Below are 144179 nucleotides of genomic sequence, written 5' to 3' on the forward strand. Positions count from 1 at the left end.
ATTGTGGAAAGGCAGGATCAGATATACTAAGGCACTGAATTGTTAAACTGGTTCTTTAAATGCCAAAAGGCAGGCCAGGAAAACAAAAAAAAAATAATAATAAAAAAAAAAAAAGACACTGAGCAAAGACCAGCACAAATCTATCGCGTTACAGACACTTAAGTCAACAGTCCTTATCTGTTTAAAAATGACGACTAAAAAATACAATTTCCATAACTGGATTCTAAAAGGCACCACAGCAAAAACATAAAGGGGCCTGCCCAAAATCAGCACAATCAAGTCTCACAAATAAAGGCAAAACCCCCTTGTGCTTTGCCTACAAGATGCTTTGGTATCTAAACAAGTCAGAACAGCCATGACTGAGCATCCACAACTTTAAAGGGAATCTACAATGGGTTTTCTTTTTTTCTTATATGTGTATTAAATACTATGTTTAAAAAAAGCCTCACTTGCCATTTAAAAAAATTAAATGAAAAAACAAAAATACCTTTACACTGGGTACCTTGGTAAACTGTTCATTATTCACACTTTTTTTGTATTTGAGTTGCACAGCCATGTACGTATATATGTAATGCTTGGAGGCAACCCCTACCAGTATTAATAAGGCAGCTGGAAAACCTGTTTTGAGTCCATGTTTTTGTCCCTGGACCAGTTTAGGATAGCCGGTTTATGCACCTTAGAACATCCCAGGGTGCTTGAGCCATTACTATGTGCACTGCCTGGGGCTTCTCAACCATCTACTCACAAATGTGATTCCGTGGCAGCAAATGCACTCACTGGACAGGGCAATGGCAGCTGGTGGGACTCACCCCTGAAGGGCCCTAGTAGGAAAAATGTAACTAGTTTCAGAGAGGCACACAATGAGGATATTCTGGCTGGGAAAAATAGCAGACATCTTGGTTTTTTTTTTGCTCTTAGGTAGGATTTTTTAAATAAATAGCATGGTTGGCAGGTGGTTTGCCATAATCAGAGAAATATGCCAGCTCATTACACGCCTTTTTATTTTTGCATAATACAGTATTTTAAAAGACTATATTTAGAAATACTTTCCAAATACAAACGATTTTAACAGTAAGGTTTGCTCCATCCAGCTAATTGGCATCAAGGATTAAAAAAAAAAAAAAAAAAAAAAAAAACCACCACAGAAATGTGTCCTGAAGATAAACCAATGATAAAGATATTGTGGTGTTACTGAGTGTTGTAATCTACTTGGCATTGCTCACCACACAAGTTACCTGCCAAATTCATGCCCTGCTCTCAATTATGTCAATTTATTAAACGGTGTTGTGCTGGTGATGTGAAACACTGTAATATAAGGGCAATTCAAGTTAAAAGCTAGAGTGCAGTGTTGGCCTGGATACCAAGCATAGTCAAAATGACTATTTTTACCAGTAATTAATGTTTCATCTTTGTTTTAACTGTTTTATGTTGCAGGCAAACAGTTTTCATAGCTGCTGTTTTTGCAGCTATAAACCCAGGTAATTAAGTCTTGGAGATTTTACACCTGTAAAACACGCAGTGGTCAAAGTATGCCATCATCATCATCATCAATTATTAATCCATTCCAATTTATAGCCCTTGCCACAAATCAAGACCGCATAGTTTAAAGAGTATGTAAACCCCGATGGATTTTACTTCCTCCATTTTCCCCTGAAAAGTAAAAGCCTAATGGGCTAGTATGCATTGCATACTAGCCCATTATGTGCCACTTACCTGCAAACGAAGCCTACGATGTCCCTGCCGGTGGCCGCATCCATTATCGCCCCTCTTCCTTCCGGGGTCATGGACTGCGGCTCTGTGACTAGCCTGAGACGCATGACGTCACTCTTGCGCATGTGCGCAGGAGCCGTCAGTCCTGGCACTTGCTAGTAAAGGAATGACACGGAGGGCCGTTTCTTCAAATCGCATGTGCCGATGACATCATCAGGGCACTACAAGGTAAATATCTCCTAAAAGGCGTTTGGGAGATATTTACAGTACCTATAGGTAAGCCTTACCCAGGTATAATTTCCGCATTGGGGGTATACAACCACTTTAAGTTCACTATTTGTGGCTGGCCAATCAGCTGCTTTTCTGATGAGGTCCATTGCCCTGCCCACTCACAACTGCTGGCAAGTACAAATATATTAAATATTTAATTCACACAAGACACTAACCATCATGTTGAGAAATCAATTTTTTCGCACTATAGATTCCCTTTAAACAAATAAAATAAAACTTTAATTTGCAAGAATATAAGCCAGTGTCATGCCAGGAGTACAGTACATGCTCCTAAAGGCTGACAAAAGTGTAATAAGCAGATGTTACCAGAGATATAGGCAGATAAAATCCTTCAATAAGTTGTCACATCTTTGTTAATGAGCATAAAAACAGTGTCATTTCATACTCTTGGCAAGCACACGCCGCAGACTACACTACTTAATAGAATATCATGAGCCACTATTTTTATGTACAGTAATTTTGTTTCATCAGATCTCCAATCACAGCCATGCATTGCAGGTACTTATTGTGTTTAAACGCAGTATGATTTGGCAAAAAAACTGCCCAGTTCAGGATAACGAGGTAACAGCCATGGTGCAGTTAGGAACCCAACAATGTACCTAACTGGATTAGGATAATGGAAAGCCTGAGCTAGAATTCCTAAAGCTTCCAAAAATAAATGGAAACATCTCCTAGAATGTAACTCAGAAATGTATTTAGGAGGGAAAAAAAACGTAAGGTTAAAAAGGATAAATTAGCACATAGCACACGTCTGGAGTGAGATTGTCAGGAATGCGGTGACGTCACATCTGTCTAATGCCAAACTTCGCTTTTCAGGACTCGAACACTGAATTTCAATGAATGGCAGAGTTCTTCCAAAACACGTGTCATGTGTGGCAGAGGCACTAAATTCACAGAGTTCTTGTTTGAGGCAGGTGTGCCTTCAAACATGAGGTGATTCCATTACGGGGAGCAATAAGGCGCTGGCAACGTTTTTTTTGCATTACACGTCCTGCAGAGAGTGGTTCATCTCCACGCGTTCCCTCTTCACCGGCGTCTCGCCGGATGCATCGTCGCTGCCTAGTTCACTCATGTTGTCTGTAAAAAACAGAGAGAGACTATAAATAAAAGCAAAATAAAATAAAGCCACTTCCACTAATCTCTATTCACCAAAGAAGCGTCAACAGGACACTAGTAAAATTGTGGACTAAATGTGGAGTGGTGATCTCGGGGGTTTCCGTGGGAGACTCCACCATGTTTACAAATAAAACTTTCTATCCTCCCACTTAGGCCTTAATTTTTTATCATTACTATAAAGTTGAGCTGACTCTAGCTATATGTTGGAGGTCTTCTATCCTTTTGCCAATTGCCATAAAGAAGTTTGGATGGAAATTTCTTTCCCTTATAAGGCTTTTCGTTGTATAAATGTGTTTTTCAAAATTGTAGCTAGTGTTTTTGTTTATAATGTAAAAAATAAAAACCGCAGAGGTGCTCAAATACCACCAAAAGAAAGCTCTATTTGTAGGGGGGGAAAAAAAAAAAAAATAAATAAAAAAAAGTTTGGGAGCAGCGTTGCACGTTCCCACGCAACTGTCAATTAAAGCGAAGCAGTGCTGAATCGCAAAAAGTGCTCTGGTCTTTGGCCAGCCAAATGGTCCAGGGTTTTAGTGGTTAAAGTTCACACCAATGCATCTTTTCATGCATTTTGCAGAAATGCAGCGTATTTTTTTTTTTTTTTTAACATAGGTTCCTACGGAACATGTTCAAATCAAAGCATTTTGCTATTCTGCATTTTTGGAAAGAGTCAGGGATTTGAAGCGCAAAAAACGATCAAAGCAGCTGTTGGAATGTGTGTCGAATCTGCACATTGTGGAGTGTTTGCATGGCAACAATAAAGTATATTTAACAGTGGTGAGTACTGGAGTTTACTTCTTTTGTACACCTAAGGCCCCATACACACTATCAGATTTTCTGCAGATTTTTTTCCTTCAGATTTACCAAACCCCTATAATATGAGGTCAAACCTTAGGAGTTTCAATGTGTATGCAATCAGGCAGGCCCTTCTACTACATGGTTTTGGTAAATCTGAAGACAAAAATCAGCAGAAAATCTGATAGTGTGTATGGGGCTTAAGATAACGGTTATCAGGGCTGCATCGTATGTCCATCCATAGCAGATACTTCAAAACAGTTTGCAGGATGACCCAAAGTAAATCCAAATTTACAGAAATATGGAGGGTGTTCTTGCTGCCCATCCGAAAAAAAGTTACCGAATGGTCTCTGGTCTTAATGAGCTGGAAATAAGCATACAGCTCATGATGTAAAATCCAGGTAAAGCCAACTATAAAAAAATCAGATCTACCAACAACTATGGTAAGGGCCTGCATCATGACTGGATAAACATTGAAAGGATTTTTTAGATTTGTCCTCATTACATCATTTTGGTGAATTTAAAGAAGACTGTACAATAAGATTGTAGTGTTTATGGCCACAAGTATTGAAAAGTATTCAAAGTGTTGAATTTGGATCAACACAACAGCCATTCAAAAAGGACAATTCAAGGTTAGCAAGTTTTTTTTTCCAGTACAAGCTTTCTTTAGAGGAAAAGTGTAGCTTCTGTTGTAGTCCTTATGCATAAACATGACCTTTATTTTTAACCCGCACTATACTGTGTTAACATTCAGCATTGCACTTTTGTTTTCCTTTCGGAACAAAGTCGGCTTAATCTGAAGATTTTCTTTTTACCAAATGCCTGATGCTCTTAAAGCTCAACTTACCTTTATCCATTGCTATCGGAGACATACTAGACAGATCACTGAACTACAAGAGATAAAAATACAATTACATTAGTATATAATCTAAAAAACACACGTGCTACACAAAACAAAGGACCATTTGAAAATCTGTGAGCTCACCTCGCCCATCACTGCAATGGGTGTCTCTCCTGTTGCCTGAGCCACTCTATGCTCTACTAAGTAGAACATGTACTCATCATACAGCAATCGGATTAAGTGGAAGGATCCAAAACTGGCAGCACTGCGCAGGGTGAGATCCCGGATAACCATTGAACTGTAAGAGAGAACAATTTAGGAAAGTTTGAAGAATGTTAAGCTCACAGAATGAATACTTAAAGTGGAACTTCATCCAAACATTTCTCTTTTTGTTATAGACCGAATAGGAATCATTTCCATAAGGAGATATTAGTAATGGCAGCTTCCATATTTTCTTATAAGCAAGGCAATAAAATACATTACCCTAACACAGTGGTTAGTAAATTCTGATGATCCAAGATCAAATCTGAAACAAAAAAAACTTTAAACTACATAAATACTGAAGAAATGGCTGCACTCCAAGATCCATCAAAATTCTTATTTAACCACTAGAGATCCGCGCTATAGCCGAATGACGGCTACAGCGCGGACCTGCTTTGCCGGGACTACGTCTATTGAAGTCATTCCGTGCATGAACGGCCTGAGGGGGGCGCGCGCTCTGTGATCAGCGAGTCTATGAGACTCGTCTGATCACGGATCAGAGCAAGGGGTCGATCCCGGCCCCTTACCACGTGATCAGCTGTCAGCCAATGACAACTGATCATGTGACACAACAGAGCCGGTAAGCGGCTAAAAAAAGCCAATCACCGGGGGCCGTGATCGGGACATCAGTCCCGATCACGGCCAGCTTATCAGTGCCCACCTGCCCCCTGCCAGTGCCACCTAAATATTAAAAAAGTGCCACCCATCAGTACCCACAGTGCCACCCCAACAGTGCTGCACCCCGTGACACATATCCGTGCCCATCAGTGTCATCTACCAGTGCCACCCATCAGTGCCCCTTAGTGCCACCCATCAGTGCCGCCTTATCTGTGCCCATCAGTGCAGCCTGTCAGTGCAGCCCACCAGTGCCGCCTCATCAGCGCATTTCAACGAAGGAGAAAAATGACCTGTTTGCAAAATTTTATAACAAACTATGAAACATGATTTTTAAATTTTTTTTTTCTTTTGCATCTTTTGCATCTTTTTTTGTTGGTTTAGCAAAAAATAAAACTCCCAGCTGTAATTAAATACCACCAAAAGAAAGCTCTATTTGTGGGGAAAAAATGATAAAAATTTAATTTGGGTACAGTGTTATATGGCCATGCAACATTACCTAATGAATAAGCGCACCTGTTAGTGTGTGAAACGCGTCTACCATTTGAACGGTCTGCAACACTTGGGATGTTCGATATTAAAGAATTTTGATGGATCTTGGAGTGCAGCCATTTCTTCAGTGTTGATCGTATGCGGAGTCAAGCCGAGACGGGCACCTGTGATATCATTAGGCTTTCTGTCTCACCTGGAGCAGCGAGTTCTTTTGTTTGGATATTTAAACTACATTACCAGAACAGCTGGGTTTCCACTAGAAATGCAACAATCATAGGCCACTAGCAGGGGAAATGGAAGGGACTGGCACTTCCATAATGGCGGAAGCACCTTTAGACCCCTTTCACACAGTCGTTTTTCCAGGAGCTTTTGGGCTAAAAATGGCGCCTGAAAAATGCCTCCCCTGCAGTCCCTGTGTGAAAGCAGCATCTTTGAGGCGGTGGAGGAGCGGTGTATACCCATTAAAATGAATGTGCAATCACTTCTGAAGTGCCTGCAAAGCGCTTTGGCACCACACGGACGCATTTAATCAGCTGCTAGCGGAGCGCTTTTAATCCCGCTAGCGGCCTAAAAGCAGCCTTACAAAGATGTCCCAGTCTGAGCCTCAAGAAAAGAGTGATATGACATTTAAAGGCCAATTCTATATATGAGAACATTTTCATATGCATCTATTTATGTATTCATATGTGCTCAACCTAAATGTATAAAAATAAAAATTGTAGAGCATGGTAACCATTATCCTCTAACCTGTAAAAAGACCACTTCAACAGAAATTGTCTGGCAGCCTTTGGAAAACTGGAACTCCCTTCATAAGGCTTAAGCACCTGGGTGACTACATTATCCAACCAATTAGCCCACTGGTCCAACGAGCTCTGCTGCTGCAGGGTTAACTTGAAGTCTTGTTCCAGCTTCTGAACCATGCCTTCCTCACACTGGCATACCCAGGATGCCTGTTCCTGTTAGCAGCAAAGACAGAACAATGGCATAAGTAAACTCATTTTAATATAGGATTAAAAAAAAAAAAAAAATTATATTATATTATTATATATATATATATATATATATACACATATATATTATATATATATATATATATATATATATATATATATATATATATATATATATATATATATATATATATATATATATATATATATATATATATATATATATATATATATATATACATATACACACACACACATTATACATATAATATACATTTTATTTATTATTTTTTTTTACACATTTACCATAAACATAAGTGAACAGAGGTTCCAGCTGCGTTACACCAACCAAATGGCTTTTAGTCCTTACTGTTGTGTAAGAAAAAAAAAGTTCCCTCGAATGAGATGTATCCAACAGCCAAGATATCTTTTTTTTTTTTTTTCTTGGCAAAAAAAAGGAGGGATTTCAGCAGGCATAATGTACAGGAGAGGAGTCTGAGATTTGACACAGTGATCATTATTTGCTGGAAAGGCAAACAGATGGTAGGATGGTGACCAGGATATGCAGGAGTTGGGTTATAATGCCAGGCTATATATGTAGGATAGAAGAGGGGAGCATATGATGACTGCCAGTACGTACAGGAGAGCAGTGTAGAGAGTATGACAGCAGGCAGTATATGAAAAAGTGGCTTGCAGACAGGATGGTGGGCTGTACTTATAAAAGAGGAGTGTGCTGATGGATAGGATGGTGGGAAGTATGTGCAGGCTATGAGGAGAGCCAGGAGACGAGTATGAGGGCAGGCAGCATGGGCAGGAGATGGGTTATGAAGGCAGGCGGCATGGGCAGGAGATGGGTTATGAAGGCAGGCGGCATGTGCAGGAGAGGGGTTATGAAGGCAGGCGGCATGTGCAGGAGAGGGGTTATGAAGGCAGACAGCATGTGCAGGAGAGGGGTTATGAAGGCAGACAGCATGTGCAGGAGAGGGGTTATGAAGGCAGACAGCATGTGCAGGAGAGGGGTTATGAAGGCAGACAGCATGTGCAGGAGAGGGGTTATGAAGGCAGACAGCATGTGCAGGAGAGGGGTTATGAAGGCAGACAGCATGTGCAGGAGAGGGGTTATGAAGGCAGACAGCATGTGCAGGAGAGGGGTTATGAAGGCAGACAGCATGTGCAGGAGAGGGGTTATGAAGGCAGACAGCATGTGCAGGAGAGGGGTTATGAAGGCAGACAGCATGTGCAGGAGAGGGGTTATGAAGGCAGGCAGTATGTGCAGAAGTGTAGTGCAGATAGTAGGATGGCGGGCAGTATCTGTAGAAGGGGAAGAGCTGATGATAGGATGGTGGGAAGTCTGTGCGGAGGGGGGTCTTGTTAGGATAGGAAACATTTTGTTATTATTTGGTATATTATCTTTAAATTTTAACTGTGGCTGCAGGTGCTCTTTGGAGACATTAGTGTTTATCAAATCCTCCAATGCCCCATCTGGGCTAATCAATTACAGATTCAGAACCCCTGATCTGTAGCTGAACTGGCTCTTATTACCAGTACACTAAAGGGAGAACCTAGAAGTACTTAGGAGCTGAGCCCCTGCAGGTTCTGTGGTTGCAGAGGACATTGGGTGTATGCACTGCTGTGCCTGGTGGGCAGTAATCAGAAACATAATACATGTAGCTGTTTTTTCAGAGAAAGTGGCGTTTCCGACCACGTTCCCTTTCCTAACTTTATTCAACACATTAGACACACTTTCTAATAAAATCTTGGCAACAATGCATTTTACAAGAACAAAATCTATATGCATCTGTTATTAAAATGGTTGTAAACCTCAGTCATGAAATCTGAACAAAGCACATACATTATATATCTGTAGTAGACACTTTTCTCTCTCCAAAGCTCCGAGTGTCTTTCATCTCTGGAGCTTTGTTCATCTGTTATCAGTATGTGTCACTTCTGACAAGTTGTCCCAACACCAGAGATAAAATGGTGACAGGGAGGAGAGCTCAGCACACGCAGCTTGTTTATTCACAACACAACTCTGCATGTTCCTTTGTTCCTGTGCCATATGTGGAGTGGGTTCCTTTCCTCCAATAAGCTTTCACACACTATACAAGAGCTCTAACTGCAGCTCTCTGCCCCCTCCTCTGACACTGACAGATGCATAAGGATTTTCATCAAATTTGAAGAGATGTAGAAACGAGAAGACTGCAGATGAACAAGTAAAACTTATGTAGGAGGATTTGTTTAATCTCGGTGTATCATCTGAGGCTATTCACTGGGTATATAAGAGGGTTGTCCTGGAAAGAGTTGAGCTTTTTCCATTTGATGCAATGAGGCTGTTTCAGTGATCTACAGTTTCCAGCGCCTTCAGGTCTGTAGAAAAGACAATGACTTTAGGTTTTAGCCTTTATCAGAGATCACCAGTGCTAAAAATACATGTTGGACGAGATAATGCTCTGGGTCCTTCTGAAAATAAATATGTATCTTTAGCAGTATCTACTGAAACCAGCGTTCTTCCTATGGATTGCAAATTTCAGACTTTGAACAACCCTCAGTTCTATTGGAAGGTGAATGAGCTGCCTGATAAACGTCACTGAGTCATATTCCGAGTTCAACTGTTTACCAACGTCCCTCAACCCAAAAGGGATTAAACAAAGAAAATCTAAAAATCAAAAACCATATAAGAGATAAATCAGTTCAGTTATTTACCTGAACATTTGCAAAATCTACTCTGTTAAGATCACTGAGCATCTGATTGATTTGTGATGTATTTTGCAAAACCGCACGGGCAGCTTGTGCCAAATGATTTAAGGAGGTGTATCGACGCAGAGTCTGGGCAAAGGCACTGACAACACCAACCTACAAAGAAAAAAAAAATACAATATATAATAAATGGTATCAATTTACTGTTGATTACTTTAGGAAAATATTTTTGATATACCTTTGCCTGGACTATTTGCTGGGGGAAATCAGTCATGGCATTTGTTAGCCATCCTTCCAGACTCTTTGCAAAATTCCGTATTGCCTGGGTCAGAGTACCTAAAAAGGAAAGACAATGCAACCCAAACATTTAATTTAAAAAGTCAGTCATTAGAATGCCAAAACGGTTGTATGGATTCTGAATCTATGTTGATAGAGGTCATTTTTACACAGGGTAGACCTGTTTTCAGCAGGGAATTGGCCTGCTCATGCCCTGCTGAGGTGAGAACGGGTGGATGACAGGTCCCAGGCAGGGACACAGCCTGCTCTATGGGCAGTCGAATGTTAATGGACCAGTTATCCATTTATACCCGACTGCCCTCTGATCCAATCTGGCCAGAGGTGAAAAGATCCCCCCTTCAGTTTGTTTTTGCTGGTTTACATTGGAGGTAGGCGGGTGTAAAGAGTCTGCCCGAGAAACAGACAGGAGGACCAAACGGACTACTCAAGTGAAAGGGGCCATAGTCCACTACTAAATCTCTCAAAAGCTCCATAAAGTTAGATGTTTCTTGTATCAAAATCAGTTAACCATAAAAAAAATTATTATATAGTGTCTTGCTTTTCCCAACCTGAAATAGGAACTCTACAAAAGATTCAAAGCAGTAATGGAAAATTGTCTGGAGAATGAGACTATGCAAGTCTTATGGAAGATTTTGATAAAGAAAGGAGTATGATAAATTAGGACTGTGACTAGGAACAGGAGAGAACATAACCGTAATTATATGTTTGCTCAACTTTGCCAGTCCTTTGGAAAAGGGATTCCAGAGGTAGCAAGAGAACATTTACTTTATCCTCAAGTAATGCCAGAGAATGTATAGACAACAATAACCCTGGAGTAAGGATGAGGAAATGCAATGCACTTTTAATATTAGTGCCTCTAGATTTTAGAAAAACAAAATTACAGAAGATATTGACCAGACGCTACCCAAAAAATAAAAAATAAACGGTTTGAACAAAGTACAAAACTATGTTAAAGCCCACAGCACCCAGCTATCTATAGGGGTATTTAAAGGGGATCACTGCACTTTAAACTTAGCCACACAGAAATTATATTAACCTAAAATTAATCAATTAAAAAAAAGTAGTATTTATATTATAGTAGGCATAATTTAGATTTGTTAAAAAAATAAAAAATAAAGTTTAATCCAAAATAACGTTTCTATATCAGTTTCAGCTCTGCTAGTTGTACTTTTACATTCTAGTCATGAGGCCCTCTAGTGGAGAAAAATAGAAGGTTCAAATTTGAACTTCGTAAAGAGACTGATAATAATCTTAGCATGGTTTTTGAAAAGGAATGTGCAGTTATTTGATTTCTTTTTACCGGCAAGCAGATGTAACCCTTTTTCTTGTTCTACTCTGTTGGCATTTTCAATTTCATCCCCCGCCCCCAATACACCAACACCACTGCTTGGAAATGCTTAGAGAAAGGAGTTTGTGACACATCAAAATCTGCCAAATGCTTTCTTAAAGCAGTATTAGACCAAAAAGAAAGTATTATATTGTAGCTACCATTTCTTAGATGTGATTGCTACATTCATTTGCTTTAAGCTTTTCAGCTATTTTCATCTGATGATCTGGCCAGCTAGTCTGTTTTTCAAAAGAAGAAGCTCTCCAGCAGAATGTACGAGTTGCAGCGATGAGACAAACCATTTAATTCTAGCGGGGGTGCTTAAAATGATCAGCTTTTATTTATGTAAAACCTTGATCCCAAAACGCAAAAAAATAAAAAATAATGGTTTGCTGTAACGGTTCATAAAGTGTTAGCTGGAGTTTGGCTTAATTTTGTTAATGTAGCTAAATCTGGTGGTCCATCTAAACCCCCCCCCAGACTGATAATGTGGTCCAAAGGTGCCGCCTTTGCTCCTTCCTCCAGAGTGGGGTCAGTCTAACACAAGTGTGTTGGGCTACTTTCACACTGGGGCCACGCCGTGCTTAGCGGTGCTTTTCGCCTGCTAGCGGCCAAAGAAGGGGTTGAAACCGCCTTGCAGCACTTCTGAAGCACTTTTCTGGTGCTTTGAAAGCGCTGCCCAATGCATTCCAATGGGCAGGTGCGGTTTAGGAGTGATGTATAATGCGCTTCGAAACCGCCCTAAAGATGCGGCTTGCTGGACTTTTTGTAACGTCCCGCAAGAGCACCGCCCCAGCGTGGGAGCACTCAGGCTTTCACACTGGGATGGCATGGGAGGTGCTTTTCAGGCGCTATTTTTAGCGTTAAAAAGTATCCTTACTGGTTGCATCACCAGATGAAAACATAAGGAAGGAGGCCTAAGAAAAAATAAATAAATAAAAAAAAACAGAGGCAGTCACCACATCTAAGGAATTACATTTTTGGTTTAGTACACCCTAAATCCCCTACTCATCTGTGGTGCCAGAGGCAGATTGCTCCTCAACTGTATCAAAACCAGTGACCCCGACACCAATTTGTCTACTCATGATCAATTGTCATTTAGTAAGCGCATAATATATCTATCTATATACCTATATATATATATATATATATATATATATAGTACCCAAGATCTGCCCATCACTTCCATGTACTCCCTTTTGTTTCCTCTTTTTTTGTGTATATTTAAGTTGAAATACCCAAACATTCTTTTAAAAATTTATACATGTCAAATAATGTGCATCTTTGCTTAGTACTCACTTGGGACAGGCCGCAAAACATCTGGAATTAGAATTTCCACTAGAGCTTGATATAGAATGTGGTCACAGCCCCTCATCCACCTCATAATAGGCTCATATTTACACAGAACCATCAGTATCTCCTTGGGGATGACGGCTTCCTGCTCCTCCTCACTGTGTTAGAAGATAAGGTATTGGTCAATAAAAGGTCAGTGTGATCTGCTATTAAGGTTTTAGTAACCTGCAGTAAAATCAAAGACAATGCATCTCATTAAGCGATTTCAGACAAAAAGCAACAAAACAACGTGATTGGTAAAAACATTGAATGAAAGTGCCAGGAGGAGCTTCACTGGCATAAGGCTGTTTTTTCATTTTCACTCTACTATGCCATGTATGAAATGCTGCAGAAGCAGCCATACACACGGGTATGAAAGAAGAAAAAAGGATTTCGGTACTTCATGTAAAACTTTTCTTAAAGTATATTGAGGGACACAGGAATCTAGGAATTCTTAGGTCCCATTCATACTTGTGAACGTGGCTGTTTGAGATAGGAGACCCAATGGTGGTTCTACGAGATCAGCAGCAGAAAAGAAGCTCCATTGAAAGCAATTTGAGGCTGACAACTCCCACAGCTAATCGCATGGAATCGCTCATGCAGCGACTACCTGTAAATGATCGGCCCTGGAGAGTCTGCTAACAGGGGCTGGCTTATTGTTTTTCTGTTTGCCAGTGCTCCTTAAAGCAGCATAAAATACAAAAAATTGCTACAATCATATGTCCCTTATTGAAGAAAAATATTCTGTCCTTGTACTCTGCAGTTAGACGTATGGGGGCACTGCAAAAACATAGCAACCCAACGTAAAATTTTGTGAGAAGCACAATTCTTGCTATCTTAATAAAAGGCCACTTTAAAACTGTCCTAACTAGAGAGTTACACTGTGCGATGCCAGAGCCGATGCACGTGGCCGGTTGCGGTGCCCCTCTGCCACCCGCGATCGCTCTTGACAGAGACAGAACAAAGATCTGTCAATGTAAACAGATAGATCTACCTTCTGTCTCAGGAAGAGAGACAGATCTGCTGCTTCTAAAGATTATAAACAGCAATAGTCTCCTCCAGGCAGTCCCATTCCTCCCCACCCCCCAAGTTAGAATACACATGAGAGAACACACCTAACCCCTTGATCGCCCCCTAGTGTTAACCCCGTCCCTGACAGTGACATTTATACAGTAAATAGGTGCCCCCATGGAATGTGGCTCTCCGTGGGGGCAATCAAGAGGAGGAGCCAGGAGCGCCGCTGAGGGACCACAGAAGAGGAGGGCCAAAAACCAGTGTCTGCTCAACACTGAAATATCATTTTGAAGACTTTCTAACACGTTTTAGATTGTAAAACAGGAAAGGACAACTGGCTTTCTAAATAGCACTCACTAAAAATCTTTTTTGGTATCAACTGCACAGGACTTTACATCGTACCTAGTGGGGAATGTCCAAATTTTGCTGGTGGGAAGAGTTTATTTCAACATCCGTCTAAATATTTCTGTCCAATAAATATATAGCTGATAATTTGTCGAATTTGAATAGCTGACTAGACACAGTGGATACTTCAAAAGCTTGAAGTGGGTTAATAAAAGGCAATGAAGGTAATGAATCCTACTTACACGGTTACAGATCTTACAAGGATATTGTGGGCCAGTTCGCGCCAGAACGCAGAGCAGGAAAGCAGTGTTCCATGCGAGTTTCCTGCACTGCATTCAAAATGCATTGGGTGCATAATCTGCAGTGGATGTCAATGTATTCCTAGTGACACCCAAACGCAGATCACAAATGCAATGTGTTTACCGGCAACAGATCACCATGGTAGAACAGTTGCAGTGCATTTGTTTTTTTAATCAAAATCAGTTAACCATAAAAAAAAAAAAAAAAAAATAGTGTCTCGCTTTTCCTAACCTGAAATAGGGACTCTACAAAAGATTCAAAAGCAATACTGGAAAATTTTGTCTGGAAAATGAGATTATGCCTTGCTTTAGGCAAGTCTTATGGAAGATGGTTTGATACATTAGGACTGACTAGGAACAGGAGAGAACATAACCGTAATTATATGTTTGCTCAACTTTACCAGTCCTTTGGAAAAGGGATTCCAGAGGTAGCAAGAGAACATTTACTTTATCCTCAAGTAATGCCAGAGAATGTATAGACGACCATAACCCTGGAGTAAGGATGAGGAAATGCAGTGCACTTTTAAAAGTAGTGCCTCTAGATTTTAGAAAAACAAAATTACAGAAGATATTGACCAGAAGCTACCCATAAAATAAAAAAATGGCTTGAACAAAGTACAAAACGATGTTAAAGTCCACAGCACCCAGTTACCTATAGGGGTATTTAAAGGTGATCACTGTCCTTAAAGACCAGCCAGGGCAAACCTGCGTGGCCAGCAGTCGCTATGCCCGCTGGCCACCCGAGATCGCTCTGGACAGAGACAGAACGGAGATCCGTCAATGTAAACAGACAGATCTCCAATTCCGCCTCAGGAGAGAGATCTGCTGCTCCTAAAGATTAGAAACAGCGATTGGTCTCTTCCTCCAGTTAGAACCCCTTTCCTGGCAGTGACATGTATACAGTAACTAGTGGCTATTTTTAGCTCTGATCGCTGTATAAAAGTCAAAAGTGTCCGATTTGTCCACCACAATGTCGCAGTCCCGCTAAAAATAGCTGATCACCACTATCACTAGTAAAAAAATAAAAAATAATAATACTAACGAAAATGCTATAAATCTTATATTTTGTAGACGCTATAACTTTTTGCGCAAACCAATATACGATTGAGTTTTTTTTTTTTTTACCAAAAATAAAGTAGATGAGAAAAACAAACAAACAAAAAAAAAACACAATTATAATAATAATAATAATAATAATTCTGGATGTTTATTATAGAAAAAAGTAAAAAATCATTTTTTTCTTCAAAATAGTCGCACTTTTTTGTTTATATCGCAAAAAATAAAAAAACAGGAGGTGATCAAATACCACTAAAAGAAAGCTCTATTTGCAGGGAAAAAAATATGTCAATTTTGGTACAACGTTGCACACGCAATTGTCAGTTAAGGCGATGACCTCGTCATTAAGGGGGCAAATCTTTCCAGTCCTTAATTGGTTAAAATAAACACCTCATACTTACCTGCTCCGTGCAATGGTTTTGCACAGAGCAGCCCCGACCCTCCTCTTCTTGGGCCCCCACACCAGTGCTCCTGGCCCCTCCCCCTTGCCGAGTGCTGCTATCTCTGGAGGCACTTGTGCGTGCTTGCTCCTGAACCACCACTCTGTGTTTATGGGACACACAATGCATGGCTCCCACTGCTGTCTCAGCCAATGAGGAGCGAGAGACCCAGGAGAGCCGCTGCTCATGCGCATTGCTGGATTGGGATTGAGCTTGGGTAAGTATTAGGGGGGCTGAGGAGGGAGATGCACACTGAAGACTTTTTACCTTCATGCATCTATGCATGAAGGTAAAAAACCTTCACCCTTTAAAAGGGTTTAACCCTTTGACGTTCTGCTCCACCGTTTGGTGGAGCACATTTTGAGTCACGCTAACTCATTGAAAAAAATGTGGACTTTAAAGGGTTAATACCATTGATGTTCCCATTAGGGAAATAACCCCCCCAGACCACGTCCCATCCCAATAACTGGAAACAGCCATCAATAAGCTTTAAAAAAAAATAAAAATAAAATGTCAGCAGCACTCCAAACCTTAGCTTCTTTGGCTGTATCCATCGAATGTCAGCAAAACGACTGCATAGAACATTTTTTTCCCCCCATCCAAAAACCCGCCTTCCTTGCGTATATTATAATATAGAGATTGCTAGATAAGAGTGTATATATATATATATATATATATATATATATATATATATATATATATATATATATATATATATATATATATATATATATATATATATATATATATATATATATATATATATATATATACATATACACACACATACACACACACTATATGAGGTTGACTGTCAGGTGGGATACACAATATAACAGAAATTCAGTGCAGACCATTGCTATGTTTGCTTTTATCGGATACTATATATTATTGTCTGTGTTGATTTTTGTATCACTACAGACGTATCATTTATGTCCCCTTTGGAAAGATTTCCACTCCCTTTCAGCCCCTGTGGACACCAGTCATCATAACAGGACGGGAGGGTAAATTTCTACATCCAAGAAAAAAACAAAAACAAAAAAAACAAAAAAACAAAAACACACCTTTTAATAAAGAGGCTACTCTGCTCATAATCAAATGAAGTGGCTTTCTCACCTTGATAATGCTGTTGAGCCATCCGGAGAAGACGGTTTAGAGTTCCAGAAAGCCAGCCACAATTTCTCAATATATTGGAACTGTAGATTCATCACCACATCTACAGTTGCCTGTAGGATAAAAAAAATAAAATTAATATTTATTTATATATATATTATCATCAATGGTCCCTGGATAAAAGAATTTATACCCCAATGTTTACCGATCTGCTTTGTTTTTCATACACAATGTTCTGGAGGACAACACCTGTGTTGCAAAGTCATTTTAATGACTAAAGCGACGATTAATGCTGTGTAGAGGGAAGGGCTTACTGGGAACACATTTCCCTAAACATTGTCAAATGCGTTTAACACTTTTACTACTGGAGCCATTTTTCTTCCCATTTTTTGTGCACATTTCAGGCCTGAAGATTACCTAAAACCTCCAAAACATCTAATTAAAGCAGAGACCATGTGGTATAAAATGGCGGAGGTTGTAAATTCTTTATTTTTTTTTATTTTTTTTTATTTCACACAGCATATTGTGCTACGGTTTATCAAATCTATCATTTCAGTAAATGCAAAAACAAACTTTTTTTTTTTTAAAACAAAATATTTTTTAAAACAAAATGTAAAAGTTGGGGCTGCATGGAGTAAGCAGATATACATTTCAAGCTTCAAAACTACACAGAACCATCAAATGGCAAAAAACTATGGTACACAAAATTGTCCATAGGCGACCGTTTAAAAGCCTTTGCAAAAATGTTCAGAGTCAGGACTGTTGAGCCCTATGTGATGTCCCTGACTAGGTTTATCATTCTATGAAAAAATTCTATAAAAATGTACATATATATTATATATTTTAACAGTGAATGATGGCTCTGGAATTATTGCTCTTACTTGCTGTGTGTCCAGATACACAATTGTTCAATTGTTGTTATTTTTATACACGTGCGCATCCAAAGCATGTATTTCTTTTATATAAAAAGGTATGTATGTGGGGGTGGAGGCTTTCTTAAACTTTTCTTTAAATGTTTTACTTAAAACTTTAACAAGGGGGCTGATAAGCCCCTGTGAAGATAGCATAGTGCACACGTGACAGGTTCTCTTCTACTGTCTCCTCTGTACCCTGCTGAAGTCGATTAAGCATAGACTGTGCCTAATCATCTTCACTGGCCATAGAAGCTGTAGCGTGACAGCTCTGAACTCGGAAGTGCATTCCCCACAGTGTAGAAATGATCGAGCGGATTTACAACTGCCCAAATCTAGAAAAAGGTAGACAAATTCCTTAAAAAAAAAAAAAAAAGGAACCATTGAATGCACCTGAATATGACTTGGTATTTGCCCTTTTGCAGTCTGTATAGCAATGCTCACACCTGATCTATGTGAACTCCCATCCTCCTGCCTTCTAGTTCCCCACGTTTGTCTGTGCTGTCAGTCAGTGTGCTATATCACTTGACACTGATTTCTCACTTCGGTGCACAGTCAAAGCACATTCGCAGCACAGTATGGATCCTGAACCATAGTTTAAGGAACACTGTGGTCGATTTACTAAAACTGGTGATTGCAACAATATGATGCAGTTATGCATAGTAATACGCTTCCAGTTATTTTTTGTAAAAAAGTGAATAAGCTAAAGTTAGAAGCTGATTGGCTACCAAGCACAGCTGCAGCAGATTTTGCAATCTCCAGTTTTAGTAAATCAACCCTCTAAGCTCAAAGCTATGGAGCATACAAACATTGCTGAGATGGGCTCTACAGCATTAAAGTAGCAATGATGGTTACTTTACCGACATAAAGAAAGCAGAGATTCTGCTGTAAGCTTATATTGGTACAGTTCCTTATTCATCTAAAAAGGAAATTCATACCACAAATCCAAATTTGCAATGAACAGGACCGTGTTACTCACCTCACAGTGTCGTCGGTACATAAGCTGCAAATTCTTTACATCAGACATAGTAATGCCATCAGGTAGCATCAGACCACCCAGATCTGGATCAGGAAAGTCTGGGAACACATGGGAGGTATCTATACAAATGTAAATGAAAAATAAGAAAATAATAAGATGTGAATATTAGTGTATTTTCCTCATTCATCCACCATTTTTAATTTAGTCAATGGTACACACATGCAAACATAAGTGTACACTACCTATGAATTGCTGGTGGTGCTGGCTCTGAGCAGCAACGGACTGCTCTGGAGAGGTGTGCTGGCTGCCGAGCGAAGTATCCATCATGCCATCTGTCTTGTGTGTAGGTCTGTACCTGAGCATTGCAAACAGATAAATGATTTATCACTCAAGTAGCAATACCCCTGTTCCATCAAGATGGTTATTACTTTTGCAAAACAAAATCTCACTTTATATAATGAACAGTTGTCTGACACAGTTCCAGACTTGGAAACCCACTGCTTTCATGCAGGTTTCTGACCCTGGCGCTGTGCCACATATATTGGGCCCCTGGTATAAGAGGGGTGTTGCCCCTCCAGCATAAAAATAAATAAAACAATCTTTTTTTTTTATAGGAGAAGTGCGAAGGAACCAAATACAAAAAAGGTGGCGTTTCCACTTTGATACCTAGTGATTAACTACTGGGGGGAGCCATTCATAGGCCCCATTCACACCGTGCGATTAGCACACACTGAAATCCAGTGGCTAGAATCTACAGATCCCGGCTGCAGCAATGATAAGTGTATGCAAAGAGCTGCACATACAATGCCATGAAAGGCTGATGGAGGGGACGTGATCTATTTCTGTTCCCACATCCAAGAATTTCCTGCGTTAGGGACAGATGATCACAGCTGGACACAGTCAGCCTGCATCCAGCTACGTTCATTTGTCTGTAACTGCAGCCATTTGCACACACCTGTCATTCTGGCTGCAGGCATTCGCATAAGAGAATGTATAGCCACAAAACACCCTGACCATTCTAGGCTAAAGATGCAATGAGAAATACTGTTGGCAATCTATAAAGGTTTCACCCTCCATTAGAAAAGCTGCATTTCAACAACATAAAACTACCAAACCCAAGACCAAAGCGCTTGCAAACCTTTGTTTCTGATGGATTGGCTGCTGTCTCATCGCCATATACTGCATATCTTCTTGAAGTCTGTTGAGTGGGGAATCGGGTTTCAACCGGATGCCGTAATAGTGGTATTTGGAGTTACCCCTGTCACACAAAATAAATAAAAATGGATTAGGTAATAGATGTAACATGAAGTATTTTGAGGTTTAAAAGGAAAAATATAACATAAAATTTCATCGAGCACACCGTTTATGTCATTTTGTATGTGAATTTTACATGCCTTGTCAACATTTTTGTTGATGTATTACTTTTTTTGGGGATCGATTATTGCGAGAGGCAGCAAATAACTGCCTAGCTATTTAAGTCATTGAGCCATCAGCCACACAATGGGTGCATTGCTTTCAATGAGGTTAATTTACTAAAGACAAAAGGGACAGGCATTTAACTAAAGGCAAATGGGAAGTAGCACTTTACAAGGAAAATTTCCCCCTTAGCCAATAGGATGAATTTCTGCTGATTTCCATCATCCAATCACGTGCAAGCAAAAATACTGTTTTTTTTTTGTTTCTCCTTGCATGTGATTGCATTCTTTGAAAAGTGAAATTTCATCACATTAACTAAGCTCTGGTGAAAATTCCCTTGCACATGCAACTTCTTTTGCAAAGTGACTAGCCTATTTGTAAGGGTTGCCAATACTAAGCATTTGCACAAATATCAGTACTCCTGCAAATGGACAGATACTAAAAACTGATACCTTCAGGTTCCACCGCTGACAGCTGAAATGTAAACAAAAGAATGCCGGCAATTATCACTTGTTAAGGAGCAGGGCCGCTGCATCCTTAACAACCGGTGACTTATTCAGCTGTCAGCAGGGTTTCCCTACTGACAGCTTAAGTGTGAACAAAATCAGGGGTGGACTGGCCATTCGGGCATTGCCCAAGGGCACAGGGCCAATAGAGCTTGGTGCTTGGCTCAGGAGCAAGGAGGTGAGAAGCATCAATACATACAAAAAGGCCAATTGTAGTGCTGAAAGAAGAGAAGGATGGAGACCGCCCCCCCCCCATGCTCCTCCTCTACTTGATCGCCCCAATTGCCAGCAATAGCCATCGGTAATGGGTACTCGTACTTGTTGCTAAAAGTCATCTTATACATTTGTACACTGTAATTACTTCCACTCTTATACAAGTTTTCTGAGTGAAAATCACAATCTGTGTAAATCGATCCTCCTGATCAGACATTATAATGAATGCTACATATACCAAACAGATTCAAATGGCATCAGTGTCTTGCGTTCTAAGGCTCTGCAATGCATTGCACCTTTCCATTGTTTTAGAAATGATGGCTGACATTGTATATCCACTAAACAAACTTTTGGTGTGCCAAGTAAAATCACTTACACCGTGGATTAGTATATAGCACACAGTTAACCAAAATAATAACTTTGTTAGCAAGACTGGTTTGCCCCAGGCAATGACCTTTAGACCTCTTTCACACCACGCCGCCCATAGCGTCGGAGGTAGAACACCGCTATTTTTAGCGGCGTTTTACCGTCTGATTTACGGCGCATTTCAGCCGCTAGCGGGGCGCTTTTACACCCGCTAGCGGCGAGAAAGGGTTAAAACCGCCGGCAATACGCCGCAATAGTGACGTTTTGCCGGCGGTATTACAGTGCTGCCCCATTGATTTCAATGGGGAGCAGCGGTGGAGGAGCGGTAAACACACCGCTCCAAATAAGCTGCTGGCAGGACTTTTCCTGACGTCCTGCCAGCGCACTGCTGCAGTGTGAAAGCCCTCTGGGCTTTCACACTACAGACAATGGTGCAGCTGTTTTAGGGCAGATTGCAGGCGCTATTTCTAACGCTATAGCGCCTGCCAAACGCCCTTGGTGTGAAAGGGGGTCTTAAACAAAATCAGTACAAAAAAAAAAAATAAGCCCACTTTAATAGGATACCTGTAGTGTAAGAAATATGGGGGCTGGCAGTGCTAACCCCCATTTTGTTTTTTCCACAACAGCAGCAAGATTTACATTTGGAGTCGTGGAGAAACAGTATTCCAGAAGAAAATATAAAAGTCAGCCTCCTTACATTTTACCCATATATAAATGAATTACTTCCAATTCACCATAAAAGTGGTACATATCAACACTGGGGAAAGCTATAAAGCTCCTCCTATCCAATTACAATATGCTAACCTGGTGCCAAGGCGTCTCGTTCGCAGTCCCATAAACACTGAGCGTATTAGTTTACCAAATGAAGCTGCATTAACTGGATCCAGCTTGTGCTCCTGGCAATGCCGTAAATAATGGTTGTACAATGAACTTCTGGGAAGGCTAACACCGTCTGCTGTCTCATAGTTATCCAACAGCCATTGAAGCTAAAAGAAAGAATAAGCAGGCAATTACATAAACAGAAAAGTGATAGGCCTGTATCGCACAACAGATCTTTATCCTTACCAACATAGACCATTGTCTCAAATCATGCTTTTGCAGCATTAAAGCAGAACTAAACCAGTCTTTTTAATGGTTTCCCAAAACCGTTTCATTCAAGGCATGGCAGGAATGATAACTGCCACATGTGCATATGCCCTCAACTGAGCTGTCAAGCCATGAAATGGCTGGTATCACAAGTGATCACATGTGGCGCACCATGGCAACTGTAGATTAAAACAAAGGCTAAGATGGCAGCTTCCTGGGCTGTATAGGATTGGAGTGTTTAGTTCCACTTTAAGGCTGGGTTCACAGATGTGCGGTGCAAACTGAAGCGCCATTTTCACAGCTAATTGACAAAGCAGTTCAGCATTTCACATCAGTTTTTGATCAGGATTGCATCAGTATCAGGTCAGGTTTACATCGGGATTTTATCCTGTTCACAACAGAATGCATCTGCGAATCAGATGCGTTCCCATAGAAGATAATGTGCTTGCAATTCGCACCGCAATGCCCAGAAAACGTTATTTTTGGGCTATGCGGAGTGCAAATGCAATGCACATATGTGAACCAGCCTCATTCAAATGAACAAAAAAATGGATCTTGCGCCTTTAAAGCACGTTATATGACACAGTGCTTGTCCCGTGTCATTTGGCCCCCTGTAACAAAAAAAAAAAAAAAAAAAAACCTGACTGATCCTGCCAGTTTCTTCACACCCCTCTGACCATGGTGTATCATGGCTGCTGAGCCCTTACACTGTGTTCAGTTTATGTGCCTCCGTCAGCAGCCTTCTATCTGCTCTCCTCTCTGCTCCGGTGTCCTCTTCCCCCCTCCCTCTCCATCTGTGGATGAGGCAGCCCTCGCCCCTCCTGCTGCTCTCATAACACTAACCTGTATACACCATCAGCACTGCCTCCTATTGCAGTGCCCCCCTCTGAACGAATTATAAATATAAATGCTGCAAACACCTAATTTCTAAACCCAGATTGCAATAACATGACCAGTCAGCTCTCTCCTCCTCCCCTCCAGACTGACATCAGAAGTGGAATCTCAGCCCCACCTGCTGCATCTCAGAAGAGGAAAAGAGAAAGCTGGCTGGTCATGTGATTGCAATCTCGACAGTGAAATTAGGTATTTGCAGCATTTATTTTTATAAAATCACACACAGAGGGGGATACTACAATAGGAGGCAGTGCTGATGGTGTATAAAGGTTAGAGCGGCTTAACCTGCTTTAAGCAGCCCAAAGGAAGGAAATTTTGACTTTCACTTGCAATAACAGAGCAGTTATATACTAAATACAACAGTGATGATCCAGCAAGATTGTCAAAAACCGTGGCAGCGTGCTTGCAGAAAATTTGCATACTGCACGTAATGGAACGCATCATGGGTCCTTATGCCTAACAACTTCCATTTGAACCCTCACACAAGAAACTAAAATCCGTTTTAAAATGTTATAAACATTTTCCAAGATTACGTAAGGGATTGAGGATACTCTCACAGTTGGCCAATGTGACCCACCAATTAGCTGTTTGGGTTTGCCTTTTATTACAACCCAGGATCAGCAAGTGGTTTAGTTATCACAGCTAGCAGAGATCCTTTTTATTCTGGGAACAGTAAAGATAACTGAAACGAACTGGCTGCATTTAAATCGACAAAGCTGATTATTCTAATAATAAAGAATAATAATAATAATAATAATAAATAATAATAATCCAAACCCCACATATTATACTCAAACAATAAAATGGGAATTGAAAACTTAAAAAGAGATAAACATCTTTGGTGTGCTATGTCCTTTAAATGTGTACTCCTTGATCATAGACTGTTAGGCTGAAAAGGACACAAGTCCCATCCATCTTAGGGTTATAAACATGCACACTCAAAGCTCCTATCACAAGCAGAGGACTTTGCGAGCAGACTCAAGTTAGAGGTGAACTTACATGGCTGTTGAGCAAGCTGCTTTTGTGAGAGGTGATGCCTTCATTTTTTTGTAGATTTTCAATCGCCATTTCAAGCTACAGAGAGAGCATGCAAAAAACAGAGGAAATGTCAGACAAAGAGCCCTGGTTATGTGCATCTGGAAAGGTGAACTGGTGTTGAAAGCTTTGTTGGCTCTGTGACATGCGCCAAAAGATTAAGAAGAATCTAAGTATGATTACAGTAGAAGCAGGGAGATGCATGATACACATACAGTATGTTACAAGGAGACGAACTAGTAAAAATACAATTAGATTATAGCAAGTGAACTGTTCCCCTTTATGAGAGTTCCAAAGATAGTTTTAAGTATCCAAGTGGACGGCGCTGCCCCCTCAATGCTATGGTCAGGATATGTGAATTAAAATGACGCTATTAATTACCAGCTGACCCTTTTTATGGTGCAATACACCCTTGGTTGTTCAGAGAAAATGGGTAAATGGAAGGCGATTGCTGGCAGGATCCCTGCAGTTTACCACTAAAGGCCCCTTTCCCACCTGTGCGACTTTGGACATTAGTCGCATGCCAAGTTATACCCGATTCCCATTCATATCTGTGCAACTTCAAGTCGCACTGACTTCAAACGTAGTCCCTGTATTACTTTGGTCCAATTTTGATGCGAGTTGAGGTCCATAGACCTCAAGTTTACACAGGCATTCCCTGAAATTGCATCAAAATCGCAGCTGCAACTTTCAAGTTGTGGCAGTGTGAAAAGGGCCTTAAGGGATATAGCACACCAATATTGGATTCTACCCATATCCCACACCAAGCACCTTCCGTACTCATTTTCTCTGACCAAAGATAGCTTTGATTTTACATAAGTGTAGCCAGATGGGAAAAAAAAAAAAAAAATATCCAAAATGTTAAATTATATATATTTCTAGTTACCCTATAAATAAGAAATATTACAAGAAGAAAAAAATAAATAAAAAAACAGCCAAAAGCATGAAGTGACACATTGTAATCCTGTTTTGTCAGGGACCTTTATTTCTCTTAAGAGATTAGTTACAAAACGGAATAGTCTAGCGTTATTTTTTTAGACCTCTATACAAGTGCCTTTTTATTTTTTTTAAACAATTGAAGAGAATAACGAAAAAAAATAAAATCTGAGAATCTTGGTAACAAGCAGTTTGTATCTGAAATAACTAATCTTTAGCAAGATCTCTTTTCCTGATAGTCAGTGTAAAATGTGAAAATATACTATAGTTTACACCTATAGTAGACAGAAGGCAAGGTCACAAGCTGGTTTTGATATCTCTTGCAGACTCCAGTAGAGAGCTTTATCACCCACCTTGGAGTCTTATGCCTCCAACTACAACAGGGGAACCGCAAGACAGTTTCAAAACTTCCGCTGTGTGCTTCATATAAAAGTATAGTTTAAAAAAAAAAAAAACACACATTATATATTCACAAAAGAGTGGAACCACTCTGCCACTGTTAGAGAAACAGAGAAAACAATAAATGATTTAGAATCCGAATCCAGCCCAATCCCCCTTCTTGAATATGGTGGGGAAGTGTTAGCAACATTTTGAGTTACCGTCAACGTTTATGTTCCCTTTGTGAACACATGCCCTAACTTCAGACAAGGAATTAAATTACATCTCCCCATGGAAAACACCTGACAGAGGTTCTAAGTCTTCCCCAATACATAGCGATACATATAAGGGTCCTTTCACACAGGGCGGATCAGTGATGATCCGCCCCATGTATATCCACATGCTCAGTAGGGATCGCTCTGTCGATCCCCGCTGAGCAGGAAGACGACAGGTCTGTCTCTGCACACTGCGCAGGGATGAACCTGTAGGAGATCGGATGACGACGGACCGCAGAGCAGGTTTTTCCTCCGTCACATTTTTTCAGATCGGAGCGGATGACATGTGACATGTCCGCTGACATCCGACGCTCCATAGAGCATCCGTTCAGGTCCGCCTGAAAAATTGACAGGCGGACCTGAACGGACTGGTAGTGTGAAAGAGGCCTAAAGTAATAAACAAAATAAATTTACAGTGTAAAACAATTTTTTTTAGAATAAATAATATCCTATACCTTTAAGGCATGCTGTATAGCACAGTGCTCGCGTTATGTCATTTTTACGCTTCTCATCTTGTAAAAAAAATAAAAAAATAAAATAAAAAAAAAACTGGTTGATCCTGGCAGTTCCTGTGTCCCTGTCTGTGCCGACCACGGTAATCATGGCTGCTGATCCACGATTACTGTGGTTAGGTTATATGCCTCGGTGATCCCACTGCTCTGCTCTAAAGTCTCCCCCTCTCCCTCCCCATCAGCGTGAGAGAGAGGCTCTTTCCCGCCCCTCCTGCCGCTATTCAGCTGCAATGTACAGCAGAAATACATGTACCCCCTCTGGTTAAGGTTGGCATCAACAATAGTGTATGATTATTTAAAAAGAAGAGGGAAATACTTTTTCCCACACCGCCACTGTGCAGTCATGTGGTCCCCTGTGCTGGCCAACTGCTGTCAAATGGAGAATCTCAGTCCCTCCCGCTTCTCTCCATAGATCGGGGAAGACCAGCAGAGGGGGGAGTACGCAATTGCACACCTTTAAAAAAGGTATTTAGCCTTTTTCATTTAAACAAACACTTACACCATTGTTAATGGCAATCTAAACCGGAGAGGGTACATGTAAAGCCGTACAGTGACTTTACAAACCCCCCAAGCTGTCAACATCTACAACACAAAGCAGTTTTGGGTGGGCCATTCCATTTAAAATTTGCAATCATAAGCTTGAAGACATAGACAAGCTGACACTAACCAAACCACATATGAAATCCCATTCGAGTGAAAAATTCCAGGACTATCATGTTTAGGACTGCTACACATCTTCTATATGAAACTAGCCAGTGATGTGGACAGTCAGTTGCAGGTTCATGCAGGGTACATTATGATATAAGCAGAAGTGTGATGGATTATATTTTCTAAATTCAACTTCAGCTAAAACTTTTTTTTTTTTTGCATATACAGAGTTGGATAGATGTATAATATTGTTTATTACCTGCCCTGGTAATTACGGTCACTGGGGCCAAAACTGAGGGAGTATAATCTCCCGATGAAGGAAACCCAAAACAGGAATTTAAACCTGATAGATGTTTTAAAAACGAAAGCAAAAAATATGAAATGTTTCTTACGCCGTTTTGTGCTCCTGTAAGATTTTACTTGCTGCCAACCATAACAGGAATAGTAAATTATAATAAAGCATTGTAGTATTTCGGGGACAAGGTAGTCCCCTTTCTCAAGATGACACAGTATAGCACCATTCTGTAGGTCACCTTGAGAAATATGACCATCATGTTCCCGAAACATTACGCTGGTTTCTATAGTATATAGTAGCGTTATACTAGTTTCTATAGTAACGCAAAAAAAAAAAAAAAAAAAAGGCAATTTTTGTGCCTTTTTTAGCAATTAAAACCTGGCAGAATTTTTAACCTTTTCTTATGCCAAGGTACCTTTAGCATTTTAAACGCCAACTATAAGCAAAGCCGATAACAGACGAAATACCAGTGTAGATGTTCTATACGTACCGTGGCAGGAGAAGAACGTGATGTATGAGACAAAGAATGGCGAGAATTATCTAGGCCACCATGGATCAGGTATGCTCCAGAGCTAGAGATGATTTGGCTCCCACCCACATCCATGGCGATGCCCACCATACTGTGGGAAGGAATGGCAGTGGGAGTAGAAACTACAGTGGTCACTTGGGCACCTCCACCCTGGGAATCAAAATATGAGGCAACACTACTGGGAGCATATATCTGAGCTTCTGCATTGTAGGAATAGGTTGTCCGTCTGTGCAAATAAAAAAAAAAAAAAATCCAAATGAAAACATTTACAGATAAAAAAAATAAAATAAATGAGACAAGTACCCTCACAAAGACTTTTCAACAAATACTTGTTTCATTGTACAGGATATACACAACGAACACCACTGGGCGTATCCATCAAGGTAAAAAATAAACACAATATTGGTTACTGCAGAGCACTGCACCCCACACTGCTTTATTAAAGCGGTAGTAAACACTCATACTTCTACACGAAAATACACAGAATGAAGTTCATCAAGTTACTTTAAATGAAAGCACCGCATAGTGAAAATATAACATTTGATAAAGCCCTTTTGCATCCGCTGCCATGCTGACTTCTGTCTTCTGTGTTCAATACTGTTCTTACTTACGCCCTTAATCTCAGGTGTGCGCAGTACTTCTCAAGCCAAACGCTTGCTACCGGGTTGAGTTTCAGCTTGTGAATGGGAAATAGTCTCGCGGGAGAGATGACGTCAGGTAAAGGAAATGACGTAGCCCTGGCAAGTAAACACCATTTCTCCCGGTAAGAAGAGCCTGCCGGAAAAATGGGTCTAACTGTGCATGCGCCGATTACGTCATTGATTAGAAAAAGGAGAGATTACACAGAAAGGAATAAGGTAGGAAGCGTTTTACACAGAGCAACAAGTTCACTAGATGGGAAAGCTTGATATGGTGGAAATGGCACAGGTTGGGTTTACTACCGCTTTTAATCATCATGCACATTAAATTGAAGAGTATTGATTTTGGCAGAAAAGGGTAGGAGAAAATCTGTAAAAAATGAAAATAAAAAAGGTCTATGCAGCCACGGAACTTTAGTAGATCTTAAACTGTGAAGCTTTGAAAAAGGTTCACATTTTATTGTCATACCAGTCACAAGTCTTTCTAGATATCTTCTAGTTAGCAATCCGCACAACCTGCCTTATTGCTAGGACATAACTGTTGGAAGCGCACTCTCAGCTTTACAGGCGCAAACACCAAAATACATAGCTACATAGTAGGTGAGGTTGCAAAAAAACAACCACAAGTCCAGCCAATGATGGAAGTTTTTCAGCCTGGCTATCAGGGGGTCTAAATGGCCTACAGGTATGACAAATGGAATTAATATTTTACAAACCATACACAGTTCGAATACTGAACTGCCGGAGATTCAAATCATGTATGGGCAGGCTGAATGTACAACCACCCTGTTGTATTTTAAGTGCAATTATTGCTAGCAGCTGTTACAGCCACAAGCAATAGTCACTGGCTCAGCAAGCGGGATTCCCCTTGTCAACACTGCCTGTGTTGATGGGGAAAGCAAGCAAGTTTCTTTCCTGCAACCCGCGGTTACAGGAAAGAAATTCACTCAGTCTGTGGCCGGCCTAACATCTGCGAAGACTCATCGACTTCATATGCTTTTTTCTGGAAAACTTAGCTTTTAATGAATCAAACATATTAGCGTAACTGAAAATTGGCATAGACAACCTCCCTTTTTCAATTATCGTGAATTTCTAAAACTGACAAATCATCATGCATAATTTTAACTTGATCTGCTCTATCAGCTTCTATAGGTTATAAGAAAAAAAAAATTAAAAATTTAAAACCACCCACACATTTGACTCACATTGCTCCATTGGCGTACACAGTGTCTCCTTCAACGTACTGCACCTGTGCTGGATAGACATGCTGAACAGTCTGAACCTGTTAAAAGAAGATTAACATTTATGATCAGAGGGAGCCTACTTAAAACTAAGGCATTATAAAAAAAAATGGATCAATACAAATTAGGATGTTTTATAAAGTTGTATTTCCTAACTGGGCAACACTCTGTCCCCAGGACTCATAGGGGTTCATGTATGAAAAATCATACCAAAGAGGAGATTTTACAGTTGCCCATAGCAGGAAGTTTTCAGACACTTTTTTTTAAAGCCAAAAAAAAAAATTATATTATAATATTTATATATAATAACTATTATAGTGTTGCCATTGACACCTTTTGACACAAAAAAACAAAAACATTTTATAGATTTCATTAGGAAATACATAAGATAGACACATGCAATAGAACAAAGTCATGCAATTGGATAAGGTTGTAATGTTAGAAGCAGCCCATTTCTCCCCTGTGAGCTTAAGGTTTGCATGGTAAAACAATTTTAAGGTTAAAGCATTCAAAACAGCAATATTATTGTTAAACAGAAAATTCATATGCATTGCATCATAGCTATAAGGTAATTCCTGTGCAATGAGGTGTCACTCACACCCTGGTGCATTGCATTAAGACAGCCTATTCAAATGAACAGGCAACCAATGCACTAAACTAAAGTGTCAAAAAAAAAAAAAAAAAAAAAAAAGGGGAAGAAAAGCACACCACAATGCACAAAATGTACATGCATTCCCTTAATGCATTTATGTACTATTAAAAATGAATGACACTAATGTGCTGAAGCATATAACCCGCGTTGCATTACTGCAACACAAAATTTAAAAAGTAGCTGCTGACTTAATATTAGGACACCTACCTGTCCAGGGTTCCCACGATGTCGGCACCCCAATCGATTTTTGGATCACCTTTCGGGTGCTGCCACCGCCATTCGCGTTAAGGTAAACTGGCAGTAAAGCCTTTCAGCTTCACAGCTGTCCTCCACTGTGCATGCACGAAGAGTGCTGCGCTTTCTTACTGGCCAGGGGGTGGGGGAAGGAGGTCAAACCTCCGAGGGCCGGCGTTGCAGCACTGTCTACCTGAAGTGGGGACATCTTTGTGGAGAAATTGAAATGCTAAAACAATGATCTGGCAAGGGTCCCATATGAGGTTTAATTTGGATTTTACAGCCAGTTCACACCAGAATTGCACAGAACACTCTCCACATTCCCTTGCTATTCAGTGTGATATGATTTTCAGCCCATTCATTTGAATGGGTTGAAATCGCACTAAAAGTAGTGAGTGCACTGCAACTGGATCATATAGCACTGCAGTATCATGCAATTTTGTGCAGGCAAATTCCCCGGGGTTTGCGGTCTGGGTTTGGGATGTCGTTAAGAATCTGACACTCGCAGCAGATTGCACACCCAGTGCGTTTGGAGCGCGGTGCAGGAAACGCGTGTGGACCATGTTCAGGTGTGAGCGAGCACTTATAGTACTAAAGCCAGCAATTTATTTAAAACTAGAAATGTTTGTTAAGAAGTTGACTGTCAACCCCAAGATGGTTTTCTGCAGGGTTTTTCTTTTGCATTCTGCCTGCTAGCACAAGTGAGGTGTATGCTGCATTTAAAGTGGTTGTAAACCATAGACATAGTGGGGGTTAAAAAACTGTAGAGTGAAAAATTTGGTGCAGGTGTGCACGATAGCCAATCGGCTTCTAACCTCAGTTTGTTAGATTACATTAAAACCACCACCTGAAATCTGATTGGTTCCTATGCAGAACTGCACCAGATTTTGCATTACAGTTTTAAAAAAAATTTACCCCACTATTTACTTGCTTCAATTAAGAGCACCAAGGGGTTGATTTACTAAAGCAGACTCTCAACACAGAGGAACCCTTGAAATAACTTTCCGGTCTGTGGGAACCCCTGCTACAAAATGACTAGATCTATAACTCATGATACATTAGTGTGACTGTCAGTGAGTAGAATGCGCCTTCCATCATGGGGAGAAATTGGGATCGTGGGGAGAAATTACCCCCTTACAGATAGCTAAAAAGATCAATGGGAACTTATCTGACAGGCAGAAATTGCTCATAGCTCAAGGAACCCCTAGCAACCTCTGGAGGAACCCTAGGGTGTCATAGAACCAGTGTTAATTTTGGCAGCAAATTTCGATTCAGTTTTAGTCCCATTTTAGTCTTCTGCAATTGGTTTAGTCGTATTTAGTCGACTAAATCTCCAGGACAGTTTAATTGACAAACTCATTTAGTCATCTAAAATCTAAAAAAGTGTAGTTAAATTGTAATGCATTATTGAAGCATTTCTTTACAATTTCCAAACTCATACAGTGCTGGAGTCAAAAATCGAATGTGTTATTTATGGTATTGAGGTATAAACATGCGCTACAGACCACTGTTAATTTTGATGTCAAATTTCAATTTAGTTTTAGTCGTATTTTAGTCATATTGTAGTAGACTAAAATGGTATTAAATTAGTCGACAAAATTAACACGGCATGGAACCCTGGTTGAGAAACACTGTACTAAAGCTAGAGTGCAAAATTAGTCACAGTCCTGCATATAAACCAATTAGCTTCCAGGTTTATTTCCAAAGCTTAATTTAACAAGCCGAGGTTAGAAGCGGATTGGTTTCGATGCAGAAACGTGGCTACTTTTGCACTCTAGCTTTAGTAAATAAACCCCTAAGTGTTAGAGTTCTGTCTGCCGCTTTGGTCCTCTGCTATCTGCGCAAATAACTTCTGATAATTATTTCCTGACAGCAAGGTAAAAATGGTGAAGGGAGGGAACTCCAGCTGACAGCCTCAGTTCTGTTCCTGTGTGAAGGGGTATGTCCCTTCCCTGCAATCAGCTCTCCAAACTCTCCTCGCTGAGCTCTGCAGAGTTCGTTAGCTCTCTGCCAACTCAGACAATCTTTATGAATTCTGCACTTCGAACAGCTGTATAGAAGAGAAGACTAAGGCCGCGTACACACGCGGGGACTGTTCGCTCAACTTTGTCCGCTGAACAGTGTTTCGGCGGACAGTCCGCTCGTGTGTGGGCTTCAGCGGACAGTTTCAGCGGACAGTCTGACGAACAAAGTTTTTCGGAAATTCCGTAAAACTGTCCGCTGAAACTTGGTTTGAGCGGACAGTCCGCCCGTGTGTAGGCTTGTTCGTCAAACTAAGTTCCGCGCATGCTCAGAAAGGATTTACACGGCGAAGGTTGCATTGCAGTGTATAGGACGTCGTATTTCTAGTCCCGTCGTACGTGCCGTTCACGTCAATTCGCGCAAGTTTCAGCGGACTGTTCGTTCGTCGTGTGTGGCCAAGTCCGTCCATGCTAATTTTGAGCGGACTGTCCGCTCAAACTGTTTGACGAACAAAGTTGGGCGAACAGTCCCCGCGTGTGTACGCGGCCTAAGATAAACAGGTACAAATTATGCAGGAGGACTTGTTTCATTAGTGTATCACCTGAGGCCAGTCACTTCACTGGGTATATGCAACTATTTACACCACTTTAAGGCATACCTCTGGAGATAAGGTCACGATAGAGATTTAGAAGCAAACAGAAGGGTTTAGTTTTGCGTTAAATGATGACCGAATTTCTAAACCCTGTTCATACTTTTGGCTGGATTTAAACTAGACTTTGGGCTTGACAAAAGTTTTAATTTTCAGCAAAGAATGTATTTACACCAGCATAATGTGTACTGAGAGTACATAAGGATGTTGTAAGCACCCCACTAATTACGTACATTTAACCTGCAATCAGGTCTATAAAAGCATTTAGATGCCATTGTCCAAAATCCACACTGGTAGAAATTCAGTCACCACAACAGAACTTTACCATTTTGCCCCTGCACAAAGACTCGTTTAATTACTTTTAGAGGCGGTTATTAAAAGCTGGGACTTTAAAACATCTTTTTGACTATTTTAGACTAGAAGAGGGACATTGTGATTAGGGATGAGCTCAGGCGTGTTCGCACTGGACCATGCACTGAGCCCAGCAGGAAGTCAGCGCAGCGCTGTGCTAATCACAGGCAGTTAGACATTGCCCCGATGTGCGGCTGCAGAGATCGGGAAATGGCTCACTGCCTGTGATTAGCGCAGTGCTGCACCGACTTCCTGGCGGGCTCAGCATGTGGTCCAATGCGAACACGCCTGAGCTCATCCCCAATTGTGATAAATCAGCTTTAATAGCTTGTGGCTTCAATGCTTTTTTTATTTTTTTTATAAAACAAGAAAACAGGGGTAATGAGCACAAAAATACATAAATTGTCAGTGCAAACTGTGGTAAGCGTGCTAGCGGGACTTTGGATACTTTATATAAGACAGGCAGGCAGTATGATTAGTAGCAGCCAGACTCCATGCTTAGACCATCTGAGGCCTGTTACCTGCTGCTGTATCTGGTGAGCTCTTTGCACACCTTGACCATGTGCCCCTTTGGGAGCAGAGCCAGATGACTGAGACAAGCTCCTCTGGAAGGAAAAAGTGATTAACAGAAAAGTAGAGATGGCCAAAGACCATTTTACTTCTACAAAGGCAATAAGACACTTAAATAAGTATTTCTATTTACGCAGATGGCAGCCATACAATACAAATCTACCAATTACGGGTCAACTAAAGCCTAGTACACAGTAATTTTCGAGGAAAAAAAAAAAAAAACACAAACAAGCCCAGAAGAGCTCGGGAGTAAGATCCTGCACTAACAATCCAAAGTTAGTTCAGCGAGCTCCCCCACTGAGCTATTATGTCCTGACGGGTGGATGGCCAACACGCCAGAACACACCAGTCAGCACTCTCAGCCATTGTCTGAGTGCTGGTCGGCGGAACTTTTCTGGTCATGCCCCTTCAATGTTCAGCCGGCTTCTGATCGACCTGCTGCCGTAATCAAAGGCCGAAACGTTGGCAGGTTTCTACTGAACCAGCCGATATCGCCCAATATTTGGCCTGTGTGTACTAGGCTTTAGGAAAAGGTAAAGTATTTAAATACTGGTTAAGCCCACAGGAAGGGGCATTAGTTCTGTTAGACCAGTCTACAGATTAGCGCAAATGTGTCAAACACAAGGCCTGCGGGATGAATTTGGCCCTGGTAACCTCTCCTGCAGAGTGGCACCCCTCTCCTGAGCAGTTGGCAGAAAAGAGTAAGCCAAAACCACTTTTACAGCCCCTCATCTCTGCCTCCCCCAGTTTAAGCATTCAGCTGACTCCAGCCCTCCTCTGCACTTTCTGCTTCCTAGCTCTGTCCCCAGTTTCCTCCTGGCAGCAGCACAAAGTAAGGGGTGCTCTGATGGAAGGGATGGTGGGAGGAGCTCTTGACATCTAGCCTTACAGATACAACAGGCCCTTTGAGGGCAACCATAATGCTGATGCGACCCATGATGAAACAGAGTTTGACACCCCTGCATTAGAGGGTGGTCCAATGTTCAGAAATTAACAAACTGCCTCCACGTCTGACTTGGCTGAGCGTACATGTTTATGCTACAGAGGTGGGATGGGAAGCCACTGCCAGAAGCCTCATAGGCCTCACAGAAGTTAGAACGGGAAGCTCAGTACATAATGCCAAAGACCGATAAGCACCACAGGATACAAGGCCAAAAACTGTATACTAAGCTTAATGGATACATTCAAACATATGGTTAGGAGTTTTGTTTCCTCTTTTTTGCATAGATGGAACCTTTGCCTGCAATAGACCCCTGGATGGTTTCCCACCAGTAGGTCATAGAGATGGGCTGTATTTTATTATTTTATGTTCAAGCCCCAATGCCAGAAGAGGGTGCTTCTAAAATGATAAAAAATAAAACAGATTATATATATTTATATTATTATTATTATTAATATTATTATTATTAATAATAACAATATAATAATAATAAAAATAAAACTGGTTGTGGTCATGAAATATAGGAGCTGCATGAATGGATAACCCTCCAAGCTACTACGCAGGAATTTTTTTCACTGAAATTCCTTTTAACTACAGCATAAAGCTCGGGGGAAAAGTTACAGTACTATAATGTAGATGTACACCAGCACACCAAGGATCTTCAATTACGTCCAAACAGCTACGACAGTCATGTGGGTACACATAAATATTGCTAATTATTTTGAAATGGATTTAGCAAGAAGTCTCAAATAATAAATTTTTTAATCAGGTTAGGAAAGCCAGTTCCTTTTACAGTTCTTTTGACAGTTCTTTTGACCCAAATCTAGGGTTGCATCTAATCTATAATGTTGTCCTGGCTAATGTCCTATCACTGTAGACCTTCGATGATCAACCTCAAATCAATAGGGAATGTATTACCTGCTGGGAAGCTGGTACCGGCTGAACTACAGGTGCCTGGGCTGATGCAGACGTCCGTAGAGCGACTGAGGTCGCAGAATCTGAGCCACTGTCTGAACTTTGCATGCTGATGCCTGTGTAAGAAACCAGAAAACATAGCTATTAAAATCACTTTTTTTATCAAAATAGGATCCTTTTGTGCTAAAAGACAACTAAAAAAATAAAAATAAATAATCACTTTTATTCTTAGTCACTATTCCCGACATGAATGTCTAGCTACAGTATGCGTCACTGCAGTCTGTCCATTTTCATGATATCTGCTTAGAAATGGGAGGGAACTCCCTTGATTTATTACATAGTACAGGTTTGTGATCCCCAAGAATTGTTCTTGAGGCTAAAGTGGAGAATAAAAAAAAATTAAAAAAAGGACTGAACAAGAACACAGTCTTTCAATTTCAGGCTACTTTATCATTTAAACTGCTGTGGGATGATTTCAACTCTTCAGTTATACACAATCATTCCCAATGATTTTTTTGCACTACGAGAAAATCTATATATTTCAAGTCTGTGCCGTGGCTGCAGACAGCTATATAAATAAGCCTGTATAAATAGAGAGAGAGAGAGAGAGCGCAGAGTTTACAGCTAAGTGCCGGAGAGTGCAAGTCAGACTATGTTTAATCAGCAGAAAAACAGATGCAGATGCTCCATGTGTAAAGCACGGCCTGCCTTGCTTGGCTCTGTTTGCTCTCCCCTGGATTGTTGCTCTGCAAACAACGGTTGCTAGAAGCAACTGCAGTCCACTCCCATCTCCATGAGCTGGTTGCTGAGCAACGCAGAGATTACATCCCAAACTAAACAATACGCCACTCCACTCCCCCCACCTCTCTTACTGCGTGCCGCTCTGCTCTCTACCATTAACCAGGCAATGTGTCATCTATTATACCAGACTGAGGGAAATAGGGGGTGGAGGACAGATAATGTTTATTCCGGCTCTCCGCTACAATGAACTACTAGCGACTGTTTCTCATTTCTCAATTAGCAAGCATAATGGATCCCAGAATCTGCAACGTACTAGGAGACCTGAACAGATCTGAAAATGAACAGAATGACATTGCTAATAAAAAAAAAAGTTAATGCTTCTATGGAAAACAATATCTGTTGTGTATTCAAGGTTCTAATAGTTATTACTGGCTAAAGATTTGTGCAAAATTTTCCCCTTTTACAAACTCGCAAAAACAACAGGATTGTACAGATGCTGACAAAGTGGTCACTACCCTTTAATGAGAAGTATGTATGGGCTTTTTAAAATAAAGATGTATACTCACATAGATGGATGCATTATCCTTCCCCCATCGGCTCCAAGACGGAGAACCGAGCGAACAGCGGTCTTTGATCGCTCGGTTCTCAGCCTTCGTGCCAGCGGGGGATAGATGCAGCATCGGATTCTCAGCCCTCAGTGAACAGAGAGCCTGTGACTGTCAGTAACCGCCTCAAGTGGCGCGCTGTGGAGGTGGTGGGAGCAGCTCGCCAAGAGGCTTAAGCCAGCTGCTGGTCCAGGCATCGGGGTGGATCCCGGCCATGTGGTTGGGATCTTTCAAAGCATGACTGGCCCTGTGATCTAAGCTGTGGTTGAAGGAAAGAAAATCTAATCATCTATGGTCTGCCTAAACCCTGAAACACACAAGCCGAAGGTCGAGCGGTAAAGAAAAATAAATAAATAATAATAAAAAAAAAAAAAAAAAAAAAAAAAAAAAGGGAAAACCAGCAGCCGACCAACTCGCGCTCAGTGCTCTAATGGCGGGGAGCACTGACCGGAGTGTTCTGGCGAGGGACCCCCGTCAGAACACAACAGCTCAGCAGGGGAGATCGTAGTATAGTTAGTACAGTGGGTTGGACCTGTTCGTCGAATGAAAAAAAAAAAAGACCCTCAGTATGTACCGGGCTTTACAGCTCACTGAAATAATGCCTCTATCCTGCTGAAAAGCGATGAAATTAAAAGCAATTGTGATAGGTATACCTGCATGCCTTTGGTAGGTCATAGACTAAAGCCTAATGCACACTAGTAGTTTTTTGTTTAGTTCAAACCTGCAGGGCTAAACGTAAAAAATAACCTGACAGCTCAGGAGGAGCCGCTGTACTAACTAAAGGGTTACAAACAAGATAGGGTCTGTAGGTTTGTTCTTAAGTTGAATGTTTGCAAGTCGGAATGCGTACATTTTTTTAAGTGTAGCTCCGGACAAAAAACGTTAAGCTTTTTGGATAACATAGGGAAGGCTTATCACCCCTGTAACATTTGTTTTGCGGTCTGTGCCCCTGTTCAGAAGATTTCACCTCACTTTCTGTCCCAATAATTTGACTTTGAAAATTTTGGGTTGTTGTGGAAAGAAGCCTTGGTGGTAAAGCATCAGTGGAGGTACCTTTTTCCCCATAACTCTTACAGGAGGGAATTTCCATTCCTAGGGGTAGATTTCCTCTCACTTCCCGTTGTCTCCGTTCATTTGCAAGTAGGAGTCATTTGCAAGTCAGATGTTTGTAACTAGGAGACTGCCTGTATCCGACGTTCGTACAGCGATCTCCCCATGCAGTGCTATTGTGTTCTGCCTGGAGGGCCGTCCCACTATCACAACACTCTGGTAAGCACGCTCAGCCATTGGCTGAAGGCACTGATTGGTAGACCTTTTTCTTTCATGCCCCTTCAACAGAAGGCTGCCGAATGTTGGCCGGTTTCTATTGAACCAGCCGATGCCGCCCGACATTCGACCCATGTGTACTAGGCTTAAAGCCAGGAAAGTGTGAAAAGAGGTCAATTATTGCTTATTGTACACAGATATTCTAACGATGCCTGGACACATTTGTTGGTACCCCTAGAAAAGCTTAATAATTGGATCATAACTATTTTTTGTATTAAGTACCATAGGTCTTCAATCAGCCTATTTAAATGGAGAAAAGTAGTTACTCTGCTGTTTGGTATAATGGTGTACACCACACTGAACATAGACCAGAGAAAGCAAGGGAGACAGACAGTGGTCTGAGGCAATAAGAAAAAAAAAAAAAAAAAAAAAATATGTATGTATGTATGTATGTATGTATATATATATATAAAAAATAAAAAAATTGTAGACCGGCACAGAGAAACATTTCCAAGAAGCTTGGAATTGGTCAATACAGTTGCAAATATAATTAAGAATTCTAAAGGTCCATGGGTATGGAGCACATAATAGAAGAAAACCCATTCACAGATTTAACAGAAGGATAGTGCAAATGGTAGACAAAGTAAGGAAAACGCGATATAAAAGGTGAACTCCAAGGTCAAAGTAAAATCGGTGTCTGATCGCTACACCCATCACTTTTTGAGCAACAGTAGGCTCAAAGGAAATAGACCCAGGAGGACCTCACTGTTGAAAAAGCATAAACAAGCCAGGCTAGAATTTGCTAAAATGCATATTGACAAGACACAGAAAATTAAGCTTCATTGGTGCTCAACTGCTGTCAAGTTAAGAACTGGCTTTATTATAGATCTGTGAAGTCACAGAGTTCATTCAAGTTTTATCCTGTGTTGAACCATGATGATTTCCCCCAAAACACAAGGGTTGTTTTTATACAGCAACTTTTTACCAACAAGTAAAATGACCTTGGACCCTCTTTTCCAATTTTGGTCTGGCACTCCTTCCTGTAATTCTATGGTTTAAGCTACCATTGGGTGGCCATCAAGGTAAGCCTTGGGGTACGGGAGCTGCCTCGCCAGATCTATTGCGCTTGCGTGAAGTTTTCCTTCATCTGACTATAGGTGCAAGTCTAAGAGTCCCTAGCACCTTGAATTAGGTTATTCTAAATGTGTATAAAGAAGACATTACCAACCCTGTTAGCTGTCTTATCACCAGCTCATATTTCTGGGGTAACTTTTCAGTCTGTAGCATTTTTACATTTTTAATAAATAAACCAGACCGGTCAATTTTGGCATTACCGTTTGTAGTGTATATTCTTGTCTACACTCAAGGTAGTAATAAACTGAAAGACTAGTGTATCCCAAGCCATAGGGGATTTATCCACCAATTGTAATGATAATTTGGCGTCCTCACTAGGGGTTGCCGTTAAAGCTCATAATCAGCCGCTGTGCAGCATAAAGGAATTTTAAGAATGTGTTCTCACAGGAGTGTAGAAAGGAAAATAAGGGAACAAAAACCCTTCCAGAGCATGGCAAGTTGAAACATGTTAAAGAAAGGTAAAGATTACCCTTAACTCATTCAACACTAAAAGACAATTGCAAATTAATGCAAACTTAGACATTTGGCAAACGTTTACTAAAGACTCCATAGCAACGTAAAGCATTAGTATATCTATTGCCTTTTCCTCCATTAACATTTCTCTTCACCATCTCTTTTTCCATACTCTCAACCCACCACCTTCCTTCGCAATAACCCCCATCTCATCCACCCTCTTGTAGGAGAATGTGGAGGTAACGTTTGACAGTTAACTAAAACAAGGTTACAATAAACACAAGCAATGTGATCAGAAGGTGTGTATGTGATAAAGCAGGAGATAAAATAAGACAAATTTTATGTTCGCTAATGTGGTAGTAGAGTTGAGGTGAAAAGGGAAAAGTAGATTTGGGTTATACAGGATACAACTTTTCTTATTAGTACACTCAGTAGTATTAGAGAAGGAGAAAAACCACCTTTCCAATACACTGTTCAAAAAGGCAGGAGGCTAGACATGAGGTTTTTAACCACTTTAGCTCCAGAAGGATTTACCCCCTTCCTGACCAGGACATTTTTTGCTATATGGCACTGCGCAACGCTCTACCCAAATAAAATGTATGCTTTTTTTCCCCCACAAATAGAGCTTTATTTTGGTGGCATTTGATCACCTCTGTGTTTTTTATTTTATGCGCTATAAAACACAAAAAAAAATTATTTATTTTTTTATTAAACAAATTTCTTCATGAATTTAGGGCAATATGTATTCTGCTACATGTTTTTGGTAGAAAAAAAAAAATCCTAATAAGCGCATATTGACTAGTTTGCACAAAAGTTATAGTGTCTACAAACTATGGGATGTTTTTATATAAATGTATTTTTTTTACTAGTAATGGCAGCGATCAGCGACTTCTAGCAGGACTGCAACATTGCGGCAGACAAATTGAGACACTTTTTTGGGCACAAGAGACCAGTGAAAAAATATGCACCGTCATTGTACTAATGACACTGGCAGGGAAGGGGTTGTTAACAGCAGGGGCAATCAAGGGATTCAGTGCAAAAATGTTTATGAGATTATGCTGCGTTTGTGGTGCGTTTTTTTTTTTTTTTAAAAAGGGCATGTGACTCAAAGACCATACCAAAAACGCATCGTGGGTGTGTTTTTTTTTTTTTTGCCACATTCTTCATGGCTTTCTAAGAGAAGATGAGTTTTTGGTCATCCAAAAAATAGGCAAGAATTTTTCTTGAGCTTTTCAGGCAGTTTTTTTTTTTTTTTTTTTTTTTAACACAAAAGCATGTGAAAAACTCCTCAGTGTGAAAGCAGACAATTAGTTTTTTTTTCATTCAAACCCAAAAGGGATAAATATATATAAAAAAAATATATATAACAAAAAGGGAAGGAGGATCTGTAGAGCTAAGGAGGAGATTATGTACCAACTAGCTAGTACAGAGCTCTACCCCCTGAGCTATTGTGTTTTGAAAGGGGGACACCCTGCCCCCTCAGCCCTTGGCTGACAGCGCTGACCGGATGCCAATTGGCAGCCTTTTTTTCGGTCATGCCCTTTGACAGAAGGCGGGCGGTCGGCTGGCTTCTATCGGACCTGCTGCATGTCATCAGGTTTCTAATGAACCGGCCGATATTGCCCGATACTCAGCCTGTGTGTACGGCCCTTATGGCTTCAGAAATACTACCAAAAATATGGTGACAGGATAAGAAATTCTGGAGAATATATTAATGTTAAGCCTCGTACACACACAATCTTTTTTGTATGCTAGTCTCATATCGAAAACAAAGTTACTAGCGTTATAAAAATTCTTGTACGACAGAATACAAGTTCCCACGATGATGTGAAGTATTCTTTCATTTCTGAGCATGTGTGGTCTTGTTCATGAGATTTTTTTTTTTTTTTTACAGAAATACTGTACTGATTAAAACAAAAAGCATTCATTCTGTTATCTCACAAGAAAACATTTCATGCTTCTCCTTTTGGATACTTTCGGGTGAACTGTCAAGGCTGTCAAAAGCTGTCTACCAACAATCGGATTGGTCAGACAATTCCCCCAAGCGGTATTTTTCATTCAATTTTAATATTGTGTGTACTATGCATTAGGAGGGTAGCAAAAATAAAAAAATTAAAGATTGTAACACCACCATATATTTTTACCTGTTCCCAACTGCATGCTTACTGCAGTCCTCCTTAAACTAGCACTGCTTATGACGATATGCTTCCTACAGAGTTAAATTGGCTCGGTCATCAAGGAGAAAATCAGAAAAACATAATATAGTAAAGAACATACTTTCAATAAGTCTCCAAATACCAGTGGTTACATTGCCCGTTTTTAGAAGCCCATGTTATTCTCTGTGGGAAACGCTGTGCATCATGCAGAACAGTGCCAAAAGCCAACCACATGCTTTAGTGTGATTTGCTGCCGCAGACAAAAAACATGATTGGCAGCTATGACACCCATTGGGAACGGTTCATTCCACTGCTAGCTCAGTCTATTAAAAAATTTTACACACTTTTGCCAAGCCATAGTGAGAGATAACTTGGCAAACACTCATACAACCCATGTGTGTATGCTCAGATGTCAACAGCATATACATGTATATTTTGATGCACACCAATGATATTGCATGCCCATCAGCCCCCCCCCCCCCCAAAAAAAAAATGCTAAAACCACATCTATGGGCGGCAATGCAGAATACAGTCAGTACTAAATAATGCAAAAAGATGGATTGTGTTACAATAAATATTTGATGTATAGATAGGTGTCATAATGCAGTGGCCTGGGAAAATACCTTGTAGTTACATCCCTATTATTAGATCCTGAAAAGAATAAAAGAGGACAATTTAATGTGACTACACAGCATATGGTTGTACAGTTTGTCTGCAACTTCACATCCATTGACCTGAGGTGCATCACAACAGTTTAGAAAGCTTGGATAGCTTAGCTTATATCTGCAACTTGTTATTGATCAACTACAATCAGAGAACACAAAGATAAACCTGAAAGTAGTCAAGACTACTTCTGTTCAGTAGTAATATGCAGCAATATGAAAAACTAATTTTCTTACCAAAAGGATTTGTAATTCAGCCAGCCAGTCTTGTGATCCATCCTGGCCAGACAGCTGATCATACAATGAATACGCAAAATCACCGCTATCAAAGGGGATTCACCAAGTAGTAAAGTTGAACCAAGAGTAGAGCAATGATCTTCTTAGGTGTGCAGTGTCAGATAGGAGTAAAATAAAATAGCGTATGAGCAATATTCCAAATACTTTGGCAGCTAATATATACCCATGCTAGGTTCTAAGGCAATAGTTATCGACCTTCCAGACATCACGGAGCACGAAACTCACAATTCTGAACCCCAAGGACCACTAACATGAACATGCCTTATACATACAATGCTCCAGTTCTCTGCCCCCAGATCACACTGCTGCCTTATACACACACACACACACAAACGATCTGGCTCTCTGCCCCCTCCCTCTAGATCAAACTGCTGCCTTATACCCAACAATGCTCTGGCTCTTTGCCCCCTCCCTCTGGATCACACTGATGCCTTATATACACACACAATGCATCGGCTCTCTGCCCCCTGGATCAAACTGCTGCCTTACACACACACAGGCCTGGCTCTCTGCCCTCCTCCCTGCACACTCTGCATCACACTGCTGCCTTACACGGACACATTGGATCTCACCTCCTTATCCATCCATGTGCACAAGCTCTGTGCTTCCTCCCACAGTCTGATCAGCACTGCCATTGGAAGAACCCTCCTTTACTGCTCGTTGCACTACTCCTGGTGCCCCTCTGAGTTCACAGGAGCCGGAACTACAGAGGAGGCGTTGGGTATCAACGCACGCAGACAGTATTAACTCTCAGCACATATTGAGAACACCACTAGAAACAAGCATCAAGGAGTCCAACCAAAAAAACTTTCTAAGTTGACCTGTCAAGTCAGAAATAGTGAACTTACCATTGCAGACCTCCTAAAACGTTAGTTGAGTATTACCCTGACCAACTCTCAACTCTTTCTGGTTCACTGACCCAAAACAATTAAAGCGGAGGTCCACCCTAAAGTGGACCTTCCGCTCATTGGAATCCTCCCCCCCCTCCGGCGCCACAATTGGCACCTTTCAGGGGGGAGGGGGGTGCAGGTACCTTCCGGCGTAGATTCTGCAGAAGGTACGCCCCTTTCCGAAAGTTGCCCGCTGCCTGCTGGGAAACACATGGATCCCAAAGACTGCGGGGACCATCCTTACTGCGTAGTGCGACTCGCGCATGCGCAGTAGGGAACCGGGAAATGAAGCCGAAAGGCTCCACTTCCTCATTTCCATACCCAAGATGGAGGCGGCAGCACCCGAGAGACGATCGAGAGATCGGCTTCGGGTGCCGTCATCGCGGGCGCACTGGGCGGGTAAGTGTCACTATTTTAAAAGTCAGCAGCTGCAGTATTTGTAGCTGCTGGCTTTAAAAAAAAAAAAAAAAAAAAAAAAAAAAAATAAAAAAAAAAGGCGGACTCCCGCTTTAAGTCAGAAAAAAAATAAGTCTTGTTCTGCTTATTTTGTCCAGGTCAATGATCCAAAGTATTGAAGTGAGGGGGTCAACATGACTAGCAATTTTAGAAGAAAAATCCATCAATAGCAACCTTCATGATTTACTTAGGTCAGGTTTCTTTTAAAATGAATCTCTCAGTCAAAACTGAAAATTGGAGCTTTAGATACATGCAGGGAAAACACGCCATCTTCTCAGTGGTTCAGATCCTAAAAGCCTCTTTGCAATGTGATGTGCAACTATATTCTTTTTGTATGGACCAAAAAAAATGGACATGTGTGTTAACGTGTGACAACACATAGTAACGTAATGTGCAAAAATGAACAAGTCTGAATGGGCCCTATGGGCTTCACCTAAGCATACGTGCAATGTACCAATCCACCATAGTCACTTCTGTTTAAGGAAAAGGGTCATAATGCTTGCAAAATTAAATAGTTGTTCAGAAATGTATGTTCAAATACCTTGTATGCATTTGAGTCACATCCTCTATCATTTTCATGCATACAAATGTGTCTTTACCTGCTCCTCAACACAGATACCTTATTTGTAAAAGAAACAGGGGGGAGGGAGGCGCCTCTCTAAGTGTAGTATTAAAACAGTATCATTTATTGCACAAGATTAAAAACACAAAATACAAGTGGGAGTCAGGCTCGTCACAAGTATGTAGTCCTGTCAGTTCTACTGCGTCCCACAGGCTCCTCACACAATCCGGGTAGCTGGGAAAGGTTCTGGTGTGATGTTGTGGTGAATAGCTGTACATTCAGGAAAACCAAGAAGTAGTCAGCTCCATGCTGTCCAGCTTGAACCCGGAAGAAGAAATGAGGTCACCAGTGGGGGGCGGGAGGAAGGGGTCAGGACTGTGGCCAGTAGAAGGAGTTGTGAGCTCAGAGCGTGTAGCCTTACATTCCAGAGACAATCCTGACCCCTTCCTCCCGCCCCCGCTGGTGACCTAATTTCCTCTTCCGGTTCAAGCTGGACAGCATGGAGCTGATTACTTCTTGGTTTTCCTGAATGTATTATTATCTATTCAGCACAACATCACAACAGAACCTTTCCCAGCTACCCGACTCATTCGAAGAGCCTGTGGGACGCAGTAGAACTGCCAGGACTACATACTTATGACAAGCACCACTTGTATCCTGTAAGTGTTTTTAATCTTGTGCAATAAATGATACGGTTTTAATACTACACTTAGAGAGGGCCCCCCCCCCCACCTTTTTTTTTATATGTTAAAATCACTGCCTTATCGTGGTTCAACTTTGTTTTTACCTAATGACCGACTAATCAAATGTACATTAATACAAACTAATAAGGGCATTGCCTCCTGGGGCACCAGATACCCAATTTACCTTCACTTGGATACCTTATTTGTGGGTGTTACTTAGAGTAGAACTGACATACACTGGATCTCTGCTTCTACAAGACCAAGAAGTATGAGCTTAAAGTGATATTTGCACTTTGGATCCTAGCAGGTTGTGTCAGCTAACTGTTTAATGCAGGAAATGTATTCTCAAAACACAACCACTGTAGGCTTCTCTCTATAACATGATGAATCAGTACCAATTTTTTTCCTAGGTGATTTTAACATATTAAAAAGGAGATAGTGTTATAATGAACACGAGTCAGAAAGCACTGCATCATCACTGAACATGAGAGAAGCTCTGAGGGTACATAACTCTGAAGTGGAGAGGACTTTTTGCATGACATCAAGTTCACCAGTTGGTTTTATTTGTTGATTGCAAAGGCTCTTTAAAAGAGGAAGTAAAGCCTCCGGGGGAAAAAAAAATAAATAAAAAAAAACTACACTCTGCAAGGCAAAGGCATAATGAGATAGTATGCATAGCATACTAGCTCATTATGAATAACTTACCTGAGATCGAAGGCCCCAAAGCGACCCTCGTTCAACTCCTCCATCTATCCCGGAGTGACTTCCGGATATCGCGGCTCTGGCGCCGTGACTGGCCGAAGCCACGACGATGTCACTCCTGCGCGCTGGTGCCGCCACCAACGGCATTACTGCCATTAGAAGCGGCGTGCTCAGTGCGCCCGATGTCTACGGCGCATGCACCATAGACATTGCTGCGGCTATTTCTGCAAATACCTCCTAAACCTTTTAGGTTTTGGAGATATTTCTTGCACCTACAAGTAAGCCTAAATCTATGCTTACCTGTAGGGCAAAGTGGTTGTAAAGGGTCTACAACCACTTTAAAGGCCCACCGAAAGCTTTTTTTTTGCATTTGTGTCCCCTTCCATAAGTCCACTGCAATGACCTAATGCTCTTAAAGCCGTACCCCATGAAGGTACTTTTTTTTCTTTGGCAGTCCATATGACCCCATCATTGGTCAAAAAAAATTATATATATATATATATATACACACACACACACACACACACACACACACACACACACACACACACAGCAAGGGTGGATGAATCTCCCGCAGCTCCATTATGTTCCGACAGATGGTTCCCTAATGCACGTGCGAAACGAGCTGCTCTTTCTAATTGGCCTGGCGGCAGAGGAAGGAGGAGCCAAAATTCCAAGGGAGCACACCGTGGCACCATCTCCCGGAAGTAGGGACAGGGACCTGCCACGAACAGGTACACGTTGCCCCCTCCCCCTTTAAAGGAGCACATAAGTGGAAGAAGTTACATTTTTGGGTGGAACTTCGCTATAAAAAAAAAAAAAAAATCTGTAATTTTTTTCTAGAAAACTACTTAGAACCCCCAAGCACAATTGTGCTATAAAACAAAAAAAGACCAACAATTGAAAAAAAAATTTAGATAGATAGATAGATAGTGTATGTATATATATATATATATATATATATATATATATATATATATATATATATATATATATATATATATATATATATATATATATATATATATAAATTTTCTGCTATAAAAACACACCCAATAAAAAAATTATATAAAAAAAAAAAAAAATCGAATTTCTTCATCAATTTTAGGCAAAAACAAAAAGGAGGTCATAATGACTATAGAATACTGAAATAAAATGTATTTCACATTATCCCAATGTCTTCAAAGAGGAGGAGAACACACAGCAGTTTTATCAACATAGGTTGCACCCATTGTAGAATTTGAACATATTGGGCCCTTTAACTACATTTTACACTATTTACTCCACACATTAAGGCAAACCACCATCAAGAATACAAAACTGCTGGGATGCCGCTGCAAACAGACAGCAGGGAGTCAGATTTAAAAACGCGCTTGCCTCTTTGTCAGGCAAAAAAATTCCACGGTCGGATTTAGAAGTTAAATATGTTGAAGGGGGGAGTGAAGTGATGCCGAATACAAGCGTGTTCCTCTAACCAGTAGGTGTCTCTGCTCAGTGATATACACGGGAAGTCCCCTTGTGTTTAGAATGGGAACCATGGAGACCAGAGTTAAATATGAAAACACAGTGATGCCGGCGTATTTTAAATAGCGCCTGGAGGCATTAGGATACAGGTGGCGCGGAGGAGGTTTATAGCTTGTATCTTCGGGAAAAACAAATATCTGCCCGCATAGACCTTAACCCTTTCAGGGTCTGAATAGGTCACATTTTTATTTATTTTATTTCAAAAAGAGAAAAAAAAAAAAATAAAATAAAAAGTTCCAGTGTTTAGAATCTAGATATTTATGAAAAAAATAGACATTTTAAACGCCACTCACCAGATAGAAATGATAAAAGACAAACATATGATTTAGCATTTTTTTTTTAATGCAAAAAAAAAAAAAAAAAAAAAAAAACCTGTGACGCTACACATCTGTCAGATTCAAACTGGACAAGGGTGGGTATTCCGCCTGTCATTGAAGCATGGAATCAGCGATCAGTTCAACAAAACCTCACACGTGACTCATGCGAATGTTTGCCAACATAGGCAGAGCAATCTTTAGCTCAAGAAAAATAATCCTGTGATTAAAATAAAAAGTATGCAATAGTACATGTTTTTTTCTTTGAAATCACCCTAAGCTCCCATTCGCACTATGGGGTTGATTTAACCATAGAGTGGAATGCAAAATCTGGTGGGTTACTAAACCCACAACAGTAAAATCGATCTAAATATTCAGTAAAGCATGCTTGTTATACTCACTGTGGATCCTAAGGGTCCTCTGTATTATGTAAAAAGGCTGTTTGATCCCATGGTCTCTGATCCTCTCCTCCTTCCACTGTCCCCCAACCATCTCCTGATAAGGCAGCCTTTGGAGTCACCCTGCACATGCTCAGTTTGGTGTGCATTGCCAGAGTTTTTTCCCTTTTTGGGAGAGTGCATATGATCAGCACAGGGCCAATCAGCACTGTCCAGACAGAGGGTCAGGGGTCCTGCAGCCTCATAGGACAGTCAGTGTAGAGTGAAAACTCCTCCTACAAAAACTTTAACCAGGACACTGATAGAAGACACAAGACTGTTATATGCTGCTGATGATGTAATGCAACATCAGTTATTGTGCATGTGTGTTTTTCCAGGGTTGTCAAGCAAATTTGGCTGCCCTATTCAAAAGAAGCTTGAATATTTTGCAGCTTTTGTGTTTTTTTTGGGATAGTACTGGGGCAATGCATGCAGCATGTGAGCAGCACCTGCAGTGCGGGTGCGGATCTCTGAGATTGTAGCAGTGTGAACCTGGGCTTAATAACATGTTATTACATTTTTACTCCAGAAGTAAATAATGAGTTTGGCAAATCTAGAGACATGCATTACAATTTAACTAAACCCATTCGATTTTGGTCGACTCCAATTCACTGTTGATTTAAATACCACTAAAACAAAAAAAAAAAAATTAATTTTAGTCAAAAGGCTACGACTAAAACTAAATCGAATGAAAATGCACAGGCGGTCTGTTATTTTATCCGATTTCCCCATAGAGGAGAGCCAGACTGCGTCCACCGATCCCCGCTGAGCAGAGAGGTGACAGGTCTGTCTCCGCTCAGTGTGCAGAGCAGAGATGGATCTGTCATCCGCCTGCTCAACAGAGTGATCCCCCAAAGAGCATGCGGATTTCGTTCCATGGAAGTGCCCATGTGAAAGGAGCCTTACTGATGTTACTTATGTTCACAGTGGTTTCTGACAAACTTTGCCAAGCAGTAGTGATGGGATAGACCTGGTCTACCAACTGAAGTGACACAACGCTCTTATTACAGAGCTGCAAATTGATATACACTGTGCACTTTGCAGAAGGCATTCACATGCTTGAGCGGCCCTACTTGTATTTATGGTCAAGCCAAATTTAGAGTTGCCATACTTCTAGACGGCCTTAATGTAAAATATTAAATATAGACACAGGAGTACTGAAAAAAAAATTCATGGATAAACAGTATGAGAAAAAGGTGTCGGAATGGCTGATAATCAGCCTAATGTGACAAGAGGAATTTGAATCGCTGCACAATGCAGGAAAATACATGCCACAGCGCATGGTAAAGAAGAAAATTGCGTGAAAGTACAATTCTGACATTTTTTTCTCCCCATACTTCTTTTAATGCAGAGAATGCAATTCAGGTATTAAAAAAAAAAAACAAACACACACACACACACACACACACACACACACACCCTTTAGAATTCAGAATCTCTTTAACTGCAAATAATTTCTATGCAATTAAGGCACGTTCACACCAGAACACAGTGCAGGAAACCCACATCCCATGTGCATTTCCAGCATTGCGTTCAAAACACACTACACTTGATTGGCCCAATGATCCGCTCCGTGATGATCCTCTTGCTCAGCGGGGATCGCTCCGTTCATCCCCGCTGAGCTGGCGGATGACATGGCGGTCCCTGCACAATGTGCAGGGACCGCCCTGTCAGATCTCCGCTCTCCTATGGGGGAGTCGGATGAACGTGGACCTTCTGTCCGTGTTCATCCGATCCGCTCTGCAGACGGATATAAAAATAGGTTTTTCCTCCGTCTGCAGAATCGGACCATTGCAGACGGACGATATCAAGTGTCTGTGGATGTTCATCCGCAGACACTCACTATCCCATAGGAATGCATTTATGTCCGTATTTCATCCGCAAACGGATGGATGAAATATGGACATACGGTCCACATGTGTGAAAGGGGCCTAACACCCTAAACACAGATTGCAAACAGAGCATTTGCCTGCACCTGATCATGTGGTACAATAGTACCACGTGATCTGGTTTCTGTGCGTTTTTAAAAAGTAGGAAATGCACTACTTTTGGTGTTGTCTACCACAATTTCAGCCCATTTAAATGAGCCCACTAGGCTGGTAGGGGGTGAGAAAATGGTTGCAGGAAAGAAATTTACTCTGTGCATGGCCAGCCTTTCAACCACTTCCATACCAGGCCTATTCTGGCAAGAAAATTATTCAGAACTCCCAAACATATATGCTTTTATAGGACAGACCATAGGGAATAAAATGGTGGTCATTGCAACTTTTTATGCCACACGATATTTGCGCAGCAATTTTTCAAACGCTTTAAAAATAAAAAAAACACACACACAGCCATACTTTAAAGTTGCGCACACTTGTGGAATGGCGCCAAACTTCGGTACTTAAATCTCCATAGGCGACGCTTTAACATTTTTTACAGGTTACCAGCTTAGAGTTACAGAGGAGGTCTTGGGATAGAATTATTGCTCTCACTCAAACGTTCGCAGCGATACCTCACATGTGTGGTTTGAACGCCGTTTACATATGAGGGTGCAACGTATGAATGCGTATGTCTGGTGTTATTTTTAAATCACTTTTATTCCAATTACTAGAAATACAGGCCCTCTTTAGGGAGAGATGTGGGTTCTATAAACCCCACGTTTCTCCTATAGGCAGGAAAGGCTGAGATTTTTTTTTTTTTTTTTTGATCTCTGCTTTTCCAGCCAGCAGTGTTTACATCTGCAGGGCCGGACATTACATCATAAAGTCACGCCCCCGGGCCTCCATAGGCCATAGAGACTGGCAGGGACCATCTGGTCCTCGGTATTCTCTATGGTAAACTTCAACCGCCGGCAGATTTCTTCTTCAGCACACTGATCGCAGGGGGCGAGCCGGTAGAAACACCAGATGTCAGAGGGGTACGTCCCCTCCCAACACCTGTAAAAACAATCCAGCGGCTGAACAGGCATCATTCAGATATCTCCACTCAAAGTCCAGGACGTCATATGACGGTCTGGGGTGGGAAGTGGTTAAATAAAGTCTGTGAAATGTTACACACCCAACTTTGAATGCTTTATTGAACAGTGTAAAAAAGAAATACACAACTGTTAATTTTTTTAATTTTTTTCCCCCTTCTGATTAGTTAGGAACACTACCAAGTGGATAAAAATAAGGCTTCCTGCACACAGGACATTAAAAAACCACCAGCGCTGCTGTCAGGAAAAAAGCAGCGCACAAAACGTGCTTTTAGTCGCAGTGTTTGAATGATGTTCATGAGCGTCATTGCCCGTTACATAAAAACACTCCTCTTGCTATTTTATCATGTAAAAACGCCTATAAAAGCGGCTAAACGCTGTAACAAGCTTTTAGCCCTGGTTCACATTGATGCCACTTTAAAATTGCGCTACTTCACTTGAAGTAGCGCGATTTCAAAGTAGCAAGGTCAGCGCAATGTCAGGTGCTACTTGATAGACATCTGTGTGGCTTCATGCACAGATGTCTATTGAAGTCGCAACTGAAAAATAAATAAAAATCGACAAAAGTAGTACCTAAACGACTTTTGCAATTCGGTGTGGTGCCCCAAAAGTCGCTGTCGCACTGATTGGAACAGTGCCTTTGCCTCCAATAGGCTGTGACTTGTCATGCAATTTGAACTCTCAAATCGCATGACAAATTGCTTCAATGTGAACTTAGGCGTAGCCGTGTTTATCGTTTTTACACCAAAACCGCCTCTGCTCCAGTACTCACAATCAGCCTTTTTTTTTTTTTTTTTTTACCGTCTCTAAACGCTTATGCCTCCAAACTCCTCTAAAATTGTATGTGTAAATGGACACGTGGGCTAACATGCGCTAAATGACCCTAAAAGCAGCTTCAAAAATGTCCTGTGTGTACGAGGGCTTAAGCAGTTCCGGAAGTCAGATTGTACTCTATACAGACGCCACTGCCACTAGGTCATGGCTCCTAACAAGGCACTGAGCCTGACAGTGGGAAATAATTGCAGACAGCTGTAGTTATTGCACTGTCATGCAGCCCTGACAGCTCCAGAGGGACCGTTATATTCAAGCTCATCCTGTTTTCGGCCTCTGTGCCATCAGTATCCAGAGCAAGGTTTTGCATGGAGCCACAACCATCAACAGAAATGCTAAACGATTAAAAAGATGTGTGTGGTCTTCCCTACCCTTTCCTTCAGCTAGGAAACGTTTCATCAATCTGTCCCTTTTCCCGAGGAGAAACCATCAACTGTTCATAAGCATTTTTACCTACCTCTGCACAAGTACTACATCTCATCTAGGGTAGGAGGTGTCAACCACCATTCTACCTGCAGGCCAACAGAAGTTCAGAGATCTGCTAGCTGTGCTCCTTGCTGAGAATAACTCTAAAAAGGGATAATTGAGGTTGTAAGGGAGTCGCACTACAAACGCACATTAGTTAGCTGTAGTGCCAAAGACTTTAAACATCAGATTTAGAGGGCTAGAGGTCAACTAAAGTCAGAGGCGCTGCCCTTTACACTAATAACCTAGCACTGTAGTTAGAGGATAACAACTAGAGGGCTCTGGGATTTGATATTTATAATGCATATTAGCAAATCAGGAGACCGTATGATAAGCCAAGCAGTTGACAAGATAGTAAGTGTCAGACTTCAAAGGATCTTATCTGTCAACTCTCAATCTGTACAGCCGTGTATTAGAATAGCTGAAATGTAATGCAGGCAACACCAAGGTACCGGCATATACCCTTGTCTTGCATTATTAGTCCACCATGACACTCCAAAAAGGTTCCCCTCTACATCGTCAAGAGCTGGCTTATGCCGCATACTCACGACCGGACTTTCCAGCAGACTAGGTCCAACGGTCTTCCCGAACAAACGGACTAAGTCTGTTCGAAAGTCCGTTCGTTTCGACCGTGATGGCGCAAGACGGGACTAAACAAGGAAGTTCAATAGCCAGTAGCCAATAGCTGCCCTTGCGTCGTATGTGGTCCGTTGGACTAGCACACAGACTAACGGTTTTCCTGATTTTTAGTCTATTGGATAGATTTAAAACATGTTCTATTTCTAGGTCCGTCCCATTTTTTTTTTTTATAAAAAAAAAAAAAAACGGTCGGACTAGCCCACACACAATCGGATTGTCCGGATGGACTGATCCCGTCAGACCTAGTCTGCCGGAAAGTCTGGTCGTGTGTACGTGACATTACCCTTTCCTGCAACTCCCTGGTCAAGTGGTAGGAAACCTCAATGTCCAATAGCTAGCTACTTTCTTGGCAGATTTGCATATCGGGATCTCAGGGTATTACATACATGAACTGAGAATTTACACTAGATGCTATTTTACCAAAGGAAGGGGTTACACCAGGGGCATCGAATCTGCGGTCCAAGACGCAAATGAATGTTGATTTTTTTATTTTTTTTGGCAAAAAACATTTACACTTCGAGAACATCTGCATTTGAAGAGAGATCTGACAGCGACTCTTACTAGTGTTTTAGACATTTTATTTTCCCAAAGAAAAATATCCTAACTCTTCACAATCACACCTTAGTCATGTCATCAGTTTTGAGAACTTTTGAGTTTTGAGAACTCATTACCTTGTGATCCGTCCGACTTTCTGCTCATCAGCTATCCTAAAGCCCCATACACACTATCAGATTTTCTGCTTATTTTTATTTTCAGATTTACCAAAACCATATAATATGAGGTCAAACCTTAGGAGTTTCAATTTGTATGCAATCAGGCAGGCCCTTGCACTGCAAGGTGAATCTAAAGGAAATCAGACAAAAGTTGTATAGTGTGTATGGGGTCATCATGTATTTTATGGGTGACCCAAGGCAATACCTGTTCTTCAAATGTGGGCCAGGAAAGTCAAAGTTAGGACACCTTGGGTTATATGAACAGTGATTTTAACATTACTGGTTCTCCTTAACGACCACTTACATACATCTTCCGTCGGCAGGGCAGCCCTTTAGCGCAAAATCACGTACCTGTACACAATTCCCTTGATCGGGTCACGTGCCACCAGGGCCCCGCTCCCACTGTGATTGGACACAGTGGGAGCATATCAGCAGGTCAAGCAGCAATCGTTCATAGAGAGTCAGAAGAGCAGTTAGCACCGATCACTGAATTTGTCACTGGTTCCCAAAAAGCGTCACTTAGATCTGCCTGCCTGCTTTGTCACAGTCCTGTTAAAAATCGTTGATCGCTGCCATTACTAGTAAGAAATAAAATCCCTAAATCTATCCCATAGTTTGGTTTGTGCAAAAGTTATTTTGTCTATAATCAATATACAGGGTTTTTTTTTTGTTTTGTTTTTTTATCAAAACTATGTAGAAAAAAATACATATTGGCTTAAATTGGGGAGGGGAGGAGAGGAGAGGGGAGGGGTGGTGAGGAGAGGGGAGGGGTGGTGAGGGGTGGTGAGGGGTGGTGAGGGGTGGTGAGGGGTGGTGAGGGGTGGTGAGGGGTGGTGAGGGGTGGTGAGGGGTGGTGAGGGGTGGTGAGGGGTGGTGAGGGGTGGTGAGGGGTGGTGAGGGGAGGTGAGGGGAGGGGGAGATTGTATATTGGGTATGTTTTATAGCAGAAAATAAAATATATTTTTTTATTCAAAATAGTTGGTTCATAGTGCAAAAAATAAAAACCGCAGAGGTGAAATACCACCAAAAGAAAGCTCTATTTGTGGGAAACTTCGTTGGGTACGACGTCGCACGACCGCGCAATCATCATTTAAAATTAACGCAGTGCTGCATTTCAAAAATTGGCCTGGTCGGGAGGGGGGGGGTTAAAACATTACGGAGCTGAAGTGGTTAAAGCAGGGGTCTCAAACTGGCAGCCCTCCAGCTGTTGTGAAACTACAAGTCCCATGAGGCATTGCAAGGCCGACAGTTTTGCAACAGCTGGAGCGCCACCAGTTTGAGACCCCTGGATTAAAGTGTTACTAAACCTAGGACATTGCATCCACTATATCTGGTCTCCAACAATACAAAGAACACGGAAATTTAAATTATTTTAGTAAACATAAAACTGCTAAATACCTTTTCTCATCAGCAGTATTTAGCAGTCTTATGACTTCTATGAGTGTCTGGGTATAGCTTATAGGATGATTTTTTATTCTACTTTGACTGTCCTGAGGATGCAGGACCCCTGACCCTCTGTCTGGACAGTGCTGTTTGGTCCTATGCCGATCACATGCACCCTCCCAAAAGGAAAAAAAAAAAAAAAAAACAAACAAACAAAAACAAACAAACAAAGCCTCTCTAGCAATTCACACCAAACTGAGCATGTGCAGAGTGCCACCAAGGCCCCATACTATAGGCAGATGGACTGGAGACAGTAAACGAAGGGGAGGATCAGAAAAGACAGTCAAGCAGGTTTTTTTTGTTTTTTTACAAAATTGCTTGACTGTCTTTTTCTTTTCTGATCCTCCCCTTCGTTTACTGTCTCCAATCCATCTGCCTATAGTACGGGGCCTTGGTGGCACTCTGCACATGCTCAGTTTGGTGTGAATTGCTAGAGAGGCTTTGTGTGTTTTGTGTTTTTTTTTTTTACAAAGCAGAAGATTAACCCCTTAGGTTCCACGGTGAATATAACAAGCATGCTTTACTGTATACACACACTGATTTTATGGTTGTGGGTTTATTAACACTTTAAGCGATTCCAATGTGCAATAGGTAATTTCTCATCCAGACAAAATAAGTATTGCTCAAGAACTACAAATTGGCATAGCTATAGTAAGGACAGTAGGGAAGAGAGGGAGCCAGAAGAAAACCTATCTGCTAGACTTGTGACCTGGGAACGTTAAGCAAGCTAACCAAATGCAGGCTTTAGATACCAATCTGTTGTTCTGACACTCCCCGGCCTAATAAACCTAGTTAGAAATTTTGAAGCTCCCCAAACCAACTGGCTTTAACAATTACGGTCTTAGACAAATACATTTTACGTGGACTGTTGACCACATTTTTAGCCCTTTCCTTTCTACCATCCTTTCAACTCTTCTCCTTGGGCTGTTGACCAAGTTTGTGGCCTCTATCCAGTCCAGCGACTTTTCGCACAATAAACCATTAGGGACCATGAGGTCCTGGAGAGTGGCCTTTGAGAAAAGCTGATGGGAATAGCATTCTAGAATTTTGTAGCGTCAACCAACCTTCCTAAATTGTTGTGAAAGACAGGCCAAAAGAATGGACATCTTGATGCAACTTTTTGAAAGACCAAAAATAGCTCAAACCAGTTTACAGAATGAGAGCAGCCTATGATATGGGTATTGGAGCCTTCCTTGAGAAAACCCGTGTCCTTTGTGTAAGACCCTGCAATCCACACAAGACATTTGGCCAGATATTTAATCAAACCATTAAGTGTTAATTTTGAAAAGCACACAAAGCTGCCATTCCTGGTCTCCATCTAAAAATGATGGTTACCTAGGTTATGTTTGGCTGTAATCATTTTGATTCACAAAACACCTTATACAAGCATCTCTATACATTTTCGGGTTGTTGAAAATAAAATATGCACAAGACACTAGTGTTGTAGTGTGAACAAGTCATATAGAAACAACTGATATCTTTGTGCCCTTGCAAAGACATGTCTCTGCACACGGTGTAAAATATTCCTCAAAGAGGGGATGCGTGAGCATGTCAGCCAGGGAATCAACACTTTCAAAATGAAGTGGGCAATGGCAATCTCAGATATTAAGGCTGGACATAAACTGATGAAAATCCATCTGGTTCAGCAAGAACCGGGCAAATTTCTAGCCACTTATGGGCAGGCTGGTTGTACTGAAGCCAACCCATCAATCAACTTCAGTACAACCAGCCTGTCAGGCTTTTCTCGAGCAATCGCTGCTGATGGCTATAGCCGCCAGCAGCGATCATTGTTTTCCGACAGCAGGGAAACTTCCTGCGGTCAGAATACAATAGTGTAGAGGGAGGGATCCGCTTAACACTGCTGATGGGGGGGGGGGGGGAGCGAGTTATTTTCTTTCCCTCAACTGGAACTTAAAAAGGAAAGAAAATTGCATAATCCATGGGTTGCATAAGCCTGCTACTGAAAATAAATACACACAGAGGAACTTAAATTTGACAGTGGATTTCGTTTTCCAGCCTGCAACAGGAGAGTAGGCTTTTCAGTTTGAAATTCCTATGAAAAAAAACTATGAGTGACGCCAATAACATACATGTGGTGAGGGACTACCAGGCTTGACCCATGAGATTTACACAACGACACAAACTCTGGCTGCAGTTGCTATAGCAACACCACAAGAACAATGTCACTTGGGGTACCTTTGCCTCACAACAACATAAATGCAAAGTGTTCACTGCCTAAAAGTGATATAACGACCACTTTGTTAACTGTGGCACCAGATAGCCAAGGGATAGGCAACTTCGGCACTCCAGCAGTTATGGAACTACAAGTTTCACGAGGCACGGCAAGACTGACAGCTACATGCACATCTCCAGTCACCATGGGATTTGTAGTTTCCACACAGCTTGCATTTTTTTTTTTATCTCACGAGAGGAATATATGAAACAAGCATTTCCAGTAAGATCATTCGGATCAGAAGACAAAATTAGTCAATTATTTTCCTGCATTATATAGAACATGGTACAACCATGGGCTTCTGCCTCCTATTTTTTTCTTCAATGGGTATGATAAAAGTTTTCCGCTTTTGTGTTATAAAACCCATAATAATAATAAAAAAAAAAGTTATATTGTAGCTTACCAATCATTGAATCTAGTGGCTGCATTAGTTTACCTTTTTCTATGACTCCTTTCACAATGAGCCACCACCGGTATCAGCGGTTAAGCGGCACTATTTTTAGCACCGCTTTACCAGCGCTATTCAGCTAAAATCCCCCCCCGCTAAGGGGTGCCCAGCCTAAAGTTGTCTCGACTCTGGATGGAAGAGCGACAGACACCTTTGGATAGCAGCACTGTCAATCTAGGGAGAGGGGAGTGTTGGACATACTAGCGGATTTAGATGGACTTGATCAATAAATTAGTTACAGCTGTTTTTTCCCCCCCTTTCGGGCTAAAAGTTTTACATAAATACCGATTATTGTAAGCTCCCCTCAGTGTTAAATGGTCTTTCTAAACCTCCAATTGCGACTTTTACAAGATAAGTTAAAAGTTGAAAAATAGACTTACTAGGCGGATCAACAGGTGAAAATGAAGAGCCCCTTCCATCAGGGTGGACTGATCGGTTTCAACAGTCAGTTTTTAGGTGGACTCGATCAGATCATCCTCTAAGGAGCAGCAAATGTCAATGTAACATGTGTTCGTTGACACCCGCTGATTCAATCCGCCTGTCCACTAAATACAGACAGACAGATGGGGATCCATTCCCCATCATCCATCTGGGGGATCCCATTGGGTGACAGTCCGTTTCCATCCGACCTCCCATAGAGAAGAGTGCACTGTGTGTCACCACTCGGTATAAGCGGAGCAAACACGGACCTGTCTTTGGCCTGCTCAGTGAGGATTGGCGGACAGATTCCCCACCGAGCAGGCAGATTCGCAGGTGGAGTCTTCCCATCTGAAAGGGGCTTAAAATCTAAAATAAAACAATAAATGCAACCACCCCATTCAAAGTGGAACTAATCCCTGGTGTTTTGGGATCTTGGGTAGAAAAGCTGCGAATCTGCCTGTGATCCCAAATCGCACTGCAGTAGTGGCAAAACACACCACGTGTGTTCGGGTGCCACTGATTTTCAAAATGTGGTGCAGTTTTGCTGCACTAAGTCACAAGCAGCACTGGGCAAAGCTTGTCGCCCTAAAAAAGGAGCAGGAGCCTCTTTTCGGCAACCAACTTTGCACAATGCCGAACGACAATCGCGGCAAAACCGCACAGTGTTTAGGTAACATTGAGAATAAATAGTACCCAAACATGCATGGGGCGTTTTGCCACTTACTGCAGTGCTCTTTGGGATTGCAAGCAGAATGGCAGCAATACTGTCCGAGATCCCAAAATGCCAGGATGTGAACGTTGTCATCTTAGCCTCTGATCTGCAGTTGCCATGGTGCTGCACATTGATCAGTTATGACACAAGCCTTTTGATGGCTTGACAGTTTATTTACTAACTGACAGTTGTCATTTAAGTTATCATTTACTGCATGCCCTGAATGCAACGACTTTTGGAAACAAAGTAATGGATTTAGTTCCACTTTAAAAATTGGAAATCTTCTTTGTTACACCATTTTAAATGATATTACACGCTATAGGAATACAACGGCTAAAGAAATTTTATTGCATCAGATCTAGGAAGGACGAGACCTTAATGGAGCGGTTATTTAAAGACTTCTCCGAAGCCATCACAATCTTATAACAAATAGATGACTTTATTGTGAACCAAAAGAGCTTGGGCTGAGTTCTCGCTTCCTGCTATCGCTACAATACAGCTCAGATGTTGCCAATGCACATAGCAAAGCCGAGTTGTGATGTATCCAAGGGCAACAAAAATAAACAACCCTCGCTGGTCCATCTAAAGAGGCTGTGGAAAACACAGGATGAAGCCAGGAAGTCGCACTAAAAAAAAGGGGGGGGGGGGGCAGGGGGTTGTGCTAAACATATAAATAATAATAATAATAATAATAATAATAATATAGTACCATCAATACACTCCCTCAACCTGAAACCAAGAGGACAGAAAGATTAGATTGATAAGACAGACGATCGCTCCCAAATTACTATAAACAAATTTCAAGGGGATGCCCGGGAAATTTGCGATTACCGGAAAGCTCTTTGTCATAGTTAGCTCCCAGCTGAATGGAACAGGTGTGAGAAATAAGAAGACATCTGCTCATTCGGATGGCAGAAAAATAAAACAATATGATGTACTGCGGGACGTGTCTGATTTCTGCTCCTATGAACTTTACCCTGCATGGCTCCCGTCAGTACATATTGACTGCATCAGGCTCCTTCAGGCCTCATTTACACCTGTGGCTGGGGGGGGGGGGGGGGGGCTCAGTAAAAACAAGCTGCAATTTTACCCCCGCTCTAACTGATAGGGCAGCCATACCAGGACACATGACGTGGGATCAACACTTTGCAAAAATGACTCCCACAGCATGTTTAGCAGCCGCCTGTCGGAAGAGACCTATTTACGTAAATGGGACCGTGACGCAACAACCTCACAACCACATGCAATGCACGAGGCTACAGCACAGCAGTTTGGTGTTTAGGGTATAAAAAGCAGTGAGGAGGCAAAACAAATCCTCTTCACTGCCTTTACAGTACCCCCTGAAAAGTGGGCATTGGACAGGCCACTCTTTAGAGAAATACCACTATTGTAAATAAGCCCCAAGGGCTGGTTTACACCACATGCAGTCATTATTATTAAAGCAGAACTTCACTCTAAATGGGAAGTTCCCACTTTCAGATCACCTAGGCCAGTGATGGTGAACCTTGGCACCCCAGATGTTTTGTTACTACATTTCCCATGATGCTCATGCAATCTGCAGTGTAGTAGAGCATCATGGGAAATATAGTTTCAGCTGATTGACAGCCTCAGCTGTGTGTGTGTGTGTGTGTGTGTGTGTGTGTGTGTGTGTGTGTGTGTGGTCCCTTCCCTTCCCTCCAGTCAGCTCTCTCCCCTCACAGAGCTCTGCAGAGTGCAACTTCAGCTCTTCGTCCCTTTTTCTGACACCTCAGACAAACGTATAAATTCAGCCCTTTGAAAAAAAAAATTTAAAGAAAAGAACACTGCAGATAAACGGGTACAACTTATGTAGGAGGATTTGTTTAATCTCTATCACCTGAGGATAGTCCCTTCACTAGGTATATGTAAGGGTTTACAGACACTTTCAATTAAAAGTCAGCAGCTACAGTATTTGTAGCTGCTGACTTATTTTCAAACAGGGTGAAAAACCTCTTAAAGGCTGCATCAGAGGCGGTGCATCCATATGGGTGCACAGGCGCCGCCCCCTCTCCATCACCATTAGATAGATTCATGCATTGCATGACTATCCATGGTTGCCGCTGCCACCCCCTATTACGGCGGGGGGGGGGGGGTTTCAAAAAAGGTAAACAATGAGCACCATTCTTGACACTCGCAGTTCACCCAGCTGTGTTATAAATATTCATTCGCTTTCCTAACACTGAACCGCCTCTCCACCAATCAGGTGCTTGGGTCTGTTACCCGTCACCTGATTGGCTAAAAACGACAGGTGCTGTGACTGGACACCTATCAGGTGTCCAATCATAGTAGCTCGCTGCCGTCACCCGCTTCCCTACCAAGACAAGGAAAGTGCTGTGATGGCACAGTGGTGGCGTTTGATGTTTTTTTTTTCCCCCCCAGAATTTTTCAGTTTGTTTGCACCCCCCCAAAAAAAAAAAATTATAAAGCACCAGCCACCACTGGGCTGCATTCACACATGAACACATTATTTTCAGGCATTTTTCAGGGCGTTTTTGTAGGTCCAAAAAGGTCACCAATGTAAAAAGCAGTAATGTACTTTTTTGAGCTTCAGGTGACAGAACGCCCACATGTGAATAGGGGCCATTGAAATGAATGGGATTTTGCTTGTTGGGTGCTTTGGAACTTTTGAGATGAGCATTTTACAAGCTGAAAACACTCAGGTGTGAATGCAGTCAAGAAAATCTGCAAAGTGAACTTACCACTGGTCCCCTCTCCATCCCCCCCCCCCCCCCCCAAAGTCCTGCTATCACCCACCGTCAGCCACTGGGATGTTTCGCTTTACCGGTCCAGAGATTTGAAATCCTCCTGGCTTTCTCTCCATCCCTCCAGTGCTGACAGGACGGGCTAGGCAGATTCTGATTGGTCAGCGCCGTATATGTGACGGCACTGACCAATTAGAATGCCTCCTATCCGTACACGCTGAGAGGTACGGATAGGGGATTAAGCTGTGGGGGATTTTAAGTCCCCGAACCAGTGAAGTGGCATCCTGGTGCCTGACAGCGGTAAACAAAACTACAAATGCATATGCAAGAAAAATGAGTGTACGTCAAGGAGCCTAGATTTCACCATCGTGGTGCTTTTTCACTAATCGTAATGTGGTCATACACACTTCAATAAAATGATCAATTTGTCAATCTGTCCTGATGGGGATAATCATTCTATAGTAGAAAATCCATCGATAGTAAGGGTAGAAGAGGAACTTACAATCGTAAATCATCAACTGTAACTGTTTCCACCATGCAATCTAATCAATGTAAAAAGGATTGTATTCATAAACAAAAGTATCACAGTGCTGCCGATTGATGCAAAAAGATCAGCAACTGTCCCACCCTGGCCAATCAAATGTGACTTAATCGAGTCTAAATCATTTGGAAGAGAAGACGAGGGAATTCCTATTTGGTTTAGTTTGTTTTGATTGAAATGCACATTGATTGCATAATAATAATAAAATCAATGCGTTTGGTTGACATTACAAAGACCATCTAAAGCAGTTTCACACTAATCTGGGTTTTGCGTTAAAAAAAAAAAAATAAAAAAAAAAAAAAAAATGTGACTGTGTTGCATTTGAGAATAGAATTTATATATAGAATATATATATATATATATATATAGAATATATATATATATATATATATATATATATATATATATATATATATATATATATATATATATATATTATATATACATACATACACACACACACACACATATACACACACATATATACATACATACATACATACATACACACTACAGAAGTTTAAGCTTCCTTGGTTTTACTGAAAGAACCATAATAGATAAACACTAAAGCAAAATGACCATGAACGCCTATGGAACTCTTCACATTAATCATTTGCTGGTCTGCTGTGTTTTGTAAAATCCCGCATGTTGCATTTTTTGGTAAATATTTGATGCAGTAAAAAGGAAAGATAAATAAAAAAAAAAAAAAAAAAAAAAGAAAGATCCATACCAAAAACACACCTCTCCATAGAAATGAATAGAAGCCGCATCAAAAACACACCGCCGGTTCTGTTTTTGAGTTACAGGTCTTTTTTTTCACAAGTGCAAAATGCACCAGATTCGCTGCAAAAATGCATATGCATTTGTACAATGGAGCAGTGTGAAAGTAGCCTTAGATCATCAGTTTCAGAAGTCAGAAGCGAAGGTATGGTTCGAGATAAATGGATAAAAAAAAAAAAAGGGGGGAACCCACTTAGAGTGAATATGTACATCTTTCTACTTATCTAAAGCCACTGAGACTATTGATCCCACCATTTACATTACAATCAATTTTAATATACCAAAAACTTACTATGTAAAAAAGGAGAATTGATGTACTTGCTGGTACAGCTACAAGAAACTCATCAGAAAAAAAAAAAAAAAAAAAAAAATTATAATATATATTTTACCAAAACTATGCAATAGGAAGGTAAACCTAAACAATCAATTGCATTTACAGGAAATCCATTGCATCAGCTGATGGCAGCTCTAAGCCCTTGTACACACTGTCAGAGATTCCGACAACCAAATCTGTCGGATTTTGTCCGAAACTGTTGCATACACACGGTCGGACAAAGTTGTTGGAAAATCCGACGTGATCACGTTTTTCGTTACGATGGGACTACGTTCAGGCTAGTAGCCAATAGCTTTGGTGTAGGAATTTGATCTGAGCATGCGTGGCACTTTGTCCGATCGGAATTCTCTACACATGATCGGAGTATGTCCGATCGGAGCATTTTGTCTGAAAATTTTACCAACAAGTTGGAAAACTTGGTCCGTCGGATATTCCAACGGAAACAGTCCGATGTAGACCACACACAGTCGGAATATCCGACAAAACGGTCCGATCGGACACATTCCGTCGAAAACTCCGACCGTGTGTACAAGGGCTAAGAGGTGAGCCTGATGGTGACCATACACTACACAATTAGATTGTACAATCTCCTATAGCTCCATCACCAACTATAAAATGTAAGGGTCAGCACATTGGATAAATACTGAACGGACCGGTTATGACTATATAGATATTACATCTAGAGAAAACTCTGCAGCGATAATACAATTAGACCAGAAGATGTATGGTCAGCCTAATGCTGCCCATACACATTGTAATGTGAATGGACACTCTCTGTACAGTTCCCTTTAGGTTCAGGTCCCAATCCAATTTATAGCATGAACTGGTGGTTTGTATATTCTATGGGGCCAAAAACAAATCAAAAGTAGTCAAGGAACTTTTACCAAAATTATGCCATGCTGAGTTGCATTGATGTGAACGGGCGCTTTCCATTCCCATACGATTCTGTGTGGCTCAAGTCGCTTCTGAAATCGCAGTAGTGTAAACGGAACCTTCGTTTCCAAAAACTATGTAATACAAAAATCAAACCTAAACAATCTATTCCATTCGTATCCAATCAGGAAGACCCTTGCACTACATAGCTGTTCATCTAAAGCCGGATACACACTAAATAATTTTATGTAGATTTACCAAAACCATAAAACATGAGGCGGTCAAACCTAAAAACACTTTCAAATCTGTATGTAATCAGGCAGGCCCTGGCACTAAAGCTGGGTACACACTATACAATTTTCTGTAGATTTTTTCTTTCAGATTGACCAAAACCATATAATACGAGATCAAACCTTAATGCCCCATACACACGATCAGATTTTCTGCTGATTTTTGTCTTCAGATTTACCAAAACCATGTAGTAGAAGAGCCTGCCTGATTGCATACAAAATTAAACTCCTAAGGGTTGACCTCATATTATATGATTTTGGTAAATCTGAAGGAAAAACTCAGCAGAAAAACTGATAGTGAGTAGGGGGCTTAAGAGTTTCAATTTGTATACAATCAGGTAGGCCCTTGCATTTGGTAGATCTAAAGTAAATCAGACAACAAAAAGTTGTATAGTGTGTATGGGGGTCTAAATCTAAAGGAAATCCAACAAAAAGTTGTATAGTGTGTATGGGGGTCTAAATCTAAAAAGGAAATCCAGCAAAAGTTGTATTGTGTGTATGTGGTCTAAATCTAAAGGAAATCCAACAAAATTGTATGGTGTGTATCCAGTTTGAAGGTCACCATACACGTTACAATGTGACCATGCAACCTTTCTACAACAAAACTTTAGCTTTACCAAAACCAACAACATACCTATCCTAGCCAATCAATTTGTATCCAAGCAGGAAGGCCCTTAAATGACATAGCTGTCTGCAGATCTAAAAGGCGATTGTACAGATTGTAAACGTGCATGGTGATCTTAAAAGGAGTTGTAAATGTGTATGGCTCTATTAAAGGGGATTGTACAATCAGCTTGTAAATGTGTATGGTGCTCTTAAAGTTGATTGTAAATGTGTATGGTTCTATTAAAGGGGATTGTACAATCAGATTGTAAACGTGTATGGTGATCTTAAAGGGGATTGTACAATCAGATCTTGACAAGTCCAGTAAATGTTGGAAAGGGAGTGAGGTCAGGGTGACCCTGAGAAGGTAGATGAGATGCACCCCTGAGATCTAAGCCCAATATAAAAAGATATACTCGCTGCTATGGCAACCAATAAACTTTAGCAGCGCTATAAAAGTTGCCCTCTATCTATTGGTTGATGCCCAGGCCACGGCTAAGTGGAAGCAGCTGGTGTTGTATGTGTTGTGTGTGGAAATGAGCGATGTGTATATGTGTAGAGATGATTGGATAGGACATCCGGCGGCAGGAAGGTTTAATAGACAGAAAGCGGCCGAGTACTCCATTGCTCCTATCTACTTCCTTTAGCCCAGCTCCCTTGCCCTCCCAACCTTGTGGCAGGCCGGGCTGTACGGGTGAGCGCTTCACCTGCGTCCGGCTGGATGCCTGCTGATGTGAAAGTTGTGGGCCCCGCGGTCTCCGGGCTGCTCCTCCGGCCACTGCTGATCGTGTGTCTCCGGTTGGCAAGTAACAGTCTCCACGGCTACAGTCACTATGGCGCCGGGGGTCTCGAGGCAACAGTTGCTATCCTCTCCCTCTGACGTCACCCACGCCTTTTCCCCTGCCCACTTTTCCCTCCCGTTGCCTCCCCATTGGCTCCTCGGGACGTGACGACAAGACGTTCGTCAAATAGCGGCGAGCCAGTAAAAGAGAGGGGGGCGCCCCTCCCGGCGCTCGGTATCAGTTCTCCTTGACACGGAAGAAGGGCGGGGCTTCGGTCTCGGCGCCGGCTGTGGCGCGCAGCGGCGATTGGCTGGGGGTGGGGGAAGGGCGGTTACTAGGGTAACCGCCAAACTCCGTACAAGCCGAAGCGCCGAATTATTGTGTCGTTCCGCGCCGTTTGGGAAGTGACTGGTGAGGGTAATCCTCCACGCTCGTTCTGATAGGCCCTGTGAGGAGAGGAGTCGGGTATGACGTTGTTGGCTATCACTCGATGTACAGGCTGTGTGGGTTACCTCATAACTTTCACAGACCCCCTTCATATCTCAGCGTTTTGTAGCTCCAAAACTCTCAGGGAGAAAAAATAAAATCAATTATTCTCTATGGTGGTGGTTCACATCTCCACTCAAAATAGTTTTGGAGCTACCTTGGTAGTTGGGTTCAGGCAGGTTATTTGAAGCCCCATAGCTACCAATGATGCACCGTGATAGTTTTTTCTATTGGCTAATACAAAAACCGCCAACGCTTGGAATAAGGTTCACGAAGGCCCAAAAGAAAGCGACATTCAGGTGTAAATGCAACTTTAATAGCCGGTACACGCGGTCAGAAAATCGATTTCCCTGTGGCCAATCAGCGGGAGTGATCACACCTATGGCGGCACGGATGCGCGCACGTACCCGACATTCGAGTGTAAATGCAACTTTAATAGCCCGTGCACTCAATCAGAAAATCGCTCTCCCTGTGGCCAATCAGCAGGCGATTGCGCCTCTGGCAGCACGTACCCCCCACTGGCTATTAACAAAATCACACACAGGTATGTGATTTTGCGCAATAGAGCCGCCTTGCCACAGTCTGTGTACTGCGGCAAGGCGGGAACTGGTTAATGTCCCACAAACAGGATCGGAAAATCCGTATGAAAAATACCGCTTTCAAAGCGATTGTATAATCTGTTAGTACACCGATTTCGGGAGCCGATCGTATGCAAAATTATCCGATATGACGAGCACGAAAATTTTTCCTCAAACCATACCAGATCATACGATTTTTGGCCCCGAAAGGATTACCCCACTTAATGACCAGGACCTTTTTGTAATACGGCACTGCGTTCCTTTAACTGAAAATTGCGAGGTCGTGCAACACTACCCAAATAAAATTGATGTTTTTTTTTTTTTTTCTCCCCACAAATAGAGCTTTCTTTTGGTGGGATTTGATCACCCCCTGCGGTTTTTGCTTTTTGCGCTTTAACCACTTTAGCCCCGGAAGGATTACCCCACTTCATGACCAGGCCGTTTTTTGTGAAACGGCACTGCATAGAATTAACTGACAATTGCGTGGTCGTGCGACATTGTACACAAACTAAATTGATGTCCTTTTTTCCCCCACAAATAGAGCTTTCTTTTGGTGGTGATTGATCACATCTGCGTTTTTTTTTTTTGCGTTAGCAACAAAAAAAGAGGGACAATTTTGAAAAACATTTTTTTTTTACTTTTTGCTTTAATATCTCCCCAAAAAAGTAAAAAATATATATATATTCCTCAGTGTAGGCCAATATGCATTTTTCTACATGTTTTTGGTAAAAAAATAAAATAAATAATAATCCCGATTGGCGTATATTGATTCGTTATCATGTCTACAAAATAGGGGATAGATTTATGGCATTTTTTTTTTGTTTTTGTTTTTTTACTAGTAATCGCAGCGATCAGTGATTTTTATCGGGACTGCGGCATGGCGGACACGTTTGGCGTGATTTTGAGACCCTTCACATACAGCAATCAGTGCAATTAAAAATGCATTTATTACTGTATAAATGTGACGGGCCTGTGAAGGGGTTGACCACTAGGTGGCGCTGTAGGGGTTAAGTGTGTCCTAGGGAGTGATTCTAACTGTGGGGGGAGGGTCTTTTTTTATATACTAGTAATAGCAGTGATCTGCGATTTTTAGCAGGACTGCGACATTGCAGCGGATAGATTGGACACTTGACGCTTTTTTTGGACCAGTGACTTTTATACAGCAATCAGTGCTATAAAAATGCACTGATTATTGTATAACTGACACTGTCTGGAAGGGGTTAACACCAGGGGTGATTAAAGGGTTAAATGTTCAGGGAGGTGCTTTCTAACTGTGTGGGGGCAGTGTACTGACAGGGAGTAGAGAGAGATCACTGTTCCTAATCGCTAGGAACAGATGCTCACACTCTAATCCCCTAACAGAACGGGGATCTGTCTTTTTACATTGACAGAATCCCCATTCTACCTCTCTGTGGAGCGATCGTCGGTGGCTGGTGGACATGGAGTCCGCCGGACCCACTGATTGGCTCCCCCACAAACGAGCATCTACAGATCGCCATGTACGTGCCCAACATACAATGACGGGGATGTACACACAGGAGAGCCACCTACCACAGTAGAAAACCAAATGACGCCAACATAAAGGTTGGTGCAAGGCTCTTGTGGTTCCTCCCTCTATGGGAGACAATCACACAGAGTCTTATATCCTAAGTCTCGTAAGAGAAGGATACAGGTTTGAGTTTCAGGTGAACCCCCCCCCCCCCCCAACATTTTCTTGTTACCTGTCTTCCCAAAGACCCTCTCAGAGCGAGGGGCCTTTTGGGAAGCATTTGGGAACTCGCAGAGCAGGAAGTAATTATCCCTGGTCCAGTGAGTCAGTGGATGCTCAGGTTTTATTCCCACATTTTCGTGGTCCCGAAGCCATCGGGCAAGTTTCGGTTAATTATAAATTTGTGGAAGTTGAATCGATACTTGCTATACAAAAAGTTCTGGATGGAGAGTATTTGTTAAGAAAACATCTCCAGAAAGGGGTCTTCATGATCACGCTAGATCTGAAAGTTGAGTATTTACATGTACCCATTGCCACGAGAACACCAGAAGTACCTGCGTTTCGCGGTATGCACAGAACGGGGGTAGAGCATTGGCAGTTTAGGTCCCTCCCCTTCGGCCTTGCTGCCAGTCCGAGGATCTTCACCAAGGTCCTCGCCAAAGTGGTATCTTTGCTACACCTCCAGGGGATAGCACTGATACCATACTTATACGATATGCTGATCTACAGCCCGGCCAGAGAACAGCTTCTGATAGACAGGGATGGTTGGTCAGCCGGGAGAAGTCCTCCCAGGGCCCATCGCAGTCCAAGGTAAACTTAGGGTACCAGTTACTTGGTGGCCCAAAGAATATTTCTTCCTTCAGAAAAGATTTCAAAGGTTCAAGGAGCAGTGGCTGCTCGCCTCGAGTCTGGAGAGGCCTCATTAAGGAACATCATGAGAGTTCTGGGGCTCATGACTTACTGTATCCCGGCCATTCCTTGGGCCCAGCTCCATTCTCGGAAACTCCAGCCATTTCTTCTCTCCTTTTGGGGCGGCAGAAGAGAATCCCTGGAGGAAAAAGTGCGGCTTGGAAGGGAGGTAGTGCCCTCCCTACACTGGTGGCTCAACCCGAGCAATCTATTGGGGGGGTCGAACTTGGTCACAATTAGATCTATTAGCCATAACTACGGACACAAGCGCCTGGGGTTGGGGTGCTCACTTGGGAGACCAATACGCCCAGGGGCCATGGAACCGCAGCCAGAGCAGTGCTTCCTCCAACTTCAAGGAACTCCTGGCAGTCGGGAAGGCGCTAAGTTTTTTCAAGAAGCAGGTCAGAAGCAGGGAGATACAAGTTTTCTCTGACAACCTGGTAACAGTGTCATGCACCCCAGGCCCGGAGATATGACGTCGATCTGACTAGGGCTGCAACTAACGATTATTTTCACAATCGATTAATCGGCCGATTATTTTTTCGATTAATCGGATAAAAAAAAACACACACACACACACGTGTCCCCCCCCCCCCCCAGTATAGATGACACATTCCTCCCCTCTCACATGGTGTCACTGCCCCACCTCCTCTCAATGCTCCCCTCCCCCCCTCCGGTGTCTCAGGTTTTTTCACCCCTTCATGGTGACAGCGGCTCCTCCTCGGTGTGACGGGGTGGTGTGGGGCGGAGTCTCAGTCCGGACCCGCCACGCGTGACTCGGCTGACTCCTCCAAATGGAGCGAAGGGTACCCCAAAGCTGGGAGATGGATGCAAGCATGTGCAGAGCACAACCTCCAATCACGGCAGCACTGGAAAGCGGCCCGGCGAGGGCTTGCCGCGCCTGCGCTCTGCGGCGGCTCTATCGGAAAGCTGCTGGGTAGAGGGGGGAGGAGGAGCCAAAAGCAGCGCAGGCGCGTTGCTGGCGGGTCGTCACCTGGGTGGAGAATGCAAGCAGGCGTAGCTGCATGCTCATGGACGTGGTGCATGCGTAGGACACGGGAGGATACACAGGATTCTAACGGACCGACAGGGGGGAAGGTGCGGACTAGAGGTGCAACGGATCAAAAAACTCACGGATCGGATCGTTCCTCGGATCAGAGTCACGGATCGGATCAATTTTCTGATCAACAAAAAAAATAACACTATCCCCGCCCCCCCCCCCCCCCACAGCCACATTGTTTATTTAAATAAAGGGTATAACACTATCTCCCCCCAATAAAATGCAGCTTATTACAAGCATAAAAACATAGTCAGCATATCACTGATGATTTGCGCCAAGCTCACCACCGATCAAAGTTCCTCCAAACAGACCGCCGTGATGAGTCCCGGGATGCCTATTGGCGCAAATAGTCAGTGATATGCTATGTTTTTATGCTTGTAATAAGCTGCATTTTATTGGGGGGGGAGAGATAGTGTTGTACCTTTTATTTAAATCAACAATGTGGCTGTGCCGAGCAAGTGGAAAGGCTTAGATAGGATTAGATAATAACTAACTACTATCTAATAGATAGTAGTTAGATTAGGTAATAAATGTAGTGGTACCTGCATAAAAGAAGTTTTGAATGAGGGCAAGGCATCCAGCGTGACTCCTCCAGAATTCCTTCACTTGGGCTGACACAGGCTGAACAACACGCTGGGGGTGACGTCAGCGCGCAGCTCGCCGCCGCCGGGTGTACCAAGATGGCCGCCAGCTCCGGAGCTAGGCCGAAGCCGCATGGTGCGGACCAACTAATTGATAAAGAAAATCGTTGACAACGATTTTCATTATCGATAATTTCGATTAATCGTTTCAGCCCTAGATCTGACGTCGGTGTGCTGGCTTCCTAGGCTTTACATCCGGCGTTTTGGATGAGTGAGTGTGTTTGGCGCCATTCGCTGGGCAGTTATCGCTCGGGTTGACACCTTCCCTCTCTCCCATATCTGCCAGCGTGACGTTGGTGGCAAAGAATGGTTGCAGTGAAGTATTCATACTTCCACTGTTTGAACGGGCACTCTGTGTGGGCTGGTGCTCTCTGGGTTATCATGCACGGCTATCTCACATACATGCACATCCACTTAAGAGGTAATTTTCATCTTTCATCCCTGCTTTTTTAGTTTTTTTGCCTTTGTAGTTTTTTTATCTCCATTCATCCTTTCACCCATCTCATTTAGTTTAGGCACATCAACAATATTGGTCTTTCCTTTATAGTGTGTGTTTTTGTTTTTTTTCACATTCTATTCCACATTTACATTTACTTCCCACATCTTTCACCACTTTCTTACAATAGATTTGGATTATTGCTTCACCAGTAATATAATATCTCACATACTGCTCATATATTCATTTACAGAGGTTTTCTCTAGTCGTCTGTCCAGGACAGCACCTCCAGAGGCAGGAAACACAATCCAGATCTTTAAAGGGCGGTCTCCGTCCCTTCCCCTTCAGTCTTTGTGTTTCCTCCACCGGAGGAGGAGGCTGGATCAGGAGCTCTCCTTCCCCTGACGGTGGGATTGCCCATAAGAAACGGGGAAGGAGTTCTGGGTACCTGTTGTTGGTAGCAGAAATCTGAGGTCCTCCGGTCGGGTTGACAGCAGCTACGAACCTTTTGAAGCCCGGGGAGGGCTGACGTTCCCTCGCCTGACGATAGGTTCGGATTTGGGCGCAAAGTCAGGCGGGGGACAGGCACAGACATCGAGTTCCGGCCTGGGGAACGCAGGAGGAGGATAGAGGACTTCCGGCAATCCACTTCCGGGTCGCGCGGCGAGCGTGGACGATCGGAACCTTGGCGGCTATTTTAAAAAGCCCCGGCCACATAACGATTCGTGCTGCATCTCTAACGAAGGGAAAAGCCTCCAGGCGGTTAGGCAAGATTCCGATTGGATATGGATGCAGTAGAGAGTGGCAGTGGAGCCGAACCAGCTCAGGTAGGCAAACACAGAGGTGTCTTGTACCTACAGGGTTGGGAGAGAGGGGGGGGGGAGTGATGGACTAATCAATGCAAAGGCATTCTGAAATGGTCCAGGTGTGTTTTTCTCCCCTCCCTCTCTCAAACAGGATCCGGACTAAAGAGTCTTGCGAATCCTGTTAGCGGTTGGTGGGGTGCACATAGGTGTTTGGTGAAGGCATCCTATTTTTGCTAAGGTTTCGCTGACGTTAGCTTGTCTGTTTTTCCCTTCCTTCTTCTCTCCTTCTTCTCTTGTCTTAGGCTCTGCCCAAAGAACCAGAGAGGTCAGGGGGGAAGAAGAGATGTCCTTCATGTATGAATAAATTAAAAGAAGGATGGTCTAAGTCCCTTTGCATACCATGCATAGACAAATTGGTCTATAAGGAAGCTACGGGAGCCTGTAAGGATTTGATTTCTGGAGTACAGAAAGAAATGGAATCCATCAAGACAATGCTAGCGAACCTTGAGACCCCAAAACCAGCCGCAGTTCCCCCTGCTTCCACCCCAGAGGAAGGTGACGAATCAGGAGAAGAGGAATTTGATTCACTGGATGGCCTAAGTGAGACGGCATCATCCAGAGATATTCCTGTTCAAGGGACAAGCTCTCCCAGATACAGGCTCTCACTCGAGGAGGTAGATGCCTTACTGGGGGTGATTTATGAGATGCTCGAAATTAAAGAAGAGCCAGTCTCCCTGTCCTTGCATGACCGGATGTATCAGACCCTAAAGGCAGATTAAGTTAGGGTTTTTCCGGTTCATAGCACACTGGTAGATTCGATCAAGAAAGAGTGGGAGGAGCCAGAGAAAAAGCTATTTTTTCCTAAAAGTATGAAGCGGAGATTCCCCTTCAGCGAGGACCCCACTTGCGTTTGGAAAAAAGTGCCCAAGGTAGACGCAGCTTTTTCCCAGTGTGCAAAATCAACAGACCTCGCCTTTGAGGACATGGGTGTTCTTAAGGAACCCATGGATAAAAGGATGGAGGTGCTGCTGAAGAGGTCATGGGAAGTAACCATGACTAATTTAAAACCTGCAGTGGCCACGACAATAGTGGCTCGCAACTTGGAGGTCTGGCTGGAACAATTGCAAAGCCATTTGGAAGGGGGGACCTCCAGAAAGGAAATCCTGGATTCCCTTCCTATGCTACATAAAGCAGCAGGTTATATGGCAGATGCCTCTGCGGAGTCTGTTAAATTGTCAGCCAGGACCGCTGCCCTCGTAAATGCATCTCGCAGGGCACTTTGGTTGAAGTCTTGGTCAGGAGACTCGGCCTCAAAAGTGAGGTTATGTGGCATCCCCTTTGAGGGAGACCTCTTGTTCGGGCAGGATCTTGAGAAAGTCCTGGACCGTACTGCGGACAAGAAGAAGGCCTTTCCTGTTGAACCCAAAAAGACTACAGGTAAACGCTTTTTTCGTCCTCAAAGGCAGGGACAGTCACAAGGACAGACCTCTAAGGAGTCAACCCCTAAGAAACAGTTGATGGGAGGAAAACAGAAAGGAAATCTTTCCTCTTCTATAAAAAACACTAAATCCCAGTGACCTGGTCCCTGTGGGGGGAAGACTGGGGCAGTTCCTCCCACAGTGGGAAAAGACTACCCCAAATACTTTTATTCTGAGGATCATCAGGGAGGGTTACAAAATACAGTTCAAGCACACCCCACCTACAAGGATGTGTCTGACCAAGCCTCCCAAGGATCCCCAAAAAGCGACAGCTTTGCTGTCGCAAATTGGCGATTTAATAGACCAGAGGGTTCTAGTGCCAGTTCTGTCACAAGAAATAAACCACGGTTTCTAGTCGCATGTGTTTGTAGTGAAGAAACCGTCAGGCAAATTCCAGTTGATTTTGAATCTAAAGTTACTGAACAAGTGGGTAACTTACAAGAAATTCCGGATGGAAACAATTTTTACAGTGAGATCAGTACTCCCTCCAAATTGTTTCATGGCCTCTCTCGATCTGAGGGACGCGTACCTACACATCCCAATTCGAGAAGACTCTCAAAAGTATTTGAGGATAGCGATTTTTGGGGAAGGCAGATCCGATACCTCCAATTCAGGGCTCTGCCATTCGGTCTATCTTCTTCCCCCAGGATATTTACCAAGGTCCTGGCAGAAGCGTTGGCTCCCCTAAGGCTGAAAGGGGTCGCTGTCATACCATACTTGGACGACCTTTTATTCTTCGCCCCCTCAAAGCTCCAACTGCAGGGAGATCTGAGCGTAGCCATCTCTTGCCTAAAAAGGCTGGAGTGGTTAATAAACGAAGAAAAGTCGCACTTGACACCAACACAGGCCATACAGTATCTAGGTTTCCTGGTAGATTCGGTGTCACAGAAAGTCTTCCTCACAGGGGAAAAAGAAGAAAAGGTGAAAGAGATGGTAACCTTTTTGCAGTCCAATCGGACAATTTCCATCCGCTCAGCTATGGCAGGGTTGGGCCTATTAGTGGCAACAATCCCTGCGGTTCCTTGGGCAAGGGCTCATTTCAGGTGCCTTCAGGCAAATATTCTGAGCAGCTGGGATGGGACACAAGAATCCCTGGACGGGATTATCCATCTATCCTCAAAGACCAGAAGGTCTCTTTGGTGGTGGAAGAGAGAGGAGAACCTAGTACGGGGTCTATGGTGGTCTCCTCCAGTGTCTGTCCGCATCACCACGGATGCCAGTGCTTGGGGCTGGGGGGCCCACTTGGGGTCGAAAGTAGCCCAAGGATGCTGGGGGAGGACACAGTCCCAGAGGTCGGCCAATTGGAGGGAGTTGCAGGCAATCTGGGAGGCCTTAAGGGCGTTTGCCAGGGATCTGAAGGACCACCATGTACAGGTCCTCTCGGACAGTATAGTGGCGGTTTCCTACCTAAACAAACAGGGAGGAACGAGATGCCCGTCCTTGATCAAGCTAACAAGTACGATCATGCATTGGGCAGAAGAAAACCTAGAATCGGCTTCAGCGGTCCATCTAAAGTGGGTGGACAACCACCTGGCAGACTTTGAGTTGACACCGGGTGTACGAATCAGAATGGTCCCTGAACAGGGAGAGTTTCCAGCTGATAGTGCGCAAATGGGGTCTTCCGGAGGTGGACTTGTTCGCCAGGAAAGCAAACACCCAGGTCCCAGTATACTTCTCCCTAGAGAGGGAGGCAGGGGCAAAAGGGATAGACGCTTTGGCACAAAACTGGGCGTTTCGCACTTGCTACGCCTTCCCCCCATTAAAGCTAATTCCTCTAGTCCTGAGGAAATTTTTGCAGGAACAGACCACATTAACCACTTAACAACCGCCCTATAGCCGAATGACGGCTACAGGGCGGTTTCTTAACTTTGGGAGGCCGTCATATGACGTCCTCCCAGAATTCCGCTCTCGCGCGCCCCCTGGGGCACGCACTCGAGAGCATCCGTGACCGCCGGGTCCTGCATCACGGTAAACGGCCGCTCATAGCGGCCGTTTACCACGTGATCGCTCCGTCAAATGACGGAGTGATCACTTGTAAACAAACCGGCGTCATGTTATGACGCCGGTTCCTCCCTCCCCCTCTCTGTACCGATCGGAACAGCGGAGGGGGAAGAGATCGGTGTCAGCAGTGATGTGGGCTGCATCTGCAGTGCCCACATCGCTGCTCACCGAAAATTAACCCCTCAATTCCCTGCCATTACTCTGCATTACCCTGCAATACTCTGCAATACCCTGCAATACTCTGCAATACCCTGCATTACTCTGCAATACCCTGCAACACTCTGCAATACCCTGCAACACTCTGCAATACCCTGCAACGCTCTGCAACACCCGCCAATACCCTGCAACACTCTGCAATGCTCTGCAACACCCGCCAATACCGTGCAACACTCTGCAATGCTCTGCAACACCCTCCAATATCCTGCAATGCTCTGCAACGCAATACTCTGCAACGCCATACTCTGAGATACCCAGCCATAGTCGGTGATACCCAGCCATAGACCCCCCCCCCCCCCCCCGGCACCCTCCGGTGCTTCTACCGACTCGCCAATACGATCAAATCCAGAATCTTTTTTTTTTTTTTTTCAGGCTTCCCAGCTTAGAGGTGAGATGCGGGGTCTTATTGACCCCATATCTCACTGTAAAGAGGACCTGTCATGCCATATTCCTATTACATTCCTTGTAATAGGAATAAAAGTGATCAAAAAAATTATTTTTGGGGAAAAAAAATGTCAAACTAAAATAAATAAAGTAAAATGAACAATACATTTTTTTTTTTTTTTAAAGCGCCCCTGTCCCCATGTGCTCGCATGCAGAAGCGAACGCATACGTAAGTCCCGCCCACATATGAAAACGCTGTTCAAACCACACATGTGAGGTATCGCTGCGAACGTTAGAGCGAGAACAATAATTCTAGCCCTAGACCTCCTCTGTAACTCAAAACATATAACCAGTAAAAAAAAAAATTAAATCGTCGCCTATGGGGATTTTTAAGTAGCGACGTTTGGCGCCATTCCACGAGCCTGTGCAATTTTGAAGAGTGACATGTTAGGTATTGATTTACTCGGTGTAACTTCATCTTTCACATTATGCAAAAATTGGGCTAACTTTACTGTGTTTTTTTTTTTAAGCACAAAACTGTTTTTTTTCCCAAAAAAAGCATTCGAAAAATTGCTGCGCAAATACCGTGCGAGATAAAAAGTTGCAACGACCACCATTGTATTCTCCAGGGTGTTTGCTAAAAAAACATATAAAATGTTTTGGGATTCTATGTAATTTTCTAGCAAATAAATGATGATTTTTACATGTAGGAGAGAAATGTCAGAATTGTCCTGGGTGCTCCAGAACGCCTGATGGCGCTCCATGCATGTTGGGCCTCTGTATGTGGCCACACTGTGTAAAAGTCTCACACATGTGGTATCGCCGTACTCGGGAGTAATAGCAGAATGTGTTTTGGGGTGTAATTTGTGGTATGTATATGCTGTGTGAGAAATAAACTGATAATATGACAATTTTGTGAAAAAAAAGTAAAAAAAATCTTGATTTTGCAAAGAATTGTGGGAAAAAATGACAACTTCAAAAAACTCATCATGCCTCTTACTAAATACCCTGGAATGTCTTCTTTCCAAAAAGGGGTCATTTGGGGGGGAATTTGTACTTTTCTGGCATGTTAGGGTCTCAAGAATTCAAATAATTTTCAGATATTGGCACCATAGCTTGTGGACTCTATAACTTTCACAAAGACCAAATAATATCCACCAATTTGTATTTTTACCAAAGATATGTAGTAGTATAAATTTTGGCCAAAATTTATGAAGAAAAAATTACTAATCTGCTAAATTTTATAACAGAAACAAAGAAAAATTCATTTTTTTACAGAATTTTCTGTATTTTTTCTTTTATAGCACAAAAAATAAAAAACCCAGCGGTGATTAAATACCACCAAAAGAAAGCTCCATTTGTGTGAAAAAAAAGGACAAAAATGTCATATAGGTCCAGTGTTGCATGACTGAGTAATTGTCATTCAAAATGTGAGAGCACCGAAAGCTGAAAATTGGTCTGGTTATTAAGGGTGTTTAAGTGCCCAGTGGTCAAGTGGTTAATACTGGTGGTTCCGTATTGGCCGAAGAGACCGTGGTTCTCAATGCTGCTGGGCCTGACAGACGAGCCTCCCCTCATACTGCCCGAGAGAGAGGATCTGCTGTCCCAGGGTCCAGTTCTGTTGCCAGAAATACAGACCCTAAAGTTATCGGCCTGGCGTCTGAAGAGAGCCTCTTGAAGTCTAAGGGGCTCTCGGATAGGGTGATTAAAACACTCCTTTCTAGTAGAAAGAGGGTAACCCAAGCAATTTATGTTAAGTATTGGAAGGTTTTTTGTTCATGGTTGGACACTAAAAAGGTGTCTATAAGTATCCCGACAGTCTTGGAGTTTTTACAAGACGGTGCGGATAAGGGACTGGCCATTAGTACCTTAACCAGTTGCCGACCGCCGCACAACGATGTACGTCGACAGAATGGCACGGGCAGGCATATGGGCGTACATGTACGTCCCTGCCTTCCCGCGGGTGGGGGGCCCGTTCGGGCCCCCCCCCTGGTGCCAGCGGCGGTCGGAATCCGTTCAGGAGGGATCCGGGATGAGGGGACGGCCATTCGTTCATGGCCACCCCCTCGCGATCGCTCCTGACGAATGGAAGTGCAGCGTGACATCACTTCCTCTCCTGTAATGTAAACACAGGCAGAGGAAGTGATGTAATCTCTCCTCCGTGTCGGTATTTTTTGTTCCGGCACTGAGGAGAGAGGATCGGTGAGTTGCACCAACACTACACAATACAGTAGAACATGCCAGGCACACTCTCAGCCCCCCATCACCCCCCCAATCACCCCTGCACCCCCAGTCACAGTGACACCAATTGCATTTTTTTTTTTTTTTGCATTGGTGTCATTTGTGACTGTAATAACTGTTAGGGCAGTTAGGGTTAGCCCCTTTAGTTCTAGGGTACCCCCTAACCCCCCCAATAAAGGTTTAACCCCGTGATCACCCCCCGTCGCCAGTGTCACTAAGGCTGGGTTCACATTGCAGTGGTTTATGAGAACGGATGTGATTCGCACCGCACTGCAGTGCAAATCACATCCGATCTCTGTGCGATTCGAGTTCAGCCATACAGATAGTATGGCTGAATTCGCATCGCACCCGCCGCAAACTCGCACGGGACCCTTTTTTTGGTCCGCAGCAGAATCGGATCGCATGGGTGTTCACACTAATCCTAAGGAGGTAGAGTTTAACCAATTGGATGTGAGAGCCTGTGTCTTACAGTATCTGGCGATGTCGAAAAGCATTAGAAAATCAAATGCATTATTTTTTTTACATGCAGGTAAAAAATTGGGGTCACAAGCTTCAAAGAATACAATTGCAAGGTGGATCAAACAAGCTAATGTAGAAGCCTACAAAGGATTGAAAATGGAATGTCCTTTTTCCCCCCATGGCTCACTCTACACGGGCACTATCGACCTCTTGGGCAGAGCGAGCTGGAGCGACACCAGAACAAATTTGTCGAGCAGCAACTTGGTCAAGCTACTCAACGTTTATGAAGCATTACAGATTGGACCTTATCTCAGCGCAAGATCAGGCGTTTGGGAGAAAGGTCCTTCAAGCGGTAATCCCCCCCTAATCTGGTAAGTTCTCATTGATCCTCTCTAGTGCTGTCCTGGACAGACGACTAGAGAAAACGAGAGTTAGACTTACCGGTAACTCTGTTTCTAGGAGTCGTCCAGGACAGCATGGATTCCCTCCCTATATGCTGTTATAATGCTGGACAAGTGTTTTTGTCGTTACAGAAGCCGTTTCCGGGGAAGTTCTCGTTAACAAGACTGAAGGGGAAGGGACGGAGACCGCCCTTTAAAGATCTGGATTGTGTTTCCTGCCTCTGGAGGTGGAGCCTATCTCTCGAGTGCTGTCCTGGACGACTCCTAGAAACCGAGTTACCGGTAAGTCTAACTCTCGTTTTCATTCACAATCCATGCACATACATGGATTTTGGTGGGGTCCACTCCCCCAGTCACACCTCACTCTTCAGGATTCCCCGTTGCTTTTCCATTGTTTTTGCCACCTCTGCTCCCGTGGGAGACTATTGACCGCAGCTTCACCTTGGCATCCACCACCGCACTCCACGTTCATTGTTGACCTGTAAGTATGGGTGAATGTTCCATCATTCCCCCTTCCCCATCTTAGGTGTGTTCAGTTTACTCACTGTTCATCTTTCAATTTTTTAGACATCCCTACAGCGTCTGCTCCTGATGGGTGACAGTTAGTCACGAAACGTGTCGAGATATAGATGCTACAATCATGGTTATACATCCAGCTGTTTGAGCCAACAATACTGCTACATTATGTTTACAGTCAGTGACTATTTTACCACTATTGTATGGGACATCATATACAATTGTATCTTATGTTTACGTATTTATATTGCATATTATAAATTATGCAACTCAACTTTAGATGGCTTGCGGGTCTCAATGTATCTCTGTTCCAGTAATGTATTGTATGTTGTATTTATAGAATAAAATGAATTTTGATAACCTTTAGTGCCTCCTTGCTCTCCAGCTGCATGCTTCAATCAAAGTCCTATACCCCAGGGCTCGACAAACCCCGGTCGCCAGGTCGCATTTGCGCCTAGATTTCGTGTCCTGGCGACTGGGGCAACGCTGCTGGGGTATCCTGTCTCCATTTGGACCCCGAACTCCGCCGCGCAATTCCATCGTGCCGCGCCGGCCAGTAATTGAGGCCGCGGCTTTGCGGCCTACTAAAATCTTTCGGTAGTCTGGCGCCATCTTGTGGTGGATGTAGAAATTACACCCTATTCCAATAATGATAATTCCTAATGGAGTGAAGCTCCCTGACTGTTTTTCACTGCCCGCCCATTTCCTTCCCCTAATTAAAATAATTTTTTTTACTTTTTACAAAAAAAAAAAATAATAATAATAATTAAATATTATATATATATATATATATATATATATATATATATATATATATATTATTTAATTATTATTTATTTTTTTTTTTTGTAAAAAGTAAAAAAAATTATTTTAATTAAGGGAAAAAAAAAATATTATTTGTAATCCTCCCTGCTTGACCCCTTTCACAAGGGCTGTCTGAGTTTTTCAGGCGGACCTGATCTAACCCTTAGCGGGGATATGACGTTAAGAAGCGGGAACATGGCGGAAATAAAAGTCACATTCTTTTGTTAACCACTTCGTGCCCGCGCTATAGACAAAAGATGTCTACAGCACGGACACCAATTGCCGGGAGGGCGTCCCTGGACATCCTCCTGTTTACTTCCCCTCTGAACGCCGCCATGGGCGCACATCGGGGAAGTTCTGTGTTGGCCGTGTCCCTTGGATACAGCAAATCACAGATCATGCTAAATGGCCAATCACAGCGGCCATTTAGCACTCAAGCGGTGTGTCCAATGAGAGGTGATCTCATATGGGGGGGGCTGGAGGCTATCTTCCCCTCACTTGTCTCCATGTCAGGCCAGGGACAGGTCCAGATCGCCGTCACGGACCTGGCTCCTAACTTTTTTAGCTGGCTCCCAGATTCCAAACAAATTTGTCAACCCCTGCTATACCCTTTCTCTTTTTTTGCTGCGCAAAAGCCGGGATGGAGGTACCTCTGATTTCTACTTCAGAGGCCACATTTAAAGTCCCAAACTGTTCTTTTTCACAGTGTCCTAACTGAACCACCAAAGGAGGACAAGGTCAGGCAGGTTAAGGAGATTAACTCAAGAAATCCTAAGGGAAGCAGAGGAGAATATTCTCTCGCTTTCAGCGGTCCACATAAAAGGGTCACTCAACCTTCAGGCAGACTTTCTCAGGAGTCGGCCCATTTATCAGGGAGAGTGGGAACTGAACAAGGACGTTTTTTCCCTGGTAAGTCGTCATTTCGGCAAGCCAGAGATAGATTTGTTTGCCTGCCAGAAGAACACGAAGGTTTGGAAGTTCTTCTCCCTCACCAGGGAACGGGGATCCTTGGGGATGGACTCCTTTGCTCAGAGCTGGGATTTCGCTCTGGCGTACACATTTCCTCCCCTAATGCTCATACCCCGGGTGTTGCAGAAGCTATCGCAGTCAAAGGGAGACCTTATTCTGATTGCACATTGGTGGCCGAAGAGGGCTTGGTTCCCCACCTTACGGAGATGGTCGATTGTTCCTCTGCTGCGTCTCCCAGTTCAGTGAGATCTCCTTTGCCAGGGCCCAGTCGTTCATCCCGACCCGGGGTTTCTCTCTGACGACCTGGCTTTTGAGAGGGAAATCCTTAGGAGTAGGGGATGCTCGGAGAAGGTGATTGATACACTCTTACTCAGTAGAAAGAAGGTCACCAGGCAGATCTATGCAAAAGTCTAGAAGGTCTTCTCCCATTGGCTTCAGTCAAAGGAGGGAGCCCTCCAAACGGTTCTAACTGTTTTAGATTTCCTTCAGGAAGGGTTCAGGTGGCGGCCCTGTCGGTATTTTGTGACAGTAGTCTGGCTCGAGACCCCCTTGTAAAAAGTTTTTTTTTTTGGCCAGGGAGAAGTTAGCCCCAGTAAGGACAATCAGGTTCACACCGTGGGATTTATCCCTGGTATTGGATGCCCTAACGAAAGGGCCTTTTGAACCGGTGGCTCAAGTTTCATTTAAATTTCTTTCACTTCAAATGCCCTTCCTTCTGGCCATTACCACAGCCAGATGGATTGGCGACCTACAAGCTCTGATGATTAAAGAGACGTTTTTGCTAATCCTGGAGGATAGGGTAATCCTCAGACAGGATCCTTTATATTTACCAAAAGTGACTTCTGGGTTTCACAGGTCACAGGAGATTGTCCTTCCATCCTTCTGTCAAGTCCTAAAAATGAGAAGGAAGAAAGATTCCACGTTATGCGCTGTCTCCTAGCCTATCTAGAGGGGATGAGAGAATTTAGGAGATCAAACCATCTGCTGATCACCTTTTGTGACCGAAGTAAGGGATTGCAGGCCTCCAAACAGACCATAGCGGTAGCTTATAGGCTCTCGGTTAAACCTGGTACCAGTCCACCTTAAAGCGCACTCAATTATATCTCTGGAGACCTCCTGGGCAGAGAGGTCAGGCGCTTCAATTGATCAGATCTGCAAGGCAGCAACATGGACGAGCCATGAGATATTTCTGAGGCACTACAGAGTGGAGCTGTTGTCCCCTCAGGACTTGGCATTTGGCAGGAAGGTCCTACAGGCGGTGGTCCCACCGTAAGGTAGGCCCGAACTTCTTGCTCATCGTTTCAGGTGGGTCGTCCTGGAAGATGACTGGAGAAAATTACCAGTTACACTTTGCCAGTAATGGGTTTTCTGGGAAATCTTCCAGGACGGCAGGCCTACTTCCCTTAAATGTTGGTGATGTTTTCATGCTTCACAGAATGTTCGATGTGGGCTTATACTTTGTCATAACTGAGGGTCGGAGGGAGGGGCTTTTAAACTCTGTTCTTGATTGTGTTTCCTGTCAGGTGAGACCAGTCATCTCCCAGGTGTGCCATCCTGGAAGATCCTGGAAGATTTCCCAGAAAACCTGTTACTGTTAAAGTGGTTGTAAACCCTTACAAACCACTTTGACCTACAGGTAAGCCTAGAATAAGGCTTACCTTTAGGTCCAAGAAATATCTCCTAAACCTACACGCAGTACCGCTGCATGGGAGGCTGGGGGGTTGTTACCTAAGGGACCGCCCCTTGGGTGGAACTAAAAGTTCTGTGTTTTTCATAGCATGTTATGCCTAGTCTTCTCCTAAAGGTGGCGGAACAACCAAATGGCTAAGAAAGGAGCTGTGTCAGTCTGTGAATTACAGAGAAAAGGATTTTACAGTGAGTACAAAAAATCCTAATATTGTCACTGTATCAATGACACTGGCATTGAAGGGGATAACTTTAGGGGCAATTTACATGCTAATGTAAACAAGCATTTCCCCGTTCTGCCTAATGACGCTGACCCTGATCACAGCTCCCTGTGATCAGTGTCGTGTCACACACAGACCCCCCCCCCACAGTTAGAATCACTCCCTAGGACACACTTAACCCCTACAGCGCCACCTAGTGGTTAACCCCTTCAATGCCCATCACAGTAACACATAGTAATCAATGCAAAAAAATAATAAAAATGCCATAAAACTATCCCCTATTTTGTAGACGCTATAAATTTTGCGCAAACCAATCAATAAATGCTTATTGCTATTTATGTAGAATACGTATCGGCCTAAACTGAGGGAAAAAATTTTTTGGGATATTTTTTGGGGGTATTTATTATAGCAAAAAGTAAAAAATAATATATTTTTTCAAAATTGTCTCTATTTTTTTGTTTATAGCGCAAAAAAAAAAAAAACGCAGAGGTGATCAAATACCACCAAAAGAAAGCTCTGTGGGGAAAAAAATTACATTGTTTTTGTTTGGGAGCCACGTCTCACGACTGCGCAATTGTTAAAGCGACTCAGTAACGAATCGCAAAAAGTGCTTTATTCTTTGGCCAGCCAAATGGTCCGGGGCTTAAGTGGTTAAGCGGTTAATCAGTACAGTTATTGGTCGAAAAATACATTACAACACTTCTGAATTTTTATTCTGTTGTAAGAGAATTTTTGGAACTTTAGCCTCCATTCACACCTAAGCTTTTCTAATCGCAGCCGAAATCGCTGAGATTCTGCCCATAATTCCAAATTGCGTAAAAATGCGGAACGCATTTGTGATGCCATTATTTTTTAATGGCACCCAAATCGCGGTGGTACAAAAGATTGCAAAATCAAGCAAACAAAATTACGGGATGCGTGTCACCCAAAAGACGTTTCAGAACTTCTTTTGGGTGATGCGTTCCACGATTTGGGTGGCATTAAGAAGTAATGGCATCGCCAACGTGTTCCGTGTTTTACCACGATTCGGAATAACGGCGATTCCACTCATGATTCTAAACGCTTAGGTGTGAATGTAGTGTAGCCTTAGTAAATGCTTCATTTTCGATATGAGAATAGAATGCAAAAAAAAAACGATTATTCATCCGATAATCTCATCGTGTGTACCAGGCGATAAGCAAATTGGATGAAATTATACGTATGAAGAACAATCAGACGATTACCTGTTTGTTCACTAGTATAATGCTTTCTCCTATCACCTTCCAGGACGGCACATCCAAGAGGTGAGGGCTCCTCCCTACGGGAAACACAATCAATCGACAGCTTGTTATAAGTCCCCACCCTTCCCCTTGATCCCCAGTATTGATTGTGTTTTTCCTGAACACAGCAGCATGTTTGTGTTGTTTAAAGACCAAATGACCGGGGAGGGTCTTATGGTCCCCTGTTGAGACAGGTTTTAGGGAGGCCGGGGAAGGCTGAACTAACCTGCAGGCTTGTCCTTCTCACAGGTAGCCCCCAAGTTTTCACTAGCGATCTGGTCGCAGGGAGTGCACACCATCGTTGTATGTGCATTAACCACCGCCGGCAGCCACTCTCTTCATTGCCAGGAATCTTCTTACAGGAAGTAATGCTTTCCAAGCCTCGCTCTGGTACATGGCCGTATCACAGGAATGGGGCGGTGCTGGAACTACAGCCAACCCAGAAGTGTTAGAAACGCTGGGAGAGAGCATGGAGAGCGGCGTGGAGACAGAGTAAGGCGGTGGAAAGCGGTCGGCTTGCTGTACTAGGGCCACTAGCGGTACCAGCAGCCCAGGACCCTGCCAACCTCCTCATGGAACAGGAGGAAGGGAAGGCAACTCCGGGCAGATCCAAGTCGGGGCCCGGGGAGTACAAACCCCCCTTGGAAAGGGAGGCGTGGAAGGGGGTGAGAGGTCCTGGATTCTAGGTGTCTGAGAATTCTTGGGTTGGCCAGAACAGACTGGGCTTTACCAATCACCTTACCCTTCCCCCCCCTCCCCAGTACAAGCCCGCAGTTAGGGGGAAGACAAAATAATGCTATATTTCTTGTCTTACAGAATCCCACAGCAGAACCCAGGATACCCCATATAAACACCCTCCTCTCAGGGCATAGCGCCTCAAACAAATGTGGGTATTGTAAGGATAAACTCCTAAAGTCCCAATCAAAGCCCTTTTGCTATAACTGTATAAACAAATTAGCAGGAAAATACGCTTCTGCATTGATTAAAACGTTTCTGCAAACGGAAATGCTGGCAGCAGTCAAAGCTTTCCGTGATGCTGCCGGGCAGTCAGCAACCCAGGGTCCTGACACAGAGGAGCTTACCCCCAGAGAAGGCATATCTTCCCAGGAGAGCCTCTTTGGAGGGGGGGGACCTAGTGCCCATCTCCCACCCTCACAATCATTCCCTCTAGCCTAGGTAGAGGAGGATGGGGGGGTGTGGAAAGCCAGGTCAGAACACAGCTCAGAGAGGGAGCTGGATCCAGACCTGTTAAGTCAGACTCAGGAGGATTCCAGGCTAAGGAGACACCCCTTTACCCTAGAGGATCTTGATGGACTCCTGCAGGCAATATATGCTTCTGAGGAGATTCCAGAAGTCCCTAGAGCAGAGATGGCGAACCTTGGCACCCCAGATGTTTTGGAACTACATTTCCCATGATGCTCTGGCACTCTGCAGTGTAGTGGAGCATCATGGAAAATGTAGTTCCAAAACATCTGGGGTGCCAAGGTTCGCCATCACTGCCCTAGAGTAATCTCAGCACAGCACAAGGTATACAGGGGGCTGAGCAATGCTTAATCCAGAGTGTTCCCACTCCAATCCCTTAAGGATCTGGTCCTACAGGAATGGAGGGAGCCTGAAAGGAGGATTGTCAGACAAAAAAACTTGGAAAAGGAGGTTTCCCTTTAATCAGACTGACGAAGAGAATTTTTTTAAGCTCCCAAGACTGGATGCTGCCCTCTCTCAAGTCACCAAGCTGTCTGATCTCTCCTTTGAGGATGTAGGCAGTACTAAGGATCTGATGGACCGTAGAGCAGAATTCCTTCTTAGAAAAGCCTGGGAGGCTAATGCATCAACCATGGGTCCAGCCTTAGCAGCAGCCTGTGTAGCCAGGAATGCAGATTTCTGGGTCAAGAAACTGACCAAACACCTGTCTCAGGAATCCAATGGAGCAGATGAAGTCCTTGACTCCCTGGCAGTTATAGGAAAAGCTGTCGCTTACCTTGCAGATACGGCAGTTGAGTCTGCAAGAGCCTCGGCTAAAACAGCCGCATTAATCAACTCAGCTAGGAGAGCTGTCTGGATTAAGGCTTGGGAAGGAGATGTTACCTCAAAGGGTAAACTGTGTGGCCTTCCCTTTCAGGGTTCATTGCTGTTTGGCCAAGGCCTGGACGACGGTCTATCTAGGTCTTCAGAAAAGGGTAAAAAAATTCCCAATAAAGACCAAAAAAGAAAAATTTTAAATAATTTTTTCGAGCCTCCCCCAGGGCAACCACAGCATAGAACCAAAAAGGGGCCCAACAAACGGTGGGGTTATGGTAAGGGAAAACATTAGAACAGTTTGGTTTCCTCCCCCAAGGTTAGCGCCAAAGAAACCAAGTGACGCCAAGATCAGGGTGGGGGGATGGCTGTCCCACTTTGTCCCTTAGTTGGAAAAGATATCAGACAGCATTTACACCTGCCAGATCTTGCAAGAAGGTTATTGTCTGAAGTTATCGGCAAATCCCCCCTCTATGATCACCCTTACACACCCCCCCCCCCCCAGGGATACCCTAAAAATCTGCCCTCCTGGAGGGTATCCAGCAGTTGGTGGAACAGCAGGTGGTGGTACCAGTACCAAAGGAACAACAATACCTGGGATTCTACTCCCACGTATTCGTTGTTTGCAAGCCGTCAGGAAAGTATCGGCTGATAGTAAACTTAAAAAACGTGAACAGGTACCGGGAATACAAAAAGTTTACTATGGAGAGTATCTACTCCGTACGCAAAAACCTCATGAAGGAGGCCTTCATGACAACTCTGGACCACAGGGATGCCTACCTGCATGTGCCAATTCACGTGGATCATCAGGCATTCCTGAGGTTTGCGGTAGCAGTCGGAGGGGAGATTTTTCACTGGCAGTTCAGAGCCCTTCCATTTGGGTTAACAGCCAGCCCAAGGATTTTTACAAAAATCCTAGCAGAGGCAGTAGCCTTTCTGCATGTACAAGTTATATCTCTAATACCATACCTGGCCAATCTACTGATCTCCGGACCATTAGTCACCCAGGTCAGATCAGATACCAACAAAGTAATGTCGGTTCTAAAAAACCTGGTTTGGATAATCAACACAGGAAAAATCCTCCCTCTAACCACAACAGGTCAAGACCTTTCTTGGTTACAGGGTGGACACTAGACTGCAGAAGCTCTTCTTCCCAGAGGACAAGGTGGCAAAGCTAATTTCATCAGTGGGGGGCTTGGAACCCTAGGTCTGATGTCTGCAATTATACCAGCCATAGTCTGGGCGCAACTTCACTCAACAGACCTTCATTTCTTCCTGTCCTCATGGGACAAAAAGGAGTCCTTGGATCAGGATATATTACTAACCCCTTAGGTCCTGTCCCTGTCCTGTTCAGTGGTGAACAGAACCCAAAAACCTAAAGGGGAGCAGGCCATGGGCTCAGTGGAATCTGGTAATACCGATGCCAGTTCCTTGGGGTGGGTGGCGCACCTTGGAAAGGAGAATGCCCAAGGCCAATGAAACAGCTCGCTAGGTCGGATGTCGTCCAACTACAGGGAGCTCAAAGCAGCAGGGGAGGCTCTAAAAGCCTTTCAAAACAGCATCATGAGCAGGGAGGTTCAAGTGAGCTTCGACAACGCCACTGTCGTAGCCTACTTGAATCACCAGGTTCAGACTCCTGCTAGAATTATCCAAGCAGATCCTGGACTGGTCCGAAGGAAAGTTTCTCTCCATTTCAGCTGTCCACATAAAAGGGACAAGCAATATCGAGGCAGATTTCTTTAGCCATCAGCCGATAAGACAAGGGGAATGGGAACTGAACCCCAAGGTATTTCAAACCCTGGTACAGCGCTTTGAAAATCTGGAAATGAATCTGTTCGCCAACCAGTGAAACAGGAAGGTAAAGAGATATTTCTCGATCTCCCAAGAGAGGGAGTCAGAAGGACTAGATGCACTGACTTAAACCTGGCAGTGCAGGCTGGCATGCGCCTTCCCAGCCCTAGCGCTGATTCCACGAGTTCTTCAGAAGCTCAGCCAGTCCTCAGGCCAGCTCCTCCTGATAGTACCCCGGTGGCTAAGGAGAGCTTGGTTCGCAGGTTTAAGTTTCATGGCAGTGTCAGAGCCATGGAAGCTTCCGAACAGGCAGGATCTTCTCAGGCACGGTCCAGTACTACACCCAAGGCCGGAATTTTTCCAGCTCACAGCCTGGTTAGTGAACGTTAGATCCTAAAAAGTAAGGGCTGCTCAGAGTAATAAGTACCCTCCTGAGTAGGAAACCATGACTAAAAAGATGTATTCTAAGGTTGGGTACACTTTCTGTTCCTAGGGTTAAGAAAGACAGATGACCTCTACCACCGTTCCAGTTATCCTGGAGTTTCTCCAGAATGGAAATAGACCAAGGTCTAGCGGTCAGCACATTCGGGTTCAGATAGCTGCCCTCTCGGTCTATCTTGATGTAAGATTGGCAAAGGAAGACCTCATTAAACGTTTTCTGTTGGCCAGGGAAAGGATTTCCCCCGTCTCCAAAAGTAGTTTCCCACCATCGGACTTGACAAGAGTGTTAGAGACATTATCTAAACACCCATTTGAACCTATAGAAGAGGTTCCCTTTAAGTTTCTAACCTTAAAATTACCATTTCTCTAGTCATCTTCCAGGATGGCACACCTGAGATGACTGGTCTCACCTGGCAGGAAACACAATCAACAGAGTTTAAAAGGCCCCACCCCTCCCTCTGACCCTCAGTTATTGATTGCGTTTCCCACCAAGGAGGCTGAAAAACCATTTGTTATATTTTTTTGTTTAGACCTTAGGTCTGGAACCATGGTCGCCCCCCTCGGGAACAGGGCTCAGAGCAGTGAGTGGGGACTGGGGAGACCTGAGGAGGTTGAAACCTCCTTTTCTGGGGGGGGGGGGGGTCTTTCCCTATACAGGGGATTCCCCTGTGCATGCTGGGGCACTAGGACAGGTGAGTTGTCCATAACCCCAGATGTCCACGGGTTCTTGCTCGTCCCCTGAAGGTAGCTGGTGGTGGGGAGGCCTGCAGGTGTGTCTCCTATGCCTCAGGGCCCTCGGGGGGGGGGGGGGGGGTGGGGGGGGGGCGGTGGAGGCTATGTGTTATTGGCCTGACAAGCGCTGGGTTCCGTTGTGACCACCTGGCATGAGAGGCGCGTGGCGAGCGCTATTGCGCATGTCCGGAAGCCGCCGGAGCCCCCATCACTTCTGGCAGCCGAGGAATCCAAAAAGATGGCACCAAACGCTGTCCATAGCGGTGAACAGTGGCGCTGATACAGGCAGCAGGTGAGACAGAGCGAGGGGCCAGAGGTCTGCTAAGCCCTAGAAGGTCAGTGACCTGCCATCTAGATGGAGAAGGAGGCCGGACCGGAGCTCACAGCGGTTGAGGTTGCCACAGGGGGTGAGTAACTCGGCTGGAGCTTGTGGGGGGGTGATAATTGGGGTGGCCCATTTTGTCCCCCCTCCCTTAAGAAAATTGGAGACTGGCTAATAGGAGGCTTTTTTGATTTGAGAAACTGAATGCCCTGCCCAGGGGATGGTCAGCAGGCCAAAAACTAAAGCCATGTCTAAGTCTAGGCGCTGTGGGTACTGTAATGATAAGCTTCCACATGACTGCAGCAAGCCTTTTTGTTATAAATGCTTCTACAAGCTGGCAGGCAAGGAGACAGCTCAAGTGGCTAAGGAATACCAAGCACTGCAATCTGAGATGCTTGCTACCCTCCAAACCTTTAGGACTTTGCTTCAAAAGTGTCAAGGAGAGGACCCTTCAGGGAAGGAGAGTACTCTTTCACAAGAGGATAGGTCCAGTTATACGGGTGGATCCCAGGAACCTGCCTCCTACTTTTCGGATGAGGAGGAGGTTCATCACTCTGAGCTGAGCTCCCGGGAGCAGGGGGAGGATTCGAATCAGGACAGCCAGATAGAGGCCAGGCTTTGTGGACTTCTCTTCTCAGCAGAAGATATGGAGGGTCTCCTTAGGGCGATTTAAGCTTCAGGGGACATTCAGTTGCCCTCAGCCCAGGTGCTCATTGGGAGGGCAATGGCTTACCTAGCCGTCACGGCGGTAGAGACAGTTAGAACGACTGCTAAGTCAGCGGCACTACTGAACTCAGCCAGGAGGGCCCCTTGGGTCAAGACGTGGGATGGAGACTTTACATCTAAATCCTGTCTGTGGTATCCCCTTTGAGGGTTCCCTTCTCTTTGGGTCGGGATTGGAACAGGTGCTGTCCCGATCCACGGAAAAGGGTAAAAAGTTCCCCACAAAACCCAAGAAGGAGAGAGGAAAGAAGAAATGGGGGATTGGAAAAGGCAAGGAAAAAAGTGGGATTCTTTTTTCCAGGGCCAGATCCTCCATGAAGGAGACAAAATTAATCCAACATAAAAGTTGACGCGAGACTGTCAGAATTTCTGCCCCAGTGGGAGAGAATCTCGGAGAGTCCTTTCATACTAGATCTTTTAAAAACAGGATACGAGTTGGAGTTTCGGTCCCTCATGTGTTCTCACTCACCAGATAACTATGACTCCAATGACAGAAGTCATAAGCGCTTAAACAGGGATGACTGGGCTCTGTAGTTCCATGGATGATTGTCTCGGGCTGTAGCATAGATAGTTCTCAATATACCATCATGCGAGGTGGCCATATGATGTAAACAAATGGCAGAGAAAGCAATATAGCGCAATTCCATTTATTGGTCACAGGATGTGACCGATAAACGGAATTACGCTATATTGCGTTCTCTGCCATTCATTTACATCATATGTCCACTTCGCATGACGGTGAGACAATCACCCATGGAACTACAGAGCCAGCCATCCCTGTTCAAGTGCTTATGACTTCTGTCACGGGAGTCATAGTTATCTGGTGAGTTCAGTACACATCGTTGCCATATAGTGGATCAAATATAAAATTACATACTACATATAGTAAATCATCTAGTTGAATCATGGATTATTGTCTAGAAAAAAACCTAAATTAAAAAAATGACATTTTACAAATATGCTGCTCAATGATGAATTAAAATAATAATGTAATTGAGGTGCTCGGCTGCCGTGCATCCAGTGTGCTTTTTGCTGCCTGAGGTTTTGTGACAGATAAGAGAGTAAGTCTGTCCATAGACTCCGTGGACCAGCTGATATTTATTAAATGTAATCATTCCTGGATTAGCAGCAGCTATCAAGCCCCTAATGCCAATGTCATTGATTAAGCGCTTTCTGGATCTGGAATCTCTGAAAGACCCCAGGCACTATTTTTATTTCTCATTCTTATGGTTTCACTTTAAGCATCAGTAAATCACTGATAATTAAAAAAAAAAAATTATAAACTCGGACCCCCATAACCATCGTTTGCCCAATTACTTACATATAAGCTTTCAAAATGGGCACTTTTGATTTTTCCAGTTAGGGTCTCATAGACTTCAACAGGGTTTGTTATTTAGTTACCAACTTTTGCGATGTTCAAAAGTTCTGCCGTGAACCAGGATCATTCAGCCCATGTCTACTGGTGTGGGGTACAAAAATGAAAACAAAATTCTACACAAAGACAGTAGAAGTGTAATTGTCAATGAATCTTTAGTGTGTTAAAAAAAATCACAAACACTTCAAACTGAGGGAAATTCCACATCATTATCACATGACACTGCAACAAAGAGATCCAGAAATATAAATGAACACAAACAATCCAAATGTTGTAGAAAAAAAAAAACAGGCCACAAGAGGCTTTAATCAGGAAATACACCAGAACCAATAAAGGCATTCCAGCCGAAAGTCTATCCTATGCAGTGTTGCCAACCATATTTTTTACCCCTCCCCCTCGTGGGACCACCAGGTTTGAGGGGAAAACATCTGGAAAGCACAGAGGAGCACTGGGGCATGTACGTCCAAGAATGAGATCCAAGAGCGTCCCTTTCCAATGCACCAGGTAGTGTATGCGCCCACGAACCTTCGGGAGTCAACAATGGACTGGTACTTCATACTCTTCATGGTTCTCAACCTGTACTGGGTGAGGAAGTGGCACTGAGGTGGTAAAGTGGTTGCAGACCAAAGGTTTTTAATAGGGAGACATGGAATACATTTGAGATACCAATATTAGAAGGAAAGTCTATAGTGTAAACCACTGGGTTAATCCTGCAGAGAATACAAAAGGCCCAATAAACTAAAGTGCCAACTTCAGTGAGGTAACATGGAGTCAGAGGTTGCGATATGACAGCCAGACCCTGTCTCCAACCTGGTAGATAGGCACAGACAGGCGTCTGTGGTCAACATGGAGTCTGTACCCACCATTGGCATGTCGCAAAGCCTCCTGGACTTGTGCCCAAGTGGAACGAAAACCTAGTCTAGTGCAGGGATGCTCTGTGGAACAAATGAGTCAAGCAACGTGGAAGGTTGAAAACCATTGTTTGCCATAAACGGGGACAATCGGGAAGCAGAATTCAAGGTACTACCGTGTTTCCCCGAAAATAAGCCCGGGTCTTATATTAATTTTGGCAACCAAAAACACTCTAGGGCTTATTTTTGGGGTAGGTATTATCATGCCATGTGCTGTCTTCTTTCCCCCCTGCCTGTCAGAAATCAATGTAACTGTGTAAAATTCCTAAAATCCACAGCACCACATATTGCAAAATGTGTATGTCTGCAATCCAATTGTGCCACATACCTTCTTCTAGTGCTGGGTGCATCTGTGACCCGCCAGAGCTCTCTTCCCCTCTTTGAGCACTGCAGAGGGAGGGGGCCCGACGTCAGCTGAGCGCCGCTCGGCACTTCCATGGCAGCCGAAGGCCTCTTCCCAGCTCTAAGGAATGCAGAGTGAGGGGGCCCGAGATCCCCCGCTGATAGCTTGCAGAAGAGGCAGTGTGAGATCAGCTGAGAGCAGCGGCAGGTCAGCACTATACCAAAGGTATTTGGCACATCTATATCACATAAACACACACAGTCTATACTATATAACACTGTAATAGAGTGGACTCTAGTATTTCACCAGCACTTTAAACTAGGGCTTATTTTTGGGGAAGAGCGTATATTGCAGCCCTTCCCGAAAACCGGTGTAGGTCTTATTTTCAGAGAAACACGGTATTGTGAGCAAACTCCACCCAAGTTAAGAGGTCTAACCAGTTGTTATGATGGTCAGAAATATATGTAGAAACTGCTCCAATTACTGGTTGGCTTGATCTGCTGCCCCATTAGACTGTAGGTGATATGCAGAGGAGAAAGAAAGCTGAATTCCTTACTGTCCACAAAAGGCTTGCCAGAACTGGGACACAAACTGACTACCCCTGTCCGACATGATCACCTTAGGTAGCCCATATAAGCTAAAGATCTCCCGAGCAAAAATGGAAGCCAGTTCCTTAGACGTGGGCAACTTCTTAAATGGAATACAATGAGACATCTTCAAGAATCGATCTACCACCATAAGGAAAACTGTGTTTCTCTGAGAGTTGGGGACCTCCACAATGAAATCCACGGACATGTGGGTCCAAGGCCTCTCTCCATTGGGTATGGGTTGTAGGAGGTCCACTGTAAGGTGTTATGGGGTCTTACTCTGAGCACACGTGGAACAGGCAGCTACGGCAAGAATTTTGTCACCCAAAGGAGAAGTGAGACTGGTGTGAACCATAGCCAGAATACGATCAGGCGGAATCACAGGAACAGATTCCATCTTGGAATTCAAGGAAAAACTTTTGTGACAAAGCGCCAGTATTTACATTCTTAGTACCAGGTAAGAATGAGACAATGTAATTGAAACTTGACAAGAAAAGAGCCCATCGTGCCTTTCTGGGAGAGAGGCATTTCGCCTCAGACAAGAATGTGAGATTCTTATGGTCAGTAAGAATGAGAACTGGCACAGTGGAGGAGATGCCTTCATTCTTTAAGGGCTAAAATGATCGCTAACAACTCTGTCCCCAATCTCGTAATTGCATTCCGCAGGTGACAATTACTTGGACAAAAATATCCACAAGGATGTATAGCTCTCACAGAGGTAAGACGTTGAGACAGAAGCGCACCAACTCCAGTCTCAGAAGCATCAAACTAAAGGATAAAGGGTAACGTAGGATCAGGATGTGCCAACACAGGAGCAGAAGCAAAGGCCTTAATGGAGTGGGTTATCATCCTTTCTGATCAAATCAGTCAGGGGATTGACCAGAGACGAGAAGTTAACGAATAAAGTTTGATAATAAATGACAAAGCCAAGAAAGCATTGCAGAGGACGTATACCCACGGGTTGGGGCCACTGTAGGACCGTTGAAAGTTTCTCCGGGTCCATCGAAAAACCGGCAGTGGAAATTATATAACCCAGGAATTTAACCTGTTCACGATGGAACTCACACTTCTCCAATTTACAATACAGATTGTTCTCTCTCAGCTTCTGAAGCCCACGACAGACATCTGTGTTGTGGCTTTCTAGGAACTTGGAAAAAATGAGGATATCGTTGAGATAAACCACCACACATAGCTGCAACAAATCTTGGAGGACATCGTTGATAAATTTCTGGAAAACTGCCGCAGCGTTGCAAAGGCAAAATGGCATTATGAGGTACTCATAATGGCCTGCTCTGGTATTAAACGCAGTGTTCCATTTGTTGCCTTCCTTAATCCTCATGAGATTGTATGCTCCTCTCAAATCGTAAAAATCGTAAAAAACGTTGCTCCCTTGAGGCAGTCAAATAACTCTGTAATCAATGGAATTGGATAAGCATTCTTAATCGTGAAACGATTGAGACCCCTATAATCAATACAAGGTCTCAGTTGACCACTCTTCTTCTTCTTCACAAAGAAGAAACCAGCAGGAGACAAGGACTTGCGGATGAATTCTTGAAAGTGCGTCTGCAACATACTCCTCCATGGCCTTCTCTTCTGAGACCAATAAAGGGTAAACCCTACCACGAGGTTGAAGGTCAATTGCTCAATCATATGACCGGTGTGGAGGCAAACTACCGGCTTGACCTATGTCAAAGACATCGCTAAAATTGGGGTACTCCTCCGTCAGGGAGGAGAGCGAAGAGGTGTATAGGATCTTAGCCACATTCTGGAAACATGTCTTGCTGCATTGTGGCAAACAGGAGAGAACCTCAGCACAAAGCCAATCAAAAGAGGGGTTGTGCCTCTGCAACCAAGGATAACTAATAACCAGCGGAAACTTAGGTGAGGAAATAACTTGTAATTGGATTATCTCATGGTGAAGAGCCCCTATGGCCATGGACAATGGAACAATCTCCTGAGTCACATAGGCAGGCTGCAAAGGTCTCCCGTCAAGAGCCTCAATGGCAAGTGGAGTGGCACAACACTGCAGCAGAATTGAGTGCTTAGATACAAAGGCAGCATCAATGAACAGGCCTGCAGCCCCAGAGTCAATTAGGGCCTGTATCTGGACGGACGACTCGGACCAAGAAAGGATACCCGGGACCAGAGGCATATCCACCTGGATAACTGGGGACCAAACTACATCACCTAAGGTCTGTCCTCTACAGGACCTCAAGGTTTGGGCGTTTCCTGGACGAGTAGGACAAGATTTCAAAAAGTGACCTGCCTGGCCACAATAAAGGCACAGTCTCTCCCTCCCCCTAAAGGTTCTCCCATCCACAGAGAGTCATGTGACGTCCAAGTGCATGGGTTTATCTTCACTGACCGACTTGGTACCAGGAGGAATGGGTGGTGAGGCAGGCAAGGGTGGGACTGCAAGACAAATGTACAGGAGGCTTCTGCAAGCGCTCCTTTAAAAGAGTCTTTCTCTGAGTCTGGAGGCAATGAGGATGGTAAACGTGATCAACTTATCCAGCTCAGTATGTATATCTCGGACTGCTATCTCATCTTTGATGGTATCCGAGAAACCATGAGAAAAAGCAGCCACGAGGGCCTCGTTCCACGCAACCTCTTCTGCCAGAGTACGGAATTCAATGGCGTAATCGCCAACAGTTCTCGTACTCGGATGGACATGAGGCTTTTGGCAGCAGAATCAGAGTCTGCGGGAACGTCAAATACCCTTTTATAGGAAGCCACAAACTCTGGGTAACTCAGGACAATGGGTTTTTGTGTCTCCCATAGAGGGTTTACCCAGGCCAAGGCTCTCTCAGAAAGCAAAGATATCACAAAACCTACTTTGCTTCTGACTGTGGGAAACACCAGGGGCAGCATCATCAAGTATGTCTCAACCTGAGTGAGAAACCCTCTGCATTGAACTGGATCGCCCCCAAATCGCTGGGGAAGTGGAGCAGAACCAGACATATCTCTTATAGAGGTAATACTTGGAGCAGCCACAGTGGGAGATTCCAGGTGAGCCGTACAATTCAGGAGTGTCTGTAATGCTAAGGCAAACGGATCCATACGGTGATCCTGCTCATCAACCTGGAAAAAATATTACCAACAAGTTTATTGACTGCATCTTCTGAATTCATGGCCTTCACCTACTGTCAGTAACTATGAATCAGACCGAGACAGAAGTTCAGAAATCAGCGTACTTCAGGACAGGCCGGAAAACCGGAGAATCAGCGTAGTGGATCAGGAATCAGAAGGGACGCCAGCCAAGCAAGTCTTCAACAGGTACACAGGAGAGAGTCTCTGGATGTGTTGGCGAAGGCAGAGGAGGACTTAACTAAACAGCTAAAGTAACCAACAGGACTGACGAACAGGATATCATCAGGTGAGTCACTGTGGAAAGGATTGGAGCTGGCAATTAACTGAAAGCTGAGTGGCCTACTCTGAGAAGGAAGGGCTGAGCCCAGCCCTGACAGTCATAGGCTCTTTACCAAGATTGGAGATGTGGTGTATCAGAGCGACACACCGCACTACCGATCGCTGCACGTCCTTGGCTTATTCTACTGGATGTCATATGATGCCCAGTTAGCATAACTGATCCTCTGCCCGGCCGTTATTATGCTATAGGCTGAGCAAGATGTCGCTAGAGAGGATCTTCATCCAAATTCTGGAACACCTAAAAGTCAGCAAATATGAGTATTGTAGTTACTGATTTAAAAACAAAAAAAAAAGATAATAACATACTTACCAGCCCATGGAGTCCAGAGGTTTCTTCCTATATCCCAAAGTCTTCTCGTTTTTTTCCTCACCTGCACCCTCATCTTGCATTTGGGAGCTAGCTGAGCGATCAGGATATGACACTTGTATCTCAATTCAAAGATGGCAGCTGAAGCCCCATTATGCATGCTTCCTCCCCCGGCGAGGAAGTGAAGAGAAGCACCAGCAAAAAAGGTACTTGCTTCCCACCTCCCATCATAAAAAAAATACATGTAAATATGTAGCTGGGATGGTGTATGATAACAGTGATGCCAAGTCTTATATATGAGTGAAGGTCTACTTTACCTGCTGGTCTTGGTTACTTTTATCTTTGATTACTTTAGTCCCACTTGTATTTCCTTCCTGGTGAATGACTGCTTTATGCTTCTTCTAGTACCGTAATCTTCTTAAAATGTCTCTGTCCTGATAAGCAACACTAGATTGATTGTACATGTCCGCCCTTGACATTGCTCTTCTCTACATTGGAAATTTGTTTTCACCATTAAAGTGTACGTGACCCTAAATATTTTTTTCTATATGTGTATCTTAAAAATTGTAGTCCATTATTTTCATGTACTTCTTCCATCTAAAGTACCTGGTTGATTCTTCCGGTCACCTGGAACAAAACTGATCACACAAACCTGACCTGTGTTATTGTGGTCAGTTTGCATACTTTGGCTGCCCATTAAGAGGTATAAGACATTGTGCAGACACACAACATGACCACATTGGGCAATCTGTTTAGCCACCATGCCCCCTGGCCAATAACAGTTACTAGTGATCGTTAAATGTCACTGTTTTGCTCCCTAGATGTTTGCATTTAACATTTTCCATATTTATAATCATTTGCACTGTTATTGTAATATATATTTCTTGTATGTCTTTTTATTTTTCAGAACCATGAAGAATAACACACAGTCCACTGGCTGTGTTTCGCACGTGGATAGGGAAGGAGGGGTTGATTTGGAGGCTGTTATTGGACCAGGGGCAATGTATGTTGTGTAGGGGGATTTTATCTCAGATAACCCTGGTAAGCTTTATCATTGCATGAGGACACTTTTGTGTTTAGGATTTTGACTTCCCTTTTCTATTAAAACTCTTTTGTTTCTGAACTTGCTACTAATGCCGGTCTGCTGGTGAGGAAACACCCCAACAGGAATGAGTCATCCACATCTTCACCAAGCACTGGTAGGTCATTTAGAATGCTTTTGAAGGGCCTTGTGAATACATGTATATATCAGTTTGTTAAAAATTGGGTAGATTACAATTTATTAATTTTGTTATTCTTTTGTTATATTTCAGAATTAGGGAATTAGGAACCTGCTTATCTGTGGAGCTCCTTTTTCTGAGAGTGGAATCTAAGAGGCAGTTGATGCTCTACAAAATATCCCTTCATGGGGGTTTGGGCTTAGCTGCAGGCTACCCAACTGGTTCCTCAAACGATGCTCATAGAAGCAGAGGAGGGAGGATGCGGAGTAACGAGGATCTGCTAAGTCAATGAGGTATGAGGTTGCAGATGCTGGAATGGTGCAGTGGAGATGTTGAATTAGAATGCAGCAGAGACTGTGGTGGCTGAGGGAGCAGAGAAAGCAGAAGCTGTGGATGCTGCTAAAACTTTGACTGAAAATGCAGTAAATAACAGGTTGGGGTGTAGTGGTGGCCGGAATGTGGATGGGTACAGCAGTGGCTGGGCTGCAAATGCAAGAGAGACCAGGCTGGGGTGCAACAGTGAGATAAGTTGACAATACATGAAGCTAATTTTGGCTAGTTCCTGATAAATTGGACAAAATTTGAGGCAAGGGCGGCTCTGTTGGTAACACTCCCCCATCACCTCTCAAACTAAAAATCGAAGGAGCCAGGCAAAAAATTGTCAGCTAAACAGCTGCTGAATCCAGAACTCCAAGAGTGTATGGCCAGCCCTAGGCTTCAGGTGCAGTGGAGGCTGGATTGTGGGTACAATGGTAAATTTGGCTGTGGGTGCAGAGATGGCTGGGCTGCATGTGCAGTGGAAACCAGATTGGGTTGTAGCAAAAATTTGGCCTGTTGGAGCAGCACAGACCTGACTGGGATACAGACATTAATTGGGGGTGCATTGCTAAGGTTAAAAACAACTTCAGTAGCTCAAAAAATAGATTTAGTAGCTCGCAGTGAGCATGGACCATAGGCATGCGCATGGGGTGTGCCTGGACACACCCTAATTACCTTGTGCAGCACCCATTCCCCTGCTGCCCTGGCCCCTTATGTCCCACCCCCGCAGTGTTACTGGCTTCCTTCCTCTCCTCTCCCAACAGCAACTGCGGGGAATGTGTCAGGATGGAGAGTGGGGGAATTCATTTTCTAAATAAATACAGTGAGTGATCAGTACTGATCACTCCTTTGTCTATTCATAACTGAAGCATAGTAAACTGTTTGTGAATGAACAGGAAGCTGCACGGCACAGAGCACTCCCTGTTCACTGTCCAATGCAGCTGAGGCTGCAGAGAAAGGGACTGGGGAATCTCTGTACTCAGTCCCTTTCTCTGTCTCAAAAGTGAGACATCAGGGGTCTGTTTAGACCCCTGATATTTCACCAAAGTCCCCCAATAGGGCTCCTAAACAAATTGTAAAATAAAAGGAAAAAATAATACTATAAAAAAGAATTTTAAAAATAATAATAATAAAAAACTACTGACATTATCCACTGCCCTACTGTTACCATCTACTGCTCTACTGACATTGTCCATGTTTTAATACATTTTAAAATGTTTATTTACATTTTTTATAATAGTGTGTGTCTATTTATGTAAACTTTGGGGTGCACACTCTAATGCTGCGCACACCTATGGCATGGACTCAATAATCGAGCGGTGACAGCATGGCATGCTCAGATTTAAACAGAGGATAAAATCACGTCACACGGTAATGACAATGTGTGTAAAACCCAAAGTGGATGTGATAGACTGAGGAGGCACCAGTGCTGGAATATTGTTTTTTTAATGTATATTCTTTTTGTAAATAACTATGGCTACAGTAAGGCCCCTTTCACACTGGGGCGGTGGGTGCGTCGGCGGTAAGGCGTCGCTATTTTTAGTGGCAATTTACCGTCAATTTCGTGGTGCTATTTGGCCGCTAGCTGGGTGCTTTTGCCCACCACTAGCAGCCGAGAGGGTTAAAAAACTAGCCGTGAAAGGGTTAAAACCACCGCAAAGCGCTGCTGCAGCAGTGCTATGCCAGCGGTATTGCCACGCTGCCCCATTGATTTCAATGGGCAGGATGGTGAAGGAGCAGTGTATACACCGCTCCAAAGATGCTGCTAGCAGGACTTTTTTTTTAGCATCCTGCCAGCACACCGCTCCAGTGTGAAAGCCCTCTGGGCTTTCACATTGGAGAGACAGCAGCGGCTTTTTCAGGGTGCTTTGCAGGCACAGTTTTTAGCTCTGTTGCGCCTGCAAAGCGCCCCAATGTGAAAGGGGTCTAAGAGTCTTTGTTTAAAACAAACAAAAAAAAAAACGAAACTTAACATTATTCAGCTACCTACTTTGGTTTTTTATCTTTGAATAGTGCAAGACAGCATATGGGCAGTGTAGATCTCTGGGTAATGCAATAGAGTTGATATTAACTGCATACCTAACATATTAGAGGAGGCAAAAATGCATACAACAAGCCTTGGCCAGCTTTGCACAGGAGCCTAGCTTTGCAAAGTGTTGCAAGTAAACTCCAGATGCTCTGACCTTTGCCTTTCTCCCTTTAATGTATCTTTGCATCAAACAGTTCAAAATAGAAAAATTTCAATAGCAGCTTCAAGATTACTTTAACTGCATAGCAGCTGTGACCTGTGAACTGGCCACCTCCCTCAAAGTAATGTAAGTACCACAGGTTTGTTTATACTAGAATTTGGGTCAGAGCTGAGTGACTCAGGAAAGCTGGATGACTCAGCAAGCAGCATCTCTGGTCCTCCCCCCCGCTATCTGGAAACTTGGAGAAGCTCCCAGAAATAGCAGGTGGAGGCGCTGCTTGGCATATTTATGAGGGCCCCAGCCAATCCCCAGTAAATGGGCTGGCAGGGGGCAGACCCCTTATAAGTAGGCATGATTCATGCCAGCAGTGGCATTCAGGTGGAAGATGGAGTGCTGAGGAGGCAGTCAGTGTCTCTTAAGTGTGCCCCTAGTCTATGGGGGGGGGGGTGACCTCAGGCCTGGGTCTTGGGGGGTGACCTCAGGCCTGGGTCTTGGGTTCTGGAGGGACCCTCTACAGCACATGGAGAATCTATCCTGGAGGCCCGGGAGCAAGGAGAGGACAGCAGGAACACGTCAGTACGTCTGGGAGCTCTCCTGAGAAGTCAGCCGGGTGGGCTGGTGAGTGTTTCAGTCTGGAGAGGACTGTGGAGAAGTGGGCTAGTGAAAGTGGCAGCTGCAGACAGGCAGGCTGGCAGTGCCTGAAGAGGTGGTGCTGGGATCAGTAGCCAGAGGAATGTATGCTGGACACCGACTTTTTTTTTTTTTTGCTACACGACCAAGGGGCCTCTCGGGTTCCTGCCTATAACAAGCTGTTGCTCAAAATCTGACTAAGTGCTGTGTCAGATTAGCCATAAGTGTGCCAGCTGGAGTTCTGCAAGCAAAAGTGCTGGAGGAAGTGAGGAGTGTATATAGACTATAGACTGTATATAGACTGTACATAAAAGTTCTTTGAAGTCAAGTGGGCATCCCATGATACCCCTATCTCCATCCAAGTTCATTTCCTTCAATGAAATAACAAAGCAAAGTGCTGGATTGTTTTCTGACTCTGGGATCCCAGTTCAGTTGCGGCTCCTATATGGGGTGCGCTGCGTAATGTTCAATTGTACACAATTATGTGCAAAAGAGGATTTCTATGACACTGGAGAAGGTAATGGCATAGGTCAGCCTGTGCTGGTAGTGACCAAATATAGGAGGGATCAATTCTTGGTTACACTTGGCAATCTGAAGAGAGATGGCTACATTTCAAAGAAATCACAAATGCACTTCCTACAAAATAATCAGCTGGCATCTATCCATGCGTGAACTTGACTGCCAGACTTGAGCACATCAAAACTGATGCATCATGACTGCTCACATAGAAGCCTGATCACAAGCTCATAACAATATGCACATTCACTAAATGAAAATTCTTAATTTTCTTGTGTGCCTCCTCTTTGTGCTATGGGGGTGTAATTGATATATAGGCTGGTGCAATTTTAAGAGCATTGATGCAAGAGCATTTTCAGTGCTGCATCTAATACTTTTACCAGCACTTGGCAGAATGAGACTGGCTCATCTGAACTGAGTGGACAGTATCTGGCTGGAGTGAGCCATTCGCCACAAAAATGAAGCACTGCTAAAAGTTTGCATAAAGCTGCTATGGATCAGTTCTACCTTGTATGAGGCTCCAGATTAGTAGCCAGCAGTTCAGAGACAGCAGGCCAAAACACCACATCACCTTTTTCTTATATCTTGAGTACATACCCTTTTTAATGCATGCTAATAGTCTGCTAGCTTTTCTTGCTGCAGCCTGGCATTTCATGCTATTAATCCTGTGGTCTACTAGGACCTTAGATTTATTTTTAGTCCTCAAGTGCATTACTTTACATTTATCAATAATAAACCTCATTTACCATATAGTTGCCCACTCCTTTTATTTTATTGAGGTCTTTCTGCAAGGGTGCTCTATCCTTTTGTAACGTTATTACTCTTTGGATCATCAGCAATCCTCTGTATCATTTATGTGCAAGTGAAACAGAATTGGGCCCAGGACAGAGCTCTGAGGCACCCTGCTTACAACTGCAGACTATTCAGAAGATTAATCACCACCCTCTGGACGCACTCCTGTAACCAGTTTCTGTCCTGGTAATACACTATTGTGAATGCCAACAAACCTCAATTTGTAAATTTAGCACTCATGGGGTACTGTATCAAATGCTTTGGTGAAATATAGATGCTCCATGTCTACAGGCATTCCGCTATCCAGATTACAGCTTACTTCAAAATAAAATGTTAGGCCCCTTTCACACATGCAGAACGTTCACTTCATCAGCTCAGTCACCTTTTTTCACGGAACAAAAAGGGATGAAGTTTGCATCAGGTTTACATCAGTCTCTCATCAGGTTTTACATCATCTTTTTTTGCTCACTGATCATTCATTTCATGCCACTCTATATCTTCAGTACCACAGTCACAATACCTCAGTGCCAATACCTCAGTACTCACTTGTCCTAGGTCACAATACCCTAGTACTCACAGTGGCCCCAGGTTACCAAACTCCAGTACTCACAGTTCTCCCACATCATCATGTCACTGCCTCTGCTCTAAAGCACCTCTTCCCTCAAGGCTGCGGGGGGGGGGGGGGTCCCCAATTCACACCGCTGTCACTCTGCATTGCCTGTTTCCCACTCAGCTCACCTCATGGCTGCTTAGCCTGCACTCACTGTGTCCAGCGTGGGCACGTTCAGTCGCTCTCACTGTGTCCAGCGTGGGCAAGCTTAACCACTCTCACCAGGTCCAGCATCGGTTTGCTCAGCCGCTCTCACTGTATCCAGGGTTGGCCCGCTCAGCCTCTTTCACTGTGTCCAGTGTCAACCTGTTTAGCTGCTCTCACTATGTCACAAATACCCTAAATTTCTGAATCAGTAGTCATGTGACACACTGGGTCCTAAATCTCTTTTCTTTCTTTACTGCAGAATGGGCGCGCACTGCCAATTAGCTGAGACACCCCATCCATTCATGATCTGACCTTGCTAAGCCCTTGTCATTCTAATGTCACTAGCACAGTAGTGCTACCTAGTGACAGAAGAGAAAAGGTGCAGCAATTCCAGAATTTAGAGCGGAATCAATTGATCTTTAACAATTAACCAGCATAATTACCACCTGGCAAACTAAATTTGTTAGCAACTCTGCCTAAACACAAGGGTGCTACATCCTCCCCCTGCCTAGGAAACTACGTCTCGGAGTTTGCAAAGAAAAAAAAATTGAACTCTCAAGCCAAAGAGTGTATGTCCTGGCAAAATCTGGGATAGGTGGGGTAACAGGAAAGGAAAAACAAATAATACATGTGGTGTACCACAGGAAATAGGTATGCATTGCATATGTACATAGTAGGGTTGCCACCTTTTCTTAAAGTCAAACCCGAACACTTTAGCGGTGCACAGCAAGAGTCACAACAAGAGTCCCCCTTTACATCAGAGTCCACAGAGTTCCCCTTTTACATCTGAACCCGCAGAGTTCCCTTTCACTGTAAGGGGGGGACTCTGCAAACTCTGATGTAAGGGAGGACTCCGGGGACTCTGACATAAGGGATGCTCTGGGAACTCTGATTTAAAGGGGGAACACTGAGAACTCTGATGTTCGGAATGGACTTTGATGTAAGGGGGAACACTGCGGCCTCTCGTGTAAAGGGGAACACTGATGTAAGGGGTGCTCAGAGAACTCTGAATTACCTTAGTGTACTCACTCAGAGGCAGGAGAGAGAAGGGAGGAGACTTCAGTCACAGACAGGGATGGATGGTGAGCTCACTCACCCCTTGGCAGTCAGCGCCTCTCATCTAGATGTATCTGGAAGCCATAGTCCGGTCTGAATAATGTGTCCAGGTTTCAGGCAGTCTGAACCCTGGATGCAGGATTCCAAACCCGAACTGTCCAGGGGAATCCCGGACAGGTGGCAACCCTAGTACATAGGCAAGTGGCAGTTCACACAAGGGCAGATAAATAGAAGACAATATTTACAGTTTTACGTGTGGCGCATCACCCAAATAACAAGGGAGAAATACAATACTACTATATACACCTGAAAAATTGAAAATATTAGCATTGTTGTACAAGCAGAAGTCAGCACAAAAATACATCCTATTCCTACGATAACAGTACAATATATATGTGAATGCTGAGTAAATGTTAATTACCCTCAGCCGAGAGCATCAAAACACTACAAATGCACACTATGACACATCTTAATCTATATATATATATATATATATATATATATATATATATATATATATGGTAACCATGACTATATCTAAGCACGTGTACAGATGAAATTAGGCCCTACCCCTTTTTCACGACAATCAAAAAAATAAAATTAAATTTGCAGCTCCTATTAAACATTTTACATAATGTGAACCAAGAATCACTCAGATTGGCACTCTAAGGCCACCTGGTGGTCAATATATCCAGTGAACATTCCTTGTGTGTTTGCATAGTAATTTTATTTTTTTGTTTAGTTCATTATCAAGTTTAAGGTGAGAAATTGCCCTTTTTGCCACAGCTTAACCTACCTATTTAGCTAAACACCCCAGTATCCTTGGAGCCCCAAAATCAATCAGTATTTCACTCAGGGTGCAATCACATATCGACAACATTTTTCCCAGCAGTTTCCCTTTTTCTTGGTGATAACTCCAGGGACAGGAGGCATTGCTGTAGGCCATAGTGCAAGGGACCGAACTTCCCGAAGGTGAACTCCATCCTCAGGTCCCCTTGCATTTTAAATCTCAGTCTGTCCACAACACAGCCGGGAACTGTGAATAATTTTCCTCACCGACAAAGAACAGCACACGTTGAAGTCTCTCAACTGCAAATCAACGTGTTACTCTTAGAGGGAGGCACACTGGCGATTCCAGAACACAGGCCAGCATGACTCACTTGGGGCACTCCCTGCAACTGCCGGTAGAACACAGTCCAGCAACACAGCTAAACAGGAATGTCCCCAAAGCAAAGTTCTTTTTGAAGGTGGAGTAGCCTCTGTTTAGGATTCTGACTCCACAAGCACACATTTGTAATCCATAATGATTTCTGTAACTTGACACAGTTCAGTAGTATTTACCAGTAATACCTGGGATCTGGCAGCTGTACAGGTTTCCCACTTGTATCAGTAGTAGTGATGTGCTGAAGGTCCTTCTTATTAGGCCTGTGGATAATGACACAATCCGGTTTGATTTTACAGTCATAATCATGGATGAATAACAGTGGGGTTCTTTGTCCCTGTTTCAGGACGTACGTAACCACAACGATCACTTCAGTGAACACTTTGGGCCATGCTGGATCAGTAACTCTCACCCACAACTAAAGTACTTTCCTTCTTTTAGGATGAGAGTAATAGTCATAGCAATTTAAGAAGGTTACACTCCAGCACATCTTGACAACCTATGCAACAGTCATTACTCACCCTGCATATCTTCCACCCCCATTTGGCTTACCAGTTTTAAGTACCAACTGGGCTGAGAATGGGATAGACTGCTTCCCCGGGCACAAGTCTAGCGGGCATACCTAGCTTGACGGAGGGTGACAAACCTCAGAGGCGGCTGTATCCATAGTAGCAGCAGGTGCAGGCACTTGAAATTCCTTAGAAGGAAGGAGTGGTGCTGGTACTGCCTAATCTGGACTAAAAGCTGCTGCAGAAAACTTGGTAGTAGGAACTAATACTTCTACTGCGGGTACAGTAGTGCCACAAAATATAGTGGTCTCTGATAGAGAATAATCCGCCCCGGGAAGGATAGTTCCACTGGACTTGGCGGCAGCAGTGTTAGATTTGGTTTCCGCTACCGTGGCATACCCCTGGGCCCAATCTACTTTCATCACTTGGGACAGTAGTGGTGGGCTAGCAGCCACCAGCCGCAGTTCTCCACAGTGGTAACATTGGTTCCAAGGGCGCAGGAACACAGCAAAACCAGAACATCATCGGCAAACAATTCCCTTTGCCACAGAACTTTGAGAGCTGTACAGTGCTATCTCTCCACGAGGCACCAACCCAAGGCCCGTATCAGTAATAGTCTATCCAGAGGCGAAGAAACTGGCAACAGCCCTGGGGTCATACTCGGCTGAAACAGGATGGATAATTTTAGGCATGGAGGCTCCGAGATGCACCATGCTGTCCTCTAGGTAGCGATATTTCAGCACGTGGTCCCAAGATGGCGACATGTCCTCCTCTGCAGAGCGATATCCCCTCTCCCTGCCAAGGGATTGGTCCAAACACGTTCTACAAATGTCAGCGCCCACCTCTCTTTCTCTTCGCGGCACGCCAAAACATTAATGGAGTGCATTTTTACCCTTGCAGCACTGGCGTAAAGTGACAAAAGACCAGGCTGACACTCTCCCATGAGCAATGAGACATGTTGGTTCTTCCCCACATTGTTGGAGTGCACAATAACACAGTCTATACGGAGTAAAGATGTTACTTGCCACCTTCCCACGGAGCCAGACAAAATCCCTGTGTAGCTGTAGCTGGTTCCTAGGGGCGACCGCTGCTGAAATAATGCCTTTGCCCCATGTTGGGTGCCAAATGTAGCAAGGTCCTGGGGCTCCAGAAGCCTAATGGTGACCTCAAGGGTTAGGGAAAGCTGACATCCTTCCTTGTAGAGTGGGTTACCAGGCTAGAGGAGTGTGATGCAAAAAGAAATGATGGACGCCAGTCACTTTTGGATGCGAACAAGAGATTTATTGTCTCTTAACAGAAATGTGGGAGAGAGGGTTAGGGCCAGGACAGCCTTGTGTGGGTCTCCGGTAACAAGGTGGAATGTTCCCTTAGTGGCGACAGCTTCCCCTCTACCTCCGACCACAACTGGCTCCCCGTCCAGCTGAACCTTCTCAACTTGGTTGGACTCCAGTCCTGCAGTCCCAACCCTATGCTTCTTCTGCTCCTGGGTAGGCCTCAGGCAGCCAAGCAGCCAGGTGTCCCCAGGACAGGCCACAGTTTTCCGGCCTAGCAGCCTAGGGCGATATAACACATGTCCACCGAGACAGCAGTCCAGGTGGCGCAGAACCCCAATCATCTGAGTCCACCCAAATAAATAGGCTCTAAAGGGACTAAAGAAACCCCTGCCAATTAGCAAAGACACCCCATCCATTCATGATCTGACCTTGTTAAGCCCCTGTCATTCTAATGCCACTAGCACAGTGCCACCTAGTGACAGAAGAGAAAAGGTGTAGCAATTCCAGAATTTAGAGAGGAATCAATTGATCTCTAACAATTAACCAGGATAATTACCACCTGGTAAACTAAATTTATTAGCAACTCTGCCTAAACACCAGGGTGGTACATGTTGCAGCAAAGGATAGCAGCAGGGGTCCCTGAAGATGATGATGATGCAGCATCTGTCTTTGTGCTAGAGACGTGAAAACAATATCAGTGGTGATGGGGAAATCTTCCAACTATTGTTCCGACCAGCCTGCAGCGCAGATTCTCACCTGTGTGGCCCTGGAACTCAGAGTCAGTCTATCTACTGTGTCTTAATCCCCAGTACTTTCTAATCTGTCATGCAACTGGTCCTTTAACTACCAGAAGTAGCTGCTGGATGTCTAACCAGGATCTAGGCTATGCTGGTTATTGAGCCCTAAGCTAAAACTAGCTATAAAATCCCAGACCAGAAGAGACAGGGTTAATTAGACTAAAAGGTGCAGCATAAACAGTGGGTAAAATAAGTATTGCAGATGTAGCCGACAGTGGATTACAGTTATCTGGCACTGCAAATTTACCCTCTCCTTCCTTAGACCATCTCTGTGTTCCTCTAGTGCTGGGCTTGAAAGTACTTGCATCATCTTCCTGAGCACAGCAGAGAGCAGTGTGAGGATTGTAATCTCCTGAATAGATATCCCAAATCTACAGAACTATCTCTGGACTAAACATCCCAGCATGCCATCTGCTACAGAAAAAAATGAATCTGGGAGAGGCTTTAAAATGGTTAGCAGACAAGGCCCAAGTGCTTTTGCTTCCCGGGTTCCATCAAGTAAACACCCCTCCACTGTGGTGCGAGAAGACTGCGGCATACCACGCAACAAATCACCGATCCCAGCTCCGACCCAAAGGAGGTGCCACGCCGCTTGCTACACATCACCGCAGCATTGCTGTCACCAGCCAGATCGGGCAACTTACAGTCCCCACAGCCAATCTGGCATCTCCTCCCGTTCTGCAGCAAGATGCATCAACTTGGATCGCTCTTCAGGAGGTTTCTATGCTATTCCTCAGTTTGGTGAGAGGGCATCCACCCGCCAATACAATCTCTGCTTTATCCTAGTTAACAGAACACTGTATATAGACATCCCACACCTGGAGTTGCCTGCCTTAACTTATCTCACAGAATACCGTATACAGACACCTTACACATGGAATTACACTGAGGATTACAGTTAGCCAGGCACAACTATCTGCTTTGATTACACGTCACTGTGCCACACTCAGGATTCTTGTTTTATGAGCTCCAACTTGCCGGTGAAGATCATTGCGCGGCCTTACATCCTGGACATTGTTATCGTATTACTATTTTTAAAGGCACATGCCTCCTCAGATCTAGAATACCCAGTCTCTCATTAGGTTCAAAAGTATAATAGGCCACCCTGTGGTCTTCTTTTAGCAGTGATAGCATATACAGCAATTTGTAATTTTCCTTAGATATTCATTCCTTATTGTCCGTTTCCAATGTACATTGCTATTTACATCTGTGATTCCAAGTTGTTATATAATTGCCTCTGGGAACCTTTTCAACTGAGTTTTGGCTGTTACCCAGGACTTAGCTGACTAATACCCTGTTCCAAGACTCTCCCTTTGAACAAGTAAAATCAGAGAGAGCTAAACAATCTGCATTGTGTTGGTGTGTTATTTAAAGGTACAAACAACATGTCTAAATCTAGTGTCAGAAGGGCTGAAATGCTTACAGGGTCAAAGTGGTGCAGATGAACATGCAAAGAAACCCCCAAGGGGGCAGTGCTACAAAACGTCACCATTTTTCTAGGTAAATATATTTCTAAAGGTGCTAGTGACATGACCTTTTCACCACATGTCGGTAACAACCAATGCAAGACATACATACAAAAAAAACAAAACAAATAAGTTCAGAAATTAAAGTGTTGCTAAACCCACAATAGTAAAATCTGTCTGTATATATAGAATAGCATGCTTGTTATACTCACTGTGGAACTTAAGGGGTTAATCTTCTGCATTGTGTAAAAAGACTGTTTGACACTATATGGACAGATCCTTCCTTCCTGCGCTGTCTATCTTGGCAAGGCCATATAATACAGCAAGGGTAGCAGCCCTGCACTTGCTCAGTTTAGTCTCTATTGCTGGAGAGAACATTTCCTGTTTCAGTTGAACTGTTCAGGTCACATAATATTGACATCACACATGTGGGCATGTATACAGGCTGTAGTTAAAATCTCCTCCTACCTTAAAACTCAAACTGTGCAGTTTTCAGTTTATCATCTGACTGTGGTATACAGATCAGCAAAAAGGGTATATATTGGCAGTATTTTAATGTATAAAGAAGATTTAGAAGCTCTGGGGGTGGGGGTGGGGGGGGGTCAGAAGAACTATTTTCATATTACTGGGTGTAGTAACACTAACTTATGTGTAATAAAACAGAACGACACAGGGAAAAAGTAATGAACACGCTAAGGACCCTTTCACACACGCTTTCCGATCTGGTCTGCCTGTCAGTTTTTTAGGTGGACCTGATCAGACGCTCCATTCAATTGTAAAATAAATTTGAAAAAACATTTATTAATAACACATTATTAAACATGGTAACATGGAATGTACATAACAATAAGCAACTGAAAAAGCACAGACTGTAATATTATTGACAATATAGAAGAGCTATCCTTCACCTGATGTGTTTCATAGAGTCTGTTTAATCTCCTTCCTTAGGGGTACAGAAGATAAATTCTAGTCACTTCAGTCATATTCCATGAAGATTAAAAGCAAAGAACACTCAATCAAAGAACTTCTGCTTCCTTCATCTCCACCAAGTGTCAGGCATGTAATGTAGATTTGAATAGAAACAAAATGTTTTACAAGTATATCCTTGGGAGGTTCCCCTGAGCATGGGAAATCCAGACTCACTGAGGCCTATAGATGGAATCCTTCAAGTGAAAGCCTAATGGAAAATTGACCTGCTGCTGATGGATGGTATTATAGGGGTATACCAATTCAAAAATAGTGTCCTCATTAGGACCTGGCCTCATGTAGGTATGCTGCATATTCTCCATTCACCCCTATGGGGCAGCAGATGTCAGCAGTAGTATCCGATCCAATCCTGTCTACCAAAGCCAGATGGATGGTGTCATCTGTCTGATGGATCGCATTAGATAAAAACGGACAGGTGGTCTGCTTTCATCCGATCTCTCCATTGAGGAGAGTGGGACTCTGACAGGTCCATTTCCACACAGTGAGGGGAGACAGAACTGTCATCTGCCTGCTCAGTGGGGATCAGCAGGTTGATCACTGATCGTCAAACGGACAACCCCGTGTGAAAGGAGCCAAACTGAAATGTATTTAATACTTTGTACAAAAACCTGTGTTGGTAATGACAGCTCCTGTATGGAGAAAGTAGTCGCATGCATTGCTCAGTTGTGATTTTCGCCCATTCTGCCACACAAACGGTCCTTAAATCTTGAAGGTTCCATGGGTCTCTTCTGTGAACTCTGATCTTTAGTTCTTTCCATAGATTTTCTATTGGCTTCACGTCAGGTGATTGGCTGGGCCATTTTCGCAGATTTTCTTTCTTTGAAACCATTTGAGAGTTCCCTTGGCTTTGTGTTTGGGATCATTGTCTTGCTAAAATGTCCACCCTTGTTTTAACTTCATCATCCTGGTAGATGGCAGCAGATTTTTATCAAGAATGTATTGGTAAATTTTTCCATTCATCCTTCCTTTAATGCCATGAAGTTTGCCAGTACCATATGCTGAAAAACCCCCACGCACCATGATGTTCCAACCTCCAAACCTCACTGCTGGAATGGTGTTTTTGGGGTGATGAGCAGTGTCATTTGACGTCCAAACATGGTGTGTGTTAGGTCATCCAAAGAGTTCAATTTGGTCTCATCTGACCAGACTATATTCTCCCAGTATTTCACAGGCTTGTCTAAATGTTGTGCAGTAAACTTTAAATGAGCTTCGACATGCTTTTTCCTCAGCAATGGAGTCTTGTTTGGTGATCGTGCATAGAGGCAATGGCGGTTGAGTGCATTACTTATTGTTTTCTTTGAAACAATTGTTCCTGCTAATTCTGGGTTTTTCTGAAGATCTCCACAAGTGGTCCTTGGCTCTTGGACAACTCTTCTGATAATTCTTTTCACTCCTCTGTCAGAAATATTGCGAGAGGCACCTGGTCATAGCTAGTTTATGGTGAAATTATACTCTTTCCACTTTGGGATTATGGCCCCAACAGTGCTCACTGGAAAATTCTGAAGTTTCTGTAACCAATGCCATCAGTATGTTTTGCAACAAATAGGTTGCAAAGGTCTCGAGAGAGCTCTTTTCTTTCACCTATCGTAACATTTTTCTTGTGGGATACCTTTGTAATGAGACATCTTTTTATAAGCCATGTCTTCAATACTTTTTCCCTGTGTCATTCCATTTTATTACACATCATTTCTTATCTTATTTGTTTTGGTTTCTTTGTATGTATGGATTGCATGCATTGTTACTGACATATGGTAAAAACCTCATGTTAATAGCACCTTTAGAAAAATATTCACCTAGAAAAATGGTGACATGTTCAATACTTATTTTATACGCTGTACACTCTACTGCAACAAACAACTTCACCTACTAATTTGCTGTAAGTGACCATTACATACATACATACAGTAGCACAGACCTAGCTTTCTGGAACTGTGCGTGTGAGATACTAACACTAGGACAGAAACACTTCTGTCACCAATCATATCTACTGTATATATAGCATGGAGTACAACCCAGTGCAGGCAGTTGTACATAGTCAATTGAGAGGTAGGGTTACAGTGCAATGGAGCAATGGATGAACATCAAGTTCTGCTACAAATTAGGGAAAATGGCGGTGAAGACGCATGAAATGTCGATGCGAGTGTACAGGGCGGAAGCTGTGAGCAGAAAATGTGTTTATGACTGGTTCAAATGCTTTCACGATGGGAAGAAAATGACTGAGAATGAGACACGTTCAGCTCAGCCATCAACAAGCAGAACCTCAGACATGATTAGGGGAGTATATATATATATATATATATATATATATATATATATATACACAGTGCCTTGTGAAAGTATTCAGCCCCCTTGAACTTTTCAACCTTTTGCCACATTTCAGGCTTCAAACATAAAGATATAAAATTTTTATTTTTTTGAAGAATCACCAACAAGTGGGACACAATTGTGAAGTGGAACGAAATCTATTGGATTTTTTAAACTTTTTTAACTAATAAAAAAAATGAAAAGTGGGGCGTGCAAAATTATTCGGCCCCCTTGCGTTAATACTTTGTAGAGCCACCTTTTGCTGCGATTACAGCTGCAAGTCGCTTGGGGTATGTCTCTATCAGTTTTGCACATCGAGAGACTGAAATTCTTGCCCATTCTTCCTTGCAAAACAGCTCGAGCTCAGTGAGGTTGGATGGAGAGCGTTTGTGAACAGCAGTTTTCAGCTCTTTCCACAGATTCTTGATTGGATTCAGGTCTGGACTTTGACTTGGCCATTCTAACACCTGGATATGTTTATTTGTGAACCATTCCTTTGTAGATTTTGCTGTATCTTTGGGATCATTGTCTTGTTAGAAGATAAATCTCCGTCCCAGTTTCAGGTCTTTTGCAGACTGCAACAGGTTTTCATCCAGAATGGTCCTGTATTTGGCTGCATCCATCTTCCCCTCAATTTTAACCATCTTCCCTGTCCCTGCTGAAGAAAAGCAGGCCCAAACCATGATGCTGCCACCACCATGTTTGACAGTGGGGATGGTGTGTTGAGGGTGATGAGCTGTGTTGCTTTTACGCCAAACATATCGTTTTGCATTGTGGGCAAAAAGTTGGATTTTGGTTTCATCTGACCAGAGCACCTTCTTCCACATGTTTGGTGTGTCTCCCAGGTGGCTTGTGGCAAACTTTAGACGAGACTTTTTATGGATATCTTTGAGAAATGTCTTTCTTCTTGCTACTCTTCCATAAAGGCCAGATTTGTGCAGTGTACGACTGATCGTTGTCCTATGGACAGACTTTCCCACCTCAGCTGTAGTTCTCTGCAGTTTATCCAGAGTGATCATGGGCCTCTTGGCTGCATCTCTGATCAGTCTTCTTGTCTGAGCTGAAAGTTTAGAGGGACAGCCAGGTCTTGGTAGATTTGCAGTGGTCTGATACTCCTTCCATTTCAAAATGATCGCTTGCACAGCGCTCCTCGGGATGTTTAAAGCTTGGAAAAATTTTTTGTATCCAAATCCGGCTTTAAACTGCTCCACAACAGTATTACGGTGTCATGGTTATGCAATAGAGTTTGTCTGCTTACATGTCTCCATGTGTTCATTTCTAGAGACCAGCCGAGCCTCACCTGACTGCTTTTATAATCCATCCTCTGGCATGGCTCCACCCTAGCTCCTATCAAATAACTCTATATTAACCTGTGCACTGCTAGCCAATCCTGCTGATCAACCTTTGTGTGTTAGCTTCCTGTTACCTGCCGTATGCTCTTCTACTGTTTTCCGTTACCGACTTTGGCATGTCCTGACTATCCCTGTTTGCCTGTGATCCTGACCTTTTGGCGTGTCCCCGACTATTCTTGTCTGCTTGTGGCCCCGACCTTGGTTTTGTCCCTCACCATCCCTATCCTCCTGTTGCCTACTGTGGGTGTGAGCTGGGGGTTGCGACCTGGAGCCAGTTGCAGCCAAGTCCATCCTCACCACTCGAGGCTCTGGTGAACACCAGCTGGCTCTTAGACTCCGCGCCCCAGGGACTCTTACGCTCTAACCCCGGTGGGATCCATCTTGGTCCCCTTGGCCCATGTCTGCAGCAGTCAGCCGTAGGGTCCACAACCTTGCGGTGCACTCCTAAGCCCTACGGTGTGCATCTGTCACCTGGGCTCTAGGTGACCTGACATACGGACCTGCCTGGTGTGTTCCTTGGTCTTTATGATGCTCTCTGCGCTTTCAACAGAACCTTGAGACTATTGCCGGCCATACACGATGCGAATTCCGAACGAAAATCCGAGCGAAAGTAAAATCGACCGATTTTCGTATCGTTAGTGTGGTATGCGCGACATGCGATTTTCGTACGACAGGGCAAATTGACAAATCCAACATGTTGGTTTTTTTTTCAAAAATCGTCCAAAAATCGTATCGTTAATGGCAGAGTTGGACGATTTGACATAAGAAAATGAACTGCGCATGATCTCTGGAAAGTTTGAACCAGAAGGAAACCATATAAAACAACGAACGAATGGTCGAACGCAACACGGAATAAAAAAAACCCGTTAAAACATAGTGTTTTAACGTACGATTTTCGTACTTAATTGATGGCACATTCGCATGTTGTTGTGAGTGCCGCTTTCGTTTATCGTTCGACGGGTCGTTCGGAATTCGCATCGTGTATGGCCGGCATATCACAGAGCAGGTGCATTTATACAGAGACTTGATTACACACAGGTGGATTCTATTTATCACCATCAGTCATTTAGGACAACATTGGATCATTCAGAGATCCTCGCTGAACTTCTGGAGTGAGTTTGCTGCACTGAAAGTAAAGGGGCCGAATAATTTTGCATGCACCACTTTTCAGTTTTTTATTTGCTAAAAAAGTTTAAATTATCCAATAGATTTCGTTCCACTTCACAATTGTGTCCCACTTGTTGGTGATTCTTCACAAAAAATTTACATTTTATATCTTTATGTTTGAAGCCTGAAATGTTGCAAAAGGTTGAAAAGTTCAAGGGGGCCGAATACTTTCGCAAGGCACTGTATATATATATATATATATATATATATATATATATATATATATATATATATATATATATATATATGTATATGTAGCGGTGTAGTTGCCAGTGCTACTAGTTACAAACATCCACCAAATCACCCCACTGCCAGACCTTCATATATCACCTCAGAGACAATGAACAGTCATTTGCTTTTTTGTTTATTGGGGGATTTACCTTTGTTGGGGAAAGGGGTATATGGGATGCCCATAGAATAGATCACTAATTTGAGCCTGAATGAATGCGTGTGTGTAACAACTACAGTCTTTTTCCTGCATCACCATGCAGAACATTGCTCCTCCTCTGTGCAACTCCTGCAGACTATTGCTTCCAGAACTTCCTCATCTATGACCGTGTAAAGATGAGGACATCACCCTTGACCATGTAAGGGAGATGTTACCAGAAATCATTTCCTCCTTCTTCGATCGGCCTACCCCCACCAGATGGGGGTGCCCTCCTGCTGCTGTCTAGTACTTCATTCTCCACTTCTCTCAGCCAAAAACTCCCCCCCCAGTGGCATGTTATCTCAGCTTATATAGGAGGCCCATTCCCTACCAGTTGGGGATAGGTCAAGGTTTGCGTATGAACTGCCTGCCACTCCATTTCTAGGCCCTGCCCCTCTTCCAGAACATTCTACCTCGAAGCAGGGGAGGCGTTTCAGAACTACAGCACAGGTCTCCCACTGTGGCTGCTCCGGTACAACCTGTGTTGCAGGCCGTCCCTGTTGCAGCTCCAGTCTCTGTGACGGAACCTGCCTCTAGTATTACCTCTATAAGGGGTATGTCTGGTTTTGCTCCAATTCCCAAGAGATTTGGGGGTGATCCAGTCCAATGCAGAGGGTTTCTCAACCAGAATGAGATATACTCTGAGACGCTGCCCCAGGCGTTTCCCACAGACAGAAGCAAAGTAGGTTTCGTGATATCTTTGCTTTCTGAGAGAGCCTTGGCCTGGGCAAACCCTCTATGGGAGACACAAAAACCTGTTGTCTTAAATTACCCTGAGTTTGTGGCTTCTTTTAAAAGGGTTCCCCCATGCTCCACTTCTGCTGCCAAGTGCCTCATGTACTCTCAAACAGAGTACCAGAACTGTTGCCGATTACGCCATTGAATTCCATTCTCTGGAAGCAGAGGTTGCTCGGAACAATGCTGTTGCCGATTACGCCATTGAATTCTGTTCTCTGGAAGCAGAGGTTGCTCGGAAACAACGAGGCCCTCCTGGCTGCTTTTTCTCATGGTCTCTTGGATACCATCAAGGATGAGATAGCAGCCCAAGATATACCCACTGAGTTGGAGAAGTTGATCATGTTTGCCATCCTCATTGACTCAAGACTCAGAGATAGACTCTCTTTTAAAGAGCACTTGCGGAAGCCTCCTGTACATTTGTCTCAGAGCTTTGCAGTCCCACCCTTGCCTCCCTCACTTCTCATGCCTCCTAGTACTGAGTCGGCCAGTGAAGGTGAACCCCTGCACTTGGGCTTCACGCATCTCTCTGCGGATGATAGAACCCTTAGGAGGAGGGAGAGATTGTGCCTTTATTGTGGCCAGGCAGGTCACTTTTTGAAGTCTTGTCCTGTCTTGTTTGAGAGGGGCATACAATCTCGTGAAGAATAAGAAGGGCAATGAGAGAGAAACTTTGTTTAATACCAGAACAGGACATTATGAGTGCCTCGTAATGCATTTTGGCCTTTGTAAAGCCTCAGCAGTTTTCCAGGAATTTATTAACGATACCCTCTGAGATTTGTTGCAATTATGTGTGGTGGTTTATCCCGACTATAGCCTAATTTCTTTAAATTCCCTGGAGAGCCACCACACAGATGTCTGTCGTGTGCTTCAGAAACGAAGAGAGAACAATCTCTATTGTAAATTGGAGAAGTGCGAATTCCATTGTGAACAGGTTAAATTCCCGTCATTTCCACTGCTGGTTTTTCGATGGATCCAGAGAAACTTTCAGCGGTCCTACAGTGGTCCCGACCCATAGGTTTATGTCCTCTGCAGCGTTTTCTTGGCTTTGCCAACTGTTATCGGACGTTTATTCGTAACTTCTCGTCTCTGGTCAAGCCCCTGACTGATATGACCAGAAAGGACTGTAACACACAGAGTTGGTCTCCAGAGTCCATTAAGGCTTTTGAGAGTCTCAAGGCTGCCTTTGTTTCTGCTCCTGTGTTGGCACATCCTAATCTTACGTTACCTTTTATCCTTGAGGTTGATGCTTCCGAGACTGGAGTTGGCACCCTTCTGTCTCAACATTCTACCTCTGAGAGCGCTATGCATCCTTGTGGCTAATTTTCCAAGAAATTGTCACCTGCGGAGTGCAATTAAGAGATTGGTGACAGAGAGCTGTTAGCGATCATTTAAGCCCTAAAAGAATGGAAACATTTCCTCGAAGGTACCATTGTGCTGGTTCTCATTCTTACTGACCATAAGACTCTCACATTCTTGTCTGAGGCTAAACGCCTCTCTCCCAGAAGGGCACAATGGGCTCTTTTCTTGTCAAGTTTCAATTACATTGTCTCATTCTTACGTGGTACTAAGAATGCAAGGGCTGACGCTTATCACAACAATTTTCCCCCACTTCCAAGATGGAGTCGGTTCCGGTTCCTGTGATTCCTCCTGATCCTATTCTGGCTACGGTTCGCACCAGTCTCACTTCTCTTTTGGGTGACAAAATTCCTCCTTAGAAACCTTGTGACCACTGTTTTGTCCCAGAGAGTCTCCGTACCGCTGTGCTCCTGACTTACCATTCTCCCAAGGCTGCTGGCCACCCTAGGAAGAATCAACTCTTTTTGGCCATTTCCCAACAATTCTGGTGGCCTAGTCTACGTGCTAATGTAATCACCTTCATAGCTGCTTGTTCTGTGTGTGCTCAGAGTAAGATTCCAGGACACATTCCAGTGCACCTCCTACAATCCATACCCAATGGAGAAAGGCCCTGGACCCACCTGTCTATGGATTTGATTGTGGAGTTACCCAACTCCCAGGGCAACACAGTTATCCTTATGGTGGTCGATCGGTTCTTGAATATGTCTCATTGTATTCCACTTAAGAAGTTGCCCACTTCTAAGGAACTGGCTTCCATTTTTGCTCGGGAGATCTTTCGCTTACATGGGCTACCCAAGGTGATTGTCTTGGACGGGGGTAGTCAGTTTGTGTCCCGGTTCTGGCTAGCCTTTTGTGCACAGTTGGGAATTCAGCCTGCTTTCTCCTCTGCGCATCACCCGCAGTCTAATGGGGCCGCAGCATGAGCCATTCAGTCCTTGGACCATCTCCTACGTTGCTATATTTCCGACCATCATAACAACTGGTTAGACCTCTTACCGTGGACGGAGTTTTCTCACAATAGTGCCTTGAATTCTGCTTCCCGATAGTCCCTGTTTATGGTGAACTATGGTTTCCAACCTTCGATGTTGCCTGACTCATTTGTTCCGCAGTGTATTCCTGCGTTGGAGGAGCATCTTCGTGATCTTTGTTCCACTTCGGCACAAGTCAAGGGGGCCTTGCGACATTCTAATGGTAGGTACAGACTCCATGCTGGCCGCAGTCGCCTGCCTGTGCCTTCCTACCAGGTTGGGGACAGGGTCTGGCTGTCATCCCACAAACTCCGACTTTGCGTTCCCTCCCTGAAGTTTGCACCTTGGTTTATTGGGCCTTTCCATATTCTTCACAGGATTAACCCAGTGCCTTACGCATTAGACCTTTGGTCTAATATGTGTATCTCAAATGTATTTCATGTCTCCTTATTAAAACCTTTGGTCTGCAATCGCTTTACCACCTCGGTGCCAGATCCTCACCCTGTACAGGTTGAGAACCATGAGGAGTATGAAGTACAGTCCATTGTTGACTCCCGTAGGTTCCGTGGGCACATACAATATCAAGTGCATTGGAAAGGGTATGGTCCGGAGGAACGCTCTTCTCCGTGATTTCCATAGATGTTTTCCCCTCAAGCCTGGTACCCCTCTGAGGGGGAGGGGTCGTTGAGGAGGAAGTACTGTCAGGGCTGGGCTCAGCCCTTCCTTCCTCTGAGCTGGCCACTCCCGTAGATTCCGTGGGCACATACAATATCAGGTGCATTGGAAAGGGTATGGTCCGGAGGAACGCTCTTCTCCGTGATTTCCATAGATGTTTTCCCCTCAAGCCTGGTACACCCTCTGAGGGGGAGGGGTCATTGAGGAGGGAGTACTGTCAGGGCTGGGCTCAGCCCTTCCTTCCTCTGAGCTGGCCACTCAGCTGTTGGATAATTGCCAGCTCCTGTCTCTCCACAGTGACTCACCTGTTGATGATATCCTGTTCGTCAGTCCTGCCTAATTAAGCTGTCCATCCCCGATGATTTCTGCCTTCATCTTGGTCAACATCACAGAGACTATCTCCTGCATTCCTGTTAAAGACTTGCTTGGCTGACATTCCTTCTGGCTCAAGATCCTGCTTGCTGTTCCACTATGCTGATCTCTGGCTTCCTTACTTTCTGGCTTGTCTGACTATCCATTCTGGTCATGGAACTCTGACTATGTTTTGACTACATTTGTTCTATTTACTTTTATTATTAAACAAGTGTGATATAACTGTACTTCTCTCTCAGGTCGGATTCCTGGTATCTTGCAATTGTGCATATGTGGGGCATCCTCAAAAGGAAGGAGGAGCGCAAGATCTCTAACATCCACCAGCTCTGTGATGTCGTCATGGAGGAGTAGAAGAGGACTCCAGTGGCAACCTGTGAAGCTCTGGTGAACTCCATGCCCAAGAGGGTTAAGGCAGTGCTGGAAAATAATGGTCGCCAAACAAAATATTGACACTTTTGCCCAATTTGGACATTTTCACTTCGGGGTGTACTCATTTTTGTAGCCAGCGGTTTAGACATTAATGGCTGTGTGTTGAGTTTTTTTGAGGGGACAGTAAATGTACACTGTTATACAAGTTGTACACTCACTACTTTAGCAAAGTGTCATGTCTTCAGTGTTATCACATGAAAAGATATAATAAAATATTTACAAAAATGGGAGGGGTGTACTCACTTTTGTGAGATACTGTAGGTTTGAAATTAAAATTGTCTTGTTTTCATATAGTTTATGATTTTGCAAAATATATCTGAAAGTTATGTTCGACTCTTATTACATTTTTATGCTAGCTGTGCAATGTTTACATAAGTGTTTTTCAAGTACTAATTTGTAAGCATTAGTACATCTACAGTGCCTTGAAAAAGTATTCATACCCCTTGAAAATTTCCACATTTTGTCATGTTACAACAAAAAATGTAAATGTGATAGACCAACACAAAGTGGGACATAATTGAGAAGTGGAAGGAAAATGATAAATGGTTTTAATTTTTTTTTTTTACAAATAAATATTTGAAAAGTGTTGCGTGCATTTGTATTCACATCCCCTCCCCCCTCCCCCCCCTCCCCCCCTCCCCCCACCCCCCACCCCACACCCGGCGTCAATTCTTTGTCGAATTACCTTTTGCTGCAATTACAGCTGCAAGTCTTTTTGGGGATGTCTCTACCAGCTATGCACATCTAAAGGGTGAAATTTTTGCCCATTGTTCTTTGCAAAATAGCTCAAGCTCTGTCAGACTGGATGGAGAGTATCCGTGAACAGCAATATTCAAGTCCACAGATTCTCAGTTTAATTTAGGTCTGGACTTTGACTGGGCAATTCTAACACATTAATATGCTTTGATCTAAACCATTCCATTGTAGTTCTGGCTGTATGTTTAGGGTTGTTGTCCTGCTGGAAGGTGAATCTCCACCCCAGTCTCAAGTCTTTTGCAGAATCTAACAGGTTTTCTTCCAAGATTGCCCTGTATTTGGCTTCATCCATCTTCTCATCACCTCTGACCAGCTTCCCTATCTCTACTGAAGAAACACATTCCCACAACATGTTGCTGCCACCACCATGTTTCATAGTGGGGATGGTGTGTTCAGGGTGATGTGTAGTGTTAGTTTTCCGCACACATAGCATTTTGCTTTTAGGCCAAAAAGTTCAATTTTGATCTCATCTGACCAGAGCACCTTCTTCCACATGTTTCCTGTGTCCCCCACATGGCTTCTCGCAAACTGAAAAAGGGACTGCTTATGGCTTTCTTTCAACAATGGCTTTCTTCTTGCCACTTTTCCATAAAGGTCAGATTTGTGAAGTGCACATTTAATAGTTGTCCTGTGGACAGATTCTCCCACCTGAGCTGTGGATCTCTGCAGCACCTCCAGAGTTACCATGGGCCTTTTAGCTGCTTCTCTGATTACGGCCCTCCTTGCCCGTCCTTGCCCATCAGTTTAGGTGGACGGCCTTGTCTTGGTAGGTTTGCAGTTGTGCCATACTCTTTCCATTTCAGGTGATGGAATGAACAGTGCTCCACAAGATGGGGCTCAGGTAAGTATTAGGGGGTGCTGGGTCAGCTGCTACACACAGAAGGCTTTTTATCTTAATGCAAAAAACATTAAGATAAAAAAAAACCTTCTGACTCTACAAATCCTTTAAAGTAGCTGAGCAAATGCTTAGTGTGTATGCGGCCTCAAAGAACAGTACATTATAGGAAAGAATGTGTAAAAGCTCATTTACACTTGCTTTGGCTTTAACTCACATTAAAGCACCTACCGCTTCAACATGCTTTTTTTATGTTTTTTTGATGCTTCGGTGATGTCTTTTTTTTTTCTCTCAGAAAAAAAAGTTTATTAAAAAACAAAAGTTACAATCATGTCACAGATTGCAGTTTCAACAAGTCACGGTATACACACACTTTATCTTATCATCTCTACACCTCAGCCTAGGGCATGGCAGCTTCAACATGCATTTGTTTATCACCCAACAACCTATATGTCCTGCTGATCTGGCCATCTTCTTTCAGTGAAACCTGGTGTAAATCCTATCGCTGTTGACTCACCCTAGTAGCCTGTCAAATATGAGGTCCACTGGGGTTAAGCCAGAGGAGCTCAGCCAGTGTGACCACTACGCTTCAAATTTTCTGGGGCGTCCCCTGTGTTAAACGATAAACTTTTCTAGTCGTTGAATGTCCCCTATCTGGTTAATCCATTCAGTGAGTGAGGGGAGTCAGTCACCTTCCATTGCCGAAGGATGAGCAGGCAAGCCTGAAATTGGGCTCTTGCAATAGGCGGTTTAAGGATGCCCAGTGTGGGGTCAGTCAGGAAAGTAACTGAAAAGGCTTTGTTGATGTTATTCAGGACCCCTGTCCAATATAGGTGGAGCTTGGAGCAGTGCCACAGTATATGAATTAAAGTGGAAGTAAACCCATTGATTTAAACAGTTAAAAAAAAAGGCATGCCGGGAATGCTAACTGCACATTGGCTGTGCTCTCAGCCAAACTATCAAACCATCCAATGGCTGGTACAAAACTTGCAAAGCTAAATGGGACTTGAGGACTTTAGAGGCACCAGTATAAATTAGAATACAATAAGCTATTTTTATAGATTTATTTGAACAAGAAAATATACAAAAACGAGATTAAAAGCCATAAACAGAGATTATATACATTGACTGGGATCTACATCAGCAATAACATCACAATGCAGCATAGTGAGGTATTAGGTGTATAATAGGTACATATGAACCAGATAGAATAGACATTCAGGTATATATTCACTGAAATGATGTGCTGGTATAGCATCCCAAATCTTTGCCCGACATGTTTCGCGTTCTAATGACACTTCTTCTGGGGCGCAATAAAAACTCTTAGAGATAAAGAAGGAATATATATATTACAAATTGCAATCCAACATTACAAAAATCAATAGAACTGAAAGCATAAATAGTTTTAATAGATAGTAATAGTAATAAGGAAATAAAGTAACAAAAACAGCAAACAGAGTAAATCACGACGCTCGCCAGAAGGGGATTATGTAGGTGCAAGGCACACAAAAGATCAGTTACATGAAAAGCGCTGTGGGGGCATGCACACTATTATGTAGAAAAGTGGTTTATAAACTTAACACGTTTTAAAAAAAGAAAGGTGGTAAATTTATATATTGATATACACTACCCCAAATTCCTCTGGAGGTGGCGCTAGTGGTTGAATGCTTTGTATCTATAGATATGTACTGCATAGGTAAAGAGCTAGAGGTAAAAAATGGATAAAGGAAGATATAATGTAGAAATGTTAATGTTGTAAATGTGCATAATATGCAAGTCCATATGGTATGATAGATTTTAATAATAATGTACTAAATGCGAGTATTGATGCAGAGAAGCTCACCGGAATCCGAGAGATCGCTTCAATAATGCCAATCAGGTAAGTGGCTGGCTCCCAAATACAGCCAGATAGACCATGCAGAGATGGTGTCTGCAAGTTATAGAACAATGACATAAATGTAACAGAAAAGGGTTCCAAATGAGGCTGCAAGATGTACGGAAGGAGCAATATCATACCTTATCAGAACAGGTGCAGTACACCGGGATATACGCCAAACCAGATGGGATGAACATGAGAGGATCTCTGAGAGACGCTCATACAGCGTCTCTCTAAGAAGTGTATGCCCCGCCCACCGTAGTCAGATCGGCAATCAGCCAATCAGTGACGTCGGGTGGGCCAGCCGATTAAGCTCTGACGTGTGTCACAAGAACGCCACCCATTCCCCAGAGCGCCTGCGCAGACCACAGCCAGGCATAGGGGATGAGATACAGCGGAGGACACCGCCGGAGGAGGAGCCCATATGCCGGTCCACTAGATAGAACATTGACCAGCGATGGAGCTCCCTCTGCGCCTCCAGGAAATCTCCTGTGGCGCTTACCGGTGTTCTGGCGTATAGAGTCCGGGCATCACATAGTGTCCACTCCGTACTGTGCATGCGCAGTACGGAGCAGACGGAGCTTCGGAAAATCTCCGAAGCTGAACGGCGCCTGCGCCGTGAGTGGAGGTGGTAGCCCCACCATCCAAGCGGACATAGGGTTGTAAATTTTAGAGGGCCCCTCGCGGGCGAGCTTAGCTCGGCCTCGCTGCGCTCGGCTCTTTTTTATTCTAACTCTATGTCCACTTGGATAGTGGGGATAGAACCTGGACTCACGGTGCAGGCGCCATTCATCCTCGGCAATTTTCGGAATCTGTGTTCCTGTGTACTGCGCATGCGCAGTACGCAGGGGACACTATCTGATGGAGGACGCTATTTGACAAGACACCGGCCGCACAGCGCTCAGGGACCGACACAGCGCCATCCACCTGCCACAACCCCAAATGACAGGCGCCATATAAATACTGAAATAGACAAACAATGTAATATACAGGGTAACAAGGTATATAGATACATGTAATCAAATGGACATAGAAGCACGAGCCTACAGGGCAACTTTACATTTTAAAGGGCCTGTCAAGATATCTATATAGCATATTATATCAATGTACATAGCATACCAGATATGTATATGTGTAAAATACACCATAATTCGATACATAAATTGTATCGTTAATTTCAGAAACCAAGAGAACATGAAAAGGGAGATCACAAAGTGGTGTCTATAAAAAAGGTCTGTAAGAGTGAGACTCATTTATTCCAGGAGGGAATGTAGCATTTTGTTTTTCAATTCACAGGGTTTCCTTTTTCAAGATGGATTTATCCCAATCCCCCCCACGTGGATTTAGAGGGATTACGTCTAGTGCAATAAATTAAATTACTGATGTGTTAAATTTATGGTATAAATCAAGGTGTCTACTGATGGATGTCACCATTTTACCCCCTGATGAGAAGTAGACATGGTCCTTTATTCGTGCCCTAAATTGTCTGATAGTTTTACCTATATAAAAGGCGGAACACTCACACATCATAAGGTAAATGACACCCCGTGTATCGCAATCTGCGAAAAATGTAGGGGTAAAAAGTTCCCCATTGGGCAGAGTGAAGGATTGGCTGGTTCGGATCAGGGGGCAGAATGGACATTTTCCACATCTAAATATACCACAGGGGGGTCGACTTTGGGCTGTGCAGGTAAAGTGGCTCGATGTTAAATGATCACGTAAAGACCTAGCTCTACGGAAAGTAATATTGGGTTTACTATGAACGTATTTTGCCACAATCGGGTCTTCTCTAAGAAGGGGCCAGTATGTATCCAGAGTATCCAGAGTATTTTTTTAAAAGTGTTAAGTTTATAAACCACTTTTCTACATAATAGTGTGCATGCCCCCACAGCGCTTTTCATGTAACTGACCTTTTGTGTGCCTTGCACCTACATAATCCCCTTCTGGTGAGCGTCGTGATTTACTCTGTTTGCTGTTTTTGTTACTTTATTTCCTTATTACTATTACTATCTATTAAAACTATTTATGCTTTCAGTTCTATTGATTTTTGTAATGTTGGATTGCAATTTGTAATATATATATTCCTTCTTTATCTCTAAGAGTTTTTATTGCGCCCCAGAAGAAGTGTCATTGGAACACGAAACATGTCGGGCAAAGATTTGGGATTTATGGCTTTTAATCTCGTTTTTGTATATTTTCTTGTTCAAATAAATCTATAAAAATAGCTTATTGTATTCTAATTTATACTGGTGCCTCTAAAGTCCTCAAGTCCCATTTAGCTTTCCAAGTTTTGTACTCATTATGGATGATGGCACCCTCCCCAAGTAATTATATTGAGATATCCACTTCTTACCACAAAGTGTTGCTGCTGATATCTCTTATGTCCCTATACATCTTCCATCCAATGGCTGGTGTCATAACGAATCACATGTGCAGCACCATAGCAGTTGAAGATTAAACAGAGGCAAAGATGGCAGCTTCCTTGGCTGAAAACGATAGGGGAGTTTACTTCCAGTTTAAGCCCCAATGGTCTCTCGCACACCTTGGATAATCAGAGTTTGGTCTCCCCCCCATCCTAGCCAGCCTCGCAGATGTATAATGCACCCTCAGGATGATATGCAGCTGTGACAGGCGCTGTGCTACATTGAGGGAAGACATTTGTACCGCCTGAAGTGCCTCCTCCCACTGTTCCCCCTCAAGGGCACTCAATTCATCCTCCCACTTGGTCACTGTCTTTAAAGGGAACCCCTTCAAGAATTCCCTTGATTAACATTGAGTAGCAGTTAGAAATAAATCCTCTAAAACTGATCACCTCCTCCATATAGTGAAATATGGGGGTCCGGGATAGGATCCACGGAGCCCCGCTGGATTGAACCCTGATAGCTTGTTGCAACTGGAGATAATAAAAGTGCATAGTCTGTGGGAGCCGAAATCGATCCCGCAGATCAGGAAAGGTGCTCTATTTACCTGCCGTAAAAATGTGGCACAGGTGCGTGACTCCGTGTTTCCTCCACATCAGTGATTACAGTTCTGGGTAGTACCTATTGTCCCATATTGGGCTGTATTTAGTAAAACCATCCACTGCCTGTAACTGTCTGACCTTGTTCCATATGTTCTGGACTAGAGCAAATGTGGGGAATCTCTTATTAGATTTTGCGTAAGCTAAAGCCTCTAAAACATCCACTATATCTGGAACCCCCATTTCGTGGCACATGAAGGTTTTGATGGGGTCAAGGTGGCCCTCCACCTCCCCATCCAGCGGGGTCAGGGCTCGGGTCACATGCTGCAACTGGGCTGCGATATAATAAAGCCATGGGTTGGGCAAAGCCAGACCTCCTGAATATTTAGGTGTCTGCAATTGTTCCAGCTTGGCTCTGGGGGGTTTATCCTGCCACAGGAAGGACCTAAAAATAGCGTTAATGATGCAAATTATTTTAAGGGGGATCACTATGGTGGTGTTATGTAGTATATAGAGAAGCTGAGGCATGAAAATCATTTTGATAAGGCTTACTCTTCCCACCAGGGACATTTTTAGTTTCAACCATACTTTCATTCGGGCACGAATACAACCCAACAAGGGTGACAAATTAAGGGGAAAATATTCTTGTATTTCCGGGTGACCTGTACTCCTAAATATTTCAAACTTGAGGTTACCGGTTTTTGGAGTACCGCGGGGCCCTGAGCATCAGGTTCTGCATCTAGTACCATTAGTGATGATTTAGACCAATTGATCACCAAGCCGGGTATATTCCGAATTGTACTATGATCGACATCACTGCTCTCAAGGAGTCGGAAGTGTCTCCCAATAACAGCATGGTGTCACCCGCATATAGTATGATTTTTTCCTGTACCTCCTCATACTTGAAGCCTTGGACCTGTGGATTAGACCTGATCAGGGTGGCCATTGGCTTGATCGCAACCGCAAACAAGAGCGGAGACAAAGGGCATTCCTGTCGGGTCCCCCTGTGGAGTCTAAAGTGTAGGGTATACGTGACCCGTCTCTCTTATAACAGCCTGTGGGGCGCTATAAAGCAGTTTGACCCAGGACACAAACATGTCCCCGAATCCAAACTTGTCCATAACTGTCCAGAGGTATTGCCACTCTATGCTGTCAAAAGCCTTGGCATCCAATGACAGCAGTGCCGTCTTCCGTGTTATCCGACCGGGCTTGGAGATTAAGAAAAAGTCTGCAGAGATTTATGGCAATGGATATTTGGGGGATAAATTGGTGATGTTTTTTTGAAGCTTTAATGAAGCTTGGGAAATAGCCTTTGTGTGCTGTTTTTCTATTTGTTTTAAAGGGGCCCAGTAGAACCCTGGCTCAGTAGTACCCCTGTTCAGCACATCCCCAGCTTATTAGTACCCCTGTTCAACAGATCTCCAGCTTAGTAGTACTTTCATTCAGCAGATCTCCTGCTCATTAGTACCCTGAGCTCTGCTGATGTGCTACTTATGCTGCATACCCACGATCGGACTATCCAGCGGACCAGAGTGTGGGCTCCGGCTGACTTTTTCTTCCCAAAAGTCTGGCGGACTTAGAAAGAAGTTTTGACTCAAAATTGTCCGCCGGACTGCCGCCCGTCTGTGTGCTAGTCCGCCGGACTTTTGAAGGGTCTGCTATGGACTTTGGAGGGACCACCGCGCCGTTTTTTCACTGTAGGAGTTCCCCTTTAAATCCATACCAGGTGACGGGGACAGCGAGGTGTCAATCTCGCCAATGGACGCGGCGACATTTACTTCCTTCGCTAGTCCCGTCTACCTGGAGCCACGTTCAAAATTAATGGACTTTTCTCCATGTGTGGGCAAGTCCGTTCATTTAAAAAGTCCGCCGGAAAAGTCCAGTCGCGTGTGGGCAGGTCCGCTCATCCGGAAAGTCTGGCGGACCTCTGCTGCAAAGTCCAGCGGTTTGTCCACCGGATAGTCCGATCGTGTGTATGCGGCATTGGTAGTACCATCAGCTTTGCTGACCCCCTGCTCAGTAGTACCCCCCAGCTATGCTGATCCCCCGCTCAGTACTAACCCCCAGCTCTGCTGATATTCTTGTTTGCTGATACTCTTTCCTCTCTGGTCCTGGCTTACCTCTCGCTATATTGCTCCCATGCAGCTCACCACATGTGACATATGCTAGTTTCTCTTGCCCTTGTCCCCCAGCTCTGCTAATCCTCTGTGGCTCAGTCCTCTCTCTCAAGTCCCCTTTCAACTTCTGCTATAGCGTTCCCATGTTGCACATCTTGTTGACTGTCTGTTAGTTGCTCGGCTACAGTCTGGACCCTGTTTACCTTACTGCTCCTCCATGCTGCACACCAGAAGTAACATCTGCAGCAGACACTTCCAGATTATATACACATGAACCTGAAGTGACGGCTGATGGTGTTTTTTCGGATCACTTGTTGGTTTCCCAGTACATCCTGGGATATCTCATACCTGTAATGCCTCCAAGAGCTCTGCTGATTCTCTGGTTTGCTGATCCTCTTGTCTCTGGCCCCTGCTCACCTCCCGCTATATTGCTCCCATGCTGCTCATCACATGTGACATCTGCTAGTGTCTCCTGCTCCGGTCTCCCAGCTCTGCTGATACTCTACCACTCAGTCCTCTCTCTCCAGTCCCCGCTCCCCTTCTACTATATTGCTCCCACGCTTCTCACCATGTGTGACATCTGCTAGTTTCTTCTGCTCAGGTTCCCCAGTTCTGCTTATCCGCTACTACTCAGTCCTCTCTCTTCAGTCCCCGCTCACCTTCTGCTATAGTGTTCTCATGATGCACATCTTGTGTGCTATCTGCTAGTTGCTCTGCTCCAGTCCAGACCCCATTCACCCTCCTGCTGCACACCAGATGAAACGCCTGCACCAGACACTTTCGAGAATATATACACATGAACCGGAAGTGACCGCTGATGATGTTTTTCCAGTTCGCCCGTTGATTTCCCAGTGTATCCTGGGATATCTCATACCTGTAATAACTTAAAAACAAAGGGAAGCTAATGCTGAATAAAAGCCCCTCAAAAGCTTCAGGTGCTGTAAGCGAGCATTGTTATAGACTTCTATGGAGGTTTTGGAGACGCTTTAAAGAATCAAGAAAGCAACATATGGTTTAAATTTTTTAAGCAACGCAAACACAATGTGGAAACAGGACTGTAAGGTAACCATCTGATTCAATAAGGTGCTTTGATTGGCATTCAGAGTGCTTTAAAAAATCTTGTCCAATATCAAGTTTTGAACAAGTGTAAACTAACCCTTATGCCCCGTACACACGATTAGACATTGATCGGACATTCCGACAACAAAATACATGGATTTTTTTCCGACAGATGTTAGCTCAAACTTGTCTTGCATACACATGGTCACACAAAGTTGGTCGGAAATTGCGAACCTCAAGAACGCAGTTACGTACAACGCGTATGACGAGCCGAGAAAAATTAAGTTCAATAGCCAGTGCAGCTCTTCTGCTTGATTCCGAGCATGCATGGAACTTTGTGCGTCGGAATTGTGTACACATGATTGGAATTTCCGACAACGGATTTTGTTGTCTGAAAATTTGAGATCCAGATCTCACATTTTGTGTGTCGGAAATTCCGATGGAAAATGTCCGATGGAGCCTACACATGGTCGGAATTTCGGACAAAAAGCTCCCATTGAACATTTTCCGTCAGAAAATCCAACCATGTGTACGGGGCATAAAAGTTAAATATTTATATACTACAAAGTCTGGGCAGATGTGAAGCAAGGGATGCATAAATCGGAGAGTTTCATAATATGGAATGAGTGGTCGGTGGGTTGATATGAATGGATGTGATGGAAAAGATGAAATGGTAGACAAAGACTACACTAGCATAAATGGATGGGCAAGATAAGAAGTCAAGTGCAAATGAGTTGGACAACAAAATGAGATTTAAAAAGAGGCAAATAAGAGGCAATGAAACTACCAAATGGGAGGAAACAAATCGAACAAAGTAAAGCCCATTTCACACTACCGATCCATTCAGATCTGCCTGTCAGTTTTTCAGGCGGACCTGAACAGATGCTCCATAAAGCTCTATGGAGCGCCGGATGTCAGCGGTGACATGTCCGCTGACATCCGACCCACGGTCCATCGTCACCCAATCTCCCATAGGGGAAAGCGCCGCTGTGACAGGTCCCTCCCTGCGCAGTGTGCAGAGACAGACCTGTCATCTCCCTGCTCAGCGGAGATCACTCAGGCGATCCCCGCTGAGCAAGCGGATATCCGATCCGCCCCGTGGGAAAGGACCCTTATATGTAACTGAAGCAGGGGAGGGCTGGCAGCCTTAGGCCTGGGGGGCAAGTCCAGTCAAGTGGCCCATTGAACCACTGAATCAGCTCACCACCCATCTACACCACATTCCCCATACAGAGAGAGAGGGAGACTGCTCCACATTGCCCCAAAGAGAGAGAGACTGCTTGACACTGCCTGCACAGAGAGAGACTGCTTCACACTGCCTGCACAGAGAGAGACCCCGCTTCACACTGCCTCCACAGAGAGAGACCCCGCTTCACACTGCCTGCACAGAGAGAGCAGTCACTTTCTGTGCAGGCACTGTGAAGCAGTCAGTCTCTGTACAGGCAGTGTGAAGTTGAGCAGTCTCTCAGAAAGAGACTGCATGATTGCCCCCAGAGAGACTGAGAAAAAGAGCTTGCCCCTTCCCCACACCCAGTACACAGACCAATGAGACTGCAGGAAGATGAAGACTAAAGACTGTGCTGTCACTGCCACCACACTAAGCACTACCTGTGGAGTCCGGTGAGTGAGCACCACACCACTGGGCAAGCCAAGCAAGCAGAGTAGCTGAGAGTCACAGTGAGCGCAGCAGGCTAAACACGCAAGTCCTGCTGTCTCCCCGGCATGAACACCAGATTCACCAGGGTGCAGGTTCCTCCTGTCTCAATTGCGGATAGTAAGAAATGCACATGCAGGCGCATGCCGGAGCACAGGCCAGATTAAGGGCATTGTGGGCCTGGTGCTGCAGTGGAGCAGGTTTAGGAGTGGCAGGGATATGAGGTAAGTAATGTCATATCCCAGCTCTTGCCCAGACTTGGTCACAGCCCCACAGGGCTGTAATGTTAGGGAAGCCCAGAACTTGAATTACCAAGCTTCCGTAAGAGCCGTGTGTCGGTGTGTGCTCTGAGGTGAAAGTTTCCAAGCCATCAAAATACAGTGATCACTGCTGGCAGCTATAGCAGCCAGCACTGATCGCTAAAAAACATAAAGACACACTGGTTGTACTGTCAGTTGATGGAGTCAAATTCTGTACAACCACAGAGATAGATTGAAATGTCTGCTGAACCGGCAGAATTCCAATCTATCTATTGTGGCCTAAATCCACCAGTCTCTGGGTTTAATAATATCCTCAAATCTTCTGAAAGGGGGGCTCCACTTAGGTGTAGAAATTCACTTTGAACTCCACCTTATTTCTAGAACTCTCTTTAGGGTCCTTTAACACTGAAGGCGCTGTACAGGCGTTTTAGTGCTAAAAAATAGCACCTGTAAAGCGCTTCTTATGCCACCCCAGGTTTCCCACTGGGGCGGTGCGCTTGAAGGACATTCTGAAAAGTCCAGCAAGCAGCATTATTGGGGTGGTTTGGGAGAGGTGCCCAGCCCATTGAAATGAATGCAACACAGCCATTTTTAACACTTTCTTTGGCCACTAGTGGGCTAGCGCCACTAAAACAATGATAAAGCGCCACTAAAACGAGTAGCGCTGTACCCACTACCGCCCACATCGCCCCAGTGTGAAAGTACCCTTTGGTATTAGATGTGCAAACAAAAAGGTGAGACCACATCTAATACCTACAGAGAGTAATGGAAATAAGGTGGAGTTCAAAGTGAACTGTGTCATTACCTGCAGGGATTGGCATTTAGGGGGGTTAAAGCAGGCAGGGATGAAATGTGATATCAACTATTCACTGCCTGTCAAATGCCTCTGAAAAGTGACCTGAGCATGGATCACTTTTCAGAGGAGTGGCAGTGGCTGCTGCAAGTGAATACAAGCATTTAGGCTCACACTGGTGTGCTGCGGTTTGGCTGCAGTGCGGGTGTACTGGCGGGTGTCACACCCCCTCAGACTTCTTTTAGGTTACTCATTGTTGCTGCATGTTCTGAAAGTGCACCAAACATGCAGCATGCAGGACGTTTTGTGCACTTTCAGAACAAGCAGTAAAAATGTGCATCCTCTATGTCCCAGGGGCAACATGCAGGATGACTGCCAGTACACCAGCACTGCAGCCAAACTGCAGCATGTCAGTGAGAGCCCACGTCATACCACCTAGCCCTAGGAGGGCAAGGTACTGGCACAGGCTGCTAGAAAAAAACTCTTTGGCTGCAGAGAGGAGGAGAGAGGAGGAGCTCACTTACTTGGATGGTCCCAGCCTCCCAGGAGCCTCACTGGATTCCAGCCAACTGGTCAGATTGAGCAGAGAGCAGGTCCAGCCTCTGCCAGCCAATGGTGTGGAGTAGGGAGGGGCTGGGCGGGGCTGTGCTGTCAGCCCTGACATGAAGACATCGCTGGCTCACAGTACTGACTCGGCCAGCTCAAGAACTGTGCATGTTGCGGTTTTGAGCTGACGACACAGCAGCCTTTTCCACCGCATATCAGAGCAGCCCAGGGGGCAATTGCCCTCCCCTGCTGGTCAGGATGAGTGTTAGAAGTTTTTGCGGTAATTAATATTTTAAGTAATAAGGGTTTCTGAAAATATATGTAAGTTATATGTTTGGTGGTGAGTGATGGTTTCTGAAGGTCACACTACAGCAGATCATATAGAGAGGAGTGGATTTGCTGAGTAGGTATCTATTTTTGAGTTACTATGTCAGAACAATGGGTGGAGTTATGCTACTTATCTATAGACTGAACCATATTGGGTATATATGCAAATGTGGGTGTTATTAGGATATGCTGACATAACATCTTGAAACAGTATAAGAATGGACTAGGGTTATAGAGAAGGCAGGAATGGTGGGATGAGAAAGGATTCTACACGTTGGAGAATGTAGATCAGAAAACCTATTCCTCCTTCTGAAGCCATCACCATGCCATATGTTACCAGATGTCAATCTTGTCTTTGCTTGTCTTTCTGAATAATAAACGAACTATTGGACGAACGAAGGATTCTTCAATTACTACTCCTGAAAGTACGTTTGAAATGCCTTGGAAGGAAGACAGACTTTACTGATTCACATATAATACAAAGACTTTGCTATTCATTAAGAAACGCCCCTGTGAGTGAGTATGTAGAGTTGTATTTACACTACATTACATTTTACTCTCTTTACTCACATTTTAACATTGTCGTGCCAGCCGAAATGATCAATTCCTTGCAAAAGGGGGGATATTAGATTTGTCAAGTTTTGGCAACAAATGATCAAAGAACCTAGAAGGAGGCGTTTGTGTCAGATGCGGACAACGATCCAGAAGAGACAACAGTGGAGGTTGAGTTTTTTTTCTCTTTGTTTTCTCACCTCTCTGTACACAAAATTAAATAAAAAAAAAAAAAGATACAGCCTACGAAGTTGATTGACAAGGCCAGTTGGACGGTATACTTCAAGTTATTTTTGGAAAATCCAGGACTTTGTGAAGATGTAATTTAGTTACGTACGTGAAGATATCTGCCAAGGTTAGTTCCTAAGAAGGTGAGAGAGTCTCACATAAGAAAATATTGGGTTGTTACCCAAGAAGAAAAAAGTGTTAAAATAGGAACAAAGACTTCACGTTATTTGAAAAAGTCACCATTGTTGGTACAAAGGCAAATGTACACTTTGGGTGAGCTAATATGGAAGTCGGATTTTGATGTTTGAAGATGGAAGGTCCAAGCACAAAGGCAAAGAATAGATCAACAGGCTATACACTACAGCACATTACAGCACACAATTCAAGAATTCAAGAAACAAGGCAAAGAGCTACAAAAGAAGAAAAAATGAAGATAAAGCAACGAACAACAAAGTTAAAGGGACATTATTCATCTCTTGTTTTATTTTAAGTACACACAGGACTATCATACTAACAAGGGGTGAGTGTGTCTGTTTATATAACAGGGTAATATGGCAATGGTTAATCTCTAGGCTCAGAAGTAAGTCTCAGTACGATCGGGAAATGTATATATTTCATATGTATGGAATATAAGAATACATGCAGTAGTAAGGTAATTAATTAATTTATGCCAGAGTGTAAAGAAGTTCATTAAGAAGAAAATTAAGTTTAATGCTGCATGTATATCTTTATGTATTAAGCCCTGAACAAAGTTTTCAGAGAAAAATTATTGATTAAGATTGTGAAAGAACTGTATGAAATTGAGATAATGGAAAAAACATGATGTTTAGTGTTTTACAAAAATTCTAAAGATTTGGTTGAAGGATATAATAAGTTAAGGATTGAGCAATTTTTACAAACTTGGATTTAGTTAATAAATGAAAAGTAGTAAATTGTTCTAATTTACTTAAGGTTACCCAGAGAAAATATTAAAATATGAAAGTTTTTGTTCAATCTAAAAAAATTGTAAAAATAACTATTGTTAAAAGTTCTTGTAAATTAGTATTTCTGGTAAAAGTAAGGACTTTTGTTGTGGGAGGAGTTTTCTCTGGGAAATGGCCAATCGCAGGTCATGGGCAGGACCCAATCTGTGAGTTTCACGAGATTGTCTTCTAAACAATTTTTTGTCATTAATATAATCAGGAAAGTCATATAACATAGTGTACATGATTTTTCGTAGATGTACAAACAAAATATGTTTAAAAAGTGTTAAAAAAGTTAAACATTTTAAAAACGAGAAACAAGATTGTTACCGAATTGTACAGTGTAGGGTGTACAAAGCATGGTAGCTAAGACTGTCAGTAACAGATCATTCTCTGAAGAGTATGTGACATGTGAGGTGTGTATTACCAACAGAGAGATGCAGATAAAGTTACAGACTGGTCAGACATGCCATGACATTTTTCACTTTAATGGATCAAAGCACAATATATTTTTGTGTTAAATTTTCCAGATACTTGGAAGAGGGTTCATTGATGAGGAAAATATATTTAAAATGTATTATTACTTACTAAAAGTAATTGTTTTGAAAAATAAGATTTTTTAGGCCTTAATAACTTTTTTGAGAGTTCGTTGAGATTTTTGCAGACAAAGTATCTGTCTGAGTAAATTTTAATGAATTATATAGGCTTACTGTAGGGCAAATATATTTTTAATAACAAAAGATAACTTATATACAAACATTTGAAGATCTGAAGAAAGTCCTTATAAATTTAGTATTTTTGGTAAATATAGAAACCTCTCTCAGTCATTTTACATTTAAGTGTATGATGAGACAATTTCATTGGTATTTATAAATAAATGTGTTAGGGGTGCATTGTCCAATGCTACAGATCTGAGACATTGTGGGTTTAGCACCATTTGTTTTGAAAAACATCTTATGTTACACTAAAGGTGTTATTTCAAGGAAAACAGGAGGTGTCAATACACACAACTTTGTCTAATGGCAATTGAATGATAAAAAGATCAGTTGTAGTGTAAGGGACAGAGCCACAGTTGTGTAAATTAATCATGAGAAGTCACTTTTTCAACTTTTAGTGGACGCATTGAAAGCTGAATTTAAGACTGTCATGTGAGCAGTCAGTGACAGAGCAGGTGTGGTTCATTCAATCATACTGTATGAGGAGAATGCTGGGTTCTGAAAAGAAACATGATCAAATTTCTTTCAGAAATAGAATATTTAGGAAAGCCCAACCTAAATTAATGTTCTTTTACAAAATTAAAATAAATTGTCGGTGTAGAGAAAAAACAGTAATCTGGCAAGATTATTCTTTTAGAAGATTTGATATTAGTAACAGGATAAAGAGGGGGACTATGACTATTTGTCTTAGTTAGAATCAGTACAGACTGATAAAGGAGATAACATTTATTGTAAAAATAAGTGAATTACAATAATAATGGATAGAGTTATTTTTAAATGAAAATATTTATTTTTGCATATCCAGGTACCTGACTGATTGATTGATTGATTGATTTTTGTTTAAGCTTATGAAAAAATTCTGAACTACTCATTTTAGAACACTTTGTCATCAAACTTCTGAATATTGTTTTATTTGTTTATAGAATTATCTAAAGTGAAAGAGGCCTAACCTGATACTACAAAGTATTGAGGGATTTGGCAAATCTATATAGATTGATTTATATTAGTTTTATCACTTGCTACAGGAGGATTACAAGGATATTGTTATTTTAGTTAATGTTTCTTTTTGATAAATTAATTGAGGTAATTCTAGAAAAAATAATATTTTTTATAAAAGCTAAGTTGTTGTGAACTTATGTCATATTCCATTGGGGTTGGTTTTCAAACCATGGAATCAGTTAATGATTTAAAATTTTATAGAACAGGTAGTGAAGGACATGTATGCTATTTTAGGTTTAGTAAAGTTTTTGTTTCTTATCATCTTAAGTACTCAGGTATTGTAGAACGTATGAATAGTATTGGTTGAGATGATAAAGGTAAATATTGGGTGACATATTTACCTGCTATAGTTTTAGTTTAAAAACTTTATTATTTTCTAAACCTAGGTTTTGTTAACTTTTTGAGTTAATGACAGTCTTTTGAGAATGGCATACTTAGTTTTTTTTATATTATCTGTTGTATAGAAAGTAGTGTGGTTGCAAGTTTTGCAAACAACAAGAATAGGTTTTTCAGAAGTTTGTTCACAAAACATGGCTAGGCCTATGCTAATTTAAATAGAAATGATGTCTTGAATGAGATTTCTACTTCTAATGAGTATGTTTAGTAATTTATTCCAGTAGCTAAAGTTATGGTTATTAATTCTAGATCTGAAGGTACCAAGGATGTCAACAGAAATGTCAACTGGGATATCAGTTGGGAAGATTATTTTGTTATTTTTAAGGTACATTGGGATTATAGTTTTTGTTTCAAAAGTATTAGTAAAAATAAAAATAATTGGTAAAATTAAGAATAAAATGGGTAAACACAGAAAGGATTATCATTCTAAAATGGTTTAAATTGATTAATAAAAATTATTTAGGAAACCATAATTTTTAAAAGAATTTGATACTTGTTTTCATTTTCTTTTATAGATATATCTTTCGTTTTTAAATTTAAAGAAAATTATTTTATTTTATTTTTTATTTCGTTTTTTAAAATTCTTCCATGACAATGCAACAAGCACAACTATATTTCTATTTGTTATTATTTTTTATTTTTTCAAAAGTTATTATTTTTTGATTATGTTATCAAGGACTATAATTTTTTTTTGGTGAACTTGCATCAAGAGCGACATATTGATCGGTTGATCATTATGTGAGGGGGAGTTAGGATGTGCTTTTCATAAGAATTTTTTTATGAATTATCTGAATAATGAGGATAGTAATAAGATAATAAAAAAGACAAATAAGGTATAATTAGAGTATATGAAGAAAAGGATTTAAATGTGTCTAAACAAAGTTATTGTTGCATTTAAATAATTTTGGAATGTTTAAAAAAAAAATAATAGAAAAAGTTGCTTGCTGGTCATGGATAGATGGATAAATAAATTGAAAAATAAATAGAATGATAGATAGATTATATAAAATATGACAATCAAATAATGGGAAAGTTTTTATGTATTTTGTTTCAAATCTGTATTAAGGTTAGAATGAAACAATTTTATAAATTGATTAAGGAAGAAATGAAAAAAAGGTGAAAAATTATGACAAGTATTTTTAGTCGGAAAATTACTTCTGGTTTATCTGATCCAGTGATTAGCTGTGGTACATCTGGAGCAATTGATTCAAAATGTGTATGAAAGGGCGCCATAAATGAAGTGTGAGTGATTTAGCTAATATTCAAGTTGTGTGAATGTCATTTTGGTACCAGTTGTTCTTTATGATCAGAGTTTATGACTAAAGGTCAGTAGGTCAGTGGTTTCACAGATAAGAAAACACATAGAGAGTGTGTCATATAATGGAACAGTATACTTGGAAAAAAAAAAAAAAAAAAAAAAGATCATTTTTAAAGTAAGATCATAGATTATCCATAAAATATTTATATGATATGGTTAAAGTTATAAGAGTTTCACAAGAAGTTAAATACATTTATAAAGTTGAAAGAAGGAAATATTTAATATTACATGATTTAGATGGAGAATAAATTAAAATTAAATATAATTTCTCAATGGAATGAAATATTTAAAAAAATTTTCATAGAAACATCTCAGAATTTTTGAAAATGTTTATGTACAATTCTGACTCACTAAAATGTATTAATGAGTATTGTATTAATGTTTATTGTATTGTTTGTATTGGAAAAAAGAGAATCAGAGACATTTATTATTTAAGATGAATGCACTTATTATTTGTTGAATATCGTGCATTGAGGGGGAATATGTTAGAAGTTTTTGCGGTAATTAATATTTTAAGTAATAAGGGTTTCTGAAAATATATGTAAGTTATATGTTTGGTGGTGAGTGATGGTTTCTGAAGGTCACACTACAGCAGATCATATAGAGAGGAGTGGATTTGCTGAGTAGGTATCTATTTTTGAGTTACTATGTCAGAACAATGGGTGGAGTTATGCTACTTATCTATAGACTGAACCATATTGGGTATATATGCAAATGTGGGTGTTATTAGGATATGCTGACATAACATCTTGAAACAGTATAAGAATGGACTAGGGTTATAGAGAAGGCAGGAATGGTGGGATGAGAAAGGATTCTACACGTTGGAGAATGTAGATCAGAAAACCTATTCCTCCTTCTGAAGCCATCACCATGCCATATGTTACCAGATGTCAATCTTGTCTTTGCTTGTCTTTCTGAATAATAAACGAACTATTGGACGAACGAAGGATTCTTCAATTACTACTCCTGAAAGTACGTTTGAAATGCCTTGGAAGGAAGACAGACTTTACTGATTCACATATAATACAAAGACTTTGCTATTCATTAAGAAACGCCCCTGTGAGTGAGTATGTAGAGTTGTATTTACACTACATTACATTTTACTTCTCTTTTACATTCGCTTTTTAACAATGAGCCATCGGGGTCAGGGGCTACATCTGCTGCTGGCACTTCAACCCCTTTATTCGTCACTCAGGAGGTTTTTTTCCTCAACCATAAGTGGATTAGAGGAAAGATTAATGGTCGTCATTACATCTTCACTGGGGGAAAAAAGTGCATTAGATCACCTTCTACCCAGAGGAACTCTGGGAAAGGGGAGATGATTCCCCCTCTGGAGATTGGGATGAGGATGACTCCTCTTCTGGGGAATCTAGTGTAGAAGGTTCCTTTTCAGCTTTGCAGGCTGAGAAATTGCTGGTGCAATCTCTTACTGAAAGAGTCCGCGCCACATTTAGGTTACCCATATCTGAGCCGCTTGAGAAACCCACATCTAGTTTGGGTTCACTTAAACCTCCTCAAGCTACACATACTTTTCCTGTTCATTCCCTTCTGGAAAAGCTTATTTATTCTGAGTGGGATCACCCAGATAAACATTTTTTCCCTCCTAAAAAGTTTTCAACTCTATGGAGGAAAAATTCACAAAGATGTGGAGTGTACCGGCAATTCATGCTGCTATCTCCTCTGTGAACAAAAATTTGACTTGTCCGGTTGACAACGCTCAAATGCTTAGGGATCCATCTGATAAAAACATAGAATTCCTGTTGAAAAACATTTTTGCCTTGGCAGGTTCAGTACCTCAACCTGCAATGGTGGCAATTGGAGTATGCCAGTGCTTAAGAGATCACTTGAAACAGGTGCTCAGGGTTTTTCGTGTACAGCAGGCCCAAGAATTAGCCGAGCTGCCAGCAGCCTTGTGTTTTGTGGTTGATGCAATCAGAGATTCTATCCTTCAGACCTCTCGTCTTACGTTTGGGCTGGTACATATGCGTAGAATCTTGTGGCTGAAAAATTGGTCAGCTGAAACTCCATGTAAAAAGCTCCTGGTGGGGTTACCTTTTCACAGTGAAAAGCTGTTTGGGGATGACTTGGACAAATATATACAAAAGATATCAAGTGGGAAAAGTACCCTTTAGCCAGTTAAGAAACGGTTAAAATGACTCTTTCTCCAGCGCCTGGGGCATCAGCCTCCAGGCAGTCGCGACGGCCTCCACAATCAGGCTCAGGAGGTAAAACTCAGAGAACCCCAAGGACAAAAGAAATCCTGGGGGAGGAAATCTATAAGACAGAACACTAAAGCCTCTTTATGAAGGGGCACCCCCGCTCGTTCGAGTGGGGGGAAGACTGCTACAGTTCTCAAGGGTCTGGTAGGAGGAATTTCAGGACAGATGGGTGATCTCCACAATAACTCTAGGTTACATATTAGAGTTCACAGAATTCCCATCTCCTCGTTTCCTCAGACCAAATGTCCCCAAAGACCCAGAGAAAAAGAAGTCTCTCTTCCAAGCATTGGATCAACTTCTGTGGCAAAGTAATCATGGCAGTTCCTATGCAAGAGCAGGGGTTGGGCCTTTATTCAAACCTATTCACGGTGCCAAATGGAGATGTCAGACCCATCCTGGATCTCAAGGATCTAAATCGGTTTCTAAGGATTCGATCTTTTCGCATGGAATCAATCCAATCTGTAGTCTCAAACCTACAAGGAGGAGAACTTCTGGCATCAATAGACATCAAAGATGATTACTTGCATGTACCTATTTTCCCCGCTCATCAGAAATATCTCAGTTTCGAAGTAGAAAATCATAATTTCCAGTTTGTAGCTTTGCCTTTCGGTCTAGCTACTGCCCTTCGGGTGTTCACAAAGATCCTGGCTCCTCCTCTGACCAGATTAAGGGCCCAAGGTATAATGCTTGTAGCGTACCTGCTCTTAATAGACTGGTTGGTAGCCCGTTTAGACCAAGGCTCGGTCACCACAGTCAACTACCTGGAATATCTAGGTTGAGTTCTCAACCTAGAGAAGTCTTTAAAACCAGTAAAACGACTAGAGTACTTGGGTCTAATCATAGATACAACCCAAAAAAGGGTGTTTTTACCACAGGCAAAAATCAGTGCAATAAAGGTGCTGGTTCAGCTAGTCGGGGCAAAGAAGAGTCCTTCTATTCGCCTTTGTATGAGATTGTTGGGAAAGATGGTGGCTTAGTTCAAAGCGGTTCCCTATGCCCAGTTTCATTGCAAAACAGTATTCTTTCTGCCTGGAACAAGAAGGTCCAGGCACTGGATTTTCCAATGCACTTATCTCCAATAGTGCACCAAAGTCTCATTTGGTGGTTGGCACCCGAGAATCTGCAGAAAGGGAAATCCTTTCTAACAGTCACCTGGAAGGTGGTAACAACAGATTCCAGCCTTTCGGGTTGGGGAACCGTTCTGGAAGAGGCGACTGTCCAAGAGAAATGGTCCAGGATTGAGAAGACCTTCAACCCATCAATATTCTGGAGATTCGTGCATCGTACCTGGCTATAAAAACTGGGTTGTCCTGTCATGGTCCAATCTGACAATGCCACAGCA

At 43.1% G+C, this 144179-nt stretch overlaps 1 protein-coding gene and 2 non-coding genes across 4 annotated transcripts; all 3 read right to left on the bottom strand.

Annotated features, from left to right (window-relative positions):
• Positions 1-979: 979 nt before the first annotated feature.
• RFX2 (regulatory factor X2) lies at positions 980-66898 on the bottom strand. Of its 2 annotated transcripts, XM_077476298.1 has the most exons (18): positions 66713-66898; positions 36123-36235; positions 34216-34299; positions 29811-29887; positions 27929-28193; positions 24359-24433; positions 22184-22365; positions 20017-20136; positions 19121-19233; positions 18879-18997; positions 16992-17101; positions 12689-12840; positions 10004-10101; positions 9772-9921; positions 6866-7074; positions 4895-5048; positions 4757-4799; positions 980-3078 (listed from the first exon to the last, which is right to left on the bottom strand). In XM_077476298.1, the coding sequence occupies exons 2-18, from the start codon at positions 36225-36227 to the stop codon at positions 2984-2986; spliced, it is 2151 nt and encodes a 716-aa protein (XP_077332424.1). In that variant the 5' UTR covers positions 36228-36235; positions 66713-66898; the 3' UTR covers positions 980-2983. The 2 variants fall into 2 exon arrangements, with proteins under 2 accessions (XP_077332424.1, XP_077332423.1); XM_077476297.1 differs by lacking the exon at positions 34216-34299 and having other exon boundaries at positions 66713-66897.
• On the bottom strand, positions 10763-10891 carry LOC143980035 (small nucleolar RNA SNORA49). The gene has a single exon (XR_013274182.1). It is a non-coding gene; the product is annotated as a small nucleolar RNA SNORA49 (small nucleolar RNA).
• Positions 14762-14890, bottom strand: LOC143980036 (small nucleolar RNA SNORA49). Its single transcript, XR_013274183.1, has one exon. It is a non-coding gene; the product is annotated as a small nucleolar RNA SNORA49 (small nucleolar RNA).
• Positions 66899-144179: the final 77281 nt, after the last annotated feature.

The sequence above is a fragment of the Lithobates pipiens genome, unplaced genomic scaffold, assembly GCF_037356315.1.
Source record: "Lithobates pipiens isolate NorthernLeopardFrog02 unplaced genomic scaffold, aLitPip1_a1.2 Scaffold_13, whole genome shotgun sequence".
Taxonomy (NCBI): domain Eukaryota; kingdom Metazoa; phylum Chordata; class Amphibia; order Anura; family Ranidae; genus Lithobates; species Lithobates pipiens.

Coding starts and splice junctions, on each gene's coding strand:
- RFX2 (XM_077476298.1), bottom strand. CDS start 36,227: ATGCAAAGTTCAGACAGTGGCTCAGATTCTGCGACCTCAGTCGCTCTA. Junction 18,998..19,120: donor GCACCACCAGCAATTCATAG/GTAGTGTACACT, acceptor ACATTTGTATAG/ATACCTCCCATGTGTTCCCA. Junction 10,102..12,688: donor TGTTTTGCGGCCTGTCCCAA/GTGAGTACTAAG, acceptor TTTCCTTTTTAG/GTACTCTGACCCAGGCAATA.